Source organism: Elephas maximus, chromosome 24 (genome assembly GCF_024166365.1).
Source record: "Elephas maximus indicus isolate mEleMax1 chromosome 24, mEleMax1 primary haplotype, whole genome shotgun sequence".
NCBI lineage: Eukaryota > Metazoa > Chordata > Mammalia > Proboscidea > Elephantidae > Elephas > Elephas maximus.
Window position 1 is genome coordinate 31,013,956 of NC_064842.1, and position 121,896 is coordinate 31,135,851.

The 121,896-nt window shown below is 39.2% G+C and overlaps 1 protein-coding gene across 1 annotated transcript; it reads right to left on the reverse strand.

Annotated features, from left to right (window-relative positions):
• Window positions 1–52,299: 52,299 nt before the first annotated feature.
• On the reverse strand, window positions 52,300–120,422 carry MAP3K21 (mitogen-activated protein kinase kinase kinase 21). The gene is made up of 10 exons (XM_049868190.1): window positions 119,269–120,422; window positions 97,732–97,915; window positions 89,240–89,388; window positions 88,202–88,377; window positions 78,372–78,612; window positions 72,861–72,983; window positions 61,811–61,961; window positions 61,344–61,441; window positions 56,949–57,734; window positions 52,300–53,317 (listed from the first exon to the last, which is right to left on the reverse strand). Exons 1-10 carry the CDS (start codon window positions 120,092–120,094, stop codon window positions 52,890–52,892), a joined length of 3,162 nt encoding a protein of 1,053 aa, XP_049724147.1. The 5' UTR covers window positions 120,095–120,422; the 3' UTR covers window positions 52,300–52,889.
• Between the last annotated feature and the right edge of the window lie 1,474 nt (window positions 120,423–121,896).

Consider the following 121,896-nt stretch of genomic DNA (forward strand, 5'->3'; position numbering starts at 1 on the left):
AATTTTGGGGCAACATTGGTGATATCTCTGGGTCTTTTCACTTCTATTCTTCCATCGTCATAAATATCAAATATTAATGTGCATTCTTAAAGGGTCTGATAAGCACATGTCTTTGTAATAGGTGATAAATGTTCTATTTCTTTGATGGTCACCACATTTTATCTGAGAGTCTGTCATCTGCTAATGATGGATTTGGGTTTTTTTTTTTTTTTCCTACTTGCTCACCTCATTTTGTTTTTCAAAGGTAACAAGAAGGAAAAGCACACACAGTGAGCATTAATATGTGCCAGGCACTGTGCTAGGCATATAGCATGTATTCTTTTCTCATCCCAAAGATGGGGGGTGGAGAGAACAATCTCTAATCCATTTATTCATTCATTTAATAAACATTCCCTGAGAACATTCACCATACTGATGCTGTTTTAGGTAGTAGAGATACAACAGTAGATGATATGACAAAGATTTGATATTATGTAAATACCAATTTGTTCAACAAACACTTATCGAATACCTACCATATGCCTAACGCTTTGTGCTACTTGGTGGAGATACCAGAGTGAATAACCAGAGTGGATAACAACTAAGAGGGATATAAAATAGAAAGCAAACTACCTTCGCCTGATCACAACATGAGTTAATCAGCACACCTTTAAAGGCTATAAATCTGCAGTGACCTCTTCGCTTATTGACTGAAATACAGAACCGCAGCCATAGGCCTGGCTACATTTAGAATATAAGTTAGGTAAGTAATAATATTTATAGCATCTCCACCTGCGTATCTTCATTTTCTCTCTCTTCCTTTGTCACAAGTACGCTTTTGTTATCAATACTCTCCATCTCCTTTTGTAAGAGAGCACTAACATTATATACCCACTATTCAAGCCCCATTCTTTTAGATGTTGGATGTCAAATAGCCTTGGGTCGTCACTAGCACAGTGTATTATAAATCACCCGCAGGCAGCAAGGTAAAACAGACAGCATTATCTTTCTTGATTCAGCCCAATTTCAAAGTGTTGGAGAGGGTCCCTGTTTTACATTCTCTTCAATCTTACAAGATTCTGGAATTGTACACAGTAGATGGTTGATAGGCCTGGAAACTTTCCAAATGCAGGCAGCTTTAGACTTAAACAATTAATGGTGAAAAATGTCCTAATCAGTTTTGAGAAAGCCATAGGTTTGGAGCATTTCAGTAAATAATACAAGTCTCAATATCTTGATTTCCCAATTGAAAAAAGAAAACAGTGTTTTGATGTGAAAAATGCAATTAAGTACTGAAGTAATAGCATTGAATCACATTTTTTTCATTATTTCTAATTGAGGGCTCTAACTTTATGTTAGCTAAAACATTTAGTTAAAACAGCTAGTTACAATTACTTTAAATTCAGGAGGATGAGAGCTTAAGCATTTGTTCTAGATAATCAGGTTATATCCTTTATACATTTTAGTTCAATAGACATTCAGTGAGTGTTTACTAAGAGACAGATCCTCAGGCCCTGGCTGCAATGAAGAATCAAACTAGGGAAGAGAGGGACAGCTTTGCAGAAAAGCAAGACCATGAAGTAGACTTTGAGGGATGCCTACGAGTTTCCCAGGAGGACAATATGTCTGTATGTATGACGGATTTGGGCGGGGGATGGAGAAAAAGTGGAAAAGGCAGCCCAGGAGGAGCTGACAGCTTGTATAATGGCAAGTGCCATGAAACCACACTGCAAGTCCAGGAGGCCCCAAGTTGGAGTGAGAGGGCAATGGTAGGGCAGTGGGAAACATGGCTCAAGACACCAGCTAGGGACGATGATGAAGAGAGCCCCATGCCAGACTAAAGGGACTTCTGCTGTATTCTCTACCTAACTGGAGTCACTGATACGTTTTAAACCCAAGGGATACATAAGATTATGTTGTAGGCAGGTTCATTGACTTATAGTAATGCCTCAGCCCTGTCCTATCTTTGTTTTGATTGATTTCTTTTGGCACTAGCTTCTTTGACTCCCAACGTGCTGTAAACTGCAGTGGCTTTGTCCTTTCCTATTAAGTGGTTAAGGATCTTTAAGGTAATCTAGAACAGAAAAGTGAATTTCATTCTTTGAAATAACTCTGAGGCTTCATATTTGAAAGCCAAAAGTTGCCCACTTGATTTTTTATCTATCTTATGAATTTTGATTTTTGAACGTGAATTTTTTAAAAGCGAGGGCACATTTTATGGTTCAAAAGGCAATTATATATGTGATAATGAGTGCCACTCCCCTAAACCATTGTGTGCTTTTGGCGAATAGAATTGACTCTGCATTTAAAGCAGTATAACTTGAACTTCAAGGATTTCTTCCGGATAAGGGCAGTGCTACGGGCTGAGAAGTAAACCTGTTTAGTTCTATCCCATTCTGGTGGGTTTCAGTTTCTAAGATACTGAAACTTAGATCGGGCAGTGGCCAGTTACTACATTTGTATTCTTTTTCAAAAGCCCAATGATTCTCAGGTAATTGGATCTTGGCAACTAATAAATACCTCACCTATCTGGGGAAAACGCTGTTAGGGAAATTTCAGACCATTTTAAAAAACCTACTAAAAGGTTTTGCAGGTGATCTGGTGGCACTGTGTTCAGCATGGGCATACAAGCACCATAAGCATTCCAGGAGGGCCCGAACCAGCTGAGCCCACAATAGATGCAGGTTGATGGGCGCTGAGTGAGGACAGATTGCCAAGCCGCCAAGAATAGTAGTATTTGGGCTCTGTCTATTGTTACTTGTGAAAGAAACATACTATTATTAGATAAGGGGCAGTGGTGATTCAGGGTAGAATTCCTAATTTCCATGCTGGAGATCTGGGTTTGATTCCCAGCCGGTGCCCTTCATGCACAGCTATCACCGATCTGTTAGTGGAAGCTTGAGTGTTGCTATGATGCAAAACAAGTTTCAGCAGAACTTTCAGACTAAGACAAACGAAGAAGAAAGGCCTGGTGATCTACTTCTGAAACATCAGCCCATGAAAACCCTATGGATCACCATGGTCCAATCCCATCATGCATGGGGTCACCATGCGTCAGTGGCTGACTCGATGGCAGCTAACAACAATGATTAGGTAAGTAAGGAAGGAAAAAAAACCTCAAAATCAGAAAAAGGAAATATAGTACCTTGGCTTTCAGCTAAAAACTGGTTTTTGATATATGGTCGAACATGAGAGAATTCTATAGAAAGTGCTGCTATACAAGGCACCGTTTCAACAGTTGAAACATTTGCCAGCCGAATCACACCGGCACTGATTTTACCTTTGTCTTTCCCTGCCTCCTTTGACCTTTTTGTCAACATCGTTTTCTTTCAAGTTCCTCCCCAGCATGTTCTTTGAAGGGAGTATTCCTCGCTTGGCTTTTCTCCTCATTGTCTTTTTTTTCTTCCCGTTACAGTGGCATCATTTTACAACAGCAAAATGTTATGGATTCTAAGTCTCTCATTAAATTTTGTTTTTGGTATTAAAAAAAATCAAAATGAAGATGAAGACAGGCTTTTTTGGTCTGTGTTAAAGAAACAGGCAGTTTAGAGGCCAATACACTGCTGACTCTTGTACTCAACTCCTGGGTTGACTGAGGTAGTGTCTTCAACATCACAGTGATCTCTTAACCACTGTGCCACTAGGGCTCCGAAGGAAAATTATTAGCTTAAAATGACACCTCAATCTCTGAGTGGTTTTCTAATATAAGAGAGAAAGTATGCCACAAAACCTACATATGAACGGTGATGATGTGTTAAAAGGAGACATAACTGAGGGTAAGTGGATGCGTTCATTTCCTTGAGTAATGGACTTACTCTTTAGTCATTGGAGAATATAAGGGCTATTGGCTTTCTGTTTCTGACAGTGATGGGTTAACCTGTTTTACATCAAAACTTCTGCTGATAAAACAATACAAATTGGACTTTTAAAAACATAACAAAGACTTTAAAAATAAAATTGCATGCTAATCACCCTTGCCAGCATAGATGCAAAAATCTAAACAAATTATCAGCTATTAAAATCCAGTGATATATAAAAGAGTAATACATCATGATCAGATCTGCTTTATTCTAGGATAACAAACATGGGGTAATATTTAAAAATCTGTCAACGTACATTTTATGTTAACAGAAGAAAGAAGAAAATCACAAAGTTATCTTAATAGGTGAAGAAAAATCCTTTGATAAACCATAATGCCCCCTCATGAATCAAACTCTTAACAAACTAAGAAAAAGGGGAAATTTCTTAATCTGATAAAGAACATAAGTAAAAACTAACAGTGAACGTCATTCATAAAGATGAATTTTTCAAAGTTTTCCCCCTGAGATCATGAGTGAGAAAAAGTTACCTACTATCAACGCCTCTATTCAACATTGTATTGGAGGCCCTGGTCAGTTTAAGAAGGCAAGAAAAATGTATAACAGAATAAGTATTGGAGAGGAAAAAAAGCAGCCACAATGCTGTTGTTGTTAGGTGCCATTGAGTCCATTTCAGCTCCAAGTGACCTGTGTGACAGAGTAGAAGTGCTGCATAGGGTTTTCTAGGCTGTAATCTTTATAAGAACAGAAGATCAGCTCTGTTTGCTGTGGAGCTGCTGGGCTGGTTTGAACCACCAACCTTTCAGTTAGCACCCAAACACTAAACCATTGTGCCACCAGGGTGCCTCGTTATCATGACAGTGTTAATAAAATATCCAAAAAAGTCTACAGGTAAAGAATTATAGTTCACAAATGAATTTAATCAATCCTTGTATAAAATGTCAAATAGAACAGTAGTTCCATTTCTACATACCAATAACAAATAGAAGAATAAACTTAAAAATTTCATTGATAAGATCTTCAAATACCTAAGAATATATTTAAGGAAATATGAACATGTTATCAATGCTGAAAACTATAAAATATTAATGACAGAAATTGAAGAAAATGTAAATAAGTGTAGGTAGGCCCCTAGATGGCACAAACGGTTTGTGCTCAGCTACTAACCAAAAGGTTGGCAGTTTGAATGCACCTAGCAGCACCGTGGAAGAAAGTCCCGGCAATCTACTCCCATGAGATTACAGCATTGAAAAACCTATGCAGTGCACTTCTACTCTGAAACACATGGGATTACCATGAGTTGAAATTGACTTGACAGCAATGAGTATATACTATGTTTATAGATCAGAAAATTCAATGTTTTAAAGATGTTAATTATCCCCAATAAATAGATTCAACGCAATCTTCATTAAAAAAAAATTCCATGAAGTGTGTGTGTATGTGTGTAATTTAGCAAGCTGATTCTAATATATGTATAGAAATAATAGGAATAATAAAATTCCTTGACAAAAAACTAAATTGTAAGACTTGTATGACACATTTAAAACTTATTAAAACTGTAACAATTAACAATGTGGTATAAGTGGAAGGAATGGCAAATAGAACAAAATAGAGAATCCAGAAACATACCTATAATACATAAAAAAAAATAATACTTATGGACTCTTAATTTATGATTTGACTCATGATGTGTGATGCTATGTTGACTCTCTCTTCCTCTGTCGTAATATAGTCTGATGAGCTCTAAACCATTTCGACATTCTGCAAAACATCATATTGTTCTATTATGTTGCTGACATTATGTGGATTCAGTTAGATAACTGAATACTCAAGGTATCTAGAATACTGGAGGCCCTAGTGAGGGACAAGCGCTCAACTGGGAGTAGGTCTGCTTCTAAGCTCACTCAGTGGCTGTTGGCAGAACTCAGTTCCCTTTTCAATTGTAGGACTGAGGGGCCCAGTTCCTTTCTGGCTGTTGAGCGAAGGCCTCCCTCAGTTCCTTGCCAAGTAGTCCTCTCCACAGAGAGATCCCAGCATGGCAAACGAGAGGCAAGAGAGTGAGCAAGACAGGACAATCTTTTGTAACCTAATTGCAAAAGTGACATTCAATCATTTTTCTCTATTATATTCATTAGATAAAAGTCCTCTGACCAGCCCCCACAAGGAAAGGGATTACACGAGGGTGTAAATACCAGCAGGTGAGGGTTATTAGGAGCCATTTCGGAAGCTGCCTACCACACTCTGAATTGCCAGTGCAGAAATGGGGTATTAAAAGTTGTTGTTCTTTTTTTCTTTCGTCCCTGAGGTCCTTATCCTTGACTCAATACCCTACTTTTGCAAAAAGATTACCAATTTCTTCAGTCTGAAATTGATCAAACCTGCAATCAAGATGCATTGATAATTACTGGTGATTGGAATGTGAAAGTTGGAAACAAAGAAGGATCAGTAATTGGGAAATGTGGCCTTGGTGACAAAAATGATGCTGGAGATGGCACGATAGGGCTTTGTGAGAGCAACTTCTTCATTGCAGATACCTTTTTTCAACAACTTAAACAGCGACTACACACATGGACCTCACCAGATGCAATAAACAGAAATCCCATCGACTATATCTGTGGAAAGAGACAATGGAAAAGCTCAGTATCATTAGTCAGAACAAGGCTGGGGCTGACTGAGGAACGGACCATCAGTTGCTCATATGTAAGTTTAAGATGAAGCTGAAAAAAACCAGAACTAGTCCACAAGAGCCAAAATATGAACTTGAGTATAACCCACCTGAATTTGGAGACCATCTGAAGAACAGATTAGACACATTGAACACTAATGACCAAAAACCAGATCAGTTGTGGGTAACACCAAGGACATCACACGTGAAGAAAGCAAGTGGTCGTTAAAAAGACAAGAAAAAAAGAAAAGATCAAAATGGATGTCGAAGAGACTCTGAAACTTGCTCTTAAACATAGAGTAACTAAAGCGAATGGAAGAAATGGTGAGAAGAAAAAGAGCTGAACAGGAGATTTCAAAGGGCAGCTCGAGAACACAAAATAAAGTATTATAATGAAATGTGCAAAAACCTGGAGTTAGAAAACCAAAAGCGAAGAACATGCTCAGCATTTCTCAGGCCAGAAGAACTGAAGAAAAACTTCAAGCCATGAGTTACAATATTGATGAATTTTGCGGGGAAAATATTAAATGATGCAGGAAGCATCGAATGAAAATGAAAAGAATATACAGAGTCACTGTACCAAAAAGAATTGGTTGACGTTCAACCATTTCAGGAGTTAGCATATGATCAAGAGCTGACGGTACTGAAGGAAAAAGTCTAAGCTTCACTGAAGGCACTGGTGAAAAAAATTAAAAGAAGGGTCTTACAAAGGAACCTTTTTGCCACTGGTTTTATAGGTGTACTTGTCTGTTAGGAATTGTGAGCATGGTAAGTCAGATACATGTTTAACTGTCAAGTTGTTCTTTTTGGAAAGTCTCTGTGTCTAGAACACTTTGAAAACTCCCAATTGTTCGGTCAAGATTGTACCTGGCACAATTGACCACTTTGATTTATTGTTCTTGGAAAGATTTTGCATCTGGCACAAATGGCTATTCATTGTTAGTTAATATTTAACAACACCAAGAAGAAATAGCAAAGGAAATAAAAAATCCTAAATGTGTATGCACCAAGTAACAGGGTTGCAAAACATATCAAGCAAAAACTGATAGAAATGGAAGGTAAAATAGACATATCAGCAATTACAGTTGGAGACTTCAATGCCTCCCTCTCAACAATTGAGAGAACAACTACACAGAAAATAGCAATAACATGGAAGAACTCAACAAATAAGATCTAACTGATATTTACACAACACTTCAACCAACAACATAATACACATTCTTTTCAACGTATACCAATGTATACCACATTCTGAACCATAAAAGAAACTCAGCAAATTTAGAAGAATTGAAATCATATAGAGTGTGATCTCCAGGCACAAAGGAATCAAACGAATAATCAATAACAGAAAGACAACATAAAAATTTCCAAACACTAAGAAATAAACAACACACTTCTAAATAATCCAATGGGTCAAAAAGGAAATTTCAAGGGAAATAAGAAAATACATTGAACAGAATGAAAATGAAAATACAATGTATCAAAATTTGTGGGACATAGATAAAACAGTGCTCTGAGGGAAGTTCACAATGCTAAATTCATATATAGGAGCCCTGGTGGTGCAGTGGTTAAAGTACTTGGTTGCTAACCTAACGGTTGTTTATTCAAAGCCACCAGCTGCTCTGTGGGAGAAAGATGTGGCAGTTTGCTTCCATAAAGATTTACAGCCTTGGAAACCCTATGGGACAGTTCTACTCTGTCCTATAGGACCTCTGTGACTCAGAATCGACTTGATGGCAGTGGGTTTGGGTTTTTTGTTTGTTTGTTTAAATGCTGAGGAGACCTGGTGGCACAATTGTTAAGCACTTGGCTGCTAACTGAAAGTTTGGCAGTTCAAACCTACCAATGTCTCCACAGGAGAAAGATGTGGCAGTCCATTTCCATAAAGATTTGCAGCTTTGCAAACGTTATGGGCCAGTTCTACTCTGTCCTATGGAGTCTCTGTATGTAGGAATTGACTAGACAGCAATGGGTTAAATGCATATACAGGATCCCTGGGTGGTGTGAATGGTTAAGCCCTTGACTACTAGCCAAAAGTTTGGCAGTTCAAACTCACCCAAACGTGCTTCAGAAGACAGACCTGGCAATCTGCTCCAAAAGGCCACAGCCTTGAAAACTCTATGGAGCAATTCTACTCTGCACACATGGGTCTCCATGAGCCGGAATCAACACCACGGCGATCGCACCAACAACAAATGCATACAGCAGATAAGAAGAAAAGTATCAAAGCAATGGTCTAAATTCTACCTCAAGGACTCAAAAAAAAAAAAAAAAAGAAGTAAACTGAAGTCAAAGATAAGGGTAGAAACAATTGAAAACGGAATAGGAATAGAGAAAATTTTAAAAATCAAAAAATAGTTTCACCGTTTTTCTGAGAGAAGCTCACAGTCAGAGTTTATTCTTTTTAAGTGGCAGCAGCTGATAAGCCTCTGACGAGAGATCTTTTTGGTGGTGGTGTTTTTAGGAAATGTTAAGCAAATACCTCCTACGTTAACTTAGTAGAACAGAGAAAATCAAAAGAAGGCTTGGATACACGAGAACCATGGTCACAGTAATTTTCAGAGGATTAATAAGATCTTGAAATTTAAAGAAATGTAATCATTTTGTCCAGGCCCTTCACCTACATGCTTAAAACAATTTCAAAATGCCTTCCACTAGGAAAGAACCTAACTTTGTGCACAATTAGTCATCACTGGGGAACTTTTCCCTCATGACACTATTATTCAGGTAATTTATTCGAACTGCTTGAGTTCACATGCTTGAAAAGTAGAGCTAATTGATAGAAGCTTAGAAAAACTTTTTGTTTCTCAAGGTAAGGGATAGCAAAGACTGGAAAATATGTTATTTGGAAGATTTGAGTAAACAAAACACTTGAGAAAGAAAATATGATAGTCTTTGTCAGCCTGCACCACCACTCCCTCCTATGGTCGCCCCTGACCTGCAGAGCTGAAAGCCTGGGAATGGCATATCCCAGACTTCTTGACAGTGGGGATTTGATAATAGTTTTGTCAGTGAAATGGATTTGCACAAGATTTAGAAGTCAGAAATGAGATAGAACCTATTCTATTTCATCCAACAGGAGCTGCGTCCATATGTAAGTTTCAGCACCTAGGAATCTTTGCAGAGCCTGACCGTCTCTGTCTCCCGCTAGCCATCTACACAGAGGCATGTGGCGGACAGGATACTGGCAGTGGTCTTATGAAGATTTCTGACCTGTAGGTGGAAGAAGCCACATCCTGACTGTAACCAAGACTGCATTATGCAGAGGTGGACCTGAAAGCTTGTGGTGCCCCATCCCCTTATTTTACTCCTCCAACCCTACCAACAGTGTTGGAAGTACCTAATTCACTCTATTAAATTTCTTTCTACTTAAAACACCTACAATCATTTCTATTTTCCTTTCTTAACCCTGACTGATACAGAAAGACTTTATTTCAATTGTTCTAGAAGGTCAAATGTTACCACCACTTTTTAAGACTACCTACCATATGTTGTTAACCTAACATGGGTAACCTAAACTTGCTGGAATTAATCTCATTCTGTTTGCTCTTACAAAGCTAACAATTTACTTCCAAAGAAATTATGCCCACTTTTATTATTTTATTTTAACTTGGTGGTTCATTACAAAAGTAAATTCTCCAAGAATTCCTTCCTTACCGGTTGGAACCCTGAATGAGAAGAATGATAGGTTAAAGCAGTACTTCTCAAATGGCTTGAGGAGGAATCTGCATCCCAGGAGACACCTGGAGACATTTGTGATTGTCACAATGACAGTGGAGGTTGCTACTGGGTGGGTGAAGGCCAACCATCCTACAATGCACAAGACAGCCCTCACAACAAAGAATTAGCAAACCCAAAACGTGAATTTTGTCAAAATTGAAAAGCCCTGGTTTCTACAATTATGTGCTTGTTTATTCTAAGCTAGTACTCTTCCACTGATCTTTACTATACCTCCCAAATTACTATTTACTTCTTGTTTACATAGAAAAAGCTCACCTTTGGGCCTCTCTAGTTCCCAGAAAGCCCTACTGCTTATTGGTTTAGCCTTTCATCTTCCACCACAAAGCATTCTATGCCTAATGACTGCATATTTCTTTGAGAATTGTTAATAGAACATGGGCAGCCATCAAGATAATCTGCATAAATGAGATAGAAGGAGAACTTTTTTATTCATTTCTTTGCCCAGAATCACTGAATTTCAGAATTGGACAGGATTTTGGGAATTGTCTAACATCACATGTTCACCTTAGATATGAGAAAACTGAAGCCCAGAGAGGTAAATTTTTACCTTACTCCAAGACCAAACGCACCTAAATAGAAGACTTAACCAAAGATGGAAAGAAAAAAAAATCTTCCCAATGTCAAACCCATTCTTCCCAAGATCATTTAACCTCACAACACATCTTAACTCTGGATTAGTCCAGCATTGAGAGCGAAGTCTTCACATTTTTTGGTCCTCTTACCTTGACACAGAGTGATAAAAAATGTGAGTTAGCTCCAGAGGCTTAAAATGTCCGATTTAGAATTTGCTGCTCCTCCCCCAAGGGAATTTGTAGTAACCCATTCACTGACATTACCCCTGCTTGAACTTGGCCTTGTTGATAACATATTTTTTTTAAGTGGAAACGGCCTAAATATCTAACATCAGAGAAGAGATGAAATAAATTTTATTACATCAATATGGTGGATCAAATTTACTGTCATGAAAAAAGAAAGTTATTACAGAAGAATATTTACTGGCATAAAAAAATCCATAACATATTAAATATAAAATACAATCAAAAGACATCTAGTGTAATCCCAATTTTGATTAGAAACAATATATATACTATGGGAAAAATATCAGAATATGGACCAAAATATTAACGTAATTATCTCTAAGTATTGTGATTACAGCGCCCTGGTGGTATAGTGGTTAAGCGTTTGGCTGCTAACCAAAAGACTGGCAGTTCGAATCCACCAGCCACTCCTTGGAAAACCTATGGGGCAGTTCTACTCTGTCCTATAGGGTCACTATGAGTCAGAATCAACTGGATGGCAAAGGGTTTTTTTTTTTTTTTAATTGTGATTAAAAGAGAGTTTTTTTATTCTCTGAGGTTTTCTGTATTTTTCACTTTTCCTAAGTAAAACATCTTCAATTTTAAGGAAACATTTTACTACCAGTGTTATGGGTTTTGGTTAGCACAGGAAAAGTCAAAAGAATAAGGGCTGAAAATGGGATGGAAACTTTTGCAATCAAGAGATCATTGTTCACTTGAGACCGGAAGAACTACATGGTGCCTGGCTACCACCACTGACTATTTCTACCAAGGCCACTCAGTCTATTCCCTGAGATTACCTTTTAGTGAAATACCAGGGTGGCACACAAAATAAAGGATATTACCTGTAAGATCGGCACCCCACTTAAAAACCATCCGTATGAGACCAAAAGGTCAAAAATTTCTCAAAAGCAAAGATGAGAAGATAAGGAGGCAATGAAACCAGGTGCTGGAAAGGGAACAAACAACACAATGAAAGAGAATGTTGACACATTGTGATAAATTTAACTAATATTATTGATAAATTTGTGTTGAAATTGTCAAATGTGAGCCTAACTTGTGTAAACTTTCGTTGAAAACCCAATAAAATATTATTAAATACATATATATGGTCATTGTTTTTCTTCTGGGCTACAGAAGTGACAGTGGCCACAGACCACGGATTCCTAAGATAGAGGACAAAACGCTGAAAAAGAAGATGACAGCCGGAAGTGGCAATAGGACAAACTAAAATGATAAATTTGTTTCTTCTGTTTTTGTTTTGTTTTTCTGAGAGGTAGAAAGATTAACTGAAACATTTTTCTTTTCTTTCACTTCATTTTCTTTTCTTTTTAAGAAGAAGGACTCGAGATAGAATGAAAATGAATATGGAACAGAAAGGAACTGACCAACAGAGCAAAGAAAGGGTACCACTGAAATGAGAATGATATTGGTGAGGATTGTAAAGAGGAGGGCCGGTCACATAAATATTTATAGTACAGAGGCATGAGGCTATTTGACTTCAAAAGAAAATAAAGAACTTCTCAGGTATCCAAATAAAAAATGTTAGTACTTTTAGGGATAGAAACTCACTAAACACACTTTTTTATGTGAAAATGAAATGCATTTTTGCCATTTATTTGGAAATTAGCTACCACAATCACAAACCAGCTCTTAAATTTCTTAATTTGAAAGCCCTAAGGAAGAATAAATAAATTATCAGTCTTCTTGAGGCCGTGTCTTATATTGTCATTTTCATTTTAATTGTTTATTTAATTAAATATCATTTAAGACTGAAGCCTGAGTGTTCTACTGAAATACAGCCCTAAAGCAGACTTAGAACTCACAAATCATGATTTTAGTTCTGTAATAATTGCTACCACAGAGAAAGTTAATATTAACAACTATGAAAGTTGTGGAAGTTCTTAACTGTCATTGATTGACTTATGTCCCCCTAAAAATGTAGGTATCAATTTGGCTGGGCATAATTCTGGTATTTTGTGCTTTTCCTATATGTTGTAAATCTTGCCTCTATGATGTTAATGAGGGAAGATTGGTGGCAGTGGTGTTAGTGAGGCAGGACTCAATCTACAAGATTGGATTGTGTCTTGAGGCAATCTCTTGAGATATAAAAGAGAGAAGCAAGCAGAGAGACAGGGGGACCTCATACCGCCAAGAAAGCAGTGCCAGGAGCAGAGCATGTCCTTCGGACCTGGGGTGTTTGCATGGAGAAGTTCCTAGACTGGGGAAAGATTGATGAGAAGGCCAACAGAGAAAGAAAGCCTTCCCCTGGAGCTGATGCCCTGAATTTGGACTTTTAGCCTGCTTTACTGTGAAGAAATAAATTTCTCTTTGTTAAAGCCATCCACTTGAGGTATTTCTGTTACAGCAGCACTAAATAACTAAGACACTAACTGACCTGGGGTAAGGAAATACTCAATTCTAGCCCCTTCAAGCCTTTGACTTGATAGAAGAGAAACCTCCAATTTCACCCCCCAACAAGCCTTCCTGTCTCATGTAATGGGTGGAGGATACTGAGAAGCACTTGTGAAGATCACAGCCCAGGGGCACAAGTTCATAAAAAAATTGAGATTTAATTGTAAGACTGAAGAATGCTTTCCCTCCCCTCATACCTTACCACCATATCAATAAGTCTCCTACATAATAACAGTAGATTACAGCTAAAAGAATTATGTCCCCCCCAAAAATGTGTGTATCGATTGGGCTGGGCCATGATTCCCCAGTACTGTGTGGTTTTCCTATATGTTGTAAATCCTGTCTCTATGATGTTAATGAGGGAGGATGAGTGGCAGTTGTGTTAGTGAGGCAGGACTCAACCTACAGGATTGTATTGTGCCTTGAGGCAGTCTCTTCAGATATAAAAGTAGAAGCAAGCAGAGAGACAAGGGGACCTCATATCACCAAGAAAGAAGCACCAGGAGCAGAGCGTGTCCTTTAGACCCAGGGTCCATGTGTGAAGAAGCTCCTAGTGTGGGGGAACACTGATGAGAAGGCCTACAGAAAGAGAAAGCCTTCCTCTGGAGCTGACACCTTGAATATGGACTTTTAGCCTGCTTTACTGCGAAGAAATAAATTTTTCTTTGTAAAAACCATCCACTTGTGGTATTTCTGTTATAGCAGCACTAGATGACTAAGACACAAGCTTAATGCCCTTTTTTAAGAAGGAGTATTTAAGGAAACTCAAAACCAACAGAGGAGACAAAATAAGAATAACAGAATACTTAACCCCTAACACTACAGTTACACCAAACAGTAAACACAGCCTCATTTGTATCAAAATAAACTTAAACCCTCGCACTAATACATATCTACCTCAATGCCTTTTACCTGATACATTATGTTCAGATTTTTAAAAAAAGAAAAAAATTAAAAAGCACAAAATGCAGTCTAAGAAACAGAGCAAGCATCATAACCAGACTCAGATATGACAGAGATTTTGGAATTATCAGACTAAGGGTTTAAAATAGCTATGCTTGATATACATAAGGGCTGTGATGGAAAAAGTGGATGACATGAAAGATCAGGTGGACAATATAAGCAGAGATGGAAACTTCAAGAAAGAATAAAAAATAAAAGCTAGAAATAAAATAACACTGTAACATAAATGAAGAACACTATTGATGGGCCCATTAGTAGTCTGGACATGGATGAAGAAAGAATCAGTGAGCTTGAAGAAATATTAATAGAAACTTCCCAAACTGAAAAGTAAGGAGAGAAAAGGCTGGGAAAAAAAAAAAAAAAGGAACAGAATATCCAAGAACTGTGGGACAAGTATAAAAGGTGTAACATATGTGTAATGTTAAGGAGAAGTAACAGAGAAAGAAACAGAAGAAATATCTGAAGTAATAATGGCTGAGAATTTTCAAAAATTAGTGACAGACACCAAACCACAAAATCAGGAAGCTCAGAGAACAAGCAGGACGACTACCAAAAAAAAATTTATATGTATACGTTTTACATTCAAACTACAAACAAAGAAAAAGAGAAAATCTTGAAAGAAGCCAAAGGGAAAAAAAACACCTTACCTATAGAGGAACAAGGATAAGAATTACATCAGACTTCTCATCAGAAATTGAGCTGTAAGCAAGAGGACAGTGAAGTGAAATATTTAAAATGTTGAAAGGAAAAGAAAAAAAAAACCTAGAATTTTGTGTCCAGTAAAACTATCTTTCAAAAGCAAAGGAGAAATAGAGAAGCTCTCAGACAAGCAAAAATCGAGGGGATCTGTCAATCAGTAGACCTACCTTGCAAGAAATGTTAAGTTCTTCAGAGAGAAGAAAAATGATTCTAGGTCAGAAACTCAAATATATATAAAGAAAAAAAGAGCATTAAAGAATGAATATATGAAGGCAAAATAAAACATTTTATTGTTTGTCTTAGGCTGGGTTCTATAGAGAAGCAAAACCAGTGAAGCATATGAGCATAAGTATAATATATAGAGAGATTTATCTCAAGGAAATGGCTCACATGGTTGTAGAGGCTGGCAAGTTCCAAGTCTGTGGGTCAAGCATCAGGCTGGAGGCTTCTCCTGAATCATGTAGCTGAAGGTCAGTTGGCAGACTGCTGGCTTACTGGCTGTGGAGGCTGACGAATCCCAAGATTGGCAGGTAAGATGGCAGACCACTAGCTCACAGGCTACAGAGACTGATGAATCCCAGATTGGCAGGCAATATGGCAGGCTACTGGCTCAAGTCCCAAGCAAGAGCTGGAGATCAGATGATGATGAGCCAGGTACAGGATCCAGATCAAGGAGTGAGCTTTGCCAGAATGTCCATATATGTTGGATGCAGGCTACACCTGCAAGGAAACTTGCTTTTCAACCGATTGGCTGCTCACATCGGATCACAAAATGGAAGATGATCACATCATTACATTACTGCCAAATAACATCATTACATAACTGCCAAAACCACTGAGAGTCATGGCCCAGCCAACATGAACCACAACCTTAGCCATCACAGTATTCTTATTTTTAATTGATCTAAAAATAACAGTTCATTCAAAATAATAGCAACGATGTGTCATGTAATTATGAATTTTGAATTAAGTGAAATGAGTGGCAGTGAGGTAAAAAGGAATCGGAAGAAGGAATTGTGAACACTCTGTGTTATTGATTGAGTTGTGCCCCCTAAAAGATTTGTTGGAGCCCTAACCCCTGGTACCTGGGAACATGACCTTGTTTGGTAGTAGGGTCTTTTAAGACCCATGGTGTCTTGTAAAAGAGAAGAAAGGCATAGATATACACAAAGGAAGAACAGACATATGATGACAGACAGACATAGCAGCAAGACAAGGATTGCTGCAAGCCACCAGAAGCTAAGAGACAGCTTCTCTCTTAGGATCCTCAGAATTAACACAGCCTATAACCTGATTTGAACTTCTAGTCTCCAGAATGATGAGACTATAAATTTCTCTTCTTATAAGTCACCCAGCTTATGGCATTTTGTTATGGCATCCCTAAGAAACAAATATATCTGTTATAAGGTACCTGCAGTAGCAGCCGTAGCACTTAACCACTACACCACCAGGGTTTCCCCCCATAAAGTAGTATAGTGTTATTTCAGAGTGGACTTAGGTTAGTTGTAAATGTATATTGCAAACTCTAGGGCAATCACTAAAGAATACTTTAAAAAGAAGTATAATGGCCATGCTAAGAGAGGAAAGAAAATGGGATCATAAAAAGTTCAATTAAAATCTGAGAAGGCAAAAAAGAATGGAAGAAAGGAAAAGAAACAAAGAACAAGCGCAACAATTAGTGCTGGGAGGATGATTTCCATCCAGACTGCCTAAGCTGAGGCCTCTGATAGGCTGTGAAGTGAGTCTGTCTCTGCCATTCCCTTCTCCTTGTCAGGAATAGCTCCCTCCCTGCTCTGAACTCCCAGTGACTTTATCTTTATGACTACTTCATTGTACTAAAGTAATTAATATTGTAGCTAGTGGGGGGAAGAAATGTTCTTTCTGGTCATGCACCCATGGTCACAGAACTGCTGTGCTGTTTGAATTTGAACAAAGTTTAGCAAAAGTATGGTCAGGCCAGGTGCAGCTGAAAAAAGGTCCCTTCCTCCTACCCTTTTCCTTGTTCCCATGCACTCTTGAGGTATAAGACCTTTAGACCCCTTTGCCTCACGGCCTTTTGCCTGCAGTGTAAACTTGAAGCCTCATGTGTGCAGAAGAGATTTTCTGTGTCAACTCACCCTGGAACAGGGGTCTGAGAGAGTCAGAACCCACAATGAATCTTACCCCATTCATTTGCATCTTAACCACTATGTACGCAAATAGAAATTTGCAATCTACCACTGGGTAACGTCAATTAATTACTGAGATCTACAGCCCTCTATGAACCTATTTTTTCATCTTGACTCACCAGAATTAGAAAACAGATATAAATATAGTACATCATTACAAAACTGCCAAACCACTGAGAATCATGCCCAACCAACCTGACATACAACCTTAACCATCACAGTGTTCTTATTATTAATTGATCTAATAGATAACAGTTCATTCAAAATAATAACAGCAACATAACAACATAACAGGGATAAAGAGGGGCATTAATAATGAATAAGGGGTCAATTCTCCAGTAAGAAATAGCAATCCTTAATGTGTATGTGCCTAACAGAGCATCAAAATACACAATGTAAAAAACTCTTAGAACTGCAAGTAGGAAGAAACAAATCCACTATTATAGTTGGATATTTCAACACCTCTCTATCAGTAATTGACAGATTCAGCAGGCAGAAAATTAGTAAGGATATAGTTGCACTGAGCGGCAGCATTAACCAACTGGTTCTAATTGACATAGACTACTTCATCTGACAAAAACAGAATATATATATTATTTTCAAGCTCACATGGAACATTCACCAAGAGAGACCACATTCTGGGCCATAAAACACACCTTATCAAATTTAAAAAGAATAGAAATTATATAAAGTATGCTTTCAGATCATAATGGAATTAAACTAGAAATCAATAACAGATAGTTGGAAAATACAAAAATATTTGGAGATTAAAGAACACATTTCTAAATGAGACATTGATGAAAGACATCTCAATGGAAATATAAGTTTATTATGCTAAGCTAAAATAAAAATACAACCTGTCAAAATGTACAGAATGTAGCAAAAGCAGTGCTTACAGGGAAATTTATAGCACTAATTTTTTTTTTAATACATATGTTAGAAAAGAAGAAAGTTTGAAAATCAGTAATCTAAGCTTCTACCTTAGGAAACTCTCAAAAAAAGAGACAAATTAAATCCAAAATAAGCAGACGAAATGAAATAATAAAAAGCAGAGCAGAAATCAATGAAATTGAAAACTAGAAAAACAATAGAGAAAATCAACAAAACCAAAAACTGGCCCTTTGAAAAGATCAATAAGTTTGATAAGCCACTAACCAGGCTAACCCAGAAAATAAGAGCGAATACACAGATTACTAATATCAGAAGAGAAAATAGCTATCAGAAGTTACCCCATAGACATTAAAAGGAAAATAAAAGAACATTATGTACAATTTCACATCATGTGTTTTACATTCTTAGTCTTCTAATAAATGTCAGGTATTTTAGGCTCTCCCCACCTTACTCCTGAAGTTCAATGTTCCAACTCAGTACATTTTTGGCTCCTGGTGGCACAGTGGTTAAAGAGCTTGGCTGCCAACCAAAAGGTCAGCAGTTCGAATCCTCCAGCTGCTCCTTAAAAACCCTATGGGAAATGTTGGAGAGGCTGTGGAGAGATTGGAACTCTTATACACTGCTGGTGGGAATGTAAAATGGTACAACCACTTTGGAAATCTATCTGGCGTTTTCTTAAAAAGTTAGAAATAGAACTACCATGCAACCCAGAAATCCCACTCCTCGGAATATACCCTAGAGAAATAAGAGCCTTCCCACAAACAGATATATGCACACCCATGTTTATTGCAGCTCTGTTTACAATAGCAAAAAGCTGGAAGCAACCAAGGTGCCCATCAACGGATGAATGGTTAAATAAATTGTGGTATATTCACACAATGAAATACTACGCATTGATAAAGAACAGTGACAAATCTGTGAAACATTTCATAACATGGAGGAACCTGGAAGGCATTATGCTGAGTGAAATTAGTCAGAGGCAAAAGGACAAATATTGTATACGACCACTATTATAAGATCTTGAGAAATAGTATAAACTGAGAAGAACACATACTTTTGTGGTTACAAGGCGGGGGGAGGGAGGGAGGGTGGGAGAGGGTTATTTACTGATTAGTTGTAGATAAGAACTACTTTAGGTGAAGGGAAGGACAATACTCAATACACGGAAGGTCAGCTCAACTGGACTGGACCAAAAGCAAAGAAGTTTCCGGGATAAACTGAATGCTTCAAAGGTCAGCGGAGCAAGGGCGGGGGTTTGGGGACCATGGCTTAAGGGGACTTCTAAGTCAATTGGCAAAATAATTCTATTATGAAAACATTCTGCATCCCACTTTGAAGTGTGGCGTCTGGTTTCTTAAATGCTAACAAGTGGCCATCTAAGATGCATCAATTGGTCTCAACCCACCTGGATCAAAGGAGAATGAAGAACACCAAGGTCACACGATAACTATGAGCCCAAGAGACAGAAAGGGCCACATGAACCAGAGTCTACATCATCCTGAGACCAGAAGAACTAGATGGTGCCCGGCCACAACTGATGACTGCCCTGACAGGGAACACAACAGAGACCCCCTGAGGGAGCAGGAGATCAGTGGGATGCAGATCCCAAATTCTCAAAAAAGACCAGACTTAATGGTCTGACTGAGACTAGAGGAATCCCGGCAGTCATGGTCCCCAAACCTTCTGTTGGCCCAGGACAGGAACCATTCCCGAAGACAACTCATCAGACATGGAAGGGACTGGACAATGGGTTGGAGAGAGATGCTGATGAAGCGTGAGCTATTTGTATCAGGTGGACACTTGAGACTGTGTTGGCATCTCCTGTCTGGAGGGGAGATAGGAGGGTAGAGAGGGTTAGAAACTGGTAAAATTGTCATGAAAGGATAGACTGGAAGGGCTGACTCATTAGGGGGAAAGTAAGTGGGAGTATGGAGTAAGGTGTATATAAGCTTATATGTGACAGACTGACTTGATTTGTAAACGTTCACCTAAAGCTCAATAAAAATTATTAAAAAAAAAAAACCCTATGGGGCAGACTCTACCCTATATGGTCACTATGATTTGGAATCTACTTAAAGGCAATTTTTTTTTTTTTGGGGGGGAATTACCAGTGTCTCAAGCTTAGACTAAAACCAGATCCTTTCCTGGGATGGTTCATCTGCGGTCATTTTCAAACAACTAGTGTGGAGCAAATTCCAGAGTTCCCTTCCAGGTGTGACTCCATGATGAGTTTTTACGTTAAGGCTAACCACTTTGTCACAAAAATTGGAAGCAGAAAGCCAAGTGTAAGGTAGACAAAGGAGAGCTTGCTGGCATACTTCACGGCCTCAGCAGAAATTTAGCTCTGTGCTTTGGTTGCTGTATTGGTAAAGTGGGATGGGGTCAGCAATACATTTTGTTTAAGAATCTTAACAAAACGAACCACACAAAAAGAACTCCCTGAGCAATAAGTATCTTCAATTATTTTTTCCACCCAGCCCTCACCTACTTTCGCCAACTTTAAGACTATACTTGTTTGAGGTGTGACTGTGGGGTCCAGATGTTTAGTTCAGACATAGGAAAGCAGATGGTAGGGAATACACCAGTCTGCAGTGGAGCAGGTGTTCAAGCTTTTTTCACATTTATACAATTGGATGAGATTTGTGGTATGTCCTTGGCTCAGACAATATGGCACTGCTTAACAGCACCCAAAAGAGATGCTTAAGTACTGACTTGATGTACTGTCTTGAAATACTGACTTATCATAGCTTTGTTGGGATCTTTTCAGAAACTAAAATGAACAATACCCCCTTCCCATTCCCAGCTTCTCTCCTCCCCTATATCTGTCCCTCCTATTTTGTGACAAGAGAGAAGAGTATTTTTGTAAGAAAAATGAATACTAAACAGTCATTAAAACAATTTCAAATAGCTCATTTTAAACAAATAATATCTGGGCCCCAAATGATTGTGTGATGTATGGAATTAAAAATTTTGTAATAATTACGTTGAACCTGACATATTCAAGCAGAGATTTTCTCCCCCCAAAAATAGTTGGCATTTTGTCCAAAATTCTCATGTTCACAAGCAGAGTTTGACACTGAACTATGGGCAATTCTTTGTAAGACTGAAGGAGGCACCTGTGGCAGAAACAGGTTTCCAGAGGAGAAATAAAAGACAGAATTTTGTCTCACTTATGAAAATAGCAATGGAATAATAAATATCTGCATGAACCACAGGAAGTGTGGACTTAGGTGTGTGTGACACTATGTTGGAGAGTGTGTGTATGTTTGTGTATGTGTGTATATAATATTTGCTGCCACAAAACTAGTGTTGGAGCTGCAAAGCATGCTACTGGAAGTAAAGTTAATTCTTCCCAGGCCAGAATTTCTCTACGTGTGGTCCAAGTAGGCTGCATCAAAATCCCCTGGGGGTACGGTGTTGATTTTAAATGTAGATTCGTTAGTCTAGCTGCAGACCTACAGAGTTAGATTCTCTCAGGTTAAGTTATGGAATTTACATTTTTACAAGGCCCTAAACAATTCCTATGTACCTTGAAATTTGAAAAAACACTGCTCTTGACACTATGACTGCAATTTAGACAACATTTAGACAACCGCCGTCAGGTACTACTCATGAAAGTAATGCAGCTTCCACGTCCCATCACCTAGGGGCACAATTCACAGATGCTTCACTGCATTTAATATACTGGCACATTCGTAAATCTTCTCAAAATATATAAAAGTTAAAGTGTTAGTATAAAAACGATTTGCTTACCTAAATAGATACCTCCAACTGTTTTTACAACTTTTGATTAAAAAAGACTGAAATCTAAAAGTCTAAACATATTTTATTCTGAATTTGTGCGGTTAAATGCATTCCCTCCCCCCGCCAAATGGCTTAGAGTTAATCACCAGGAGCAAATTAAATGAAAAGCTTACGATAGAGAAGATTTACATATCAGTGCCTTTTGCAAACCAAGCTGGAACAGAAAAAGGGAGTGGGCTGACTCTCAACCTCATCACTTCTAAACAAAGACAGCCACAGTGGCTCTGGCATCCTGGCTCAGGGATGGGGGAGAACCTGCTGGTTCTGGGCATTGAGGTTGACTTGCCTTTGAAAAATATTTTGAACAAAACAGTTTTTACATAGCAATGCTGTGGTTTCCTCCTGTTTTAGAAAGATCCATTATTACGTGTAAGACAGAGAAAGTTTTTTATGTGTTGGGCATAAAAAAAATTAGTATCTTGACTAATTGTGAACAAGAAGTACAAAGTTATGACTGCTATGTGTGAATAAAAGAGCATTGGTGTATAACATAATAAATGATTTTTGATCAGCAAGAAGCTCTATTTATTGAATAAGAAAGGTATATTCATAAATTATTTTATTAGGATTAGATAAAGAGATATTGTCTACATGGAAGAAATAGAACTCCCTCCTTTTTCATTCTTCTACTTATGAAAATGTCCAAGAACAGTTTATTTGGGCCCTAGAAATTTGAATAAGCTTGAAGCTAGATATAAATACAAAATTACACACGCACACACAAAAAAAAACAAACCTGTTGCCATCAAGTTGATTCCGTCTCATAGCGACCTATAGGACAGAGTAGAACTGCCCTATATGGTTTCCAAGGAGCACCTGGTGAATTTGAACTGCTGACATTTTGGTTAGCAGCCATAGCTCTTAATCACTTCACCACCAGGGTTTCCAAATACGAAATTAGAAGCATTTTATTCAAAAGAGAGAAACTTTTGGCCTTTGAACTACCTGATAAATCCCAAAAGAGTTTTAAATAAAAAAGTAGCTGATACTGTGAAAATCTAAAGAGAAAAAAAATCCCAGGAATAAATTTTCCTTGGAATTTTTCTATTATAATACTCTCCCCACCACACAAACACATTTTTATCTGATGGAAAATGCCATTTAGTCAGGTTGCTGTGAATGGGAACTATTCTTATTGCCAGCATCTCCCTCAAGCCTCATTTCAGAATGCCAACATACTATCCAATAAAAACATAGGCTTTTAGATAGGAATATTGTAATATACAGGAAGGTAAATAAGTGGGATTAAGCAGAGATCATGTTCAGGAGAAAGTTTTTTTTTTTTTTTGTATTGAATTGTAGTAAATCCAAATGATACATACATTATGGTGGCTAGGACGAAGGATCTTTAATAAAGCTGAATAATTTCTTTTTTAATTAAATAACATGTTTGAGATTAAAAAAAAAAACTTCATATCTTTCATGTCATTGGTCCTCATATACCCAGTGAGGATATATACTAGAAACTATATATATTTTTGGAGCCCTGGTGGCACAGTAGTTAAGCAATAGGGCTGCTTACCAAAAAGTCAGCAGTTTAAATCCACCAGCTACTCCTTGAAAATGCCCTGGGGCAGTTCTACTGTCCTCCAGGTCGCTATAGGTTGGAATTGACCTGATAACAATAGGTTTTTTTTTTTTTTTTAAATATATTTTAACTCTAGAAAACTCTGTTAAAATACATACTGCAAAACCTGCAAAAGCCAGAACCTATGTAAGGTAGAAACCTGTCAGAGAAAGAAAACTCAAATATTTTCCATGAAAATGAGCAATAGAAAAGTGGTAAGACTGCACCCTGTCAAAGGTGGAAACCTTTTGAGACCTGGAAAAACAAGGCAGTGTTGTCAAGTTCTGGCTCTCACAGGTTTCACTGTATTTAGACTACTGATGCGTTCAGCCATGATGGAGTATCAGAAACTGAATTCACCCCCTGCCATAAACAACTCGAAAACTGGATAAAACCTATGAAACATCTGATTTCAGACAGGACAACGGCAGCATTGGCCTGTGATCCCTGAGAGAAAGCAACAATTGATGCGAGTCTGAGATTCCTTTGGAATACTGCCTGGAGGCACATTCAGAACCATGGACAGAAAGGTAGATCCCAAACTGACTATAGAGGTCTTGCTGAGTTTCAGAGATGAAGGAGTTTGTGAAGGCTGAGGTGGCTGAAAGTTAAGGAGGATAATTCTGGAGAGGAGGAAGCTGTATGGAAAAAGTAAGCTCCACAAATCCTTTAATCTATGCCAAATACTTAGACACTCATAGGTGGCCTGGAATTCCACAAAGCTTGGCAAAGAGTGACCAGTAATCTGTGAATTGAACAGTTGTTTCCAGAGCTCATATGGGACTGGGAGGCATTTGAGTTCTGATCGATAAGAAAGAAAAGTCCTCAGTGACCAGTCAGGGATCCAGTCAAAAACCTAGAGACCCACAATTTTTTTTTTTTTACCTTAATAGTGGGGCTAAATTATATCATTTTGACGAGTTAGTATGAATGGGAACTGTTCTATCCACTGGATACAGGAGGTCAGTCTTGCCAGGAATGCAGGTGCAGGCTGGGCAAGGGCTGCAGCAGAAGCCATATCAGGACTCTGTGCAAGTCCGGGCATGAGGGTGTGGGGGGGGTGCATGGGGCTGGGGCAGAGGGCACAGACAGGTGGCTGCAGGGACCAGGCAGGGAGTGGGTGTACAGTTGCCTAGAGTACGGCTGGCAATGGTGGCCCTAGCTGTCACTGCCCTGTTGGTGCAGTCACTTTTTGATCATGTAGCTGCTGCTATTACCCAGAGCAGGGAGCATGAGAGCTCCCTGGGCAAGTGGACATGAATGAAGGAGCCATGGTAGGCATTGCCCTGCAAGAGGAGTGAAGGGCTGCACAGCTTCTGGGCGGGTGAATAAAGCCAGGAGGAGGTAAAGGAGAAGGAGGAGGAGATGCTGTGGGGATTGGAAGGCACCCTGGAGCCTTGTTGGCTGCTCATTCACTCTGGCAATTTGAGGTTTTTAAACCATTAGGGGAAAATAATAAACAAAAATAGACATGCTTTTCCTTAAAAGAAAAAAAAAAGTGTGGGAACTCAGTTGTGCATGGGGTCGGACGTTGCTCAAACAGACATCATGTCAGAAAAGATTCTGAAACCTGCTTCTGAACATAGAGTAGCTAAAGTGGAAGGAAGCAATGATGAAGTAAAAGAGTTGAACAGAAGATTTCAAAGGGAGGCTCGAGAAGACAAAGTAAAGTATTACAACAACATGTGCAAAGATCTGGAGTTAGAAAACCAAAAGAGAAGAACACGCTCTGCATTCCTCAAGTTGAAAGAACTGAAGAAAAAATTCAAAATATCACATGCAAGCAAAATTTTACTGAAGATAATTCAAAAGGGGTTGCAGTAGTACATCAACAGAGAACTGTCAAAAATACAAGAACAAAGGATATCATTGCTGATGACAGATGGATCTTGGCTGAAAGCAAAGGATACTGGAAAGACATTTACCTGTGTTTTATTGACTATGCAAAGGCATTCAACTGTGTGGACCCTAATAAATTACAGATAATATTGTGAAGAATGGGAATTTCAGAAGTTAATTGTGCTCATACTGAACCTGTACATAGACCAAGAGGCAGTCATATGAACAGAACAAGGGAATACTACATGGTTTATAATCAGGAAAGGTATGTGTCACTGTTGTATCCTTTCACCATACTTATTCAATCTGTATGCTGAGCAAATAATCTGAGAAACTGGACTATATGAAGAAGAACACAGCATTAGGATTGAAGGAAGACTCATTAACAACTTGTGATATGCAGATAGCACAACATTGCCTGCTGAAAGTGAAGAGGACTTGAAGCACTTACTGATGAAGATCGAAGACTACAGACTTCAGTATGGATTACACCTCAACATAAAGAAACCGAAAATCCTCAAAACAGGATCGATAAGCAACATCATGATAAATCAGAAAATATTGAAGTTGTCAAGGATTTCATTTTATTTGGATCCACAATCAATGCCCGTGGAAGCAGCCAGCAGTCAAGAAATCTGCTTGGGCAAATCTGCCGCAAAAGACCTCTTTAAAGTGTTGAAAAGCAAAGATGTCACTTTGAGGACTAACCCAGGCCATATTATTTTCAGTTGTCTCATGTGCTTGTGACAGCTGGACAAGGAATAAGGAGGACCAAAGAAGAGTTGATGCCTTTTAATTAGGGTGCTGGTGAAGAATATTGAATATACCATGGACTGCCAGAAGAACAAACAGGTCTTTCTTGGAACAAGTGTAGCCAGAGCACTTCTGGGAAGCGAAGATGGGGAGACTTCATCTTACATACTTTGGACATGTTATCAGAAGGGACTAGTCCCTGGAGAGTGACATTATCATGCTTGGTAAAGTAGAGGGTCAGCAACAAATAGGAAGACTCTCAATAAGATGCATTGACACTGTAGCTGAAACAATGGGCTCAAACACAGCAACAATTTTGAGGACGGCACAGGACCAAGCAGTGTTTCATTCTGTTGCACATCTGGTTTCTATGAGTCAAAACTGACTCAACGGCACCTAATGACAACAAAAGCATATCTGCATGTGCCCAATAATGTAGCTTCAAAGTACATACAACAGAAACTGAAAGAATAGACACATTCATATTTATTTGTGGAGACTTTAGCACTTCTCTTTCAGTAATTAATATAATTAAACACAAAATCAGTAAGGATTTAGAAGAGCTGAACAACACTATCAAGTAATTTGACAAAAATAATTTATACATAATGGTTTCATTGGGTATGAAAATTTAGAATACACATATCTAATGTGATAGAAAAGAATGATTCCTCAGGCCTGGAGGTAGGAGGGGGAAAATGACTGGAAAGAACCCAAGAAAACTTTGGGGGATGTTGGAAATATTCTTCATCTTGATTGTGGTAGTGATTGCATAGTTTTGTAAAAACTGTGGGTGTGTTTTACTCTATGCAAATTATACCACAATAAATTAAATAAATAAAAACATATGTATGCAGAGGAAAAGAGTCTCAAATGGAATACACAAAGGTGATAATAGCTATATTAAAGTTATAGAATTATGGATGAGTTTTATTTATTTTCTGAACTTTCTGTAAGCTCAACATTAGTTTTATAATGATAAACAAAGCCAAAAATCTTACTCAGCCTTCAAGGTTGCTTTTAAATTTCATCTTTTTAATGAAGAATTTCTGCCTGGGGAACAAGCTCTTTCTCTGTTCTGTACTCTCCTGGTCCTTGCAACTTTCTTGTACCATACTACTATATAACAACAAAACTACTAAACAGAGACCTTGGAGCCCTGGTGGCACAGTGGTTAAGAGCTCGGCTGCTAACCAAAATATCAGCAGTTCAAATCTACCAGCTGCTCCTTGGAAACTGTATGGGCAGTTCTACTCTGTCCTATAGCATCGTTATGAGTCAGAATTGACGGCAATGGGTTTTGATTTAGAGAGCAGAGGCTGTTTCTTATTTCCTTTGGCTTTCTCTGTCACCTATTAAGTGCTTTGTATAGATCTCCAGTAAAAGGACTTTTTAGACCATTGGCAAACTTCTGGGGAGAAACCACTCTCACTGCAAGTTTATGAAGACAATTAATTAAACTCCTATAGACTTCCTGCATAGTCTTTCGATGATTGTTCTCAAGCCTCCTTCCACACAATCACACAGAGAATCACATTTCCTTTTTGTCTGTTCAGCTGCCTTGAAATAGTTTTTATTCTTTTCACACTTGGACCATTTACCTTTTATGAGGTTTTTCTTTCCCTCCTGTGTGTTTTAACTAGTTTATATAAAGTTCTAGACTTGTGATTCCCTCAACTGTCTAAGCCCTCTCTAACTTTGTTTACAAAAGAAAACCTATTAAAAAACAAGAATTGAAAGATATTTTCAGTGACCTCAGTTTTTTCTTTCAAACTCTGAATATGTTTGTGTGTATGCGTGGGGCGGGGGGTGGTGGTCAGTATTAATTTTGCCATGTAACAAAATATTGGTTGGAATATATCAAGCTTGAGGGGCAAATCACTTCTCCTATTGATATCTGCCATTATGACAGGGTCCTTCAGAGTCAGCTGTGATCACTGCCAGGGGCCTTAAATGAAATGAATTGCCCAAAGTCACACACAGGGCCACCCCAAAATATCTGGGGCCCTGGGAAAATACATATTTTTTTGTGGGACTCCTGTTTATGGGAATAGATGATTTAAGAAATGTATTACAAAGTTCATGAGCTCACATGAGACAGTGATTTATTAATGAAGATTTAGGATGGTGGATAGATAACGTATTTGTTCTTTTGTCTAACTAGTGTACATGAGATTCTTCAGAGTGTCTAGTCACCATTTCTTCTTGCATAGGTCTGGTAACCATCTCTTCAAATGCCAAAAGTGCTGTTCCTGGTTAATTTTATATCTTTAATCACAAGAAAAAAGTAGCAATGCTACTATTACTTACCCTGCAGTGGCTCTTTGAAACCTGGTTATGTTGACAAGATATAGACCTTCGTGTCTCTGAGTTTCCCCAGTACCATGTTTCTCGTGCTGGGTCCATCATTACCCATGACACTGCCCCATCCACTGCACCACTTGCGAACACTGGCTTCCGATGACTCTCATGAGATAGTTATTATGCTCCATGATGATGATCACAAATTCAGGTTTCACCCAGAGTATGCAGGGAAATGTGTTCTAAAATGATTCTGGTCCAAATGTACCATTTGGAATTGTATAGTGTATACGAGGAACAATGCAGCTTCCAACCTTAACTTCTCTTGAGTTTGTTAGCCTGCCTGACAAGGAGCATTCTTAAAGTGTTTCTCTTTCAGTGCTGACCAAGCTCTGCTTCCCACACACCAACACCAGGAGTAGGATAGGCAAGGGCCTGTGGGCTGAGTGAGAAGGCAATGCCATTTGCCCAAGAAATGTCCACCTCTCATCTGGCATGGCTGAAGACTGACCTGGGAGAGAACTATGTCATGACATCAGTCAGAGACAAGAGAGGGCACGACTTGGAAGAACTGGCTTATGGAGCAATGGTATTGAAAGCCCTCAGAACAGATAGATGTGGCCATTTCCAAGACTGCCTAACATGGTGTGGAGCTTGCAGAGGACATGGGGTGAATGCTCTGAGTCTAGCAGTGGAGGTTCATGGGGTAAAGAACACCTCCTGACAGCCTGCTGCCTTTGGTGATGTAGAGCAGAAGAGCCCTGCAGTAGGGACATAACAGATTGGCAAGAGCCAACAGATGGACCCAACATGTAGTTCAAAGCCAAAGGTCAGAGGAAGAGTGCTGGAAGCCCAAAGCTCTGAGCTCCTTATGTATCCAATCAGCTACTATTCTGGCAGCCCAATCCTACACAATCCTACAAAAGAAATAGTGTGTTAGCCAATAGTAATAATATGCTGGAGGGGGAAGAAAGTACCCCAAATGGAAAAACAAGGGTAAGGACACAGAATACTCCCAGGCACTGGGGGTGACTCAGGAAATTTCAAGGAAGGCACTTCCAGCAACCAAAACCCACTCAGGACCAATGCCCTGCTTGGACACCCTGGCAAGTCCCAGTCACTGGGGGCAGTGGGAGCTTTCTTTGAGGAAGGCATGCCAATGCTTTGGGGTAGTGAGGTCTGAGGCACAGAACCAGAACAGGAGGCAAGCTTGTCCAGTTTTAAGAGTGGTGCTTATGTCTGCAGTCACATACAAGATCAGGAAGGAACTAGGAGGGCAATCAAGAGCCCTGTTCTCCAGTGCAGATTTGTGACCACCAATATCAAATTCTAGTGTGTCTGTGCATGTGTCTGTATACTTGTGCGTGTGTGTGCGTGTGTGCTGGCAGTGAGTGAGGAAGAGAGGGAAGGTACATGGGCGTTGATTGGAGTGTACATTAATATACTTAATATTATTGTCATTCTGACAAACTGATCCAAATGTAACTACTGCTTTCACAACTCCAAATATTTTGGACAGCTTACAGTGACCCTGCTGGCATATGAAATATCAGCGGCATAGCTCGCAGCATCATAATAACACTGAAGCCTTAAAAGTATGACAAAGTGACAGACCAGTGGGTGGAAGATACATTAAAAAAAATAAAATTTTTTTAAAATTTATCTTTAGTGAATATTAAATGGAACTTTTCCCATTGTCTCAGGTTTGGCTGGGATCTGGAGGCTGAGAATCAAAGGTTTTAAGGGCCAGACTACCTGTCCAAAAATTACTAAGAAATGTCCCCACAAAAGACCCTGAAGTTGGTGACCTCACTACATAAAAAAGGTTTATAAGGGGTGGCCTGAAGATAGTTGAGATGGCGAGTTTAGAGAGTGAGGATTTCTTGAAGGGTTGGTAGTGTTCTGTTTATCTTTGTTACCTCTCTTCTGTTGAGGGTGGGGATGGGGGTGCTTCCAAACTTTAAATGGCGAGGACTTCAAATCGCTCAGAGAGCTTGTCATGTGTCTTTTGGAATTTGGGAATTGGGGGGACTACTACTTGTCTTATACCTAAAAGTCTAAAAAAGAGAGCCTGACTGGAACAGACTGCCCAGCCGCAGAGCAAAGACATGGGCTATGTTGGGAAAGAACACACTACTGGAGTGCAAAAAGGCAAAAGTTCATGTTTCCCATGGGCCAGATATGAATTTGCACAGTGAGCCATCTTGAAAGGTACTCTGCCTTGATGGACTGTTTGTTGGTGATTCTGGGGTCTGGTTGCTGGAAGCAGGGGCTGGATGCAGACAGCCAGTCAGAGAAGACCACACTGGTGCTGGGTATCTGCCACTGGTGGTCCCCGGAAGGATGACCTCAGAGGAAGCTACGAAAACCTCCTACAATGAGAAGGTCAGCTCCAAACATCTGCCGTACCAGCCAACCCTAATTATAAATGCACTGGTTAAGTAATCACTCCTTCCCCTTTTCTCCATGCTCCCCAATCCTCTGGGATCCAGGGCCAGCAGCAAGAACGGGGGTGGGAGCAATGTGCAAGGGTGAAGATGGGGAGGAGGCCACCAACGTCTCCATTCCTCATTGAAGATTTCCTAGCCTTAGGCCGTGTTGACCTGGGAAGGGGCGGCAGTTAAACTGGATGAGAAATTTCAGAAGGTTAGATTGAACTTTTTAACACCTGGAAGTAACTGCACAAGCCTAAGAGCTGCATGAGATTTCATTCCAGAGCAGGAAAACAAGTTGATAGAGCAGGTTGAAATGGTAAATCATAAGAAAGAACGAAGGTGCTTTCTCCTTGTACTCTCCTGAACTCAACTCATTCAATAAGCTGGTTACAGTTAAAAGAGAGATGTCTTTATTTGTATTCCAAGGGGTGAATGTACTATAAATGAGGATATTCACATGGTTTCAACATAAATACTGAACCTTATCCAACAAATGCATGATATATTGAAAGTAATTTACACATAGAGCTTATGTTTGCCATTACATTGTGTGTTATCAAATTTCCACCGCCGAAAGAAATTCACCTTTTGATTCCAAACACTTAAAGGGAATATTAATAAAACTAATGTTCACATCTTATTTATTAACCACTCTGAATCTACAGATTAGACATAAAAATTCTTTTCATACCAGATTTGAAACAGAATCGGCACAAACTTTTGAATTAGCATTTATTTTATTTATTTTTTTTTTGGAGCAGCAGGAAATAAGATGAAATGTGTTTCCAATTACCAAGGGGTGTTTTTCCCCAGGGAAGAGAACATCATGTCCAAGACCTGATTTCCTCATAAAAAAAAAAAAGTGGAAGAAACTTTATTCCATGAAAGACAACAGGCAGATTTAAAATATTTCATTTAAAGAGTGTGAATTCTTACAATTAGCCAAAATTAAACCACTCAGAAAATAATGTGAAATTCCAAAAGAATAACATCCCAGGGATCCGTAGGTTCTTATGTATGAATTTATTCAGCAGGAAATTTACTGGCAGCATTAACTGTTAAATATTCCTTCTGTAATTGGAATATAAATCCCATACCAGAAAACAGTATTTTCCCTCAAATGATTGAAGAAATAAATATATTTTGGTGGTGGCTTTGCATAAGATACATTGGCAGGAAATCAAACTGGGCATCCTTCACGGAAGGTGAGAATTCTACCACCGTTGGTAGAATGCCTCCTATAACTAAACCCCTCCCCAGAATCACCTCACACAAGCCCAAATTCTTAAAGCCCTTTCTAACACCCTCTTGCAGAGACTCCCTGCAGTTCCCCATGGTGTGCATCTCCCTTGCTGCATTCAGTAATAAACCTGACTCTAACAAACCTGACTCTAACAAACCTGACTCATTCAACTCCAGGTATGTTCCTGGTATTTCACTGGAGGGTTTTCACGCAGGTATAATTTATATTTAATAAAATATAAATTATATTATTTAATAAAAAGCACCCATTTTAAATGTAAAGTCCAATGAATTTTGGTAAGCATATGCACCCATGTAGTCATCACCAAAATAAAGATATTCAATATTTCCAACTACTTTTCAGTCAAATCCCACACTACTTGCATCAACAGGAGCCCAAATGAGCTGCTTGCCTTTTCTATAATTTAAAATAAATGGCCACTTACAGTTTATGCTCTTCTCTGTCTGGCTTTTTTCTCTCAGCATTGTGCAATTGCTAATAAAGACAGTTTTAAGTCTTGCATTTCAATATGTATGTCTTATATTACCTTTCCTTGTTATATTGACAAGCTAGGACCTTGTGGACAATGCGGAATAGAAGTGGTGAGAGTGGACATCTTTGTATCATTATTGATCTTTGACAGAAAGCATCGCTCTTTCACCTTCAACTATGATACTAGCTATAGATTTTGCATAGATGCCCGTTACCAGATTGAGGCAGTCCTCTTGTTTTCCTAATTTGCTTAGAGTTTTTATTATTGACAAGGGATCAACTTTGTCAAATGCTTTTCTGCATCTTTTGAGGTGATCGTATGCTTTGTTTAGTTTTGTTTCTCTTTTGTTCTGTCAATATGCTGCATTACCATCATTGATTTTTAAATGTTAAACAAACATTGCAATCTTAGAATAAATCCCCACTTGATCATGGTATATCATCCCTCTGATATTTTGCTAGATTTGATCTGCTAATATTTTGTTAAGGATTTTTGTGTTTATGTTAGTAAGGGATACTGGTGTGTAATTTCCCTTTTTTATGAAGCTTTGTCTAGTTTTGGGTAAGAAAGAATGGGTAGTGTTCCCTTCTCCTCTGTTTTTTGAGGCAATTTGTGTAGGATTGATATTATTTCCTCCTTAAATGTTTGATAAAATTCACCAGTAAAGCTATCTGAATCTGGAGGTTATGAATTCAATTTGTTTACTTGATATAAGCCCATTCAGGTTTTCTATTTCTTCTTGAGTCAATTTTGGTAATGTGACTTTCAAAAATTTGTCCATTTCATCTAGCCTGTCAAATATATTTGTAAAAAGTCATCGACACTATTTCTGTATTTTTTTTAACATCTGTTGGATCTATAGCAATGACCTATATTTATGTATTTGGTAATTTTCTTATCTCCTTTTAAAAGAAGCTTACCAATTCTATTTCAAAGAACTATCTTTTGGTTTAATTGATTTTTTCCTTATTCTGTCCTTTCCTAATTTCATTGATTTCCACTTTTACTCTTTTATTATTTCTTTCCTTCTTTAGATAGAAATTGCTTTTCTTTTTCTGGCTTCTTATGGCAGAAGCTGAGGTCATTGATTTCAGATCTTTCTCCTTTTCTAATATACAGATTTAAAGCTACAAATTTCTCTCTATAGTTGCATCCCTTAAATTTTTATGTTTTCATTTTAATTCAGTTCCATATAAAATAAAATAGTTGGATTTTATTATTTTCCTTTGTGATTTATGGTAATAAATATTATTTACTTACTGGTTATTTTGAGGTATGTTAAATAATTTCCAAATATTTGAGGATATTCTAGATATCTTTCTGCTATTGATTTCATTTTAAATTCTGTTTTGGTCAGAAATCAACCTTTGTATGATTTCAATCCTTTTAAATATTTTAATACTCATTTTAGGGCAGAAAATATTATCTATCTTGGTGAATGTTCCATGTGCAACTAACTACAAAGAATGTGTAATCTCTGAGTTGTGTGGAGTGTTATATAAATGTCTGTTAGGTCAAATCTAATGGTAAGCCTTCTATATCTTAAGTGATGTTTTGCCTGCTTGTTCTATTAAGTATTGAGAGAGGGTATTAAAATCTCTAATTATAGCCATGGATGTGTCTATTTTTCTCTTGATTCTATCAGTTTTTGCTTCATGCATTTGGAAGCTCTATTATAAGGTACATACATATTTCAGATTGTTATATCTTTTTCATTGTTCCCTTTGTCATTATGAAAAGTCTGTCTTCTTCCCTGGTAATATTCTTTGTTTTAAAGTCCACTTTGTCTTGTACTAATGTAGCCACTTTACATTCTCACGTTTGTATGATGTACCTTTTTTCAGGTAGGCTTCTTACAAGTAGATAAAATTTAAAGTAGCGTTATGTAAACAGAATATAGTTAGAGCTTGCATTTTCATCCAGATGGACAATCTCTGTCTTCAGTATAGGTGTTCCGACTATTATCAATTATTTTAAGTATTGGTATGCTTAGGTTTTGTTACTTTTAATGTTTTACTTTTTTCCTGCCTTCTTTTAAATTAATGGAGTAATTTTTAGTGTTCTATCTTATTAATTATACCTCTTTGTTTTACATTTTTAGTAGTAACTGTAGTGTTTCTCATGTACGTCTTTAACTTATCACAGTCTGTAATAAAATAATACTATGCCCTTTCATTGAAAACCCTGGTGGCAAAGTGGTTAAGTACTATGGCTCCTAACCAAAGGATTGGCAGTTCGAATCCACCAGGCACTTCTTGGAAACTCTGTGGGGCAGTTCTACTCTCTCCTACTGGGTCGCTATGAGTCGGAATCGACTCAACGGCACTGGGTTTTTTTTTTTTTTTTTTAATACCCTTTCGTGGAAAACCTGGTGACATAGTGGTTAAGTGCTATAGCTGCTAACCAAAAGATCAGCAGTTCGAATACATCAGGCGCTCCTTGGAAACTCTATGCGGCAGTTCTACTCTATCCTACAGGGTCGCTGTGAGTTGGAATCGACTCAACAGCAATGGGTATACCCTTTAGCATATAATCTAAACACCTCACAGCTGTACACTTCCATTTCACCTCGTAATTCTTTGTGTTGTCACTGCTATACATTTTATTTCTACATGTGTCATAAGCCCACAACCTTTGTTATTATTTTTACTTTGAACAACAAATTATCTTTTAAAGAAAATTTTTAAATGAGAAAATTTCTATTTAATATTTGGGTTGCTCGCCATTTTTGGTGCTCTTCATACCTTTCTGAGGACCCACATTGCCATTGAGTTCCTTCTGCCTGAAGAACTTCCTTTAATGTTTCTTGTAGCATGAGTCTGCTGGTGATAAGACTTCTCTGCTTTTGTTTGTCTGGTAAAATCTATGTCAGCCATTATTTTCTCAAATGTCTTTTGCTGTCGTCCCATCTCTCGTTCTTTTGGGACTTCTTTTATACACATCTGTTAGACTACTTTATATGGTCTCACAGACCATTGAGGCTCCATTTGTAGTATTATTTTTCTCTCTTCGATAGTTTCTATTGCTATAACTTCAAGTTCGTGGATATTTTCTTCTCTAGTGTCTGACTGTTAATCATATCCAATATATTTTTCATTTTAGATATTATATTTTCCATCCCTAGATATCCTATTTTATACTTTTTTTAATATCTCCCATTTCTCTTCGCCTAGTGTTCATGTTGTCTTTCAAATCATTGCACACGCTGAACACGTGTATAGCAGCTTTTTAACAACTTATCTGATAATTTCATTATCTCTATAATTTCTGGATCTGTTTCTATTGATTTTTTTTCTTCCTGGTGGCAGGTTGTATCTTCCTGTTTCTGAGAAAACTACTATTTTTTTTTAATTGAATGCTGGATATTGTGAATTTTATATTGTTCAATATACCTTGCTTGCCTCAATATTTGGAACAGATATATATGAGATTACTTTCCAAAGATCTTCTTAATAACAATCTTTGTAATAATCTTTGAAAAATCATCACTTTTCCAGTACCCTCTCAAATCGCCTCCATTATTTTCCTTTTTCTTCTAAGGATGTAAATTTGGATGCAATTCATCAAGTAATTAAACTGTGGTGGCTCCTTTTCTGTGAAATAGTACGTGTGTAGTGCCATCTAGTGTGCAGAAAGCATAAATCCTAATCTAAGCCAAATTTAAATAAATAGGATTCTTTAATTTTTGAAATCAGCATGCTGAGTTTGAGCAATAGACTGGAGGAACACTTATTACCAAATTCTTTCATTCAGATCATTTTTACACGTGTATAAGTACGTTCAAATGTTTTGGAGAGGCTACATTAGAAGCCATCCTCGTTTTTTGACATTCCGAGTGGTAAAATTGTAACTCCTGGGTCCTTGTCAGTAGTTCATTTTTGGCTGGCTCTACAGATGTGATCTAGGGCTGTTTCCAACTAATAAACAAATATCCCTAGGCTAGACTAATGCCAGGAGGAAATAACATAACTGACAGAGACCAACAGCCATTTATAGGGAGTGGCAAGAAGAAAAGCAGCCATTGGGGCATGGAAAATTAATCAGTATGTCTGAGATCAGATAATGGTAAAATAAAATATGGGTTCCTGACCCTATAGTTTTAGGAATGGGGAACTCTTTAATATGGTTTGTGCTGGTATTCCCTCTCTTTACACTTTACAAAAAAACAAACAGAAGGAAAGGCAATGGATGGTAGTGGGTTCTAAACCAGGGTATCATATTTCTTTGACCTCATCCCCTTGGAATTGTGCAGGTAGACAGAACTCAACAGGACTTTTTTTTTTTTTTAAATGAAATCAGTGACCATCTACTTCTCTCACTTACATTTAGGAGAAATATAAGTTTCGATGGTTTCAGGGAATGGGAGTAATTCTCAGATAATATTAGGCCCAAAAAGTAGTATTATGGATTAGCAAAAGTATTTGAGAAGTTTTGATATGATTTTCCACCACTTTATACTCTCTGGAGTCTTTTTTATTCCTTTCTCTTTGCATCACCCTCTGGCTCTTTCTCCTCTTTCCCAGGGAGCTTTCTTGAGCTTGCTTCTCTCTAAGTTCCTTCCCTAAGTCATTCAGTATCTTCATCTATCACTAAAATTCAGATGATTCCAGAATGTCTGTCTCCAGTTCTGACTTTTGTCTCAATCTCCAGTCCCACTTGCCAGCTGGATGTCTTCATAACTTTCTGTCATCAGTACTGCAAACTTTGCCTGCCCAAGGCCAGGTCCTCATTTTACCTGTGACCACATTATCCCTGTATTTTTTTCAGTTATGTTCATGGCCCACAACCTCTCAGTTGGCTAACTGTTCTGCTCTAAACAACCTCTTGCTCTTCTTTACCATCCACAACCAGTTGTCTCCAATTCAGAAATTATAAACTTCTTCTTCATACTCCCCTTCCTCTTGATTCTTGCTATAAAATCTGATAAACTCTTCTGGTTCTCTCCTCTCTGATCTATTTTACACACCCCTGTCATATTAAATATTTGGAATTCCACTTCAAATTAAAAACCTACAATTGCTCCTTTTAATGAAAATACAGTGCAAACTCCTTAGACTAACATCAAAAGTTCTCCTTAATAATGGCCCAAACTCTCATTTCAACAAGAGTTTATACAATTTTCTTTCAACCACCCTTGAATAAACATTTTAACAACAAATACTTACTGAAAACCACTATTTAACATTTAAAAATTATTTTCTTTTTGGTGGTTTAAAATCATGGACTGGAGTCAGACTGGATTCAAATAAAGCAACTTATTGAATTTCCTCAAGCTTCAGCTTACTCTTCTGTAAAATGAGAATAATTCATTCAATCATTCTACAAATAGTTATTTGACAACTGTAAGTTATGCAAATAAATTCACGATGCTGCTTAGATGGCCTCTAACTTCCGTATGCTGGTGCTATTTACTGAGAAGAAGGCTGAGGAAATGAGCAAATATAGGAGGTAAGTCAAGAATTTCATCTGGGTCATGTGCAGGCAGAGATTCCTCTTAGACATCCAAGAGGAAATAACAAGCAAGCAGTTGGGTATACACACACAGGAAGCCTGGAGACAGAAAACTGAAATGCTTTGAAATGTACCTAAAGCCATTGTGGGGCGGGGGGTAGGGGGGGAATTAAATGTGTGGTGTTACATGAGCCAAGAGGAGCATAAGTTTCAAAATTTCAGAGAAGTCAGCGAGCGGCTTTTTCAAATACTACCAGGAAGTTCCACTTACAGGATGTCAGTGTGAGGTGCTCCATGGACCCATTCCCCAGAAAAACCAGCATAACTGGGAAAAACTTTTAAATTTTTGAAGTCTCTGGAAATTGTCCTAAGGGAATAGAACAAATGAAGAAATGCTTATTCAAAAAAAAAAAGCAAACTACGAAGTCTTGGTAAGAACTGTAATAGTCTATGGCATTTGAGCCATGATACGCCCTCCACCCCCAGCTCAGCTTAATGGAGGATATACTCCTGGTTAAGTGTAACCAAAGGAACAGGACTCTTTCTGCCCTCAGTACCCATTCAGATATGGTATCTAACTGGGTGGGACAGGCCACCAGCATTTCTTATCTTCTTCAACTCCAATTTTAAGAGGCTAAATTCCTGGTAAGTGTGGTTTAGAGCTCAGGGGTCTCTTTTCCTCCACTCAGACCCCACTCATAGGGTAGAGCCTGTATCCCAGTGAGAACACCAGGTGCCTGATTGCCCTCACCCCATCATTCATAGGGTGGAGATTTCACTCTGGGAGAGGCAAGCCAAGAAGACCTGAGGTTGGCACCCAACTCCGTGCCTGGAATAGTGGCTCAGATATTTTGCTGAGGGGAAGAGGTGTTCCATAAGATCAGAAGGCTCCAAAATTCTCCACGAAAGAAGTGATTTTATTTGAAACAGAATGTGGGGAGTTGAAATCTAAGAGCACTCTTGAAAACCATGGCTCCTCTTAATGAAGAGAAACATGATAACCCATAGGCCAACTGGTTTACCAGAGAGATCCAGGAAAAGGGACAGCTAAGAAGAGCACTCCTCAGATTATAACAAACCTCAAAGACTGGCCCCTAAACTACTCAAGCCTGAAAGTAGTTGAAATAAACTGCAAAGCAATTTATGCCCCCGGACATAATAAAAAACAATAGAGAAATCAGCAATTAGTGGAGTCTAATAGCTGGGTGTGATAACAAATTAGCAAAAAGTTTAACAGAAAGGTCAGTCAAAGAGAACCCTACTAAAACATGCCATTCAGGTGGCTGTGCACACCCAAGGTTGTGCCTTCAAAGGGGTGACACCAAAGGCTTCACACTGTGGAGGAAATAACCAGTTGCCATCGAGTCGATTCCAACTCATGGCGACCCATATGTTAGTGTAGGACTCGGCTCATGCATTTACAGTGACTAATTTTTTGGAAATAGATCACCAGGCTTTTCTTCCAAGGCATCTCTGGGTTGACTCAAACAGCCTATTGTTAGGTTAGTAGTCGAGTTCATTAACTGATTGCAGCACCCAGAGATTCCATGGTGGAAATAAGCTTTGCTAAAATAGTCTCGGAGCCCTGGTGGCACAGCGGTTAAGAGCTCAGCTGCTAACCAAAAGGTCTGCAGTTTGAATGCACCAGCCGCTCCTTGGAAACCTTATGACACAGTTCTACTCTGTCCTGCAGGGTCACTATGAGTCAGAATTTACTCAACAGCAAAGGGTTTGGTTTCGTTTTTGGAAATAAAAAACAAAGACATTTGAAGAGTTAAAAAAAAAAAAAAGATAATTTATTGCTTGCAGACACACCTTACAATAAACACTAAAGAAATTTCTTCAGGCAGAAAGCAGTGACCAAAGATAGTAATTCTAATACACACACATGTACACAGAGGGACAGCACTGGCTGTCATGTACTTATAAAATACACTTATTTATATAATCATATACTTATAAACAACAGAATAAGTGCTTGTTTCTTCTCTTAACTGATTTAAAACAATATGAGTCCTCGGATGGTGCAAACGGTTAACGCACTCAATGCTAACTGAAAGGTTGAAGGTTAGAGTCCACCCAGAGTGCCTAAGAAGAAAGGCTTGACAATCTACCTCTGAAATATCAGCCATTGAAAACTCTATGGATCACAGTATTATTCTGACACTTGTGGAGTCGCCATGAGTTGGAATCAAATAGAAGGTAACTGGTACTGGTAATAAAAGAACATTCCTCTTTAAAGTTTTAAAAATCAAAGATGTCACTTTGATGACTAAGGTGAACATGACCAAGCCATGATTTTTTCAGTTGCCTTTTTTTCATATGCATGCAAAAGCTGGACAATGAAAAAGAAAGACAGGAAAAGAACTGATGCATTCAAATTGTGGTGTTGGCAAAGAATATTGAATATACCGTAGACTGCCAGAAGAACAAACAATTCAGTCTTAGTAGGAATACAACCAGAATGCTCCTTAGAAGCAAGGATGGTGAGATTTTGTCTTGCTTACTTTGTACTCCTCAACGTGAAAGATAAGTCACTAGAAAAAGACATCATATTTGTTAGAGGATCAACAGAAACAAGGGAAGCCCTCAATGAGGTGGAGTGACACAATAGCTGGAACAAGGGATTCAAACATACAAGAAATCAAGAAGATGACACAGGACGAGGCAACGTTTCATTTTGTTTTACATAGTGTTGTCATGATTTGGAGCAGACTCAATGACAACTAACAACAACAAAATATTATTGTATTGTAGAACCTGCAACATATAGAAATATAATGCATTTGTCAGTGACAGCACAGGTAGATGACAGCAAAGCTATACTGTAGTTAGTAAACAATTCAGATGGTAACTCAAATCCACAGGAAGAAATAAATAAAATGGAATGGTAAATAAGAAGGTTAATATAACACATTCTGAAAGTACCTACTTTCTCTCCTTCCTTTTTGTAGCTTTTTTAATAGACATACAATTTTACAAAGTAATGATTAGCACTGAATTTGTAACATATTTTTTTTTATAGATGTAATGTACGTACTAATAACAGCACAAAAAGGGGAAAAGGGAATAAAGCAGTATAACAGTAACATCTCTATGCCTTCTAAAATTAAGTATAAATCGAAAGTCAATTCTAGTAAATAATATGTGTATGATAAATCTGAGACTAACCACTAAGAAAATAACTAAAAAACATGTATAATGAAAAAAAAAATCATTAAGGAATTAAAATGTTACATTAAAAAATATTCCATTAAGGTAAAAGAAAGCTGTAAAGGAAGAATAGAAGAACAAAAAAGACATGAGATACATAGAAAACAAAAAGTAAAATGGCAGATGTAAATCTAACTGTGTAAGTAATAGCAATAAACGAGAATAGATTAAACAATTCAATCAAAAGACAGAGATTGTCAGGACAAAAAATAAGATACAACTCAAAGATACAAATAAGTTGAAAGTAGAAGGATGGAAAAAGATATACAAACAGCAACCGTAAGAAAGCTGGAGTGGCTATATTGATGTTTGACAAAATATATTTGAAGGAAAAGAATTGTTACTAGAGATAAAAAGAGATATTTTATAATCAGGAAGATATAACAGTTATAAACATATATGCATCTGACAACAGAGCCCCAAAATACATAAAGTGAAAACTAACAGAAATGAAGGGTGAAATAAACGATCCAACAAAAATAATGACAAACTTCAAATCCTGCTTTCAATATATCTCACCCAGTGAGATGCGGTATTCATTGACTGGAAGCTAAGGGGAGAGGGTGTCCTGCCTTTTTGGCCACACCTGCCTGTTGACCTACTAGGATCTTGATCTTCTGGTGGTTACTGCTGCCAGGGCTGATCACTAGCCTTTCACAGAGGCATTTTATGTGAACCTGCCTACCACTGTCCTGTGTAACACAGATTCTCCTCCGCACTACGTGTACATTGCTATGCCATGCAACAAGAGGGAGCTTGCTCAGTGGGTCTGGTGGTGGATGCTGGCCCAGGAAGTTCTGTGAATGTGAGGCCATGCCTGATCTCTACTTCTATGGCAATCCTGAAGAGGTTGAAAAGGAAGAGCAGACCACTGTTGAAAAGGCTTCAACCAAGGAATAATTTCAGAATGAATGGAGTGTTTCAGCTTCTGAATTTACTGCTATTCCACCTGAGATTGCAGACTGGCGTGAAGGTATGCAGATACCCTCTTTGCCCATTGAACAGTTCCCTGCCGAAGACAAATGCCCAGCCTACACATGAATGCTCCCACTGCTCAGACCACTGAATGGGTAGCACCAACCACTGTGTGATCTTAAACTGTTTTTCCACAGCTTCTTAAACAGAAAACAGACATAAAGTTGGTGGAAAATAAACATCAATCTCTTAAAAAAAGAAAAAAAAAAACTCAAGTACTAATCCATGCAACAACGTGGATAAATCTTAGAAATACTATGTTAAGTGAAAGAAGCCAGATCCAAAAGGGTAAATATTGTGTGATTTCATTTATATGAAATGCCTATAGACACATGACCACTGAGTTTGGTCACAGAATACCACTGGAGACTCTGGAAAGTCCATCTCAGGGCAGTGACGGAAAAAGAAGTCCAACTGGATTGGTTTCAGGAGTCAATGTGAGGGGAGGAAATGATTACAAACCACTCCATTAAAACTACTGTGAAGGGCTACAGAAGAGGAATGCATATCAGGGAAGATTTTTAAAATCGGGATATAAAAAGGCATGAAAATGAGTATGTCTCAGAGGTTGTTGTCAGTTAAATGAGCTCCTCTTTTTTAAATACGTTGCAGAGAACCTGGCCCTCAGTAAGTCTCAAAGATGTTAGTAGTTGTTGTTACTGTTGTCCTTGTTAAACACCTATTGTGCTGCCAGGCAAATTTGAGTACATGGATTTTGAATGCATGACTAGGAGCTGTTGTTGTTGTTAGGTGCCACACAATAGAACAAAACACCGCCCAGTCCTGCACCATCCTTACAATCGTTGTTATGTTTGAGGTCATTGTGGCAGCCACTGTGTCAATCCACCTCGTTGAGGGTCTTCCTCTTTTCCGCTGACCCTGTACTTTGCCAAGCATGATACCCTTCTCCAGGGACTGATCCCTCTTGACAACTTGTCCAAAGTATGTAAGATGCAGTCTCATCATCCTTGCTTCTAAGGAGCATTCTGGTTGTACTTCTTCCAAGACAGATTTGTTTGTTCTTTTCGCAGTCCATGGTATATTCAATATTCTTCACCAACACCACAATTCAAAGGCATCAATTCTTCTTCAGTCTTCCTTATTCATTGTCCAGCTTTCACATGCACGTGATGCTATTGAAAATACCACGGCTTGGGTTAGGGGCATCTTAGTCTTCAGGGGGACATCTTTGTTTTTCAACACTTTAAAGAGGTCCTTTGCAGCAGATTTACCCAATGCAATGTGTCGTTTGATTTCTTGACTGCTGCTTCCATGGCTGTTGATAGTGGATCCAAGTAAAATGAAATCCTTGACAACTTCAATTTTTTCTCCGTTTATCCTGATGGTGCTTATTGGTCCAGTTGTGAAGATTTTTGTTTTCTTTATGTTGAGGTGTAATCCATACTGAAGGCTGTGGTCTTTGATCTTCATCAGTAAGTCCTTCAGGTCCTGTAAACTTTCAGCAAGCAAGGTTGTATCATGTGTATAATGCAGGTTGTTTATGAGTCTTCCTCCAATCCTGATGTCCCATTCTTCATATAGTCCAGCTTCTCACATTATTTACTCAGCATACACATTGAATAGGTATGGTGAAAGGATACAGCCCTCACGTACACCTTTCCTAACTTTAAAACAATCGGTATCCCCTTGCTCTGTCCAAACAACTGCCTCTTGATCTATGTAGAGGTTCCTCATGAGCACAATTAAAGTGTTCTGGAATTCCCATTCTTCGCAATGTTATCCATAATTGTTACGATCCACACAGTCAAATGCCTTTGCATAGTCAATAAAACACAGGTAAACATCCTTCTGGTATTCTCTGCCTTCAGCCAGGACCCATCTGACATCAGCAATGATATCCCTGGTTCCACATCCTCTTCTGAAACCAGCCTGAATTCCTGGCAGTTCCCTGTCGATATACTGCTGCAGCCATGTCTGAATGATCATCAGCAAAATTTTGCTTGTGTGTGGTATTAATGATATTGTTCTATAATTTCCACATTCACCTGGATTACCTTTCTTGGGAATAGGCATAAATATGAATCTCTTCCAGTCATTGGGCCAGGAAGCTGTCTTCCATATTTCTTGGCATAGTTGAGTGAGCACCTCCAGCACTATATCCGTTTGTTGAAGCATCTCGATATTCCGTCAGTTCGTGGAGGCTTGTTTTTCGCCAATGCCTTCAGAGCAGCTTGGACTTCTTCCTTCAGTACCATCGGTTCCTGATCTTATGCCACCTCTTGAAATGGTTGAATATCGACTAATTCTTTTTGGTATAACTCTGTGTATTCCTTCCATCTTCTTTTGATGCTTCCTGCATCGTGTAATAGTTTCCCCATAGAATCCTTCACGATTGCAACTTGTAGCTTGAATTTTTTCTTCAGTTCTTTCAGCTTGAGAAACGCCGAGTGTGTTCTTCCCTTTTGGTTTTCTATCTCCAGCTCTTTGCACATGTCATTATAATACTTTACTTTGTCTTCTTGAGCCACCCTTTGAAATCTTCTGCTCAGTTCTTTTACTTTATCATTTCTTTTCTTTAGTGGCTCGATGTTCTTGGGCAAGTTTCAGAGTCTCTTCTGACATTCATCTTGGTCTTGTCTTTGTTTCCTGTCTTTTCAATGACTTCTTGCTTTCTTTGTATGATGTCCTTGACGTCACTCCACAACTCGTGTGGTCTGTGGTCACTAGTGTTCAATACATCAAATCTATTCTTGAGATGGCCTCTGAATTCAGGTGGGATATACTCAAGGTCATATTTTGGCTCTCGTGGATTTGCTCTGATTTTCTTCAGTTTCAGCTGGAACTTGCATATGAGCAATTGATGGTCTGTTCCACAGTCGGCCCCTGGCCTTGTTCTGACTGATGATACTGAGCTTTTCCATCATCTCTTTCTACAGATGTAGTCAATTTGATTCCTGTGTGTTCCATCTGGCGAGGTCCACATGTATAGTTGCCGTTTATGTTGGTTAAAGGAGGTATTTGCAATGAGACAGTCATTGGTCCTGCAAAATTCCATCATTCGATCTCCGGCATTGTTTTTATCACCAAGCATATTTTCCAACTATGGATCCTTCTTCTTTGTTTCCAACTTTCTCATTCTAATCGCCAGTAATTATCATTGCATCTTGATTGCATGTTTGATCAATTTCAGACTGCAGCAGCTGATAAAAATCTTCTATTTCTTCATCTTTGGCCCTAGTGGTTGGTGCGTGAATTTGAATAATAGCCGTATTAACTAGTCTTCCTTGTAGGCATATGGATATTACCCTATCACTGACAACATTGTGCTTCAGGATAGATCTTGAAATGTTCTTTTTGACAATGAATGCAACACCTTTCCTCTTCGAGTTGTCATTCCCAGCATAGTAGACTATATGATTGACCAATTCAAAATGGCCAACACCAGTCCATTTCAACTCACTAATGCCTAGAGTATCGATGTTTATGCGTTCCATTTCATTTTTGACGATTTCCAATTTTCCTAGATTCATACTTCGTACATTACACGTTCTGATTATTAATGGATGTTTGCAGCTGTTTCTTCTCATTTTCAGTCGTGCCACATCAGCAAATGAAAGTCCTGAAAGCTTTACTCCATACACGTTATTAAGGTCGACTCTGAGGAGGCAGCTCTTCCCCAGTCATCTTTTGGGTGCCTTCCAACCTGGTGGCTCATCTTCCAGCACTATATCAGACAATGTTACACTGCTATTCATAAGGTTTTCACTGGCTAATGCTTTTCAGAAGTAGACTGCCGGGTCCTTCTTCCTAGTCTTAGTCTGGAAGCTCAGCTGAAACCTGTCCTCCATGGGTGACCCTGCTGGTATCTGAATACCAGTAGCATAGCTTCCAGCATCACAGTAACACACAAGCACCCACAGTATGACAAACTGACAGACACCTGGGGGACTAGAGGAGCTGAGGAAGGCATATTTCTTGGACTCAAGGAGTTTACAGTACATTGGGGAAGACGTACAGTTGAGGAGACAATTAAGGAGTATTTTCCAGTGACTGAAAAACCATCTACAAAGAAACATACTCTGTTTGGAACATAAAATTTTTAACAATTAAAAAAAGAACAAAGCAGATTATGCCCAGTGATCATTACATGAAATTGTTAAAAGAACAAATTGAGGGGAATTGAACATTTTAAATTACATTTTGTCTTACCTTGCCTTACCAGGAGTAGAGTGTATGAGATATTAGAACTATGAAAAATTCCCTACTGGCTTTACAACTTCATCTTCCCATATTGTATTAGAGAACATACGGTTGTAAACTAATTTTGGGTCAATCTATCCTAGCAAACTAGAAACTAAAGCAATTAAGAAAATCATTGCAGGACTACTCAATTATTAACATTGTGACTGTGACAAGTTGACACTTTTAAGAATATGACATCATAAAATTCACTATAAAATGTGCATTACTTCCCTATTTTTTCTTTATGTAATTTAATACATTTCCTGTATAGCAAAATATTTTTGTGCTGTTTTCTGCTACAACAGCAATATAGTTTATAACAACCTTTTTAAATATTATGTCTTTCCCCTTTAAGTTATCATAGGTTCTTTACTAAAATAAATTTAAATGAATTCTTTATGCAGTTAGAGTCCTCATTTTTGCAAAACATTCCTCTTTCAAATAAAACATTATAATCCTAGGGAGTGCATATCTATTTCCATAATGTTTCCAGAATTTTAGGAATTCTAACACAGGTTACATTACTTCCAGTGACGGTAGGGAGAAACAATGAAGAGGTATTGATGAATTGCAGATTCCATCAGAGTAGGTTTCCAGCACAGAAGTGAATTCCATGTGGGTACTAATATGAGGTGATACTCTCATCAATAAACTTACAAATGTAAATCTCAGATGGTGTTATGGATTGAATTGTGTCCCCTCCCCAAATATGTGTTGGAACCCTGATATCTATACATGTGGAAGTAATCCTGTCTTGAAAAAGGCTTTTGTTTGTCATGTTAATTAGATCATACCTGAGTATGGTGGGCTCTAAATCTAATGACTTCTAAATTATTAAAAGGACAGATTTGACACAGAGGCATACACAGAGGAAGACAGGCACCAAGTGAGGATTGCCAACGAACCAGGAAATGCCCACAGCTACTGAAAAGGAAGGGATTGGCACTACCAAGACCCTGATTTGGACTTTCAGCCTCTAGGCCTGTGAGAAAATAAATTTCTGTTCTTTAAAGCCACCCATTTATGGTATTTCCGTTTAACAGTACTAGAAAACTAAGACAGTTCCCATATGTAAATTCACTACAATTTTTGCTCTCAGCCATCAAAGGTCAATCCAAAACTCACAGGTCAATATAAAAACTAGGACTGAACAGCAGGTTTTTACATTTTACAAAACAGTTAAGATAATCTTTATTTTAAAGGTATTCAAATAACACTTGTGCCAAATTTAGGCTTCAACTTAGTTATATTAGAAATGTGTTTCTATGAAAAATGAATTATATTCTTTAAGTGTCCTATCACTTTGTCCCTTGATTAAAACCATAAATAGATACTATCGTGTAAGGATAAAAATCCACGTGCCTTGCTGTTGAGTACAGGGCCCAAAACAATCTGACCCATGTCCAATTACCTCCTTTCCCCCTACTCTCCAATCAAGAGTCCTCCCTTGCTTTCTCTAGTCTTACTTCCTCTCTTGCCTCAAGGACTTCCCATAAGCACAGGGCACTCCTTACCCAGCTTAGTTCCCAGCTTCCTCAGGGGCCTTTCATGGCTCCCCAGACTAGATCAACTCCTCCACTGCTACCAAAGCAGCACCTGCTTCCCCTCCCGTAACTCATTTCACTTGTCAGGACCACCTAAATAATCTGAGGGACCCAGTGCAAATGAAAATGCAAAGCCTCTGTTCAAGTTGTTACGAATCTTCAGATGGTGACAGCAGAGCGTAAACCAAGTGTGGGAAACTTCTGAGCTCGGGGCCCCATGGGACTGCACAGGTCACGCCCCTACAAAGCCACACCTGCTTACAGTTCCTTTCATTGTCTTCTTTACTAGGCCATAAGAACTCTGTAGGTAAGGGACACAGGTGGTCTCTCTCTTGCTCGCTACTAAATCAGTGTCTTTCATAGTGCCTATCAGAGTAGCCACTCAATGAGAGTTTGTCAGCATGTGGGAGCTCCTTAATTCAACCTACCAATTTTTCTTGCAGATAAGAAACAGCCAAACTTTGATACCTATAGGGTCACTATGAGTTGGAATCGACTCGGCGGGAATTTTTTTTTTTAATATACTTATTACTTTGTTCCATGCATAAATGCTTCATCATCACTGTGTTTTAGTGTGTCGGTCTTCTCAGAACACAGTATAGACAGCAAGCAGTGCAGTGAGTTACTTAATATGGCCCTTCTAGCCATAGCCATAGTCTTTGTGACTCCCACACAGTGATCGAGGCTATACAAACAAGGTATATGGAAACTGTGATGGTTGGTGTTGTGTGTTGGCTTGGCCAGGCCATGATTCCCAGTATTGTGTGGCTGTCCTCCATGTTGTGATCCGATGTAATTATCCTAATTATCTTCCATTTTATGTGTTGTAAAACCTAACCTCTATATGTTAATGAGGCAGGACTAGTGTGGGGTGTATTTTGAGTCACAGCCTTGCAGGGGGGTGTAACTCAAGTCCCACCCTTACTCAAGTCACACTCTTCCCTGGAGTGTGGCCTGCATCTAATGTGTATGTATGGGTGCTCTGGCAGGGGTCTCTCTCTGCATCTGGATCCTGCATCCAATTTGTCACTGTTTGACCTCTGGTTCTTTGGACTTGAGCCAATGGCCTGCCATCTGACCAGCCAATTCTGGGACTCCCTAGCTTCCGTAGCCCAGTAGGTCAGCAACATATTGTCTGACGTGATTCACCAGCTTCCGCAGCCTTGTGAGCCAGCAGCCTTGTCATCCGGCCTGCCTATTTGGGTTCATCGGCCCCTACAGCCAAATGAGTCAGGAGAAGTCTACACCCGACCCACAGATTTAGAACTTGCCAGCCTCCACAATGGCATGAGCCATTTCCTGGATATGGTTCCTGAGTTCTGTGAGAAGTTGCAGTGAATTACAGAACCCAAAGAGGGGAGGGAGAGTACTGAGGGCAGGCGGAGTAGTTGATGTTGGAGATGATGAAGTGGTACAGCAAACCGGAAAAGTTGGACATTTCAGACATCTTTAACTTCGGCCTTCCAGGAACCAGCTTTGTGTTGATCCTTACATTCATTCACAGCTTAAGCTCACTGACAATTTTTAAATGAAAAGTCAGCCAATACAAACCCTATGGATCTCAACAGTCCAATTCCATTGTGCTTGTGGTCTCCGTAAGTTGGGGCCCAACTTGATGGCAGCTAACATTTATGTTGCAGTTCTTAAATGGTAACTTTGTTATATTTATAAATCCACTGAACAGAATACTCCGTTTCTCTGTGCTGATCTACTAGACATGAATGTTTTACTACTTTCCGTTTCATCTCACATTTACTTAGGAAGTATCCATTGTTAGCTGATCTAATGCTTTACTTTTAAATATGTACTCATACATTTCTAAACTTCCAAATTTTTTGATGAGTGAAAAACTGCCTCGGTCTTAGAGGCTTACAAAACTCACACTTAAGACGTGTTTTCTTCTTCTATACTAGGCTTATGATTACAACAGGTGTGACCAGGTGATGATGGTGATGACTTGATACAAGCTATGTCTACGGAAAAATTACTGAACTTAGAAGTTTCATATCTAATGAAATAGGGGTACTACTTCTTACCTTTACATTTTTATTAAAGAGAATTATATGAGGTTTGACATATAGGATCCTGGGAAGGTCCCTATGTTAATAATATGTCTCATTAACCATATTTCTGTAGCATCAGCTGAGATTTAGCTCATATACTAATTCCATTCAGAAAAGGTGTGCCTTCTGAAGAGCTGAAGTTGTAAAATGCGTAATGAAATGTAACTTTTCAATGCATATATGTACCAAAAAAAATCTTAAATTCAGCAATTCATTATACCTTTTTAAAGTAACTAATCCCATGACTCATGTAGTCATCTTCAGCTTAAAGGAATTGAGCAGGCTAATATCTGGCTTATTAAGCATTAATAATCTTTATTTCATTAACATATTTTTCCTTACTAAATACAAAATAAAGTATTACAAACCATAGTCACAATTATCAGGAAAAGATCAAAGCGCTGAACAAATAGACTGGCTATAAAAAAAGTTTATTAAAAAAATAAACGGCATATGTAAACATCTCTCTCAGTCATAGGCTTCATAATAACAGTGTTATCAGGGCCATGCCTTAAAGCTCTGCAGTGGCAGCACCTTAATTGTTGACAAACAGTAATCAGCTTAATGCATCTTTCAGTCAACTATCAAGTCTCTACGAAAATAAATAACCAGATTCAGCCAGGTACACTAATACACAGAGAAAATCGCAAATAGTACAATATATCTCCACAAAGATAATGAGCTGCAGTAACGCGTGAGATTGAATGCATATACTGTAATTATTTTTTAATATGCTTTCATTTTAAAATTCATCAGGACATAGAGTTGACTAAAATAATGCTAGAGGGGAGCCAGAAGAGAGCAGAGGAGAAGACAAACACCCATATCGCTCACGCGTGCACACACGCATGCACTCATGGACGGCTTGTTTTGGTAGAAGCAAAACTGAGGACATAGTTTCTACACTTTTTCTTCCATGAGTTTATTACTACTTTAGATATGCATTTCCTTTACTTTTAGTTGGAAATTACATACCCCAAATGACCAAATACAACAGTAGTCAACCATAATTTCATTTTGAGGACACCGAATCTCAATTGCACAATTCAATAACCACCCGAAATGAAGCCAAAGAATAAAACTGGCAATGATATTACAAACCTTAATAAGTACCTGAGATTTTTCTGCAAGAAGCTGAAACACATGATCGTTTTCCTTAGGGCAAAACACGTTTGCTGTTAACACTTCCATGCTCTGCTCACCACAGGGTGGGCATACCTACTAGGTGACAAAGACAGTCCAAAATGCTCCAGTGATATCCCTTTTCATATTCTACAGGTGAGATATTTTAAATTCTACGTAATTTTAAAATTTACTTTAAATTGCTGAAATTTTAGTTATTCAGTAAACCTTAACCAAGGCACAATTTTAAAAGAAATATAAGCATGGTCTGTAACTTTTTTTTTTATTGTATGGAACAAATTAAACATTTCTTGTCTGTCAACTGAATATTCACATTCTACTGAAAGAAGGGAAACACAATAGACTTAACAAAAGAAACCCACGGAAATTTAAAAATTCCTGGATAGACGTGATGCAGCTCAATAACTCAGTAGTTTATTTGTATCGTATATGCATGATTTATAAAATTCATTCATAAATAATTTTAAACGATTTAAAATCCTGGTCCTCTATTCAAAGATCCATTTTATAACCTATTAAAAAAAAATAATGTGTAATACATTTGTCATTTCCATCACTTCAGCTTATCTCAACACGTGCCTTACATTTCTCCACCATTAGTGAAATGTGAAATAACTTCAAAATACTTACGTTCTAACAGTACTATTTCTTAACTTGGCAGTGTTTATAACTGTATTTAGGGCTATTAAGAAAATCAAGCTTTTTAATAGAAACAAAATTAAATGGCATTGAATGTTTACAATATATCTGTGAACAGAGCTAGACATGTGTAACCTCATGCTTAAAAATTGTACTGCAAAATAAAAAAAAGCTTTACGCTTCTGGATACCAAGCATAATATGGCTACTGATGAAGCAAGAACCCTTTCCACAGAAAGTACCTACAGATTAACCTCTCTCAGGTGTGTATATCATATGGTCTTAGCCAAATGTCAATGACTGATCTTTCGAAAATCCATTTTGGAGCTCTCATAGATGAAACTCTTCTAAGTTACATTCACTAAAACTTTTATAAGTTACATTCAGTAAAACGTCCTCAAATAGAGAAGTATCATTGCACAATTTAGGTGAGAATTTGAAATATTTATGCATTATAAGCCTACTGCTAAGCTTAAAAAAAAAATTTTTTTTTTAAGCTTAGGTAGTTTAAATAGGACTCTGTATCTATTCCAGTCATCAGGTTTTTTTTTAATAGACACCCTTTCCTTATTCATATCACATTATTCATACCAAGAAAATAACAGCTCTTTCTCAGCTTTTTGTTGCACAAAAAACAAAAAGGGAAAGAAACAAGAGAAGGAAAGAAAAAATAGGGGCAAAGAGGGAGAGAAGGAAGAATGGAGGAAAAAAAGAAAAAAAAACAAACAGTTCCCATCATTACAATTTCTTTTGTATACTGAGAGACAAGGACACAAATGAGAACAAAGAAAGCATCAAAATTGTACTTAACGTAATTCTACCCAGCATAGTTTTACATTGCTCTACATGTCTTATTTTACAGCTCTGTGCATTTCAAGTTACTCGGTATAAATCCGGTGGAAAAATCAATATAGACTGTGAACAGCAATCCCGGACATTTTTTGAGAAGCCAGACATTCTGCATTACTACTTTGATGACGTGGCCACAGCTTTTGAAAACACAGCAGCATGAAACAATTCAAAGGTAGACACACTGTTTTAATTTGTTGACCTTAAAAAAAAGAAAACGCTTTAACAGTATAAGGCACTTAAGACAGAAATTCTTTCTCCAGCTCATATATATATGGCCTGCTGGTTCCGCTCTTCAATCTGCACAAAGGCACTGTGTGGTCCCTGGGCTGACCTTCCACGTCCGTGTCCAGTAAGGAAGGCATGTGCAATTCACTTCTCTCCTTGGTACCAGAGAGGCAGGGAGGGGTTGGTTCCTGGTGACCCACCAGACTGTCTGCCTGTGCAGGCAGAGACTCTGTTCTCCACGGGGCGGCCTGCAGCGGATCCAATCGGCTTCTCAGGGAGGAAGGGCGAGGCCGAGGCACAATGTTGACAGCTCTTCCTCTTGCAGGTGAGCCCTCACTTGACAAGTTATTGTGAGGAGCACAAGGGGGGTGCAGCAGCCCCACAGCCCGCCTAAGTGGCAGTTCAGAGGTTCCAGTGTCTGAGAAAATAGTTGCACCAGCTGGTTGAGAAGGCAAAGACAGTATGCAATTAGAAAGACAATGACTTCTAAGACAATGACCATCAAGAAAAATGACTATGATGACAATTCAACTGGTAATCTTTAAAGTGAGCTTTAACAAAAAATACGAACATAAATTTTCTAAAACTGTTAGGATATGATTTTTTTTTTATGAAAAAGTACAAGGTTGGTAACAGTGCTTCCACATATGGAAACTATATGAAAACAACTAAAAAATCTTCATAGTGCATAAAACCAAACCAGTTGCCATCACGTCAATTCAGACGCAAGGCGACCCCATGTGTCAGAGCAGAACTGTGCTCCACAGGGTTTGTGTGGTTGTGACCTTTCAGAAACAGACTGCCAGGTCTTTCTTCTGAGATGCCTCTGGGTGGGTCTGAACTACCAACTTTTCAGTTAGCCCAGCACTTACCCATCTGTACCACCTTCACAGCTCATGGGCCAATGATAGTTGTCTTATGGACAGAGTAGATTTCAAAATGGATTAGGCTGAAATAAATTTAAGACTTTCAGAAATGACAGTTAATACGATCAAACTTTACTTTTAGATTATGATTTGGAAAAATTAATAAAGGAGGGAAGCAGTTAGGCATTCACATGTTACTCCTTCTCTGTTCTGAAGAATTGACTTATTACCGTTTTAGCAAGCAATTATTGGCTCGTAAGAGAAGAAGAATGGCTGCTTATGAGACAATTGTACTAGGATTTCTGCTTGTGCACTTATAAATTACTAATACTCTAATGTATTACGAAAGAGAAATAAACTAATTTTTCAAAAGACAATAAAAACTAATCTGAAAAAAAATTACTGTAAGAAATGCCCAGGTGTAGTACTTGAAGAGAAGAGGTAGAGGAAAAGAAAAAGGGAATGAAAACACAGCATTTAACAAATTAAAAAAGATTTTCCATGCACGTTACTCATGAGCTGTATCAGGCAGATGTAATCATCTTCATATGGAACAGTAACAGTAACCCCTTCATAACAAATTAGGGATAATAGTGCAAAGAATGGGAATTCCAGAACACGTAATTGTGCTCCTAAGGAACCCGTACATAGATCAAGAGGCAGTTGTTTGAATAGAGCAAGAGGACACTGTGTGGTTTAAAATCAGAAAAGGTGTGCATGAGGGTTGTATCCTTTCACCATACTTATTCAATCTATATGCTAAGCAAATAATCTGAGAAGATGGACTCTATGAAGAACAGGACATCAGGATTGGTGGAAGACTCATGAACAACCTGAGATACAACCTTGCTTGCTGAAAGCAAAGAGGACTTGAAGCACTTACTCATGAAGATCAGTATGGATTGCACCTCAATATAAAGAAAATAAAAATCCTCACAACTAGACTAATAAGCAACCTTAGGATAAACGAAAAAAATATTTAAGTTATTGAGGGTTTCATTTTACTCGGATCCACAATCAATGCTCATGGAAGCAGTAGTCAGGAAATCAAATGATGCATTGCAATGTGCCAATCTGCTGCAAAAGACCTCTCTAAAGTGTTAAAAAAACAAAGATGTCACGCTGAGGACTAAAATGCACCTGACCCAAGCTATGGTATTCTCAATCACCTACTACGCATGCGAAAGCGGGACAATGAATAAGACGAACAAACAGTAACTGATGCTTTTGAATTACGGTGTTGGCTAATAACACTGAATGTATGTACTGCCAGAAGAACAAACACATCTGTCTTGGAAGAAGTACAGCCAGATCCTGAGAAGCGAGGATGGCAAGACTTTATCTCAAGTACCCTTGGACATGTTATCAGGAGGCATCAGTCCCTGGAGAAGGAAATCATGCTTGGTAAAGCAGAAGGTCAGCAAAAAAGAGGAAGACCCTCAATGAGATGGATTAACACAGTGGCTGCAACAATGGGCACAAATAAGGCAATGATAGTGAGGATGGTGCAGGACTGGGCAGCGTGTCATTCTGTTGTACATCGAGCTGCTGTTAGTTGGAACTGACTTGACGGCACCTAACATCTATGAGTCGCAATCAACTTGACGGCAACAGGTTTGTTTTTTTTTTTTTTTAACAACAATAGTAGCCCTTAGTATGTTATTGAATTTTTACCGCTATCTTAATAGATTAGGTAAGTATATTACTATTATTTACATTTTACAGATGAAAAAACTGAAACACAAAATGTTTAAATGATTTGCCTAAGGTCACATGCAAATAAATCACAGAGCTGAGACAGAGCTGAGATTTGGACCGAGACAATTTCCATATTCTTAACCATCACACTAAGACGCCTCTCAAGGGAATAAAATGAGGAAGCCCGTGAAATAATTTTCCCAGGATCACAAACTAATCAAATGGTACAACTAGAACTTCAACCTTAGTCCCACAACTTCAGATCACCTGTTGTTCCTAAGTGCCACATAACCACAGATATTTAAAAAGTGAGTACCACTCTAGCACAAAACGGTGTAATCTAATCATGTAAATACTCATATAATGTGTATTAGTGCAGGAAAGAAATTTGGAAGACAGCAACCCGGCCAACCAATTGGTCACTATGAGTCAAAGCTGACTCTATCTCCCCTAACAACAATAACAGAGCAGGAAGGGACACAGATGTGAGGAAGAAGGAGGCATCATTATTCAGTCAAAAGGCCCCAGGTTCAAATCCTGACACTGCTACTTAACTCATTCTGTGATCTTGGTTAAATCATTTATTTCCCACGAGTTCTAATTTTTTTAGCTCTGAATTGAGGATATGTGCATAATACAGTCACTATAAAGACTGAGAGAGACAATTCATAAGAAAGTGCTTTATTGTCTATAAAGTGCTATAGGAATGCTAGTGGTTGCCTTCTAGTCAAGTCTCTCATTTTAAAGACTAGAAAAATTATAAAATTTATTTTTGTTTTTGAGCTTCCACATATATTTCATTGAAGGATTAGGTGTATTGTACATGTCAATAGGGGCAATACCTGCTGAAATCAGTCTCAGCATAATCTGAGCACTGAAGCAGTGCGCGGCAGAACACAAGGGCTCTCACTGGAGATAGGAGAACCAGCGTTAGTATTAGCTCTCCCACTCGTGTCTGGTTTAGATTTGAGCAAGTGACTTGTCTTCTATATGAGGGACTTGGGTTCACTTTCTCCATGTTTTATTTCAATACGCTATTCTAGATTTAAGCTGCTGTTGTTAGCACTATTGAGTAGGCCCTTTACTCATGGCGACCCTACGTACAATGGGATCGGACTGTTGTGATCCACAGGGTTTCACTGGTTAATATGTGGAAGCAGGTCACCAGACTTTTCATCACAGTTCATCTCAGTCTAGAAGATCTGCTGAGACCTGTTTAGCATCAGGGCAACATGCGGGACTCCACTGACAGGCAGGTGGTGGCTGTGCTTGCAGGGCACTGGCTGAGAACTGAACCTAGGTCTCCTGCATGGCAATACCACTGAACCACCACTGCCCACACAGATTTAAACTAAAATCAAAGAAAAAAAGAGAAAAGGGTAAAATCAAATATCTTATGTGAATAATATAAGCATTTTTAAATGTACTCACTTCAAAAAAAAATCAGATATACATACGATTTTACATTCTAAACTCTACAACTTTTATCCAAATAACACAACCTACGTGAGGTCTGAGAAGCATTTCCATCAGACATGGTCCGTCTGTGATGCGAGGCTCTTCCTTGGGAAGATGCAGAATAAGGCACTTTCCCATGTGTCTGCTTTACAGGGGAAGGAAACCGTTTTTTCAGTAGACCGTGATCAGTCTCAAGTCTTGACGCTGAGGTTGGCTCATGACAACTTCCTTGGAAGGCAGAACAGAGATGTGGAGCAGGAATCTCTGGGTGACAGGTGACATGCGTGCTGCCCACAGACAGGTCCTCACTATCGGTCTGCAACAAGCACTTGGTGGAAAGCGAAGGCACGGAGAGAAGGTTCACAGCACTCGACAGTGGGCGTGAGGGTGGACTGTTGGTCTCCCCTCTCTTGGACTGCAGCCTTGTCAAAGGACTGGCACTTCTGCGGGGCTTGGAGGCACGTGGGAAGATTCCCTCTCGTTTCTTCTTTTCTTCCTTGAGCGGCAATTCTTCAGGAGCCGGTGCCTTACCAAGCTCCCTAATGTCCAGTCCCAAAGCCACAGATGCCAGCAGCATGGTGCACCCGTACAGAGCAGATTCTGTTCTCTTTTTCTGGGGTGCCCTACTCAGACTGTTTGTAGGAGTCACCTGAGGAGTGCCCGAGGCAGAACCTGCAGAGCCCCCCTCCTCGAAGCTTTCAGGTTCCACAGAATTCTCTCTGTGATCATCTTTGCAAAGAGGTAGATCAGCATAGGCTTGATTAGGCAATTTCATTTGCTTTGGTTTTCTGTTCTCTAATCCATCAGGAGAAAGCTTTGGCTCTTCACAAGCACCTAAATGAAGGTAGAAATATACACACTGTAGTTCTGTTTCACAGTAAAACTTACTTAAACTATATTGTAACATAAAGCTAAAATCTAATAAGTTAACTATTCTAAAACAAAAGTTTTGAAGTTCTTTTCAGTTCAGCAAATGACTCATCCAGGAGGAGTCCAAGGAACTGGACCCAGGGCCTGACTGCTCAAGACTCCCTGCAGATGAACCAGAGAGTAAGTCTCCTGCTGGCTTCCATCATTAAGGAGACTGTCCTTCACTGGAATGAATAATAGAAATTAGTATATAGAAGCAAACTTATCAAGAAAAAATTCACACACATATACATGGGCATTATGATATATAAAAAACGTCCTTCTCAGATCTAAAAAAAATGTTGAATACTGTTACATATAACTAGCCTGTGTTTAAAAGAATGGTTAGGTAACAGATGGGTGTTTCTCCGAGTGTGTTGCCTGGACCAGCAGCACTGCATCGCCTTAGCATTCATTTAGTCACTCAATAAACACCGAGTGCTTACTATGTTCCTGGCATTAAGAGCAGAATTCAGAACAAAACACATAAAACCCTTGCCTTTGTGGAGCTTACATTCTAGTTCAGGGGTGACAAAGAAAATGATAGTTATGAATAAGTATAGCTGGGTAATAGGACAGAGAGTGAGGGGGTGAGAGTGGAATACTACTTTTTGGCTAAGGTAGCCGGGAAAGGATTTCACTTGAGCTGAGATATACATAATTAGAAGGATGTGATCATACGAGGCAGGGGTGGTGGGAGGAGGGCTTTCAGGCAGAGCAGACAAGTGTAAAGCCTTCTGCTCCTTAATCCTTGAAGTGAGCTAATAAGACCAAAATATCCTAAGAAAGAACAAAAGAAGGGGCAAAAAAATGCAGGAAGACTTCTCTGTTTAAACCCTTTATCTTATCAAAAGCCCACAAATAATGAAGAATATACTGTTGGAATAACAGTTTTATTACTATTACTTGCGCTCCTTGGAAACTCTATGGAGCAGTTCTACTCTGTCCTATAGGGTTGCTATGAGTCGGAATCGACTTGACGGCAGTGGGTTTTTTGGTTTTGGGTTCTTCATTAGCCTTCACATCATCTTGGACAATAAACTGCATTGTGTAAATCAGAAGAGAATCTCTTTATAAAAGGCAAGAGTCAGAATGCAATAATGGATTTGAACGATAAAAAAGCATTTGTCCAAATAATCCAATTAAAAAATGCGCAAAAGATATGAATAGACACTTCACTAAAGAAGACATTGAAGTAGCTAACAGATATATGAGGAAATGTTCACGATCATTAGCCATTAGAGAAATGCAGATCAAAACTACAATGAGATTTCATCTCACTCCAACAAGGCTGACATTAATCCAAAAAACACAAAATAATAAATGTTGGAGAGGCTGTGGAGAGATTAGAACACTTATACACTGCTGGTGGGAATGTCAAATGGTACAACCACTTTGGAAATCGATTTGGAGCTTCCTTAAAAAGCTAGAAATAGAACTACCATACAATCCAGCAATCCCACTCCTTGGAACATATCCTAGAGAAATAAGAGCCTTTACACAAACAGATATATGCACACCCATGCTTATTGCAGCACTGTTTACAATAGCAAAAACATGGAAGCAACCAAGCTGCCCATTAATGGATGAATGGATAAATTATGGTATATTCACACAATGGAATACTACACATCGATAAAGAACAGTGATGAATCTGTGAAACATTTCATAACATGGAGGAACCTGGAAGGCATTATGCTGAGTGAAATTAGTCAGTTGCAAAAGGACAAATATTGTATAAGACCACTATTATAAGAACTTGAGAAATAGTTTAAACTGAGAAGACAACATTCTTTTGTGGTTACGAGAAGGGGGAGGGAGGGCGGGAGGGTGGGAGAGGGGTATTCACTAGTTAGGTAGTAGATAAGAACTACTTTAGGTGAAGGGAAAGACAGCACACAGTACAGGGGAGGTCAGCACAATTGGACTAAACCAAAAGCTAAGAAGTTTCCTGAATAAACTGAATGCTTCGAAGGCTAGCGTAGCAGGGGCAGGGGTCTGGGGAACCATGGTTTCAGGGGACATCTAAGTAAATTGGCATAATAAAATCTATTAAGAAAACATTCTGCATCCCACTTTGAAGAGTGGTGTCTGGGGTCTTAAACACTAGCAAGCAGCCATCTAAGATGCATCAATTGGTCTCAACCCACCTGGATCAAAGGAGAATGAAGAACACCAAGGACACAAGGTGATTACAAGCCCAAGAGACAGAAAGGGCCACATGAACCAGTGACTACATCATCCTGAGACCAGAAGAACTAGACGGTGCCCGGCTACAACTGATGACTGCCCTGACAGGGAACACAACAGAGAACCCCTTTGGGAGCAGGAGAGCAGTGGGATGCAGACCTCAAATTCTCATAAGACCAGACTTAATGGTCTGACTGAGACTGGAAGGACCCCGGTGGTCATGGCCCCCAGACCTTCTGTTGGCTCAGGACAGGAACCATTCCTGAAGCCAACTCTTCAGACATGGATTGGACTGGACAATGGGTTGGAGAGGGATGCTGGTGAGGAGTGAGCTTCTTGGATCAGGTGGACACTTGAGACTAGGCTGGCATCTCCTGCCTGGAGGGGAGATGAGCGGGTAGAGGGGGTTAGAAGCTGGCGAAAAGGACACGAAAAGAGAGAGTGGAGGGAAAGAGCAGGCTGTCTCATTAGGGGGAGAGTAACTGGGAATGCGTAGCAAGGTGTATATGGGTTTTTGTGTGAGAGACTGACTTGATTTGTAAACTTTCACTTAAAGCACAATAAAAATTATTTATTTTAAAAAAAAAAAAGGCATTTGTCCCAGAATTACACCTGAATGTATTTATGGAGATATTTCTACTGAAACCACTTCTTTATGACAATATAGAAGAAGAAATGCAACATGGATAGTGGGTGAAATGGTACTTGTCAAACTGAGCACAGCACTGATAAATCCAAGCAATCTATGCTGTGTTTGGCTAAAACATCTGTAATACAGCCACAGCATCAAAAGGGCAAGGGGCTACCTTAAATTGTTAAGTATTAAGACCAATTTTTTTTTTTGGTAGTAACAATCCTTTTCAGTAATTTCCATATCTTTTCAGTCTTTTAATATGAGTATCATTATGATTCATTCAAATTAAAGAGAAATTTCCACGCAATACTCTCGAAGCGGTAGTTTTAAGTTAAACTCCTCTTAAGATTTCATCACATCTAGAGGTAGCAACACACTCAGGAGCTCCACTCTCCAGGCTCAGGAGAACTTGCAGACGGTCTACACTTTCCTATTTACTAAACCAATCGGTTCCATGTAGTTAATATTGATACTAATGTTTCTGGTAAAGAAAAGCAGTTACAAATTATCAAAAAAAAAAGCCAAATTATTTTCCACCTTAAAGTCTCACGGGACAGAAAATAATGTTTGAGCTTAAGTAAAAACTGTAAGTAAATGTTACTACTTGGTAGCTTCTCTATGATACTTTAACAACCACATGAGGACCATTGAAGCAAAGCAGCAGAACACACAGATGCCAAGTCTAACTCAAATTCTTGAAACGCATTTACCTGGTTGGTCCACAAATAATGAAGCCAAGGGCACGGTTTTCTGACTTTTTATTAAGATGGTTGACCAAGGACTGTTGCCGTCTGAGAGAGGTCTTATTCTACAAAAGAAAGATGTTTATTTTCATATAATAGAACCACATGACACACAGATTAGGCTTTGGGGAATACATGCCAATTACAATATTTTTAAGGTAGTAAAGAGAACACATACGTGCTCTGAGTTTTGAAAATCTAACAAAGTACAAATGAAACCTTAAAATTAGATAAAAATAAATCAGCGAATCTTTCAAAGTGTTTAACTAAATCATAATTAGTAATGATAAGCTCATCCTGGAAAATAAAATTAATATTCAGATCTCTCTGTATTCACTGCTATTTAAAAGATTAGTCTGATCAAGGCCACACTGAAAAAGGCACTGCTCTCTGTCACAGCAAACGCTGGGATATCACGGTTATCACACTTGTACCTCTCTTTGCAGTCAGTTCGTTCTTTCATCTGAATGGAATTTGGTCCCCAGGTACAACCTTTTTTCTTGAAATGCCTTTTTACATCTTCAAATTCTTCTTGGCGACAGACTGTGTTCCTTCCCCAAGTTTTATTGCTTTCATCTGAAGTCACTAAACAGAGAGCTTCATTCAGTTACCTGTATCAGCTTTGTTAAAACAGTTCAATGAATCCAATCAGGTGGGAAACCACCTTACTCAAAACATGAAAAAAGGGAAGAAATAATTTATTTCATCCAATCTATGGCAACTTTCTCTTTCCAATCATAAAAATAGGAGGAAAAGTAAATTAACAGAAATGATGCAAATCCAAGTTAACAGCAAAGATCTGATTACTATTTATTTGTTGATGTCTTTAACATTTTGTGACAGTTACAGTTTCACTTTATTTGCAAAAAATGGCTAAACTGAACATTTAACTTAAAATGACCTTATTATTAGCATTGCAATTTTTCTTAACCAAATCTATTAAAGTTCTGAACTTGAGACACAAAAGTATACTTTAAAATTCCAATTTAAGCTAATTTTTCATTAGTCATCACAACTTTGCTGAGTCATCATGAGAGTCTGGCTATACCTGCCTTTTTAAAATCACATTAATCTGAAATGTTTGAGTTTCACTGTGCCTTTCCCTTTGTACCACCTCACAGGGCGGTTATTTTCCTACGTAATATCTGCATTTTTTTTTTATACACATATATGCTTTCTCTCCAGCCTTTAAGTACATTTATAATGGATTTAGGTATCACTGGGGAAGGCTGCTATTATCACTACACACTTAACGAAAAAAAAAAAAAAGGTAGCACAGTGGATCCCTGGTCCTGCAGTGGGAGCCCGGTGGCAAAGTGGTTAAGAGCTCAGCTGCAAACCAAAGGTCAGCAGTTCAAATCCACCAGCCACTCCTTGGAAACTCTACAGGATGGTTCTACTCTGTCCTATAGCAGTGGGTTTTTGTAGCATAGCAAATGTTCTAAAAACAGTGTAAAACATGAATATGTACCTACATAAGAGTATGTTGTTGCCATAAAAAATGAGTTAAATAAAAAATGTTTATTACATATTATTTTAATAAAAAATTATGAATGTGTGTATATATACACACATACACAGAAAAGGAGTCAATATTTATATAAAAATTTATTAACGTTTTTACTGAAAAGGGAGAGGATTGCTGATGTAAAGAGGGAACTTTAACTTATTTTTATCATTTTTTAACAATCTCAGGCATCATGGGTGATGCTTGCTTTTGTTCTATGTATTATCTAATTAAAAAAAATCATATCTAATTGAGGGTAGGGTTACACAACCAATCACTGTAAGTGCTGTCAATAAGTTGTACACCCGTAAAAAGCTGAACTAGCAGAAGTTGTGTTATAGACATATTTACAACAAAAACAGAAAAAAAAAAAAAAAGAGTAGCTGCTGAGGTTGCCTGTATACAACCAAACATCTCATGTGATTTGGTTCCTTGGTTCGGAGGTTTAGGGTCATGGTTTCATGGGACATCTCAGTTAATTGGCTTAATAATGTGCTTAGTGCTTCTGTGCTAACTCCTAGTCCACTGAGTAGTGCCTGTGCTCTTAAAAGCTTACAATCAGTCATTCAAGGCAGGATAATTGGTCTCTATTCGCCTGAAGCAACAGAAAAAGAAGAGTCAGGAATAGGAGGAGGATATGGAATGTGTGGCTCACTGCCTCTACGAACAACTGCCTCTTTTGCCATGAGACCAGAAGAAGTGGATAGTGCCCAGCTACTATTACTGAACATTTTGATCAAATATTCTGTAGAAGAATCTTGATCAAAAGGGGGAAAATATAGAACAGAATTCCAAATTGTCATGGACTCCAGACTTTCTAGAGCTGTGGAACTGGATGAACCCCTGAAACTACTGCCCTGAGATAATCTTTAAACCTTAAACCAAAACCATCCCCTGAAGTCTTCTTAAAACCAAACAATGGTTTAGGTGAACTAGTAAAAAAGTCTGCCTTCAGCATTACATTCTTTTAAGAGTTATGTATATGGGATCACAAGTGACAAGAGCAACTTGAAAGACTAGCTAGAAACTATAGAGGGTGGTTAGTTTATCTTAGTGGGGGAGGAACAACTCAGAGGGTACGAATGGTTGCACAACTCAAAGAACATAATCAATGTCACTAAATTGTTCATGTAGACCCTGTTGAATTGGTGCACGTTTTGCTGTGTATATTCTCAATGACAAAATATATGAAATTAAATAGATGTATATACATGTGTGTATATTCATATTTGTGTTTATGTATATCTGGTTTTTTTGGGGGGTAGGTATGAATATGTATGTGTGTGATTAAGAACACTGGTAATTTTGAATACATTATTCACTCTTTTATTTATAAGAAATTATAGTAGAACTACAGAGGAGTGGATCAGCAATTTTTATTTACATGAGAGCAGCAGGGTAGAGTAGGAAAGCTGTAGACCTGAGTTCATCTCAACTACACAACTCACCTCATTATGTTCCCATTGCTAACAACAGTCTCTCAGCTTTAGCTTCCTCATTTCTTAAAGTGCAATGATACCAGCCAATCTGCTTAACTCAGAGGGTTGTTGTAAGAAAATAGAGATTGTGTCTATAAAAGTGCTTCATAAACTGTCAATGCTACATAAAGCAATGTTACTATTTGTAAAGTAAAAGTTTAAGATGAAATGACTTCAACATACTTTAGTAATTCAATTATCTTTCCATTTGAGAATCTGTCCAGTCACATGCTTTTCAAGGGAATGCAAAGTCCTGCACCATAAAAATGGACTAGTTGTTCGTTCTTCCGGGAGTCCATGGTATATTCAATATTCTTCACCAATACCATAAATCAAATTCATCATATTCTTCTCCAGTCTTCCTCATTAGGGTTAGAAGCCCTAGTTATAAATTTCAATTAACTAGTTACATTTATTCTAACAAATCTAGTAACTGAAATAGTCTTATATTTGTTAAATGATCCATCAACAAGATTTTGTTCATTTATTTTGACCAACAAATAAATGCCTAGTTTTATTTAGAAGATCTTTGGAAAGATTTTTTTATTAAGTTTGCCTAAAATTAAACTTTCCTATAGCTTCAAAGGCCTGTATATGTGGACAACATCTGCATCATGTATATGTCTCAGAATACATTTAATGCAGTTTATAACTGAAGACACATGGCAGCCCCATTACAGGGTAGAATTGCTCCACAGGGTTTTCGAGGCTGTGACCGTTCAGAAGTAGATCGCAGACCTTTCTCTGGATACACTTCTGGGTGGGTTCAAACTGTCAACCTTTTGATGCGTAGTTGAGCACTTAACTGTCTGCACCACCCAGGGACTCCTCCATGAATGGAAATCAACTGGATGGCAACTGTTTGTTTGTTTTTTTTTAATTGAAGAATGCTATACCAGATATAGAGACTGAAACCAATTACACATAAGAACATCTGGCAATAATAACTGTCACTGAAATAAGTTGAATTGAATATATTTAAATATCCTTCCTAACACATTTTAGTAATCAAAGTGTCTAAATATATTCTCTCAAACAAATAATGCTTCTCCCCTGCAAAGTGACTGGGCAAGAATTTTTATTTCCATTTTACAGATACGGACACAGCTTCAGGGAGGTTAAGGCTCTGCCATAGGGCCACATAACTGATAAATGATTCAGCAAGAACAAAACACACACCTTCAAAACCTATGGTGCATTTTATCCCACACCACTGCATCTATTTCTTTCTTAATCTAAAAAGGCAAGGGGAAGACAAGTAGAGAATATGATACATAGGCAAAGGAAGGCTTTGGAGTCAAACTGGGTGATAGCTAGGGTACGAACTTTGAAACTATGTAGCTCCAGAATCCTTATCTATAAAATGGGGGTAATACTACCACCTTTTAGAGATGTTGTGAGGATTAAATAAGATAGTCAATGGAAGATAATATATACTTAGTATGGAACACAGCGGTTAATGTATACTAAGAGCTCAGCGAATGAGAGTTATAGTAATTAATTCTGTTACTAAACACTTTTTAGAAAATCATGTTGATTAAACAAGTGACTACATGTTGTTTACATAATATTTAAGAGAAAAGATTCAATAATTAAGGATCTTTGGTAGAAGGAATAGCCAATGACAATAATTTTACACATGAATATTTCTAAAATCTAGCATTCTGATCCATGTTATACAACTAAATACATACATATTCCAATCTAGTAGTGTCAAAAGCCATCTAACTTCAAGAGGAGAGATGAGAATCAGGACCTGATTCCTCTGGGATAGAAGGCAGACATACCTCCACTCTCCAGCTTTTTTTTACTATTTCTGACATCAGCCATCCTCCCAATGCACTCTCTAGACTTCTCTACTGGGTTCAATAATTTGTTGCAATGGCCACACTGAACTCACAGACCATACTCACAATTATGTGGCTTACTGGGGGAAGTAAGAGGTTACAATTTGGGATCAAGATCAACTTGGAAAGAACTGGATACAGCTTGGGAGACAGGATTAACATCAGTTATGACAGCTTCCAATCAGGGCAGCTCTCAGCTCCTTCATGGCTGTGATAAATGCCTGGCCTTCTCTCAGCCTCTGCCCTGCCTGGCCAAGTGTTACAGCTCTTTAGCTCCTCCAAGTGCCCAGAGGCAACCCACTCTGGCAGCGAGCCTCCTGCCCGATGGTGCTCAGCTCTCTCTCACTCCCTGGGCCCACAAGCCCACTGCAGCCGCGTTGCACTGGCCTCCTGCTTCCTGATGCTCATACTGCTGCCATTTGTACTGCTGCGCTATTTTGTACCATCTCTCACCAACTTCAGTGTTACAGCTCTTTCTCTCATATCTAGGAGGTTCTCAGAGAGGGACCCCAAGTCCAAAAGAAGGGCTCCACTCCAGGTTCTTCTTGATGGTAGTGAGGCCCCCCTCAAACTCTGTGCAACTGGTCCTTATGTAAGCCTACTTCTTATCAATTTCAAGTCATGATCCTCCCACCAGGACCACAAACTAACCAATCCCCTCGGTAGGCCGCAGTCATTTAAACTGCATAGTAATTTAGTAATCAACCAATTCCCACAAGGTCACTTAATCCTACTGGGTGGATTTACACACCCTATTTGATTAGTAGACTAACCAATCCCTTGTTGGATTGTGGACCACCCAACCATTTTGGGCATACTTATAAACCCAAGGCCAGAAAGGCAATGTATGAAGAGAAACTCACTGTACTACACACATGTATCCTGAAGCACTTTTTTTTTAAAAAACAGCTTTATCTTCTTCACTTCAGATAGTAACTTCTAGAACAAGATTTGAAGCTAAAGAAAAAATACTCTCATATACTAGACTTGATTTCAGAAGTTTTTATTGTTAGTTTTAAAAGTGTTTTTAAGTTGTTTTAAGCATAAAAGGAGAAATCAACAAATCTACAAAACTAGTCAAGATTATCAGTAAAATAATGTAGGTGGGGTTTCTGACCCTGCCCTGAAGTAACTACAAAGGGCTAGGGATAAAACAGAAAGTATTACTTCTATCATTTAGACCTCACCTTCTCCAAATTTCTTGAAAGCGATTAAGAACTTCTGACTTACACATTTCTTCCTACTTAGTCTCTGCAGATAAGGAGTGTAAAACAAATTGTTTATTTCCAGCATTCTTTTAAGTTTCAAGATCAACAAGAAAGATGCTTTTTGACTGTACATTCTCTCAATGCTACTAAATATAGCAATTACTACCAAGTCCATTTTTCCAAGTGAAAAGAAAAAAAAGTCATTTGTTCAAAATACCATTGAGCCAACTAAACTTCCTTGGGATGTGATCTGTAATCATGGGTTAAACAGGAAGTCTGTACACAGTTATTAGAAAGATGGTTGACAGTGTTAGCAAAGGGGTTTTGTGATAGTGCGTGACTACGTTCCCTGGACTTCATCCCAAGGGTCTCTCTCTCTCTCTTGCTTTCCTTCAGTTTCAACTCAGTGTCTCTCATTTTTCTCTCTTCCGATACTCTCTTTCTTTTCCTTTCTTCCTCCTCCCTCCACACTTTCTTCCCTCTCTTGATTTGTTCTTCTGTTTCCTCTTTTGTTTCAACATTATCTGAACATTTGCTGAACTAAGAGTCTGGGCAGGGAATGGTTAAGAGCCCGAGCTCTTGAGGCTGTGTGTGAATGCCAGCCTCTTCATTTTTGTAGCTACTGACTCAGATCACATTTCACAGTCTCTGGGTCCCTCATTTGGGGATCATAATAGTTACCCATCTGATGAGTTGTTTTGATAATTAAATGAATTAACGCATGGAAACAGCTTAGTGTATGCCTGGCACAAAGTAAGGGTGCCCCAGGGTGGTGCAAATGGTTAAGCATTCGACTACTAACTGAAAGGTTGGTGGTTTGAATACACCCAGAGGTGCCTCAGAAGAAAGGCCTGGCAATCAACTTCCAATAAATCAGCCACTGAAAACCCTATGGAGCACAATTTTACTCTTGATGTACATGTGGTCATCAGAGTCAGGACTGACTCAGTGGCAACTGGTTTGGTTTGTTTCTCACAAAAGTGCTTAGAGATTAACAATTACTACAGTTGTGCAGGGGGCCGATTAAAAGGTGTTGAACAAATCAGACATAGTACATATACCTGTCATTACTATATTTAGTTAAGCAAAGTACTCTTGATTATTTGTTTATTAAGTAGGACAGGGAGGACTGGGGGAAGGGAGGATTACTGGTAATTTCAACTTGCATCAGCGCTTTGGAAAAATAAGTGCTCTATATTTACTATCCATTATGATACTCTGTTATTGGAAATTACACCAAGGCTATACAACAGCAGCAGGCTCCTGAAATAACAGAAGGCTCTGTGACTGACTCTTCTACCACTTGATTCTATTAAACAGTTGGGAGAGGCGTCTTTTTGCCCTGCTTTAACACATCAACCCTAAGACTACACTTTGAAACTTGAAATTCTCAGAGGATTAGCTAATACTAGTATTTCTTATTCTCAAAGAGAAGTGTGCCCTAAATATGATATCACATAACAATACTAATCGTTAGAGTAAACCAGAGGAAATTATAGTAAAAAAACAAATATTTTTGTGCAACTATTAGATGGCGTTCTCTTTAGCAGACAATAATTCTTAGCATAATGGTGAAACGTTTTTATCCAAAGTCATGCTTATATTATAAGGTCCTTTTCTTTGCTATTCCTTAAATGGTCTTTGTGGTAATCTCTTCTTTGCTCAGTTTTACTGAAATGATTTTCCTCTCTCTCAACCCATACAAGTGTCCTTTCCTTCAGTTTCATAGGTTTTATGCTTCACATGAGGCTTTTAAAATCAATTTTTCACACTCAGGCTGACTCACATTTGCCCATCTTTGGTCCAGGGGAAACGTGCCAGGCGACATCTCCAGCTCAGTGTGAAAAGGCACGGAATCCACTAAATCGGACATGGACAAAAATGTACCCTGGTCCACCTGAGAGAGGCGAAAGCTTCACAGTGAACACATGCTAATGCCACGAACGCAGATAACAGTGAGAGGCCTTAAGGGCGCAAAGAGCTTCAGAGTAATAATAAAAAATAATGATCGTAACAACTGTCCACACGTATAGAGCTCCTACCACATGCCAGGCACTGTTCTAAGTATTTCATATATATTAAACCCTGATAAATCCTGATAAACTACTATTATTCCCCATTTATAGAAAAGGAATCTGAGGTACGGCCGGGTTAAGTAATCCGTCCTGGGGTTCAACCCCTAGCAGTTTGGTTCTGGAGTTCAGGCTCTTAACTGTCTCACTATAGTGAGTTGTGGGGGGAAAAAGGTAAGAGGTGGGGGTCACATCTATGCAAACTAGCGGCCAGGGAAGACACAAAAATGAAGACAAGAGTAAGATGTTCAAGCAGTTTGGGGCCAGAAAGATGATCAAGATTCAGGTTACAGGCCTGAATGAATAGTTCCTATGTATAAAATAAGTCCTGTTTAGAATAGTTGGATTATAATGTTTCCATCTGTTAGGCAGTTGTAGTTCATTACTTTATTACTTCAGAGGTTGAATGCTGAGGAACTTGCTGTTTGGGGAAGGTGGGGATGCTCCCTAAACTGGTGTCATTTCAACCCTTCAGGGTTAGAATATATTTGAAATTCCAAAAGTATTCGGTTTAACTAGTACAAATCTTGGGCTCAGTTCCAATGCAACTTCAACACTTCAAGCAGGCTGGTATTCACAACTGAAGAAGGTGAGGTCAACAAGGAAGAGAACAGGGAAAATGCTGGGCAAGAATGGATGGCATTGCCACTTCTCGCCGAGCTGTCTTCTCACCATGGCTTTGTTCCTTTAATTAAACCCTTACCCATCCAGGGAAAGGCAAGGTACATGGTATGGCTCTATGAAATGCACTCTCAGAAAGACAAGTCAGTTACAATAAAGTGACAGCCCTTTAAGGTCTAAGATTATTATACCATATTTCCCTTTAACTGTGAAGAGAACTGGGGTCCTTAGAACTTTAAAAAAAAAAATTCTGTTTTCATTACAGAAAGAGAGAGGGAGAGAGGGAGACGAGGAGGGAGGGATTAAGAGGGAGACAGAGGGAGGGAGGGAGAGAGAGAAGAGACATGAATTAATTTAAAAAACTGATTGCAGGCCTGATCAGAGAAAACATCTTTTTCGAAATTTTTTTCTCCAAATGAGTATGGTATGCAGTGGAAAATCAAGTTTGAGGGAGCAAACAGAGGGATCTAAATTAAAGATTTAATAAAGTAATTTAGTAATGATTACCAGGTGCTTCTTTACATAAGCCAAGCCAGTTGCCCTTGAGTTGACTGACTCATGGCGACATCATGTGTGTCGGTGCAGAACTCCTCCACAGTTTTCAATAGCTGATTTTTCAGAAGCAGATCACCAAGCCTTTCCTCTGAGGTACCTCTAGGTGGACTTGAACCTCCGAACTTTCCATTAGCAGCCAAGCATTTACCTGTTTGCAACTCCACATTAATTGCATTCTTCTCGGGCCTAGGTTAGTTTTGGGGTTTGTTTTGCCTCCACTTTGAAAAAAATCAATAATTTTATTTCATTCCACTAAAGTTCCAAGGAGCCCTGGTGGTACAATGGTTAAACGCTAGGCTGCTTACTGAAAGGCTGGCAGTTGGGACACACCCAGGGCTCCATGGGAGAAAGAATGGGCAATCTGCTTCCATAAAGATAAGAGCCTAGGAAACCCTTTGTCGCAGTTCTGCTCTGTCACACGGGGTCCCTGTGAATTGAAAATCAACTCGACAGCACCCAACAACAACGAAGTTTTATTCAGGGTCTAGCTGAAACTACCTACCCCAGTCAAAAGGTGCCAGGCAAATTAGCTATATGTATTTTCTCCACAAGACTGAACACTCATTTTAAAACCAAAATATTACTTTTCTGCTATTAAAAGAAAATACTACTTTGTGCTATTTAAAAAAAAAAATACTATTTTGTACTATTAAGTTGATTAAACCTAAAGTAGATTAAAGTTAAAAATAATTTTTTCCTCACAAAGTAAGGAAAAGGTGGAAGTGATCTTAAATTCCTGACTTGATTTTCAAAATATTCATAAATATGCTACTGATATCATTAGACTATTCTAATTTTTCATGAAGGAGCCCTGGTGGCGCAGTGTTTAAGCACTTGGCTGCTAACCGAAAGGTGAGTGGTTCGAACCCACCAGCCGCTCTGTGGAAGAAAAGACCTTGGAAACCCTACCCAAACCAAAACCAAACCCAGCGCCATCAAGTCGATTCTGACTCATAGCGACCCTATAGGACAGAGTAGAACTGCCCCATAGAGTTTCCAAGGAGCACCTGGTGGATCTGAACTGCTGACCTTTTGGTTAGCAGCTGTAGCACTTAACCACTACGCCACAGGTGGAAACCCTACAGGGCAGTTTTATTCTCTCCTATAGTGTTTTGCATTGGGGTAATCTGCTGCAAAAGACCTCTTTAAAGTGTTGAAAAGCAAAGATGTGACTTTGAAGACAACGGTGTGCCTGTCCCGAGCCATGGTGTTTTCAATCGCCTTATATGCATGCAAAAGCTGGCTGATGAATAAGGAAGACTGAAGAAGAACTGATGTTTTTGAATTGTGGTGCTGGCGAAGAATATTGAATACATCATGGACTGTCAAAAGAAGGAACAAATCTGTCTTAAAAGAAGTACAACCAGAATGTTCCTTAGAAAAAAAGATAGCTAGACTACATCTCACATACTTTGGACATGTTATTAGGAGCAATCAGTCCCTGGAGAAGGACATCATGCTTGTCAAAGTAGAGGGTCAGAGAAAAAGAGGAAGACCCTCAATGAAATGGATTGACACAGTGGCTGCAGCAATGGGCTCCAGCAATTGTGAGGATGGCACAGGACCAGGCATTGTTTCATTCTGTTGTACAGTGGGTCGCTTTGAGTCAGAACTGACTCGACGGCACCTAACAACAATAGTGTTGCTATGAGTTGGAATCGGCTTGATTGCAGTGGGTTAATTTTGCATGCAAGTGTTTAATAAAATGTCTCAAGATATGTTACTTCACTTTCTACTTTGAAGCCTGGTCACATTGCCATTTGCACTGAATCTAAAAATCATTTGCGTACAAGAAAATTAGACTCTCTAAGGAACTAAGAAGGAACCCCGGGTGGAGCAAATGGTTAAGCACTTGGCTACTGACCAAAAAGTTGGTGGTTTGAATCCACTCAGAGGCACCTCAGTAGGTCTGGAGGTCTACTTTAGAAAAGCCAGGCTTGAAAACCCAGTGGAGCGCAGTTCTACTCTGACACACATAGGGTCGCCAGGAGTTGGAGTCAAGTCAATGGCAACTGTCTTTTTTTTGTTGTTGTTGCTGCTAAGGACCTAAGATTAAATGTTATTTCCCAAATAGTTGTGACACCTTTTCCATTTCACATATTTACTTACAACCTACTATAAAAAGGTTCTGCTAGAATTTCAATGTGAGTCAAGTAAATGTCAGAAATAAACGTCAAAGCAGGAGGAAAGGCTTACACTGTATGGCTCGGAGTCGGGGGATTATCGTTGGGCTGCTTGGTGGACTAGAGCTGTTACTGTGCAAACTTCTTCGTTTTTCCAAGTTGGGAGAAGCCTGCACGGTAATTTTGTGCTGAAAATCTGTTGGAAGAGAAAAAAAAAAAATAGAGGTTTCATGGTTTTAAGTTATTATCATATCCTGCCTTTAGCATATAGCAATAAAAGCAAAACTGCAAGATAGATAGCAAGTGTGAAGTATATCTTCAAGGTTCAAGTCAATAAATAATCCAGAGTTCAGCATATGTTAGATACAGTGAGTGAGAGACACGCACACAAACATACAAAGAAAATATTATTCCACCCTTTTAGGGCTTACAGTCTTCTGGGGAGCAGTTACCCTTATTCAGTTTGACACAATTTATAAAACAACAGCAACAACAGTACGAAATTGAAATAGGACCTGGATTTAAATGAGTCCTGGCTCTGTCACTAACAAACTATGTACCTCAACAAGTAAAGAACCTCTCTGAGCCTGCTTCCTCATCTGTTACATGTGAATAACAATATTTCTCAGGGCTGTTGTGGTGACTACACGTGCTCTCTGTCTGTTCTCTTTCTTCCCTATTTTGGTAAATCCCTACTTCAAGTCTCAACTTAAATGTCACTTCTTTGAGAAGGAGGCTTCTATTATTCCCTTAGACCAGGTTACATCTCTGCTAATTATCGTCATATGACTTTTACCTCATGACAGTTAACAATTACAGCAAATAAATAATTATTTAATTACTGGCTTAAGGTCCACTCCCTCTCCCCCAATACAATCTAGCTTCTATATGGGCAGGGCCCATTACTGTCTCCATCACTGCTCTATCCCACTCCAAACTAGCTCGGTGCCTTGCACATAAAAGGGGCTGAATCAATCTCTGTTGAAAAACCATTTTCTGTTAACATTATAAGTAACATGAGGGCAGAGATCATGTTTATTTTATTTATCATATCCCTTATTAGTTGTACATACATGGTAGATCCTCAAGTGTCTGCTGAATAAAAAATTTTGTAAGATTTTTCAACACAATCAAACTCCTGCTTAGAGTTAATTGCCCAGAAACGTACACCAGGATGGATGTTGGTACGGAACACAGAACAAATGGAAACGAAGTACCAGAGAGGCGGCTTCTTCAGTAGACTAAATAAGAAATTATAAAAGATTTAACCAGGGCAGAGCACTTTTAGTAAAGGAAAGAATGAAGCAAGACAACAGTTCAGTAGGACTTGATGACTGAGTGGACAGGGGAAGGAAAGGAGGTGATAAAAAGAAATATTTTTACCCATAAGATATGGAACTTTATTTTAGATAGGTCTAGTTAGCCATGTGATTCGTTCCAACACTACGAAAGCAAATGCCCTGTGGATGCTTACAGCAGGATGAGCCCTCCAGTCTACAGCAGAAGGCAGGTGTGTTCTTGAATGCCCCAGAACTAGAATGCAGGAACCAGGCCACAGTATTTGAATGATAAATCATCTGTACCACCGATGGGAGAAGAGATACTAAACGCCCATCAGGTAGCCCACATGGAGCATTTGCAAAGCCAAGGATGTGTATCATAGGTGCAACACCACATTTTAACAATACCTAAGATTCGGGTTCAGAGTGCTTCTGATCTTCTGAAAGTTACATACTTAACACTTAAAACAAACAAAAACTAAACCCTTTTTTTATCATAAGTATCTTTGTCTCTATAAAGCAGGAAAAGGTTGATTCTGCCCCAATTTTACATTTAGGAAAACTAACACCGAATTGACAAGTAACTGTGGCTGGCATTCATTTTTTCTTTATACACGTCAGAATAATGATTCTCCAGAAATTCACTGATGGAGACCATCAGACTTTTAAGTAAAACCTATACATGTGTTTTTATTGCTAATATTTATACTTCCTTGATCATGGGCAGAGCTAATATACCCTCAGTGGGAATAATCATTTTTGCACTAAAAGTAGTATTCTTGAAAGAATTCTTGTGAGGTATTTTACCTTCTTTCCCCTACCTACACATGAACACACTCACTCTCACGCACGCATACACGGTAGGGAGATCTCTGCAGGCTTTATGCATTTGTGAAGTAGCTGAAATTATAAAGCCACTGCTCTAGAAACAAAGCAACTTTTGGAAACTTTAAAACCACTTTGCCTTCTTTTTACACTTCCTAAAAGCATACCTTGGCTTGAAACAGACATAATAGAGAGGGGGTGGTATAAAGCAGTTGCAGAATAAATATCTCCACCACGGCTGTACTTTTTCTTTCTACAAATGCCAAGATAAATACTAAATTTTCACAAAGTATAATTTAAAGCCTATTATCCTTTATTACGCTGTCTCATTTTTAAAGCATTAATCGTCCTTATTTTGTAGCCAATGAAGGAACTCTAGCAGGAATAACTACACTTGAGTTTTACAGTAATAAGCCACCATGGCTAGAAAGAACCAAAAGATTAAAAGTTACCATCGGTTGACTCTCAAGCACAAAATTATAAGTGAATCCAATTACTGACATTTAGTAACAAGTTTCTAAAAGATCTGCAGGCACAAATATTAAGGGTCAGCTTGTAGAAATCTCAAATATGTTTCTGAGAAATTCTTTAAGCTAATTACATATGTGGAAAAATCCTACAAAAGGAGTTCAAGTAATTTGGCAAGGCAAGTCCCTGAGGGTAAAGTATCACTGCTCAATCTAATACCGATCAGATGTTTTCTTTCTTAATACTATACTATTAAACAGTGCTAAGATTTCATAATTCAAAGAATTTTCTAGTAGAAAATAACATCAGAGGCAACAAACTCCTTTGAACTTAAGGTACCAATAATTTTCTCTTTTAGCAAAATTCCTGAAGAAGAAAAATATTTCTATAGTTATTCCTCTTTTTTGGATGTCTGTTCTAAATGTACGTGTGTGTATTGTGGGGAGGCGGGGGACATAGAGTTTGGGAATTCTAATGGGAAAAAGGAGCCTTGGTAGCACAGTGGTTGAGAGATCAGCTGCTAGCTAAAAGGTTGACAGTTCAAATCTACTAGCCAGCTGCTCCTTGGAAACCCTATGAGGGGCAGTTCTGCTCGGTCCCATGAGTTGGAATCGACTCAATAGCAAGAGGTTTAAGGAGAAAAAGAAAGTTTCCATATTAGTACCAGTATTACAACAATGTAACACCACCTTGTGGACAAGAGAGGTAACTGTAATACTAAATTCCAGAAGCGGACTTCCATTCCTTCGTGATGGATTAATATTATAAAGATTTTTTTGGTTATGTTTTAACTGGAGTCTTTATTAAGTGCCACAAGGCAAATAAATGTGTAACTAAACTGCTCCCTGTATTCTCAGAAGGAGGAAAGTCAAACAGTACAATCCAGGAATAAAATAAATCTGGCAAAAATAGTCAAAAATACTCTGTCAACTTTGAATAAACTCAAGATATTAACCTTTTTTTTTTTTTTATTAACCTAGGAAACACTGGAGAAGAAAACCAAGAGTAAAAGTTTGAATCCTGAGATATTTAATCACTCTACCAATGAAGACTAAAGAATTATTGCAATTATTTCATTTATTCTTCTGAGTTTATTTCCTTTTCCATCAATTTCTCATTACTCCCTCCCCAGTTTCCCAAGGGAAACTGTGAGTATTAATTATTACGACATTGTCACAACACAGATAGAAGAAGAAAGCTAATATAACTGAGAAATGGAGAAGAAAACTCACGCTTAGTGACTCTGAATTTTTCCACCCTGTGTACTTGAAAATGTATGTCCCATCATAAATAAAATATTTTATTTTTGAATTATGGCTGACTGGTACATAAGACATTTCAGTAAGTGGTCCTCCAAGTTACACTTCAACTAAAAGCAACCATCAGAAAAGAACCTGAAAAATTATCTTTTTTTTTTTTCTTTTTCAGGGAGGTTAAAGGTAAAATCAATAAAGACCCATCATCTATTCTCGCATCAATAAACCAGTAATTAATAATGAATGCTGTATACTCATGACTACCATTTACTAGCAATTTTCTGATCAATTGAGGACATCTCCAATAATCTAAAAAGTCACATTATGCTTCAAAAAAAAAAAAAAATGCTTCAAGGCTTCCAATATTTCGCAGTAATTATTTTACAAGACATTTTTATACACCAAAAAACCTAAAAACCAAACCCGTTACCACTCAGTCAATTCTAACTCATAGTGACCCTACAAGACATAGGAGAACTGCCCCATAGTGTTCCCAAGGCTGTAATCTTTACGGAAGCGGACTGCTGCATCTTTCTTCCACAGAGTGGCTAGTGGGTTCAAACCACCTAACTTTTGGTTAGCAGCCAAGTGCTTAACCACTGCCCTAGCAGGGCTCCTTTTATATAAATGCATTTTATATAAAAAATTGTCAAGTTACTGTTGTTTAAATCAAAATGCCATGCCATTAACACACACCTTAGGAAAATTTTTTTTTTTTTTTAGTATATAATATATATATTTAGAGAGACAGACAGATATAGAGATGTAGATACTTAATACAAATTCTATAAAAGTACAGCTTACTCTTGTTCTGTTACCATTCTTTCCTGGCATTAAAAAGAATCACAAAATACAGTGAGGGTATTTGGTTTGTCCCTAAATCAAGTATAACAGAATATTAAAGAACTTCATTTAGTGAGTTAATATGTTTGCATTTTCTATTCTGTTTAATTTTTCCTAAAACAAGTAATTATTCTAAGTTTTTGTCACAAGGTTTTAAAAATGTTTTAACAGATTTCCTAGATTTGCTGGTTCATTTTTGTACCTCGAGCACACTAAACCCTCAGATGAAAGCAGCAACAAAACTGAAGTATTTGCTATATTTTGTTGAAAGTGCTAACAACATCAGTGTTCCAAATGAGCTGTTACCAGTTGACTTCTTAGATTCTCTGAAAGCAATAAAATTAATGAAACATCAGTCATTTTATTGTCTGGACTTTTACAATGCCACAAAACACTGATTCAGGGCAATCAGCTAAAAAGAAGGTCCACTTTGACTTCAAAAGAAATAAATTTAGTTCATTAATATGAAAGTCTGCTGACAGTTAAAAACTCATGAAATGTACTACTGTTTTATGCTACTTTATATATGAAAAATTAATTAGCTCATTCTATTATGAATACAGAGTCCCTGGGTAGTGCAAATAGTTAATGTGCTCACTGCTAACCAAAAGATGGAGGTCTGAGTCCAGGCAACGACTCCTCACATGAAAGGCCTGGCAATCCACTTCTGAACAATTAGCCACTGAAAATCCCGTGGAGCACAGTTCTACTCTGACATACATGGGGTGGCCACGAGTCAGTGTCAACTTGACAGCACCTGGTTAACTGGTTAATCATGAATATGAACTGAAGTAAACAACTGAAGACACTTATTTCTTTAATGTTTTAAAATCTTATTTCCCAGCTCTGATGAAACAAAGTAGCTGACGGGACACATGAAAACCGTTACGAAATCTAAGGACATAATCATACCTGAAGGTAAACTGATTCGATGTCCGTCTTTGAGTTTTAGACGACTTCTCTTAAACTTCCCCTTCCTCTTTTTCACATTAGGCTTCTCCTGGTTTAACTGGAATATCATAATGTTAAGCTCCCGCTCCAGCACATCGATCTCCCGCTCTGCAAGCTGCTGTTCACGCCGCTTTAGCAACTCCTCCTGAGACTTCTGCTGAAGAGCTGCTCGAGTTAGCTCCTCTTCCCGTGACCGCAGCTCCTGAGACAAAGATTCACACCAACGTGAGTCACTCCCGGTAGGAAGAAGGTCACTTCTCAGGCATTATTTACTTCAACACTATACCCACACTCCCCTTAGCCATTTGACTTCCGTGCACATCCGAGAAGCAAAAATTTCCTCTTCCTCTGTTCAACCAACCACCTGGTCATTCAAATCTACACAGGACAGAGCTCTTCATAGATAAGAAAACCAGGGCTAAGACCTTGGACTAAACCTAAAAAAGATGCAGAGGCTCCATCTTGCTCTTTTATCTTTATGATCCTAAAAGAAGCGTAACAAATTTTAACAACTCAACATGACACTTCTTTTTACCTCTAGCTTTGGTATCACCTGACACAGAAAATGTACATTAACACATACTAATGAAGTATAGACGTGAATGATCCATTTTAAAATATGGCCAAAAGTTAAAACTTGGCTAATTAAAGGATAATTATTCTAGTTACAAAAGACTGCAGTTGATCTTTATATAAGGACTTCCTTAGGGTGCTTCAGAGTTTAGAGATGACCACATCTTGGTAGGGATATTAAGGGGGGGAAAAAAACAAAGCTCATGTTTTACAAGTCAGCTGTGGCCCCAATGGAAATGAAAATAAGACACTTCTAAAAATTATAAGACAAAGGAAAACATATTCAGTATACAAAGAACTTTTTAGGATCACATTAACATATGGAAAGCATTATGCTAGATCTTACAAATTAGTCTAGAAAAGCTCCTGTCATCATAAAAAAAAACCCAGTGCCATCATACTTACTGCTTAAAGTTTAACTCTCCCTTGGTTTTGGTTTTAGAATTATTGAAAGTCTGAGAAACAGAAAATCTATGAATTGAGGAATATTTTAAACTTGTTAGAAATAAATTATTCAACAGTAAAACTGAGAACTCTACAAAGCTTTTAAACTATGTCCCCATTCTTATTTCATTTCTGCAAACTGTTTTGTTCTTTGGCAGAGACGTGAATATTCCTTTATTGATGAACTACTTTCTATTCTAGATTACCCTGGCAATAAATCAAGCACTGGCATGGAAATCAAGGCATCCGCAAGCCTTTATATGCTGCTCGAGACAAATTTAACCTTAATCTTATACTACCCTAACACCAACACCTTTGTTAAGCACAACAGATGCCTTCCCAGGTGGAATGTTAATCATAAATGGAGTTCTGGGCTTTGCCCAAACATTTCCTACTTTGCCTATGTAGGCCACACCGTGAATAGGCCTACTTTAAAAACACTGATTGAAGAAGAAATACTATATAAACAGAGGCTCATGGAAAAAACTATGGAGTCAAACATGGGACTAAAATGAAAATTCAAATGGACTAATCCCTCAGACTTTTTACAATGAGCTCAAAGGTAATTCGAGTCGAACTGTCAGCATAATTATCACGAAGAGAAATAAACACAGAAGATCATCCTCCCACAAATAAACAGGACAACATCAAGGAAGACTGGGGAGTCTTGATGACAAAGAAATGTATTTATTCAGATCAAACTAATTCTGAATGTGTGATAACTGTACCAAAGCAAACTGAAATTTACTTTTAAAACTTTTTTTTTTTTTTGAACTGCATGAACAAAATTGTGGGAGAAATGATTTACTTAAGAACAATTGATACACAAATCACTCATGCTGATACGTACCAGCTGATTCTTATTTCTAAGCAGACCAGTATTTCTTCATTACTCAGTGCCAAATACTATTTACTACTTGAAAATAAAAAAGGAAAAATGCTACACGTTAAAAAAAAAATCTGGAACCCATTTTTTAACTGGCGGCCTTCCCCAATCAGTTTATCCAAATTGGATTATTTTACTGTTATATGTCTGGAGACAGCAGATAATTTCTGATCAACTTTCTAATCTAATTCACCCGTTGTATGCCCTTTTGTTAAGATATTACCTCCCAGTGGTGTTGATAACAATCCAATTAGCTATTGTTAAATGAAATGGCACGTAGACTAGGTAAGGAAAGCAAACTCAATTAGGCTTTTTGTGTACCACTACTACAGTATTGGAATAAAAAACCATTTTTAATTCCAGGTCCCAAGCTAAAATGTGAATCCTCTTATCATGACTTTATGAGTAATAATAATGATAATAAAATTTACTTAAGACTTCATAAGATAAAAAAATTAAGATCAAAGAGGAAAGTAACAAAAGTAATCTTCCTTCTGAATAGATTTTAAGTACTCAAAAGTAAAGGAAAAAAAAGTCTGGGGTGTTAGAATCCTTTTGAATACTTTGAAATTATGAAGCATACAAAAAATTCTTTTAGTTGATGAGATTACTAGCAGTAATACTTGTTTAATTGCTTGGCACAGGTCATTCTTGGTAATGGAAAATCCAGATTCCTGGCAACAGATGTTAACCATTAACAGCCACATGCCTTCATACAGTGGTTCAAAGACAGGTGCACGCACAAACGCACAAAGACAGACATACAGAGATAAGAAGCCAGGAATTTGGGGAGGAACCTGTATTTATGGAGCCTACAGGCTACTGAGTAACACAGACCACAGCCAAGTCACTGCCCATTAACTCCAAGTCTGATGCCTCCCACTGCAGGCAATCAGCGAGCAAGAACGGGAGATAGAGCATGGACCTTGGGCTTTTTAACTCATCAAAAAGGACACAGAAACTTTAAGCAAATTATATTGTACATTCTTCAACTGAAAATAAAAAGGCTCAAAGATAGTGTAAGTGCTGCACTGCAAAGAGCACTATACAAAAGTCAAGTAAAAACAAAAAGCAACGAGAGCTCTAGGACAGCTCAAAAACCAGTCAAAGGATAAGAAAGAACTATAAGCCTCAAATGGAGGAGGCACAGGCATCCAGTTTTGAAGCATGCTTTGATTTTTATACCACATAAAAGAATCAATTCATTATATATCTATATCCTGCAGTTTCATGAATTATCAATAATTAAAAATAAAAAAGCTTCAAATAGCAGTAATTATTAATAATCACTTCCCAATTTCAAATTCTGTGATTTTAAGTTTCTTTTTTTCTTCAAGTTTCTCTTCCACATCACAAAACTTTTCTGTTTTGCTATTAAACATCTAATTTAAAAATTCCTGAAAATACTTTCCCTATCTTTTGAACTCAACAATCACATTTCCCAACAAATGTTATCAGAAGCATCAATATATCAAAATATCACTGACAGCAGTAATCTTTCAAAGAACTGCAAGATTTTAAAAAGTAATCCAGTTAGCCTTTTCAAGAATTATTCCTCAGAGCCTGAAGTGCCTGCTCTGGCTTCAATCAAAGCAACCACATTTTCTAAGAAGGCAAATACTTACCGAGAGCCCCAGTGGTCCGATGAAAAAGCACTCGGCTGCTAATGGAAAGGTCAGAGGTTCAAACCCACCAGCAGCTCTGAGGGAGAAAAGGCCTGGCAATCTGCTCTGGGAAAAATTACAGCCTAGGAAGCCTAAGGGGCAGTTCTACTCTGTCCTATTAGGTTGCTATGAGTCGGAATTGACTCGACCACACAAAACAACAGGCACTGTTCTAAGTACTTCGCATATATTGCTCATTTAACCCTCACAACAGCCCTGTAGTAGACAATTTCTATTACCATTTTAATGTGGGTTGGCAACGAGGGTAACACAGGGTCCAGGTCATCACACAGCTAGCAAATGGCTGAGCCAGAATTCAACCAGGCTGTCTGAGAGTTCTTGGTCTTTCTTAACCACCACACTAGGCTACTATAGATTCTGGCATTCTGCAAAAGACTTAATAGGGTGATAGGGGTGGGGGCGGGAGTAGGTTGTCTATTATATTTTTTTAGAATTCCATATAAACAACCCCTCAGTCTCTGCTTAAATTCCTTGACTGAAGGAAGCTGAAAACCTAATGCAGCCCTTCATCTCACTGTTTCAGGTGCTAGAAGGTTTCTGACTTGGAGACCAAATTTCAATCCCTGGAGTACTCTCCCAAGACATCTGACTTCTGAACTCAGAAACAAACATGAAACATATCTCCTTCCTCACCACTTGACAGTTTCCCCAGTATTTGAGGAAGGCCATTACACTCCTCATCCTATTCCGTGTCCTCCACTGCTGGCTGTGTGCTCAGATGCCCAGGCTCCTCGCCTTCTGTGCCATCCTCCTTGGGAGGCTTGCTATCCCATGATGCCCATAATCAAACACAATACTGTGGGTGTGATCTGAACAGAGTAACATGTGATTGGCATTTCTTATGTATTTATTCATAGTCAGGCCTAAACTGCATTAACCTGCTAAGTCTTCCCACCTGTTTAGATACAGTTAAAGAGCAAACTGAGAAACTGTACTTAGGTTTCTTTAATATATTTATTTAATGCTTACCAAGTGCCAAGTCAAGTACTTTGTTCAACACTGTGGATGTAAATGAACAAGAATGAAATAGTGTATCTCAGGAACTTATTATCTAGTGAAAAAGGCACACCAATTAAATGAGCAAATAATGATAAAGTATGATTCCCTGCCACGACAAGGGAAATAAAGGATACTATGATAACATACAGTTTATCTGGTGCAGTGGAGTGAGGGAAAGGAGATATGAAGAAGTGAGAATGAAGGAGCCAGCAATCATGAGGTGGGGATAAAGCTAGGGAAGGGAGGGTATTCTCCTCAGAGGAAACAGTATGTGCAAAGGCCAAAAGTCAAGAGCATGACACCAGGGCAACTAGAAGAAATGCGGCATGTGTGGGTACAGGAGACAGCGGAAAAGTAAGGCTAATTATGTAAGGAGAATGGAAGTTAATAATGAAGAAAGTTGACTCTTAGAAACAAGGATGATCAGTTTTGCAGGACTTTAGGAAGGTCACTGGCAGTGGTGAGGGGGATCGATGAAGGAAGCAGGACTGGACACAGGCGAGGACAACATGGGTTAGGGTAGTGAATTACCACTGATGATCTTTGTTACAAGAAGACGACTGTGGGTAACAGCTTAGAAGACTGGGTACCTGAGAAAACAGTGGTTCCATTATCACAAAAAAGGAAGCAGAATGAGGAACAGAATTGGAAAGCAGTTCTCTTGGAAGAAATGAGGAGGAGGTTCTAACTTCCATGTTTGGCCTGAAAGTGCTGTCAAGCCCCTTTTTAAAACTTGTCAACAGAAAGTCCAGATCCCCACCCTGGCACTCAAAGGAGCATTCAAGCATAAAGACTGCCATATTCATCTCTGTATCCTGGGATTCCAGCACCGTGCTCAGCACACAGTATGTTCAACAATATTGAACATATTGTTTGCTGAAAAAAATTTATACCACTGAAACTCAGGACAATTTCCCCAAAGACACAAGGAAGCTATGCAAAACAATTTGTATTTGGGGAAATGCCTATGACATAAGTTGTATTAATACTTAGTTTAGCATGTTAAGAACAGGATAACTTAAGAACAGAATTCTGGAACATGAGGTCTTGGTATCACACACAGTACTATATACAGCAGCTCAGGACATGTTTATGCATATATATTCAAGCCACAACTTGTTGTTCCCTCTATTGCCCTTTCCTTTCGGCTCAGGCTGGCTATGGGGTCTTCAGTGCCAGAAGCAAATATGAAAGTCTAGAGATGTGCTACAGAGCACACTACATAAGTCACAATAACATGAGCAAGGAGAATGACTCCCAGGTATACCATAATTCCACGTTTCAAGGTCATAAACTGGAATAAACACATGGACTATTGATTTAATCAAATCAATGTCCCCTACCTAAAAATAACTCTATTATTTTAGCATCACAAATACATGAGATATTAAAATGCCTCCCTAGAAGGTTACATGGAATTACTTACAATGTTGTACTTTTAAACCCACTGCCGTTGAGTCGATTCCGACTCATAGCGACACTATAGGACAGAGTAGGGCTGCCACGTAGAGTTTCCAAGGAGCGCCTGGTGGATTCAAACTGCTGATCTTTCGGTTAGCAGCTGTAGCACCTAACCACTACACCACCAGGGTTTCTAGGGTTTACTTTAGCCCAGACATTTATTGTACATTTGACAGAAGAATTTAACCCTTTGAACCATTATATATTTGAGACAAGAATAAACCTTGGTTCATCAAAATGCTCAAGTACTACAAAAATATCTCTAAAAAGACTGGAATACTTATACACTGCTGGTATGAATATAAAATGGAACAACCACATTGGAAATTGATTTGGCACTTCCTTAAAAAGCTAGAAATAGAACTACCATACAATCCAGCAATCCCACTCCTTGGACTATATCCTAGAGAAATAAGAGCCTTTACATGAACAGATAGATATATGCACACCCATGTTCACTGCAGCACTGTTTACAATAGCAAAAAGATAGAAGCAACCAAGGTGCCCATCAACGGATGAATGGATAAATAAATCATGGTATATTCACAATGGAATACTACACATCAATGGAAAATAATGGTGAATCCATGAAACATTTCATAACATGGAGGAATCTGGAAGGCATTATGCTGAGTGAAATTCGTCAGTTGCAAAAGGACAAATATTGTATAAGACTACTATTATAAGAGTTCGAGAAATAGTTTAAATAGAGAAGAAAATATTCTTTGATGGTTATGAGGGAAGGAGGGAGGAAGGAAGGGAAAGGGGTTTTCACTAATTAGATAGTAGATAAGAACTATGTTAGGTGAAGGGAAAGACAACACACAATACAAGAGAGGTTAGCACAACTGGACTTACACCAAAAGCAAAGAAGTCTCCTGAATAAACTGAAAGCTTCAAAGGCCAGCGTAGCAGGGGAGGAGGTTTGGGGACCATGGTGTCAGGGGACTTCTATGTCAATTAGCATAATAAAATCTATTAAGATAACATTCTGCATCCCACTTTGGAGAGTGGCGTCTGGGGTCTTAGATGCTAGCAAGCAGCCATCTAAGAGGCTTCAACTGGTTTCAACCCACCTGGAGCACAGGAGAAAGAAGAACACCAAAGGCACAAGGTAATTATGAGCCCAAGAGACAGAAAAGGCTACAAAAACGAGAGACCACGTCAGCCTGAGACCAGAAGGACTAGATGGTGTCCAGCTACACTTGATGACTGCTCTGACAGGGAAAACAACAGAGAACCCCTGATGGAACAGGAGAGCAGTGGGATACAGACCCCAAATTCTTATAAAAAGACCAGACTTAATGGTCTGACTGAGACTAGAAGGATCCCGGTGGTCATGGTTCCCAGACCTTCTGTTAGCCCAAGACAGGAACCATTCCCAAAGCCAACTCTTAAGACACGGATTGGACAATGGGATAGAAAATGATACTGGTGAAGACTGAGCTTCTTGGATTAAGTAGACACATGAGACTATGTTGGCATCTCCTGTCTAGAGGGGAGATGGAGGGCAAAGGGGGTCAGAAGGTGGCCGAACAGACACGAAAAGAGACAGTGGATGGAAGGAGTGTACTGTCTCATGAAGGGGAGGGCAACCAGGAGTATATAACAAGGTATGCATAAATTTTTGTATGAGAGAATGATTTGATTTGTAAACTTTCACCTAAAGCACAATAAAAATTTTAAAAAAGCCTTAAAAAATCTTTAAAAAAACAAATCCTACAATTTTAGCGCAGAACCATGTCTTGAATTTAGGGTTCTTTAATGCCCAGTAACGGTCATTTGTCACCATTCAAAAAGAGACTATGTTAACTGAACTAACTTTCCTGCTAGTTTTCCTTCAAAATTACGTGTTTTTTCTCTCATATTTTACCTTGTATGTGGCAACTTAACTGCAGCCTCAGCATATATAACATATAAGCCAAAACCAGTTGTGGTAAAGCCAATTCCAACTCATGGCGATACCATGGGTGTCAGAGTAGAACTATACTCCATAGGGTTCTCAATGGCTGATTTTTAGAAGTAGATCAGCAGGCCTCTGGGTGAACTTGAACCTCCAACCTTTTTGTTAACAACCTTTTTGTTAGCATTAACCATTCGTACCACCCAGGGACTCCATTTAACATACAAATTTTTTTTTTTCCTTCTTAATTCATCATGTTAAAAAATTCAAAATTTATACATTTTCCTGGTTCCTCCAACAAAGCAGTGGCACTGGAAATAATAAAAATAATAGGAGATGTGTATTGGGGGAGAGGTGATACCTAGCATAAAAGAGGTTTTAAAAGATAAAACAACCAAAAACAATGCAGAAACTGTTTAAATTCTGATTTGCACCAACAAAATGCAAAGATTCAAATCGTGATATTTGAAAGAGTACTCAAATACTTACATAAACCAAATATTATATATCCTAAATGACAGGATTATATGATATTAAAGAATTATTGTTAATTTTCTCAGATAGTAATAGCAAGGGAGTTATTTTCAAAAATCCTTAGCAATTCAAGACGCATACGATTTATGGGTAAAATGACCTGAATCTAGGATTCTATTTAAAATATTCCGATTAAAAAAAAAGTAATGACGGGGAAGAGAGAGGAACAAAACTGGCAGAACAGTGGCAATTACTGAAGATGGTTAATATACACAAAGGGTTTATTATACTATTCTCTCTACTTTTTTTTGACATTAGAAAATTCCCCTAATCAAAGTTTGTTTTTCCAATTATACATTTTGAGTACAGTTCTGTTTTGGTTGTTTCTTTAACCTGAAGGCAAGAATCCATAAGTATTGATGTCTGAAAATATTTTAGAATGATGCTAACAGTGGTCCTTGGCTCATAACTTTCATAATCTTCATAAATGTTAGTAATAATACAATTACAAATATACTCCTATAGGTGTATGCATATGTATATGCATCTGTGTGACTATTATCTGCATATACTCGTATAAATAAAGCACAAAGGGGCCATAATTATGGACAGTCTTAGACACAACCAATCACCTCATGGGATTGGATTTCTGGGTTTGAAGGATTAGGACCATAGTCTCATGGAACATCTTGGTCAACTAGTATAATTTAGTTCATAAGGTATATGTTCTACATTCCAATGTGGTGAGTAGTGTTTGGAGTCTTAAAAACTTGTGAACAGCCATCTGAGATACAACTATTAATCTCTACTCCTCCAGAACAAAAAAGAAAGAAGAAAACCAAAGACTCAAAGAAGAAACTAGTCTACAGGACAAACAGTCTACACTAACCATGGCCTCATCTACCCTGAGACCAGAGGAACTAGATGCTGCCCGGCTACCACTACAGACCATTCTAACCAGACTTACTGGTTGAGACTGGAGGACTTCCCAAGATAACTGCCCTGATATACTCTTCAAACCTTAAACTGAAACTAACCAGAGGTCACCTTGTGGATAAATAACAAATTGGCTCAAAAAACAGTATCACCTGAAAGTACTCTGTTCCTTTAAAAACATCACCTATATGAGACCAAACAGTCAACAATTAATTTAAAACAAAAATGAGAGTGTAAGGGGAGAGGGAAACTAGATTAATAAAAATAGAACCACCAGAACGGAAATAATGAGAATGTTTATGCATTGTGAAGAATGTAATCAATGTTACTGAGCAATTTGCATAGAAATTGTTGAATGGGAACCTGAACTGCTGTGTAACCCTTCACCAAAAACACAATGAAATATTATTAAAAAATACATATCTCTCACCTTTTCCTTTGTTCTCAACTCATCAAACATTTGTTGAATTTCCAGTTTCCAATCATCTTGCATGGAATGAAAAGATTCTTGAGGCATCTCAGTCATAACGGCTCCTTCGATAGCAGTCAATTGTTCAAGAATTAAGGCAAATGATGGACGAATATGAGGGTCTTGTTCCCAGCATTCTAAAATAAACCAGAACCCATTAATTCCATCTCTCGGCATAATTCAAATGAACTCCAACAAGAGTTTCTAAGAAATGTTTTATACTGAAATATTTTTTTAATTTAACATTTGTCATTCTAAACCATCAGTCCATGACATAAGTGTCTACTGAAGATTTTAAGAACCTATTGACAATGACTTTTAATAATTTATTTCACAGAGCGTCCATGTCAAAGGCATGTATAATTACTGTTAGATGAGGCTGTTGTTTTCAATGTTATATTGCACTTAATATATGGCCATGTGGGTTCCATGCCTTACCATGAACTCTGTGTGTGAGGGGCTTAAGTTCCCCTGGAAAGATGGCTTACTGCTATAGGGTTATATAACTCAACCTAAGAAAACCAAAGACTCTGAAATGTCATAGGCACAAGAGAAGTTCTAAGAAAGAGCTTAATAATGTAGAGTAACGTGCTTACGGGATGAGTTAAAATTTTAAAAAAGATAAGGATCAAACAGAAAAGGTCATGGAAAAACCATGACAGTTAAGACTGTAAAACATTGATGATTACTTCATCAAATTTAAAGCAGCAAATTTGGAGCTGCTTCAATATTGTGTTTGAACTCTACTAATGTATTTGGTGAAACTTTTTATATGTAAATGAGTCAGTGATAAAAGAGGACTGTTTTAAGTTACTTAGTTCATCACAACTTTACCTCAAATCTTAGATCAAAGGCAAGGTTTCTAATTCTTAATAGAGTGTAATTACCAAAGTATTTGAAAATTAGAATCACAGAAATTATTTTTTTGGTTAAAAAGAGATGTACTTATGACTGACTTCCCTTCCCCCCACCAAAACGCAAACACAGCTACACTGATACCTTTCATCAGCTTAGCAAACGGCTCAGGACAAGTAGATGGAATGGGCAGAGTGAGCTTATTGACTGCTACTCCATAAGCCACAGCAAGACCGTCAATGCCACGATAAGGAGCTTCTCCCGTGAGCAGTTCCCACAGCAGCACTCCATAACTATAAGGTAAATTTTTCATAAAGTTAAATGGTGTCTTTTCCTTATGACCTCATTGGTGGGATGAATGCATCGGTACCTTCATCCACTTCCTAAAAGGAATCCTTCTCTTCCAACAAAGCCCGTAAGTGGCCACTGCCCCAATGTGGCAGGTATGCTGCTCTGGTCAGCAACTCAACAAATGCAAACACACTCCTTCCAGAAATCACACAGCCATTATAGGTAGGAATTAAAACTACTTTTTTTTAGTGAATAAGGAAAGCTAGGAGCAGTAAAAAATTCAGTTAAACAGAGTCAGAGCCAGTCCACACACTAAAAGTAACATGGTGGTTTTGATAAGACTTATCAAGAGAATTTTTTTCCTTATATCTCATTTTTCCACATTTAAATAAAAACTCCAGAGGACTTGTAAGATAATGAAGATCCTGGCCCTAAGGAAATCTTATGCTACATCCTACAGCACTGAAATGCAACCATTTTTAAAGTTTTTTGAAACTGCTCAACTGTCTTGTCCCCCTCTATATTTTAGGAGACCTGTTTCTAATGTTTTCACTATGTTGCTTCAGAGTAACCAACAAAAGAAATCAATGGGACCTCCTTGAGCCTGCTGGGCTGGCAGGACATATATTTCTTTTTTTATGGAGGAAGATGGAATGAAATGGGAGTAAAGAATGAAGGATGACAGCTTCCAACATCAAAGTTGGGGTGCGGGGTTCACTGATAATTGCTTCTTCAGTTCTTCAAAGGCAAATACAATTATAAACAAGGACAAATGAATACACACATAAAGAATTTCTAAATAAATTTTTAGATGAAGGTGAAAAACCAAATTTCACTATACATCCATACACAGTACAAATAGCATACCATAACATAGAAATAAACCTGTGGCTTGTATATATTTATTCTCTTCTACTATACTATACAGGCCAGTATCTTAGCTTTCTTCTACTTCAAAACGTAAAATACACTTAAACTATCCCTTTTTAATACATAAAAAAATTAGAGTCAATCCAGATAATTCACTTGACTTTAAATTGAAATACACAAGCATATAAGAAACAGGCGTAGTTTTTTTTTTTTTTTTCTTAATTCCATTAGTACTAATAATAAATTTCTATTTGTACCCTAATATCTTGGTCATCTAGTGCTGCCATAACATAAATACCACAAGTGGGTGGCTTTTACAAAGAGAAATTTATTTTTTTCACAGTCTAGTAGGTTACAAACCCAAATTCAAGGCATCAGCTTCAGCGGAAGGCTTTCTCTCTCTCTCACCTCTGGAGGAAGGTCCTTGTTCTCAATCTTCCCCTGATCCTGGAGCTTCTCAGGCACAGGGACCCCAGGTCCAAAGGACACGCCTCTGCCCCAGATGCTGCTTTCTTGGTGGTATGAGGTCCCCAACTCTCTGCTTGCTGCCCTTTCCTTTTATATCTTGAGAGATAAAAGGTGGTGCAGGCCACACCCCAGAGAAACTCCCTTTACCTTGGATCAGGGAGGTGACCTGGGTAAGGGTGATGTTACAATCCCACCCTAATCCTTTTGACATAAAATTACAATCACAAAATGGAGGACAACCACACAATACTGGGAATCATGGCCTAACCAAGTTGATACACACATTTTTGGGGGGACATAATTCAATCCATGAAACCTAATCTTTTAAAACCTCGATAATTTTAAGTTAAAAAATATTCTAAATTTAGAGAAGTAACGTAATTCTCATTTCTTCTCTTGCTTGTACAAGTATTAAAAAATATCAGAGAGAAGGTAATTAAATATGCATTAAGGAAAAGAAACGTCTTAAGGGAAGGCAAAGCAAGTCAGAATAACACACACAAGTTATGTAAATTTGGCTACAGAATCTATTTATGAGTCTCATTCGATTTTCCTCTCATCTTCAGTGAGTGGGAAAGGACAACAATACAGTGAAGAGCTGCTCAGAGTTGGAACACTATCTGGATTCCAGGCTCATGTCATCCCTGGATGTGAAAACTTAAAGGCCTCTCCATCAAGTGCCACTGGACTCAAAGACTATGCTTTGAAAACATACAGAAAAGACTGTAGAAAACGACAGAATGTGCTCCATCAAAGGGCCTTAGGGGTCTTCCAGCTGACTTGCTACTAGCCCTAAACAAAGGCATCTGAGTCCCAGGCCACTGACCCCAGGGCTCCTGCTGTGAACAGAAGAGGTAACAGGGCACCAATGACAGAGGACTGGGAGTGGAGGCAGACGGTTTGAGTTTGAGCTTTGGGAGTATCACTACTTGCCTGCTGTTTCTACTCAGAGGCCTTATAGCTTGTCTTCAATTAATTTGTCTCAGAGTTTTTTTACTATGATATCTGCTCTACCTTCTCAAAGCATTGTTTCATAAAAAATAAATAAGGAAATACACAATGCAGCCCGTGTAAACTGTGTAATGCTTTAACTGTTAGCTATGAAGTTGAAAAGAGTATTTTTCAAAGATAATCTGCTTAGTATCTGTATTATTGTTCATTAGTAGAGATATCTTCTTAATTTCAAGAACGAGAAAACTTAACTCATAAATCAATCACAAAAATCACGGCAGAGGACAAAAAAATTCTTAGAAAGAATAACCGGACATTGTCTAAATTCAAAGAAACTTCCTTGTTATGCCTAAATTCAAAGAAACTTCACCGTTATTCTCATCAGCAAATAAAGCTGAAACAAATAACAAAACCTTGTAGTTGCAAGTTTTAGAGAATGAGTACTTGAGGATAAGTTACTTTTCCAAAGAGGGCTTTTCCATTAAATATCAATGTAAAAAGAATGAAAATATTTCGAAAGAACTCTTTCTAAAGTGTAGTACATATTTTTCTGTTCTATTAAACTAGGGAGGACATAGTATAAGAAACTGCTCTCCAAATAACTAAAGTACCATAATGATTAAGGGCTTTGGTACCACGAGTCATGGATCTCGCCTCTGGTACCTGAGTTTAGCACTTCCTGGCTTTGACCCTGAATAAATTTCTTAACCTCTCAGGGTCTTGGTTTCCTAATCTGTAAATATGAGTAATAACAAGAGCGATTACAGTAAAACCTGAGAAAGCCAGAAACTGTAAGGTGGAAACCTGCCAAAGAAGGTAAACTCAAATATTTTCCACTGACAGACGGTGACAGAAAAGTGGTAAGCCATACCCTGTCAAGGGCAGAAAGCTTTCGAGACCCAGAAAAACAAGGCAGTCCTGTCAAGTTCCAGTTCTCATGGGTTTCGCTGTGTAACAACTAAATGATAATGTTGAGTACACAGGGCAGTCAACTTTTCATAGTATTTTAGAAGGAGAGGGGGAAGAGAAGACGACAACTAATAAAAACACAATCACTAATGCCTAGCACTGTAGAGAGTAAGCAATGATATCTGAATGAAACTGTTTTTATGGGCAATTAATAAAACAGTAGTATGGGTAGTTCAGATGCCCATCCTGACACGCTAGACTCTATTATGCTTTCACAAAATAAAAAAAAAAACATAGATCAATGCATTCGAGAGATGTGTAGGGATGTTTGGCTCCACAACTAGGTGGCCCTAGAGGTCAGCGTTTCAAGTCCTTTTCATAATATTTTATGCTTTTTTTCTTTTCCTGTTTGCTTTTGGCTACCATTTTTTTTACTATTACTAGTTTAGCAGCCCTTCCCAAACTTCTAATTAGCTGCTTTTAGTGAAAGTCAGACAATCAAGCTTTTCAAAACTGATAATAAGTTACAAATAAATAGATTCTGAGAGAAGGCCTCTCCAATGAGTGAAGAGATTTGAAGACCCATATTCTGACTGATGTTAGATTTTTTTTTTTTTTTCTTACTTACTGGTTCTCTTCTATATTTACAACAGACCAGGCTTCTATAAAGTATTTATATAGATTATACAGCATTTGTACAGGTTGTAATTGCACAGTTTATAACAGAAGCACACAAAATAGCCTTAAGATATACTACTATGAATGTAAAATTAATTCATTATGTATTTGGATAGTTTCTAGAGTCTTAAAGTCTGATTTCGTAAATGAATAGCCTATCTTACTTAAGTACTGTTATATCATCAAAAATTAGTTTAATTAATTCAGAGAAAATTCATTTAATGCTTTATAAAAGCACTCAGGCTCCATCCCTCGAGTCTAATTCACTAAGTAAGGGGTGAGGCTCAAACATTTGTGTTTTTTAAAATGGCCCTAAGAGGTTATAGAGCGCTTACACAGTTGATAAACTTCTTAAAAGTTACAAGCAGAACAATTAAATCATGTTTTAAACGGATAGTATAAGCTTTAAAGAAACATCACAGAACTTATACTGTCAGAGGCTCTGCCACTAACTTCAGGGAGTAACTTCTAGTGTATCCAATGATTGTGAGGGGAAATTATTTTATTGATCATGAACTTGGAAGTCAGACACTGGGTTCAAATAGGGTTCTCTCACCTCTAGTTTTATGTAAAAAAACAGGAATTTTAATCACGATGAAATACACTTCACATCCACTAGGATGGCTAGACTCAAAAAGTCAGGTAACAAATGTTGGCAAAGGCATGAAGAAACTGGAACCTGCATGCTGTGCTGGTGGGAAAGAAAAACGGTGCAGCCACTTTGGAATACAGTTCTTCAAATGATTAAACAGAGTTACAATCCAATCCAGCACTTCCACTCCTAGTATCTGTGATGGTTAAAGTTGTGTGGCAACTTGGCTAGGCCACAATCCTAAGTGGTCTGGCAGCTATGATGCAGTTTGGCTACGTTTTAATGATGCAATCACCTCCAAATGAGATCTGGCATAATGGGATCACCTCCATGGTAAAATCTGTTGTGAGCAGCCAGCCAGCTGAAATGGAGTTTCCTTTGAGGTGTGGACTGCATCCAGTGTAAGTGGGCTTTCTGGTAGGGCTCACTGGCTTTGGTCTGGATCCTTCAGCTGGCTCTTGTTCATCTGACCTTCAGCTCTTCGGGCCTGAGCTAGCAGCTTACCTGCCAATCTTGGGATTCACTGGCTTTCACAGCCTGTGAGCCAGAGGCCTCCTATCTGACCTTTCTAAATGGGCCAAAGAAGTAAAGATATTTGTGTCTCATACGAATGCTCACCATAGGGTGATCTCAGCAGAAGAGGATTTTAACAATCAAGTGGATAGGATGACACGTTCTATGGAAACCAGTCATGCTCTTTCCCCAGCCACTCTCATCATTGCCTGATGGGCTCATGATCAAAGTGGCCGTGGCAGCAGGGATGGAGGCTATGCATGGGCTCAGCAACATGGCCTTCCACTCACCACGGCCACCAACTTGTCTATAGCCACTGCTGAGTGCCCAATCGGCCAGCAGCAGAGACCAACACTGAGTCCCTAATACGGCACCATTCCTCAAGGTACTCAGACAGCAACCTGGCGGCAGGTTGATTACACTGGACTGCTTGCATCATGGAAAGGGCAGCATTTTGTCCTTACTGGAATAGACACTTACTATGGATATGGATTTGCCTTTCTTGTACGCAATACTTCAGCCAAAACTACCATCCATGGACTTACAGAATGCCTTATCCACTGTCATGGTATCCCACACAGCATCACCTTAGATCAAGGGACTCACCTCACAAGAAATGAAGTGCAGCAGTAGGCCCATATGGTACTGTTTCTCCCAGAGCCAGGATTCATTGGTTCAGGAATCAAGGGACGGAAATAGGAGTGGCACCTCTCACTACTCACTATTAACCCTAGTGACCCACTTGTAAAATTTTTGCTCCCTGTCCCCACGACCCTATGCCCTGTGAGTCTAGAGGTCTTATTCTAAAGGGAGGAATGCTCCTACCTGGAGACACATCATTGATTCCACTGAACTGGAAGCTCAGAATGCCACCTGGCCACTTTGGGCTCCTTATGCCTCTGGATCAACAGGCAAAGAAGGGAGTTATTGCTCCTGACTACCAAGAAGAAAGCATACTGAAAATACATAATGGAGGTAAAGAACAGTATTCTGGAATGCAGGTGATCCCTTAAGGTGTATCTTAGTACTACCATGCCCTGTGATTAAAGTCAATGGAAAACTACAGCAACCCAATTCTGACATGACTACTAATGGCCCAGACACTTCAGGAATGAAGGTTTGGGTCACCCCACCAGGCAAAGAACCACGACCAGATGAGGCACTTGCTGAGGACAAAGGGAATACAGAAAGGGTGGTAGAAGAAGGTAGTTATGAACACCAGTTACGACAACATGAACGGTTGCAGAAACGAAGACTGTAATTCTTACATGTATTTCTGCTTTGTACGTGTACATCAAATATTTTTGCTTTCTTCATTTGTAAAATATAAGATGCAAACATGGCTAATGCATTTTTGGTTCTATACATGTTAGTTGTATCAAGTTAGGTGCAAGTATGACTTTATAATTGTCTTTATTCAGAGATTATATATGGTTTAAGGAGATGTGTACAGGTGGTGCTAAGTTGACAAAGGGTGAACTGTGATGCTTAAAGTTGTGTTTCAACTTGGCTGGGCCAGGATCCTAAGTGGTCTGGCAGTTACGATGTAGTCTGGCAGCTTTTTAATGATGTAATCACATCCATGATGAGATCTGATACAATGTGGTCACCTCCATGATGAGATCTGTTATGAGCAGCCAATCAGTTGAAAGGGAGTTTCCTTGAGGGAGTGGCCTGCATCCAATATTGGTGGGCTTTCTGGCAAGATTTGCTAGCTTTTGCTGGGTCTGGATCCTGCAGCTGGCTCCTATTTATCTGACCTTCAGTTCTTGGTACTTGAGATAGCAGTTTACTTGCCATTTTATCTGCCAATCTTGGGATTCACTGGCCTCCACAGCCTGTGAGCCAGAGGCCTCCTATCTGACCTTTTGATCTTGGATTCGCCAACACATTCAGCTATGTGGGTCAGGAAAAGCCTCCAGCCTGACCCAAGAACTTGGGACTTCCCAGCCTCTACAACCACATAAACCATTTCCTTTACATAATCTCTCTCTCTATATGTTTATATGCTACATTGGTTTTGCTTCTCTAGGAACCCAGCCTAAAACAGTATCTACCCAAGAGAAGTAAAAACACACGTCTACACGAAAACTTGTAAACGAGTGCTCTCAGCAGCACTATTCACAATAGCCAAAATATGGAAACAACCCAAATGTCCATCAACTGATGAACAAATAAAATGTGGTACATACATACAACGGAATATCACGCAGCCATAAAAAAGAATAAAGTACTAATACGTGCTACAACATGGATAAACCTTGGAAACATGCTAAGTGAAAGAAGTCAGTCACAAAAAGTCATTTATTATATGATTCCATTCATAAGAAATTCCAGAATAGCCAAATATATAGACACAAAAAGTAGATTCATGGTTGCCTAGGCCTGGGATGAAGGGAAGGACTGAGAATGATGGCTAAAGAGTACATAGTTTTTGAGGGTAATGAAAATGTTTGTGATTATGGTGACGGCTACATAACTCAATTAATATACTAAAAGTCAGTGAACTGTACACATTAAATGGGCAAGTGTATGGTATGTGAATCTCAATAAATGTGTTAAAAACAAACAAAAAAAACCCTTGAATTTCAATACCTGAAACACAGGATTTTATGAGCATTAAATAAAGGCAAGTAAGTTCTCTGTGCATGATAACTATTAAACAGAGATAATTTTCTTTGTTGTTCTTTTATTGACACTATTTACTTATCGCCATTCCCCAATTAGACATTATCTGCATGAAAATTAAGATAACCTTGTCTTCCATTTGAGCCGAGCTCTTCACCTTGGAACAGGAGGCTTTAATCCTTAGATGATACAATCTATAGAAATAAAGGAGTCTCTAGGTGGTGTAAATGGTTAGGGCACTCAGTTCTGAAAAATCAGCCACTGAAAACTCTATGGAGCACAGTTCTATGCTGACACACATGGGGTTGCCATGAGTCGGAGTCAGCTCCAGGGTAGCTAGTAGAGAAATAAAGGGATTTGTTTAAAATTTTTTATTCTCAAATGCCTTCCATGTTAATATTCTGTTTGTACACCGTAAGGAATCAAAACTACTTAGAGTGAAAATTTACTTTCATTTACGGGCAGGACTTAAAAATCCTGGCACTGCCATTAGCACAAAACCAGTTTAACTCAAACCTCAGATTGAACAGGAACGTTCTCCTATCAAATAGAAGTCACATGACAAGGAAAACCTCCAGTTACCTGTTACTATCTTGATCAAAACCATTTAAAAAAAAAAAAACTTCTTCAAAGAGGCCTATGCTCAAAATGACTGAGTAGTCTGGAGTTCATTTAAGTGAAATAGAGCAACCAGTATCTGTGGGAAATTTGTAAAAACAAAGCACGTGGTGCTTACCTCCAGATATCACTGCCTTTAGAAAACAAGGAGGACTTGATGACTTCGGGCGCCATCCAGGCATACGTGCCCGCAGCACTCATTTTGGTTGTCCTGTGCCACTCCCTTGCTAGCCCGAAATCTGTAATCTTCAACGTTTTATTGCAGATGTCGTCCTCATGCTCTATCTTCTCAAGGAGCAAAACTAAAGAAAAATCCCAGGTGAGATTATTTTAATGTCTTTATAATTTTTCACTTTTTTTTTTTGCATTTTTTGTCATTGAGGTTGGCAGAGTAAATGACACTGAACTTGTATTTTACTACTTTATCTTATTTCACGAGTGTCTGTCATAACCTTTAATTTCCTGATTTCTTCACGTTTAGTGCATCATTTGTGCCTGAAGTTAGAAGTTTTTATTATTATTTTTTTTAACCCACAGACACAATTCACGATAGCACAGGGGTATTTCTCTTTACCATAAGTCGTCTCAGAAGTCTGTTAAAGTTTACCTGATATGAGAAAAAGATATTATTTTCTTCCAAGAATTTATTCCTGACCTAAGTGTAGAGTCTTTTCTATTGACTATATTAGAAAATATCGCAAATAAATTATATATTACTACAATTCATTGTTACCAAACATCATCTTAAATTAAATCTGCAAAATGCTTACAGCAATTCTAACACACGAAGATAACTTATGAGATATAATTGCTTTAGTGAACTTCAAAACAGTAAAAAGTAAAAACGTCAGAGAAACATCATCCAGTTGCTGGACTCCTCAACCCCCACATTGCTGACAAAGTAGAGAATCCCCACGACCAACTTTCAGGGGCAGAGCTCACCTCAGTCTGCCCTTGAATTCTTCCTTTAGGTAAAATAAATGTGCTTCTCAATATTTCCCACCCACAGCAGTTTCCCTTCTCCTCCCCACCCCCTGCAGTTTTTCTCACCCCTCTCTGGTAACCTCCAGGTTCTCTCTCTCTTCTGGTTTATTTTCCTCTGCCCATAATCACACAGAAGTGTTCTCCAGGTTCCCACGAAGCTCTAATGCAGCTACCTCCCCACATGCCTCCTTCCACTTGCTACAAAAACTTTTAAGTGAATGGTTTAAACCTACTGTATTTTTCTAACTTATCTCCCTGCTCATTCCTTAAAACTCTGCAGTCCAATGCACTCCAACTTCTGGCTCTACTGCTCTACTTAAATGGAAAAAACAAAACAAACCAGTTACTGTCAGTTCATTCTGACTCAGGGTGACCCCACACCTGTCAAAGTAGAACTGTGCTCCACATGGATTTCAAGAGTATGACCTTTTAGAAGTAGACAGCCAGGCCTTTCTTCCTAGACACCTCTAGGTGGACCTGAGACTAATTGCCAGGGGCTTAAACCTTTGTGCTACCCTGGTATTTCACACTTAAATGGAATGTTCTGTGAATACCCTCATCTCCATTTCCCTCGTCCCGACATCACTTCTGACCCTCATCACCTCGCACCTGAATTACAATCGTTCTAACAGGTCTGACGTGGCCATTTGCCCTCTCTAATCTGTTTTATATAACACCATGAGCAGATTAAATTTCCTAAAGCGTCATGAAATTACTCTTTTTAAAAAACTATCCAAGAACAACCAACCAATACATACAACAACATGGATAAACCTCAAAAACATTACACCAGGTGATAGAAGCCAGACTTAAAGGCTACATACTATGACTCCACATGACCTTCTGAGACAGAAATGGAAATCAGAGCAATCATATCAGTGGCTGCAGGGACTGAGGGCTGGACTACTGCAAAGGCGGCACAAAGGAACTTTCTGGGTGATGGAAATTCTATACCTTAATCGTAGTGGTGGTTACGGGACTACATATGTTTGTCAAAATATTAAGCTTAGGGGGTAAATTTTACTGTATATAAATTATACCTCTATAAACCTCTATTTAAAAAAAAAAAACCACCTTAAAACCTCCCATGGTTCCCCATGACTCAGGGATAATGAGCACACTTGGGCAATCATGAGCCTCCCTATTTGCACAGTGACCTACACTTCCACTCTACACCTCCCTCCTTAATAGGTGAGCTTCCTCTGCCGAAACCAGGCTGGTTCACATACAATGGAATATCACACAGCCATAAAAAAGAATAAAGTACTGATAACATGAAACAACATGGATAAACCTCGGAAACATTATACTAAGTGAAAGATGTCAGTCACAAAAAATCATTTAACATATGATTTCATTCATACGAAATTCTAGAATAGGTAAATCTATAGATACAAAAAGTAGATTCATGGTTGCCTGGGCCTGGGATGAAGGGGAAGACTGAGCTTGATGGCTAAAGAGTATGTGGTTTTTTTAGGGTAATGTTTGTGATCATCCAGTTCAAATGTTACCTTCCCGGTGAAACCCTCCAAATCCCCTAAGCAAAGGGAAACAAACACTCCTTCCTCTAGAGTCACATAAACTTTGTCTCCATCACAGCACTTACGAAGTACAATGTACTATAATCTTTGTTTATACTTGACTCCTCAATTAGTTAGCTCTTTGTGTGAGTGGGAAACCCTGCTGGCATAGTAGTTAAGTGCTACAGCTGCTAAGAGGTTGGCAGATTGAATCCACCAGGCGCTCTTTGGAAACTCTACGGGGCAGTTCTACTTTGTCCTATAGGGTTGTTATGAGTCGGAATCGACTCGACGGCAGTGGGTTAGTGTGAGTGTGTGTGTGAATGAGTATGCATGAATGTGTGCATAAATATGTGAGGAGTGTGTGAGTGAGTGTGTGTGTGTGTGTGAGTGAGTGAGCTGGGAGAAGAGGAAGATGAGGAAAAATATATTCAGTTTCCCTTCATATTCACATACCTATTCTATGTCCAGTCTAATTCAGAGCAGGTGCTTAATGTTTATAGAAAAAATGGAACAAATCCTGAACAATGTATATTATTGTATCTATACTTTGCTCATTCCATTCCCACCTATCAGAAATAACGAGTTGGTAACAGACTTGCTAACAAGTACTGTGTGTTCACTCCATGCCTTGCACTTCATGTTATGAAAGTCCCACTTACATACAACCCACAGTTATGAACCAGCCCCCGTAAAGCCTAGTATATTAAAAATTTGAGATACATACAATGGTTCATAATAACAAATAGGTGCTACTTTGTGATGTGCATCAAAACATTATTATTACTGTATTCTTATCTTAAAGATGTTTTAGTGTATCTGGAAGTGTCTCTATAATGTTTTTTTAGGCACAGAAAGGTAAACTATGTGCTATATACTAAGACAAACATTTCACTAACTGATCTTAGATATGAGCCATACCTAACTATTCTGACTTACATACAAATTCAACTTAAAGACAGACTTAGGAATGGAACTCATTTCTAATCTGAGGACTGCCTATATTTCATCCTTTGTCTTCATTATAGAGGATAATTAATACTGAAAAAAGAAAGTAACAAGGTGATTCACAGACAGTAACCAAAATTCCAGAGCAGGACTTGAATAGACATTTCTCCAAAGAAGAGAGAAAAAGAAGCCCATGAAAAGATGCTCAGTATCATTAGTCATTAGGGAAATGCCAAGAAATACCACAATGAGTTACCACCTGTCATGGACTGAATTGTGTCCCCCCAAAATCTCTGTCAACCTGGCTAGGACACGGTTCCCATGTATGACTGTCTACCATTTTATCTTCTGATGTGATTTCACTATGTGTTGTAAATCCTATCACTATGATATAATAAAATGGATTAGCAGTAGTTATATTGATGAGATCTATAAGATTAGTGTCTTAAGCTAATATCTTTTGAGATATAAAAGAGAGAGGCGAGCAGAGAGACATGGGGACCTCATACCACCAAGAAAGCAGTGCCAGGAGCTATGCATGTCCTTTGGACCTGAGGTTCCTGCGCTGAGATGCTCCCAGACCAAGAGGAGACTGATGACAAGTACCTTCCTCCAGAGCTGACAGAGAGGGAAAGCCTTTCCCTGAATGCAGACTTCTAGCCTACTGGTCTGTGAGAGAATAAACTTCCCTTTTGTTAAAGCCATCCACTTGTGGTATTTCTGTTACAGCAGCACTAGATGACTAACACACTACCTCGCCTCCCTAGGATGGTTATTATCAGAAAAAAGGAAAACAACAGGTACTGGTAAGAATGTGGAGAGGCTGGAATCCTCATTCATTGTTGATGGGAATGTGAAATGGTGAGGCCACTGTGGAAAACAGTTTAGTGACTCCTCAAAAAAGTTAAAAATGAAAGTACCATAAAAACCCAAAGTACCATATGACCCAGCAATTCTACTCCTAGATACCCAAGAGACTTCAACACAGGGACTCATAAGATACTCGCACACCAGTGTTCACTGCAGCAGTATTCATAATAGTGGAACAACCCAAATATTCCATAACAGATGAATGGGTAAATGAAGTGTGGTACATAATACAATGAAATATTACTCTGCCATGAACAGAAATGAAGTCCTGATACATGCCACAACACGGATGAACCTGGAAAATACTACGTTAAGTGAAATATCAATCACAAAGGGATAAATACTGTATGATCCCACTTATATGAAATATTTAGAATAGGCAAATGCATAGAGATCAAAGTTTATTAGTCGTTACCAGGGTGTGGGGCAGGAGGGAGTGGGTGTTACTGCTAAGGGGGTGACATAAAACTTCTGGAAATGGACAGTGGTGATGGTAGCACAACAAGGTGAAAATAACGTCACTAAACTGTGCACTTTAATATGGTTAAAACGGCAAACTTTTTTATATTTTATAATAATTAAAAAAAAACACTTCAGAGTAAGTAGGGTATGTGTGGGGGCACAGAGGGAGCTCCTAGAGATACAAGCAGTTCACGTGCTGGCTGCTAAGTGAAAATTGGGGGTTCGAGTCCACCCAGAGACATCTGAGAACAAAGGCCTGGTGATCTACTTCCTAAAACTCAGCCACTGAAAACTCTATACAGTGCGGTTCTACTCCGACACACGTGGGGTCGCCATGAGTCGGAACTGATCACAGCAATTTTTCTTTTTTTTTGGTTTGTTTGTTTAGGGTATGCGTATGAAGAAATTGCTATTCTAGTTTTATTTTGAAAAATAAAACTAAAAATCATGAAAATAAATTTACTTCATGTTTTATATAAAGACATTTTTGTCATAATTGTAACCCTATGGTAATTTTGGAAGGAAAAAAAATGAAACAAGTGTTGGAGTTTTTCTAGACTAAATTATGCAACCAAATTTGGAGAATGGAGTAAGACATGACATTTTTCATGCTTAAATGTTAGAAGAGATCATAAAAGCAGTTATTTTTTCAACTATTAGTTTATAATGATAAACATTTACTGAGTGTATTGTATATGTTACATACTTTTACAGTTATTTTAATCATACAACCCACACAACAATGTTTTAGGTAGACACTATTATCTCCACTTTATAGATAAGGAAACTGAGGCACAGAGCTGTTGAGTAACCTGTACAAGGTCACACAGGTGAGAAGCTGTTGAAGCTCAAGCACTCTGTCCCCTGAGCCCATTGTCATAACCAGTGCCTAGACTGCTTAGTTGACAGCTTTCGTCAATTTTTCACAAAAGCATTCTTCATCCTTTGGAAATCTCTTCTCTTTTGAGGTGCTCATTCTCCTCCTTTGGATTTCCTGTCACTGGTTCATTCTCCACTGATCTAATTAAAGACAGCGGAGTGTAGTGATGAAACACACGTGCTCCGGGGCCAGACTCCTTGGTTTGGACTAACCTCCCTGTGCTTTTGGTCCCTTGTCTATCATGGGAATTAGGCTGGCACCTATGTCATAAGATGGGAGTAAGGCATCAACGAATATACGTAAAGTGCTCAGAACAGTCCTGAAACCTTGTAACCATTTTACAAACACACACACACCTTTATCAATGGGCTGAAAGTGTTTTTAGTGAGTCTTCAAAATCATTTCAGGAAATCCTGTATCCTTTGCAAGGCTTGAAGTTTCACTTTGCAATGGATTTATATTTGTTGTGTATTATCAAATGTTCACAATAAAAGGTGAAGATCTAATGAATATGGAAGGAACCACACCAGGTTTAAACATGGAGGGATATTTGAGTGGGGACAGTAAATAATAAATACTATTGTGTTGTAGCATCTTGTCACTTTAAGACTTAGAGAGTGAAGACCCTCTACTATTCGTACGTCCATTACACAGATAAGGAATCACGTTTAGGGCGGTTATATGCCCGTGATTATACAGCTGCTAAGTGGTAAGGCCAAAATTCTACCATCTTTCCCACTTTTAATGTTATACTAAATAGGAAAGGATGGAGAAAGGAAAGAAGGAATGGGAGGTAGTGGAGAAAGAAATAAGAAACTCACTTCCATTTGGAATAACTGCTCTTATTCTCTGTCCATCTATATTATACTGATTTTAAAGGTCCAGAAGGCCTGGTGGCCCACTGGTTAACTCAGCTGCTAACCAAAAGTTGGCAGTTCAAATCCACCAGCCGCTCCTTGGAAACCCTATGAAGCAGTACTACTCTGTCCTATGAGACTGCTATGAGCTGGAATCAACTCAACAGCAATGGGTTTGGCTTAGTTTTTATTGTCACTCACATCACAGAATCCTGTATATCACAAAGGTCAATGGAATATGGAATATTTTTATTAATGATAATTATCACCAGTTCAATAATAAGAATACTACCTACCATTTACTGATTCTCTGCTATGTATACTTGTTGTCTACATAACATCTCATTTGATCCTCACACTATTCTATGAGGGAATTATAATCTCTATTTTACGGTTTAGAAATGTTAGGCCAAGATCCTATGGTTACAAACATAGTGCTGGTTTCATATTCAGTCTGTATGACTATCTCCCTACCCTCTTCTGTGTGACCCATAAAGCTATCAGTTATAAAATGGGGCCAAACAACCAGAATTCTCATTTTGTGTCTTGCTTATGAGGCTAATTTTTGAATTTTCCTTCCTTTCATGTCAACTTGGGCCCTGGCGGTACAGTGGTTAAGCATTTGGCTGTTAACCAAAAGGTCAGCAGTTCGAATCCACCAGCACCTTGGAAACCCTATGGGGCAGTTCTACTCTGTCCTACAGGGTCGCTGTGAGTCAGCATCGACTCTATGGCAACGGGCCCATGTCAACTAAAGGCGTATTTATTTCTCAGTTCTTTCTCCTCACAAATATCGAGAAAAATAAATATCTATTGAAAAACAGGTTTAGACCTCCAATACTTTAAAATTCCACAGAAACAAAAGCTGAAACAGGTAAATTAGCTACTTACTCAGCTATATATTTTTTCCCTAACTACTAATTTCACTTGTAAACAATATCTCTTCTTACCACTAAAAAGTCCCCAAAGTATTAGCTGCAGATGTAGAAAATGTTGTTTTCCAAAGCCCTTCTAACATTATCTCATTATTCTTACAAACATCCAAATAGGAAGCCATTCAAGCAAGTACTGATTAAAATAGGCATTAAAACCATTCCATATCCACAGACCCACACCCAGACACCAAATAAACCCTGGTGTTCCTTAGGAAGTAAAGGCTGAATGAAACCAAACACCAAACCCGCTACCATCGAGTTGGTTTCGACTCGTAGCAACCAAGGCAGATCTGAATTAAATGAAAACAACTAAAATATGAACTAAAACCTACATATTAAAAGTAAATTTCATTTCTACATTAAAAAGTCATGGCGGGATGCAATGCTAGCAAACTTTGCAGACACACAGTTTTAGAACACCTCTTCTCTTTGCCAGGTCCAAAGTTTCCATAGGAACTAAGAGAGAGCCTTGACACTTTGAACTAAAAGAAAACATGTTAAAATAACAACCTCAATGTCAAACGTTCAGAGTGCCATGAAAGGCCCATTGTTTTGGATTCTATTTCAAAAGTGTTCAGCAGAATTCCTGAAATTCCTTATCTTTTGGGCAATGTGACCGAAACCAAAAATAGCCTGTCTCACCACAGGTAGTATAATTGGGCAGGCTGCCAGGTTTCGGCCTAGGGACATCAGGTGGCAGCCAACTTCCGCTTCCTGTCATTCCTGCAGGAAGAACTACAGCATGTTAGCCATCCACAAGAAATTATCACGTACAATCTAAGCAAATAATCATTTTTGGCCACAGAAATGGTAAATTCCCGCTAATAGTCTAGCAACAAGTGTTTCAGCATCCTTTTGTACAACTTCAATAAAGATTTTTGACCCTTGTTAGCCCCGTTCTTTAACAGTTGGCCTTTACAACCTTGTACTCAGCCTACATATTGAACCACGAGGCCCTTGATTTTCTCGGCTCCTCTGAAGTTTCAAGTTGGTATTTTCAGAATTATAGCGTGTAATGTGTATTTTTTAGAAAGCCATCACAATGTATCTAATCCATTTTCTCCACATGTATGCAATTGCTGTGCCTGAATTTCATTTAATGAGGCAAATGGGTTAGTTTCAATTAATCTTTAACTAGGAATACATCGAGAGCGAGAGAAAGAAAACATATTGAGAAATGCAACTATGTGAATGGATGTATTAACAAACACCACTTCTCTCAGTCTAAGATTTTAAGATTACTTTATGAATTTAAACTTTGAAAGCAATCAATGATTTACATGGAATAAATGATTGACAATTTTCTAAATTTACCAAATAGCACAGAATATTTCTCATATTTCTTTCCATCCATTCCCCACTAGCACCATGCTCCCATACTGCCCCCCGCACCGACCTGCTTATGGAATAAAGTCCAGACATTTATCTTGGCCTCCCAGTCCCTTCACAACACAATTTCCTTCTAAATTATTATCTTCAGTTCCTGTACTCTTCAAAATGAATCCTATATCCTAACCAATTCTGTGTACTAAAAGCCATTGCCCAAAACTAAAATATTGTATTTCTCTGTTTTCATGCCTCCTCGTGCCTTCTGTGGGGAAAGCCTTCCTTTCCTCCCTCTTTAAAAGCCATACTTCCCATTCTACCTCCCACTCCTGCATCAGGGAAGGAGCCCTGGGTAAGACTCTGAAGACACTGGTCTTAGTCTGCAACATTAACCGTAACACAGCTCACAGGCCAGCTAGCCGTTGTAATTTCAATTTCTTCTTCTATTAAAAAAAAAAAAATCAGCAACTTCATCAATCTCTTCCTGCTCCAATATTCTATAAGCCTATAAATTATATGCACCCTGGTGGTGCAGTGGTTAAGTGCTCGGCTACTAACCATGAGGTTGGTGGTTCAAACTCAGCAACAGCTTCTCCGGAGAGAGATATGGCAGCGCGTCTCCATGAAGATTAAAACCCACTGTCGTTGAGTTGATTCCAACTCACAGCTACCCTAAAGACTACAGCCTTGAAGACCCTATGAGACAGTTCATAGTCTGCCCTATAGGGTCACCATGAGTTGGAATCGACTTAACAGCAAAGGGTGTGGTTTTTTAGCTTTTCCCTTGGTGTCTTCCCTCACAGCCTCCAGTTCTAGAAGTTCTCTGCATCTGATACACTTAAATTGCACCACTCCCAAGACACTTAATTACTGCCTTATCTTAATGTCTCTCCTGTCTCTATCTCTCTTATTAAATTGTAAGCAATCTGAAGATAGAATTTGCATCTAATTATTTTTCTTTTACTGCATAGCAACTAGCATTTTCATATGCTTAATAAATACTTGTTGAATGAATGAGTAAATGCATACTACAAGGGAAAAAATAAGTATAAAGAAGATGAATTATGATAAGCTTTTGCATACTGAGTCACCTGCCAATGGTAGAAAACCAACTCACCTCTGCCCTCCTGAAAGAGTACTAGGATATTGCATAATTAAGAAATGAAGACTGTTATAAAAACAAAATAACAGTTATTTGGAATATTGATCCTATCAGCGGCATTTGAAACAGCTGATCATTCTTCTCTGAAATCCTTTCTTCCCTGGCATCTAGAGTATCACACCTTCTTGGTTTTCCTGACCTTTCTAGTTGCTCCTTTTTTTCTGGTTCCTTTTTATCTCCTTGATCTCTAATTGCTAGAGAACTTCAGTCCTTGGGCCTCTTGTCTTTTCTATCAACACTCACTCCCTAAGTAATCTCAGTCATCTCAGGGCTTTAACCGTCGTCTACATGCTGGTGAGGAGTTGCAGGGTGGCTCAAATGGTTTAAGCTGCTGTAGATCAAATCCACCCAGAGGCACCTTGGAAGAAAGGCCTGGCAATCTACTTCTGAAAGATCACAGCCTATGGAGCTCAGTGCTTTGGTGTGCACTGATAACTCCCAAATTTATATGCATGCTCTTGTACCCACCCCCTTCAGTCTATTTTCAAAACTGCAGCCAGTGCTATCCTGTTAAAACATGTCAGATCACAGCTTTCCTCTGTTGCCAAACCCTCTGGGGTCACAGTAAAAGCCAAAGGCCTACATGGCTACCTGACCCTGCTTGGTGTGACCTCTCTTCGCCTTCATTTCCTACTTCTCTCCCCCTCCTTCCCTCATCTCCAGTCATACCAGCCTCTTGCTTCAAGGATTATGTAATTTGTGTTCCTCTTCTTCCCCAGATGACTCGTTCCTTCATTTCCTTCAGGTTTTGCTAAAAAAACATCCTATCCAGTAATGCCTTCCTTAGCCATTGTCATGGACTGAATTGTGTCCCCCCCAAAATACCCTCAACTTGGCTGGACCTTGATTCCCAGTATTGTGTGATTGTCCGCCATTTTGTCACCTGATGTGATTTTCCTATGTGCTGTAAATCCTACCTCTACGATGTTAATGAGGCAGGACTAGAGGCAGTTATGTTAAGGAGGCAGGACTCAATCTACAAGATTAGTTTGTGTCTTGAGTCAATCTCTTTTGAGATATAAAAGAAGGGAGCAGAGACATGGGGACCTCAGACCACTAAGAAATAAGAGCTGGGTGAATAGTGCGTCCTTTGGACCAGGGGTTCCTGTGCTGCGAAGTTCCTTGGCTGGGCAAGATTGATGACAAGGACCTTCCCTCAGAGCTGACAGACAGAGGAAGCCTTCCCCTGGAGCTGACGCCTTGAATTTGGACTTCCAGCCCCCTAGACTGCGAAAGAATAAACTTCTGTTTTTTAAAGCCATCCACTTGTGGTATATCTGTTAGAGCCGCACTAGATAACTAAGACGGCCATACTATCTAAAATTTCAGCTGCTCATTCCAACATCATTACCATCCTTTTCAACTTTATTTTTTCTACTAAGCACTTATCACTATCCAGCATAGTACATATTTTACTGATTTGTTTACTGAATGTCTGTCTCGCCCACTAGAATGTAAGTATTCCAAGAGAAATACTTGCTGCCGAATACCCAGAGCCTGGAAGTACTCCTGGCACATAGTATACAATCAATAAATATTGTATGAATGAACGATTTAGCTTATTAAATACAAGAAGACAGACTTCTGTAAAGAAAATATAGAAGTGGTCCACCAAATATACATTTACATTGCTTATGCCTCAAAACAAAAACCACTGGACACACACAATACTCAATTTAACGATAGAGCCTCTTACATTTCATTAAAATGTGAAGTCTAGTTCTATCTTCCCACCACCTTAATATATATATATGTGTGTGTGTGTACGTGTATGTGTGTGTATATATATATGTATACACACACACGTATGGGGGAATCAGTTGTTTTTTAAATTGTAGTAAATACATATGTAACAAAACATTTGCTATTTCAACATCATATACACAATTCAGTGACTTTAATTGTTCATAACATTGTTCAACCATCACCATTATCCATTACAAAATTTTTCCATCACCCTTAACAATGTCCCCTAAGCAATGAATCTCCTTTTCTCCCTCTAATCACAGTAGACTTTGGTCTCTATACACTTGCCTATTCTAGATACAAGGGGGGTCATACAATATTTGTCCCTTTGTTACCGTCTTAATATTTTAACAGTCAAGGCAGAAATCTTCCACAGTATTCTGCACTAATATATTCATAAACAGAAGGTAAGATATTTGATAGTATTTGATCTAAGAATTGCATATTAATCCAAATCTTCACAAATACCAGTTCCAATATTCTATACAGAATCAAAATACTCCCCCAACTGGCATGTGATTTGCTCTTTTCCCAAAAGTTTTAAAAAATGCACCAACTAATAATGAACCATGGTACTGAAACAGTTACAGTAGGAATTTAGTACCTTCTACCTCCTCCTTGACCCTCAACTTATCAACCCAAGTCATAAGCGGGCATGCCAAAACACACAGATCTCAGCACTCAGAGAGAGAACAAAGCTCAAGATTGTTTCCCAACATTGCTGGCTGACCTTAACCAAGTTAGGCTCTAAATTAAAAAGACCTCCACGCCCAACCAAGATGAATAAATATGTGTTTAAATGGGACTAATCCAGCACACTGACTGTGTTTGTAAATAAAGTTTTACTGGAACACAGCCACGCCCATTTGTTATGTGTTGTTTATGGATGCAACAGCAGGACTGGGTAATTGCAACACAGACCGTATGGACTGTAAAGCCATAATTATTTACTATCTGACCCTTTGTACAGAAAAAGTGTGCCGACTCCAGGTGTACACTATCTCACTTGACCCTCACAACACCCTATTCAGAAAGTTAGGGCCCAAGAGCCCACAGCTGTGTAGTTAAGTAGAGCCGTCAAACCTTGGATACCACAATAACACTATTTGTCTGTAGTGTCAAAGGGATAAACGCTTTGAGATGGTACTTTTCCTACAGTCACATGCCCAGAATGAGCCATCTGTAGGCTCGCCTGGCACCTTCTATGATCACCTATACACTGTCATCAGGCATGCTCTGTGGCCTTGGAAGAATTGTCAATTCAGAAAACTCACATAAGATGGAAACCATAAATCTGGCCCTTTGAAAAGTAGCTTCCAAACTTGCCTCTGCACCTGGAGGCTTTTAAAAAAACAGATTGCTCCACCAAAAAACTAAGACAGATTGATAGATGGATAAGGGTTAAATTGTGTTAAAGTAAATTTCTGTCGTTGTTAGTGGTCATCGAGTCAGTCCCCGACTCACGGCTACACTATGCACAACAGGATCAGGTCATTGTGATCCACAGAGTTTTCACTGGCTGATTTTTGGAAGTACATCGCCAGGCCCTTCTTCCTATTCCGTCTTAGTCTGGAAGCTCCTCTAAAACCTGTTCAGCATCATAGCAACATACAAACTTCCACTGACAGATGGGTGATGGCTGCACTTGAGGTGCTTTTTCAAACCCTGCTCTCCCGCATAGGAGGCAAGAATTCTACCATCAAACGACCACGTCCCTGTAAAGAAAGTTTACTGCTCTCTTGTGGAGTTAGCTTCAACTCATAGCAACCTTATGGATAACAGGACAAAATGTCACTGAGTCCTGCACCATCTTCATGATTGTTACTAGGTTTGAGTCCACTGCTTTGGCAATTGTGTCAATCCATCTCATTGAGAATTTCAGTGGAATCCAGCCAATAGGTATGTAAGTGTTCACTTAAAATTCTTCCAATTTTGTATATTCGAAGATTTAAAAAATCGAATGCTAAGAAAAAAATCCATTGCTTGTTCCCAACTAAGATCCACTGCCAGAATGTCTCAAGGTGAGACAGGGAAGATCATTTTTTAAAAGCTCACCAAGGAGATTCTGATGCTACATTAGGTTTAGAAACAACTAGCGGCTTTAGAGGGCTATTCTTTACAACAGAACTAATTGCCTAGACCAGTGGTTCTCAAAGGATGGTCCATGGACCCCTGGGGCTCCCAAAAATGTCAGCAGATTGAATATAGAAGCAGACAGGAGCATCCATCACTCTTCCATGAAGTTGGCATTAAAGTTAGCTTCAGAACTGTAAAACAGTGCCCCTCTCCTTGCTAAATTTTTCTTATTTGGAAAAAAAAAATTCCCCCACTAAATATGCTATGCTAACATGTGATAAGTCTATTGTTATTCTGTATAATTCATTATTTTTAAATGTATTGTTTTAAATTTCTAATATGGTAAATGTGAATAGATATAACTCATATAAACAAAAGCTCTTTGTGGTCTTGAGTCCAACCATCTGAGACCTGGTAATCTAGGTAATATATGGGGCGGATAAAAGCTCAGGTTCTGGAATCAGAGGTCCTGGTTCAATTCGTAAACGTCTGCCAAGCTGAGTGACCTTAATCAAGTCAATTAATGGCTTGCTTCAGTTTCTTCAACTGTAAAAGGGGAATAAAGTATCTTAGCACTTACTAATGAAGATCAAAGGCTACAGCCCTCAGTATGGATTGCACCTCAACATAAAGAAAACAAATATCCTCACAACTGGACCAATAAGCAACATCATGATGAACGGAGAAAAGATTGAAGTTATCAAGGATTTCATTTTACTTGGGTCCACAATCAACAGCCACGGAAGCAGCAGTCAAGAAATCAAACGACACATTGCATTGGGTAAATGTGCTGCAAAGGACCTCTTTAAAGTGTTGAAAAGCAAAGATGTCACCTTGAAGACTAAGGTGTGCCTGATCCAAGCCACGGTATTTTCAATTGCATCATATGCATGTGAAAGCTGGACAATGAATAAGGAAGACCGAAGAAGAACTGATGCCTCTGAATTGTGGTGTTGGCGAAGAATATTGAATATACCATGGACTGCCGAAAGAACGAACAATTCTGTCTTGGAAGAAGTGCAACCAGAATGCTCCTTAGAGGCAAGGATGGCAAGACTGTATGTAATACTTTGGACATGTTGTCAGGAGGGATCAGTCCCTGGAGAAGGACATCATGCTTGGCAAAGTACAGCATCAGTGGAAAAGTGGAAGAAACTCAACAACACAGATTGACACAGTGGCTGCAAAAATGAGCTCAAGCATAACAATGATCGTCAGGATGGCTCCGGACTGGGCACTGTTTAGGGCACTGTTTCGTTCTGTTGTGCATACGGTTGCTATGAGTCAGAACTAACTCGATGGCACCTAACAATTACAACAACCTCAAAAGGCTGCTGTGAGGATTAAATGACAATAAAGTTTGGGAAGCGTGCAGCACTTAGTAAGGCCTAAATAGATGTTTGGAGACCCTGGTGGCATAGTGGTTAAGAGCTACGGCTGCTAACCAAAAGGTCAGTAGTTCGAATCTACCAGGCCCTCCTTGGAAACTCTATGGGGCAGTTCTACACTGTCCTATACAGTAGCTATGAGTAGGAATCGACTTGATGCTAATGGATTTGGGTTTTTTTTTTTTTTTTAATAGATGTTACCTGTTCCTCCTGTTATGTTACTACTATTATCTAATTAAAAGCACTGGTAGTGCAGTGGTTAAGAGCTTGGCTGCTAACTAAAGGGTCGCAGTTTGAATCCACCAGCCAAACTTTGGAAATCTATGGGGTAGTTCTACTCTGCCCTACAGGGTTGCTATGAGTTCGTATCAACTCAACAGCAACAGGTTTGGCTTTTTGGTTTTGCAAGATGAAGGAGTCCCTGGGTGGCACAGTTAAGCATTCCACTACTAGCTGAAAGGCTGGCAGTTCGAATCCACCCAGAGGCGTCTCTGGAGACAGGCCTGGCCATCTGTTTCTGAAGGATCCCAGCCTTGTAAACCCTATGTAGCAGTTTTACTCTGCACACATGGGGTCACCCTGAGTCAGAGTCGACTCCATGGCAACTAACAAGAAGATGAAGCAATATCTGAAGGTAAATTTTAAAAAATAACTGAATCACACTGATTAGGGGCCAATTGTACACATTTAAGTTTTCACGTTTCAAAATAAAACCACCATAATTCTCCCAGCCTCTCAGGGAACCGTTTGCCCACTGAAATTCCTTCCTTAGGGGTGTTTCCACTTTCTGAGAGCCCTGCAAGTACCTCAGAGAGTTTGGGAACAGACACACTGATATTTGAGTTAATCATCAGATTGACAAAGTAGCGAGTCAGTATCTTCTAATTTTAATAAATCACAAGGATTCATTAAAGTGGCATACATAAATGCACTTAACAAATTATGATTATAAAACTAGGCTCCAGTTGTAAATGCTAAATAATTTACGTCAAACCAATGCCTAAGTAAATAATTTTATTTTTTATTACTGCCCTCTGACAAGCTATGATAGTACAGTCATAAAGTAAATTATTCCAAGCTTATATATACATATATTTTGTAGATGTTTGTCTTTTAGTGGTAGATTATCCCCTCAAAAACCTTCACTGGTTTCCACGTGCTAAATGCCTGTTTCTAGCTCATAAAATCCCTTCTCTGCCTTTCATTCCAGCCACACCTACCTATTCCTTCTTCCCTAAAAAGGCCAAAAGCTTCCATGCCGGTATTTACCCAACTGCCTTTGAGGGGTTAAGAAAAGTTAAGTAGATTTTCCCTACAGGATTTCTGTGAATTTCCAAGAGAGCCATCTGGTACACAATATTACACATTAAGAAATTCAGGCTCAGTGAGGTTATATGACTTGCCAAGGTCATACAACTAGTAAATGATAACACCATTTTCAAACTCGGGTCTGACTAACTTGAAGCCAATGCTCTTTCCATTACCTGCACTATTATGGAAAAGTTCAACACTTAATTGCTAGTGTGAGAAAGCAGGGTTTACAAATCACCTTCTGAAATAGATGGACAGGTTCCACCTCTCCTCTTTCCTTATCACGCTTTCACATACTTGATAAAAACCCACTGCCGTCCAGTTGGCTCCAGCTCATAGTGACCCTATAGGACAAAGTAGAACTGCCTCATAGGATTTTCAAGGCTTAAATTTTTACGGAAGCAGACTGCCACACCTTTCTCCCTCGGAATGGCTGGTAGATTCAAACCACCCACCTTTCAGTTAACAGCTGAGCACTCAGCAATTGAGCCCCCAAGGGCTCCTGATATACTTGACAGTGACTACAAAAACGATCAAAGGTGCACAACGAAGAATAAGTTTGCGCAGTCTAGAACTAAACTGCCTCCCCTCACAACTACAAAAATGAGAAGTTGTCTATTTTTTAATACTCATGCATGAAAACGGTAGGGGGAGATGAGGTAACTCTTTTGTGATTGCTCTTCTGAAAAATACATCTTTCAGCTACCTTTGTTTTTAAAAAAACAATTTAACTCGCAGTTACCATTGAGATATCTAGACTGTCCTCTCTATGCCCATTTGAACAGGAAGCATCTATGGCATGACACAATAAGTCTTGAGTAAAAGAACAGACGAGAGAAGAGGATATGTACCATCTGGCTGACAAAAGCATACTCAGTAGCCCCCCCGAATCATGCTTATGAGCTCTGCAAGCACCTTATTTTGAAATTACATTTGCTATCATTGTCTCAAATAGTTCCTTTATTTACATTGTACTAATAAGAAATGATAAAAAAAAAATTTAGATTCCTTTTACAGTTTAAGTTTTAGTTGGAGCTCTAAATAGCATTTCATACTAAGTATACCTATTAACTATGTCTATTTATACACTGTAGATGTAGTTGTAGATATTGATAATAATTATTCCCAGAAGGCTAAAAAATGAGGTAATAAAACAATCATTGAAAGAAAAAGGAAAGAAGTAGCTACCATAATTTGTGGCTCAGTTTATCATGTAATGTGTATTTCACTCTTAAAGAAAAAAAGTAGAACACAGTAAACGATATTAAAATATATATATAAATTATGCCACATAATCTACAAGGCCTGCCAGGCTGGGCTGGTCTGAGCCGCACCTACCTCTCCCTCCACTCTGGGCCTCATTCACTAGGACCTGCCTTCTCTCTGCTCAGCGAGGCTTGTTTCCACGTTATGTTCCCTTGCCTGATCTTGGTGTGGCTCAGCAGCCTTCATCACCTGTGTCTCCGCTCATGTCACTTCCTCAGAGCGGCTTTACTTGACCACCACCCCTGCCTGAAATAGCAGCCCCACCCTCCACCCCAGCCCTCTCTACCCCTTTCCATGCTTTGCTGTCTTAAGAGTGCTTATTAATATCTGTAATTCCATGATTCCTGTCTAACTTTCCTACTACATTAAGCTCTAGGATGGCAGGGATACTGTCATTTGGTTTGCCCCTGTGTCCCTTATAGGGACCCAGAAGTGACTGGCACAGTGTGGGCACTCAAATGTGTGAATAAATGCAGCACATGATGACTTTTTTTCCTATTCTCAGAATACACATAAAATTGGCAGTCCTCCAGTAACCCAAAGTTTCATTCTCTTGTATGGAGGATTGCTATGGCCGGAGCCAACTCGATGGTTAGCAAACTGAGGGCAAATAATATACTTTGTACTTATTTTGCACCCCAGGAATTACAGGGACTAGCATATCTTATTGCTTGTTAATTTGGCTCAACTTTCAATCTGCTGGTATCTGTTAGAAAAGCAACAAAACTGTATCATCACAATATATCAACTATCGCTTCAACACGCAAAATAAAACCTCGGAAGGCCCATTGGGAAAGGGGAACAAAGATCTGTCAAGCATAATATATTCTTCTGACGAATTTAAACATTTGTTTTAAACAGCGATTTCTACTGACTTGGATCCAAGTAGTCTCATGCTGGCTCTTCGTTACATAGTAGGCTAGCTACAAAATCAAAATAAAATCCAATATTGATTTTTACAACCTTGTTTACATTATCAACTCACCACCATCAGTAGCAAATAACCAATAAAGTCAAACAAACCACACTGTAATAGACTGTCTGCTCTACTCAAAGTCTGAACAAATAACCAATAAAATCAAACAAATCACACTGTGATAGACTGTCTGCTCTACTCAAAGTCTGAACAAGAAGTTATAGCTTCGTATCATAACAGAATTCCACAGTACCTGCATTCATTAACAAATAAAAACAGAAAAAAAAAAAGGTGCTAGGCACTGTGATTTGCCCATTTTAGGCCCTATGCAAAATTTTCATTTTATAGTAATTTTATAGCAATAGCTACAATGAGGATCACAGTTAACAAATATCTGGCTAGGCACTTCTTAAAAGGTCAACAATTTAAAGCAAAGGGAGCCTTACCTGACAACTACAGAGATTACAATGCTCCATGAAATCTGTCAGTTTATTCTCAGAGAGAAAAGGTCTTTCAAAAACTAAGTTACAACATATAATTACCTTCAAATTGCATAATATCTACCATATACGTGGTGCTCCAAGTTTTTCTGGTGTCAATAAAAACTATTTAACCGTAGGTATTTTTTTTATTACTCCAGGGTCAGATTATTTGTTCTTACTATTTCACAGTTTTAGGAGTTCCTTAAAAGTTTTTATTTTATATTAAAAAGTTTACTACTTGCAACAACAAGGACACGGGTTAACCTCCCCTCCCATGCCTGCCCTAGTAGCAAGCATGCTCCACTTCACCCACCCATCCTATAGACGTGAAGTAATATTACAACCAAACAAAACCGCAAAATGCAAAAAAAAAAGTTTATAGGTCCTTTACCTTTTTTGGGTCTACTGATCCATCTAACCTGAACTGTTTACCTGTGTCGCTGATGTGATGTTCTGCAACGGAGTAAGTTTGTGGAATACCTGGTGCCACGTTATCCCAGACCTGCTGCAAGGGCCAAGGGACAGATGAGGGAATGATGGTACTGCTGTCCCTAGAATGCCTGGTTCTTCAGAAAACTCCCAGCAGACACAGGCTTGTGAGCATTTCAGGGGAGAGGGCCGACAGGACACCCAGGCTTATGGAACGCCACTATTCTATAAACCAAACCAAACTGAACCCATTGTCATTGAGTCGATTCTAACTCAAAGCGACCCTACAGGACAGAACAAATCTGCTCCGTAGGGTTTCTAAGAAGCGGCTGGTGGATTCAAACTATCGATCTTTTGGCTGGCAGCCAAATGCTTAGACCACTGCACCACCTATGGCAGCAGGTTAAACATTTCTTTCAGTAAAGGTATTTTTAGGGAATCAGTACAAATTAGCAAGGCAGACTGTGTCAGGTTTGAAGCATTCACCAAAAAAAAAAGTACATTGAAAACTGTGCTACTTTAATTCTAGAGTCATTTATCTGGCCCCTGTCAGAAGCTCCAAGAACACACCACTACCACTACCACTTTTCTATACAGTATTTTGTTAGATTTTGCTCCTGTCACTTCAGCAGTTGCAATTTTAAATAATAAGAGACTTGGGGGGAGGGGAACTGTCATAAAATAAAACCTAAAAGTATTAAATGCTTATAAGTACCTAAAACCCAAACCGGTTGCCATCCAGTTGATTCCAACGCATAGCGACCCTATAAGGACAGAGCAGAACTGCCCCACAGGGTTTCCAAGGAGCAGTTGGTGGATTCGAACTGCCAACCTTTTGGTTAGCAGCTCAGCTCTTAACAGCTGCGCCACCGGGCTCCTATAAGTACCTATCAATACCCAAATTATTTATAATTTCCAAATAAAGATACTACATTATTCGTGTTCAAAAACTTTCCAGGACTGAAGGATTTTTGAAAAGAAAAAAAAATTCACAAAACATATGACAAATACATCATTTATTCTTGTCCCTGAAGCTGCCTCTAGTCGACTTAGGGAGGAAGGACACTGTTTCAGTTTGCATTAGCACCTGTCCTAGCAGGTTTTACAAGGTTAAAAGCCATCCTGCTGTAGTAGGCCACGACCAGTTCTGGCTGCAACATTCAATCTGTCATGGGATTTCACTTTATTCTAAGACTATCACATGGAGTGAGCTTCCATATTAAAGAACTAACTTCAAACAGCAATTCTATTAGCTCTTTTGTACAGTGAAAATTTAATACGATTTGTATTTAAGTCATGTCAGTTATTCACGGACATCTGGAAAATTCAACCTTATTTATAAACACACTAAATGATACAGGCCAGGTCTTGAGGATGTCAAGTGTCTGTGCCAGGACAATACACTCGCTCTCAATAAACCCACAAGCGTATAACACAAGCTGGTGTTTCTTGACTACAGGCTGTTCACCAACACTCAAGCCACGGAACCAATAATAAAATCACACTTCATTTGCAGAGATGTCTGAATGAAAAATCTATAGAAGTTCAAGAACACAAAGCCATATTCAAGTGGGAGAATGGCAACCTCGATACAGCACTTGTAAATCTGAAGGAAAGAGGAAATTGGGTGAAAGCCATTACGCAGGAAAGGGGGCCATGGGTTCCTCAAGGAAGGAATTCAGGAAGGCCTGTCTACAAAGTCCTACCCAAATGAACCACCTATTGTACCTAAAGGCCAAATCTCCCCGTAAGGTTTTCAGGAGATACAGGTTTCAACTGCTTCGTCTACATGCAAATCTGATCCACATTTTTCAAAAAGCGCCCAAAAGCAACAAGTCAAACTAAGTGTGTTATCGGCCTCAAAGCAAGTCGCCAAGGTCTAGCTGGAACTTTGAACCCCGGAAGGCTGCTCCAGGCCCAGTGAGAGCTGGTCCCCGCCCCTTTCCACCTGGCGCCCTATTCCGGAGGGTCCACCCTGGGATGCATGGGGTGGGCTGCCTGCCCGGCGCTGTTCCAGGGCACTGGGTTGGAGCTAGCAGTGCCCTCCCCAACTTCTCTCCTCACCCCCAGGACTGCCCGCCACTGTTTCCCACTTACTGTTGCTGGACTTGAGGTCCCGGTGCAGTATGGGCACTATGGCCTCCTCGTGCAGGTAGAGCATGCCCCGCGCGATCTGCACCGCCCAGTTGACCAGGACGTGCGGGGGGATGCGACGCGCGCGGCGCGGGCCGGGGGCGCGCGAGTCTGCGGCGGCAGCCAAGGCGCGGTTGAGCGCTCCGCCGCGGGCGAACTCGAGCACCAGACAGAGGTTGGGCTGCCGCAGGCAGACGCCGCGCAGCTGGATGATGTTGGGGTGCTGCAGCATGGAGAAGAGCTTCGCCTCGCGCCGCACGCTCTCGGCCGCCGCCGCCGCGTCCTGCTCCGGGTCGCGCCGCGCCGCCTTCACCGCCACCTCCTGTCCCTGCCAGGTGGCCCGGAACACCTGCCCGAAACCGCCGGCGCCGATCAGCTCCTTCAGCTCCAGCCGCTCGAACTCGATGTGCACCGGCGAGCCGGGCCGCGGTGGCGGCGGCGGGGCGGGAGGCGGCGGCGGCGGGCAGGCGCCCGGGCGGCAGGGCGCCACGTAGTTGGCGGGGAAGATGCCGAGGCGCCGCTGCACCTGGCCGGCCCACCAGCCCTCGTCGCCCGACACGGCGGCGTCCTGGGACAGCACCTCCACCAGCTGGCCGCGCCGCAGGCTCAGCTCGTCCTCGCCGCTCGCCTCGTAGTCGTAGAGCGCGGCCCACAGGCGCCCGGCGCCCGCCGCGGAGCACGAGCCGCTGGAGGAGGCTGAGGACGACGACGAGGAGCCGGCGGCCGCGGGAGCCCCCAGCGCCGGGGACGCGGGCCTGTCGGCCGCCCCCGCGGCGCCCGGGAAGGCCATGGAGGGGTGGTCCAGAGGAGGAGGACAGGGTCGCAGGGCTGCGGGCTCAGCCTCCGGGGCGGCCCGGCGGGCGCATCGTCCGGCGGAGTCGCGGTGCCCACGCCCCCGGAGCCGGCCACGAGGAGGGAGTCCGGGGGTCCGGGGATGGGGAGAGGAGGGTTACAGGGCCGCTGGGTCCGCTACCCGGAGGCCCCCGCCTCAGCCCAGCTCTTCCTCAGTGGCTCTTGCTGATGCAGCTGCACCCGCGGGCGCGGGCGCGGGCGCTCCATGGTGGCTCACGGGTCCTCCGCCGGCCTGAGAGCGCGGGCCGCCCTCCGCCCTCGGCACCGCCCCCGCCGGCGCGCCCTGCCCGCCGCCCCGCCCCTCTCCGGGCCTGCCGCGCCCCTGCCGCCCCGCCGCGCCCCAGACGTCGGGGCTCGCGGGCATTGGCACGCCGAGCCACGTGACCGAGGGAGGGAGCGAGCCGGGGCGAGGGAGCGAGCCGGGGCGAGGGAGCGAGCCGGGGCGAGGGAGCGAGCCGGGGCGAGGGAGCGAGCCGGGGCGAGGGAGCGAGCCGGGGCGAGGGAGCGAGCCGGGGCGAGGGAGCGAGCCGGGGCGAGGGAGCGAGCCGGGGCGTCTGGTCCAGAGGGAAGAGAAGTTTTCGGAAAATTGTAAATTAAGTACAGGGTGGTGGTGGTGGTTGGTTGCAGCAGAGTTCATTCTGACCCATGGACGGGCAGAGGCTAGAGAGCTTTAAGGATCCAAGATCCGGTGCTTTAAGGTGTGAAGGAAGGGAGTGAATTGTAGCGCGGAGGGAGTGACAGGACATCTCTGAATAGGTCGGAGAGTGGTCCCAAACCTGGGACGGGGCAGTTGCCACATCACCAGGCCTGGTGTATTTGAAATCAAAGTGCATTTCACAGGGAGTAGGGTGCGGGTGACAGTACAGAGCGAGCTATAGGTCTGTACACCCCCGCAAGTCCCTTCATCATAACCTTTAATTCTTTGTTTGCATTACTGCCTCCTCAAATGGAAAAAGGAGCCCCTGAGCCCGTGAACCCACCAGTTTGGGTTGATCAGACATAGGAAAAGACTGGCTGCTAGAGGCCCTGACCTCTTAAGGCTTGTTTCCCCCCCGGAGGTGGGCTTCATTCTCTCCCAGAAAAGGTAAATAAGGTAATAGAGTCGTTATACACAGAAACTCAAGTCCTCAATGGTGTGCTGACTATTCATTAAACCAGTGCCATAGAGTCTTTGCTGACTCATGACAACCCCATGTGCGTCAGAGTAGAGCTGCTCCATAGGGTTTTCAGTCGCTGGTTTTTTGGGAGTGGATCTCCAGGTGCCTTTGGGTGGACTCAAACCTCCAACCTTTCAGTTAGCAGCCACGCATAGTTAACACCACGCAGGGACTCCTGAGTATGCATTAAGGGTGTTTACTTGGTGTTCTATCATGTGGGATAAATAAAGAGCATACAAAGTGTGTACCTAAACATTCAGGGAAGCAGAACTGCTGCTTCTCTTGATTGATAGGCCTCACCTCCCTCTATTTGCCCTGTATAGCTTTCTAACAGATTTAGAGAATAAAAGTTTTATATTTGGAGCTAGGAACTCTTTCTGGTCTAAGAACAGGGAGGAATTTTGGAATTTTCTCATAGGAACATGCATTCCTACTCTGTAGTTTGTTAACGAATGCATTTGTTTTAAAAATTTTTTTTTGAGAATTTACTGATGAGAAGGGTTATTAAAAGGAATAAAATAATTAGTTCTCATGAAAAAGATTGCTACTGTTAGATGTTAGATGTAGCCAGTCTTCTCTTCCT

Coding starts and splice junctions, on each gene's coding strand:
- MAP3K21 (XM_049868190.1), bottom strand. CDS start 120,094: ATGGCCTTCCCGGGCGCCGCGGGGGCGGCCGACAGGCCCGCGTCCCCG. Junction 97,916..119,268: donor GGACCTCAAGTCCAGCAACA/GTAAGTGGGAAA, acceptor ATTTTTCTTTAG/TTTTGCTCCTTGAGAAGATA. Junction 88,378..89,239: donor GTTTGCTAAGCTGATGAAAG/GTATCAGTGTAG, acceptor GGTTTATTTTAG/AATGCTGGGAACAAGACCCT.